Source organism: Trachurus japonicus, chromosome 21, assembly GCF_045865225.1.
Source record: "Trachurus japonicus isolate A0001 chromosome 21, Traja_1.0".
NCBI classification, from domain to species: domain Eukaryota; kingdom Metazoa; phylum Chordata; class Actinopteri; order Carangiformes; family Carangidae; genus Trachurus; species Trachurus japonicus.
This window is the reverse complement of record NC_140927.1, coordinates 22731002-22875180: the sequence shown is the minus strand read 5'-3', so window position 1 is coordinate 22875180 and position 144179 is coordinate 22731002. Positions and strand designations below refer to the sequence as shown.

The following is a 144179-nucleotide window of genomic DNA, read 5'->3' as shown; positions in this document are numbered from 1 at the left end:
TGAACTGAACTGAACAGAAGTAACAAAACAAACCTTAACATTAAACATTGAGCCCCTTTGAGACACCTTTTAACCTATAGTGCCTCTCACCCCAGAGGTACGCTGACAATCTCACACTGGTCACAGTCTTAACACTCCACCATCATGAACATGTCCTAATAGCTCCGAGCCCTGTCCCTGCATCTTTGCCTCCACAAGCGTCTACACCGAGGGACAGTTGGAAACACGGGGGGAATGACAAACTAAACTTGTGAAAACGGCTGTTAGTATGCAGCGGTATGAGCTCACTCTGGTCCACATCATCACACTAACTGTGGAAATCTGGTTTGACCGTTACATCACCGCATGTGAGAGACAACTGGCCGACAAATATATCTTAAGGCCTCTTATCCCAGCTGGGGAGCCTCTAGAAAAGATAAATACAGACTAACAGTCACCATGATATGATGATACCGATGGCATACGAGTAAGGCAGGAAGTCACTGTCGAGTAGAAGACAGATTAGATAGGATAAATTGAATATAAAACACAACACGTGTGATAAATAAAAACAAATTACTATACTTTTCTGTGACATTGGAAATTACAAGAATGTGACTTTAAGGTTTTATAAGGATAATATTGTTAAGTTATTTGGGCTTGAGATAATACCTTACATAACTATTGCTGAGTCAGTTCTTTCCCACATGCATACTATATGTACTGCTGATTAAAACGACACATTCATAACTCATTTAACTCATTGAGTGCCAACCATGTAATTTCTCGTTTTTCGTTCCCATGCGTTGAGTGCCAAAAACAAGATTTCTCGTTTTTTGCTCTTTTTTTAAATTATTAAACTAGACACTTTAACACACCTTATGTGTAAATTTGGGGACTCTACGACGAGTAGAACTGAAATAGATGACGATCAAAGTCTCATGACAGCTCATGATCTGGAAGTTTTTATCATAACTCGGCTTTTGCAAACGGAGTTCTGCATGTGGATGCAGCAGCTGCTCTGCTCTCACCCGCGAGGCTCCAGCAGCTCGGAGCCGAACAGGAAGCTCTCAGCCGACAGTCCCGCCCGGTCTTCATCTGGAGCAACACCGTGTCCTCCCCAAGGTCCTCCCGTGGTAAAATGTGATGGTCTCTGGGTCAAAGCAGACCGGCACCACCGACCCGTACCACAGAAGGACCACGACCACCGGTGGGACCGGTGTTCCCGACCTGCTGTGGCCGAGAGACCCTCACATTCCGCGGCGAGAGGCTGTGGCACGGCACGGTGCGTCTGTGTTATTGTTGTTTAGTGGCGCCCCCCCCACCCCTGATGGTGGATTTGTGAATAGAACAACAATTGTTGTATATATTTATCTTACACGAGCCCTTTGATCCAGAAATGCGAGTGTCAGAAGAGCGACAGGCACAAACAGAGCACCTTTCATAAAAGACGCTCTATCTCCTTTTCTAGAAAAAAAAGCTGGGATTTTGGTGAAACCCAGCCATGTTTAGCTTGAGTTTTCTCAGGAACAGAGGCACGTAGAAACAAATGGTTTGTGGCCATTTGACGCATAATATAGAATACACTGTGGCTCTACAAAAGTCATCAAAAATGGTCTAAATTGCCGGTACACTTGCCTAAATCTTTGAAAAGGAGCGCGGCACTCAATGAGTTAACATTTAGCCTAATTGCTATTTTGAGCACATGAGGAAATTGAATTGGTTAAAAAGGCTTACTACAAATTACTAATGTGACAGTGTAGACTCTTTATTTTTAAAGCAAAGGAAAGAGTGTCCTCAGTTTTTTTTTTAACCTATGATCACTTGACTGTAGCCTCTACATACAGTATGGGGCGTCTGCTCAACCAACTGCGCCACTCGCCGCCCCCTATGATCACTTGACAACCTTAACCACATGTTCATCATTGTAACCATGACAACAAAGGCCCAGTACATCTGCTGTAGGCTCCTATGGATTGTATCTTCTCTATACAGTTGGAGGTTGGACGACCTATTGGTAAAACTGTGATTTCAGCAGCTGATAGTTACATCTGAATAGACCTTTGTTCAATATCTCTAAAATATTCAACCTTGTACCAACTTGTATTTCGTTGATGTTTAGGGTAGGCCTATTAGAAAACAAACAAGATTGATACACGACATTGGAAATAGGGGCTCCAAAGTACAACCCTTAGGCGTGATCACTGGAACAAAAGTGATTATGCCTGTGATTTCTAATTAAGACTAATTGCACAAACATGGTTAACAATGCACCTTGAACACCACCGCTCTCCCGGGGTTGTTACCTCCACCATGGATATTAGATTTTCACCTGAGTGTGTGTGGCCTCTGTTCAACTGAGTGTCACTGTGGTGCAAAACAAGCATGAAAGTTGGCAGCACATTGTTTCTTCAGATGAAACCATAATACATTTGTTTGGATCAGACATCATCCAGAATGTTTTTCATGAACCTGTCCAGTGAGTGTGGGGCCGTGTTAGTAAAAAAAGGTGTTGTGGAGATGACATTTAAAGAGGAACTATGCAAGTCCAGTCACTTTTTTGCTGTTTTCCATGGAGAGGGATAACATATCCTTGATATCCTTGATCTTATCTATAGGGCTGGGTATCAATCAAAAATGTTCAATACCAGTACCAATACTGATACCTTCACTTCGATACGGGTTCCTGAGCGATACTTTTTTCGATACCAATTTCATAGTATCAATTCTAACAAAAAGAAAATTACATTAAATATTACGGTACAAATCTTGAGTTCTATTTTTCTATTCAACCCAGCGGCTTTTCTAAGGGTCAACAGGTAGATCACCCTGGCATGTGTTACAACTACATTGCAGTCACTTTATTTACATTTTTTTTTATTGTGGATGAATTTTGCAACTTGAAAATATTACGTAAAACCACGTTCATACATAATTTTTGTAATTCTCCCTGTAACAAGTCATTTCACACCATCACAATACTCTGAAGCTGTTTCATTAAGGTAAAAATCTTGCATTTCCTCTTTAAAGGTGGCAGGCAACTTTGGGTGCAGAAATACTGGATGGAAAGACAGCTCGCAGTCTCAGGGAGCTTGGCAGGAGAGGAAATTTCTAGTAATTCCAAACACAGTTTAAAAAAATAAAATAAAATAAATAAATAAATAAAAATCACACATTTATAAAGACAACGACAATGAACACAATGACCTGGCAAAATGAAATCCTGTTTTGAACACTTTTGGAGTATTTCAAAGAGGAACGTCGGGGCAACAAAACAGAGCAGCTGAAAAGAATCATTTGAGAAGAATGGCATCTCTCCACAAATCTGTGCAAGTCTGTTGTTGTCCATGCCCAGGAGGATCAAATCTGTCTTCAAAAAAAAAAAAAAAAGGTAGAAGTACAAACTGTTAAGAAAAAATAAATAAATAAATAAAAAGGATGGAATCTCACTAATGAGAGCTGCACTATCTCCTGATTCAGCTGGATCTCAGATTTGGACCTTTCATTACAGTTTAATTAATCGAACATTTTTTTCCCTGCAAGTTAATTGGCTTCATTCTACTTGGGCTTTGGCTAAAAATAAATAAAACTGCATTATATGTACAGGATTTGTAATTATACAACATTTTAGCGATAATGACTATGGGTGTATTCAGTTTTTTTCTGTGTCTTGCACAGGGGCACAAGCAGCTCATTATTTCTGATTATCCCCACTATTTCAGACTTGTTGCTGATGGCTTTGCATAAACTGTCACTGCTCCTTCTGCCAGCATGTAACTGTAGCACCACACCAGAGAATTAGCGAGTAGCGTACACGGCTGCGTGTGTCTTCTGACATCAGAAGAAGTCCACTTGTTTTTTTGTTGCTGTGGCTGAAAAGTCTCGCACTGTAAAGCTGCTCTATATGTCAGCAAAGACAAAAGAAGCTGAAGCTGACGCAGTGTGTTGACGTGTGAGGGAGAGGACGGGGTCACACCGCTACACAGAGGCAGGCAGATAAAGGGAGAGAGTGAGAACGCACAAGGAGCCAAGGGGATCTGACAACACACAGGCTTGAATATCAAGTTACCGCGAAGAGGCCTCAGAGCTTTGACAGAGATGATAGAGCCAGCCCCACATTGGCTGGAGCACACAGCAGCCATCCAATAAAACCTCAGGCATGCATCAGAGGACCTCGGCTCCAGATAAGACTGGCAGCATTACCTTCTCTTTGACATGAATCTGTAAGCTCATTCACTTGCTGTTACTCATCTTACATTGCACATTTTGTCAAGATAACCAAAACTATGCACGATATAATCACATCGGAAATTTTCAGTGTTGTCATTTTAGTTTTATATCAGCCGGCATGAACGTGGAAAAATGCTTCTCACTATTTCATTGGTTGCAGCTAAACGAAGACGATGACAGCCAAGTGGCTGTGAGACAACTTATTGTCTGCTTTCACTTCCAAGATCTCACTTTGCAAATCATTCTGCTCTTTAGTCATCTGTTTTTCCCGGCACCCTTGGGAAACTATTTTTTATATAAAGCTGTCAGGGCATCTGTAGTATTTATTCCCATTTGAATGTATTATCAGAGGGCTCTGTGGCAATTAAATGACAGGAATGTAGGAAATGGAAATATGATTATGATGAAAAGTTGTAAGTTGTTAGTTGCCTCCCTGAAAGGGCCAAAGAGTAAACTTAATGGGTTTATGTGGATCAACCAAACGTTGGTTCTGTCCCTGCTGTCTTACTTCCACATGGCAGCTTTATTTTAATTCCCCCTGTGTTTCTTTGCTTCATCCCGCTGCACATTCAGACCCCTGATACGTTCATTTCAACTAATAATGAACAACATTTGGCAAACTGCCTCCCACATGACAAAATACTTTGGCCCACAAACATAGTTTGAGCGGCCCCGCATTAAAACTGCATTAAGCTATTTTTGACAAGGAGACAGAGAGAGCTCATTCACATTCTGAGCGATGAAGCTGATTTGGTCAGCACATTGGCAAATCATCCAGCTAAATCGTAGTCTAGGGGTGTCCCCAACTAAGACATTTCATGGTTGAATCTGATTCGTCCGATTTTGCCTTTAGTCGACTAATTGTTTTTTTTCCCCTCATTGATTCATGATCTCATTTGTGTCTTTTTTGGCTTCGGAGAAAAGAGCTAAAACACCAGAATAAACAAATTTAATTCTTCAGTTGCCATAAGATAACAAGAACAGGACATTCTCCATCCATCCTTTTTACTTATCTCACGTCACGTGTCACGTACACAACATGCATCACTGTCTCTCTTTTGGGGACGATGTAGTGAGTCAGTTCAGGGGTCGAATGTTACAGCACCGCGTACAACTAGTGGGTGTATGTGTGTGTACAGGTATGTTTGATCGATAGACAGAGAACGCTTCACTCACTTTGATCTTGTACAAAACTTTTGGCCCGAATTCAACATGAAGTGAGGGGAGATACAGAGGCGCGTGACTCATTAGAAAATAAAGAAATTCTATGTAAAATCAGATGTTCAGCAGCAGTGAGCACCCCCAGTCAGAATGGTACAATCTTTTTTTCATAACCACATTTTGCGAAGATTGGCAGTCCAATCCGACTTCTCCGAATCGAATCAACAAATTATCAACTATCTGGGGTCACACCTATCCAAGTCCAAAAGTTATTTTAGTTTTATAACTTTCAAGTCTGTTGACAAAAACATCTTGTAAGCTCTCAGGCTGAGAGGGTTAGCTTCTACACAAGGGCACATCATTTTGGTTTTGTGAAGAGACAGAGGCAGACTGTGGGATTGTCAATCAGCAGCCCCTTGATAAGACCTTTAAGTCCTGAAGTTCAGCATTAACAGATAAATGGATTTATTTATACAGTCAAATTAAAGAGATTGGGACAATTTATTTTGAACATAACATAAGATTGTAAACAAACATCTTTAGTAGAAGATGGCGCAGGACCAAAACCAAATGCCAGAGCACGTACTGTATTACTCAGTTGAATCATTTCATGTTTCTGAAGACAATTTACCCTGCTAATTATGGAGGAATTCTTCATGTTGAGTGGCTACTTCCGAGGCCCCCACCCCCAAAAGCGTTTAACGTCACTTTACATCTCCAGTGAGACTATTGTTCATTAAAATAACAACTCAAAACTCAAACAGCCTGTTTATCAGAGACTCCAGTGGATGGCAGTATGGACAAATTGAGGTGTAATTATAGCGTTGGGGTTGCAAGAGAGTTTTCATCACCGCAGAAAGCACTCCACGCAAATTATTCAGTGTGGAGATGTGGAGAGAGGGAGGGAGGGATGGAGGGACGGGTGGGGGTGGTGGATCGCTTGCTGATGCTAGGAAAACAAGTGCTGTGCTTTCCAGCTTCAAAAGTCTGAAGAGTGGGAGCCATTTGTAAACAGGATCCCTCGAGGGGGTCATATTTGGGAAAAGAGAGAGAGACTCACTAAACAGCGTGAGAAACATGTTACTATCAGATAAGCTCTTTGTATTAGCACACTGGAGACATCTGCCTTCCACTAATCAACATCCAAGAGGGTTAAATATCATGAAATGATTCATTTTCAATTAGGATAAAAACTCTTTATCCACATGAGGCAAAGGCATGGACACTGGAAACCGACAGGAGGCCTGAGCCCTCCACCTCATAAAGGACCCCCAGGGTGACAGAGATACACAACACCCACAGATAACACGGCCATTTTCAGTCTCTTTTTGTGTCTCTTTGTTTTGCTTCTTTCTTAGGTCGTGTTGCATTTCTCTGGAGTTGGTTTGTGTCTCTTTGTGTTCCTCTTTAATCACTTGTTCTGTGTCTGTGGCAACAGGAAACACCAGCTAAGAAAAATAAACTTTAAATTGAAACATGTTACATATTAAATGACTCAAAAAAACATGAAAGCAAAACCGTTGGAACAATAAATATGAACTTTCTGACTGTGTTGTTTGCAGCTGCACTAGTCTTCATTCTTCTGTCGACAGTGGATCAAATAACTGTGAAATAAGACATATCAGCTTTATGTAGTGTTTCAGTGTCATTCTACTCTTTTTATGACTTGTTTTTATGACCCACAACTTTACTATTTTGTGTTGCTCCTAACTAAAGAAGGCTTTCCAGAGGAAAAAAAATTTCTTTCTTAGCACCAAATATTAGGCAAAGTTAAAAAAGCTAAGCTAAAAAATAGGGAAGTGCGATATCTATCGGTATGGGTTAATAATTATCAGCAAATACACAGATAAGTCAGATAATGACATTTCTACAGCCAATTATAATTAGCCAACATCGCCCTGATTTAGCTTATTTTCCATCTGTTTGCCCCCTACTCTAAGATGATTTAAAACAATAATAAATGTTGATTTTTGAAGAGCCATAACTGTTTTTGTTGTAATTACAACAGTAGTGATGTCAGTTATATTATTGTGTTAAGTCAGAGGCAGAGCTATAATGTTAAATTCATCTTTACTCACTACATTTTAGCTTTACTTAAAATTAAATGTTATCAGTATTGGCATCCGTTATGAGAAGCAGATAGTTATCAGTTATCGGTATCAGTGGGAAAAAAATAGTTATTGTGCATCCCTACAAAAAAAACAAAAAACGGAGCAAATGTTGGATATTATCCAGACTTGTATTGTCAATTTAACACAACAACAATGTTGTTCCATGTCTGCTGGATGCTGATATACATTATAGCTTGTTAACAGGTCCGCTTCAGCATCTTCTACGGTGACTGTGTGACTGTGTTGGTATTGTGTTTGCAGATTGTTATGCTTTCCCTGAAATCCCCCAAAGAAATCAATATGGCTGTTTTACCTTTTACTGAAATTAAAAAAAGGAAGTAGATTAGTGCTTTCATTCAAGCAAACACAAGTCTATTTTGTGTTCAACTAATTGATTTATGTTTGCTGTTATCCACAGCATTGTACTCATTTGCCTTCTCTAAATGTCTCTCAGTGTTTCTCGTGCTCTGTCAACACGATCTACTGCAGCAGCCCTGCTTTATATCCACACCTTTAAAAAGGTAATAATATTCTGTTTTTCCTAACTGTGTCAGAAACTCAGCTTGTCTACTTTGTGTTGGATTGCAAATGTTTCCAATATTTTGTCCCTGGTACTATTAAGGCTATAAAATACTAGTAGCAAGTGCATGTCAGAGGTTGATTATTCATAAAAGCGAAGTGGTGTTATAGTCATTACCTTGACCAGCAGTGCTAATTATCTTGTATAATGAAGTGGTGTTGAATCCTGTAATTTCTTTGCAGGAAAAACCTTGGTTAGGTTACACAGACACACTTAATGGGTCCTCATTAGTAATTTGGTAGTTAAAAAAAAGAGGAAGAAGTGGGATACAGTAGAAACAGGGACTGACACATTTTCTGAGATACTACAGCTATTCTCTGAAGGGAGAGGAAATACGAGGGAGAACGTGGTATGAAAAGAGAGAGACGATGAAGCGCGTTGGTTAAGTGAAGCCTGCATGCATACTGGTACACGTTGCACATGTTGTGTGGGTTTGCCTTTGTAGTGGCAGCACGCCGGTGTTACAGTTCGTGAGAGAATCTTGAGAACGTGAGCGTATGAAGTCACAAGCGATAGATACGGATACAAATAGAAACGTAGGGTGGAGGAAGTCGGGATAGAAGGAGTCAGAGAGGCAAAAGAGAGGGAGAGGCTTTGTATCTGTGAGGACGGCACAAGATACAGACCTGAATATTAACTCACAGAGACCCTATAGAGCTTTAATTATTGATTACCAATGAGTATTCACTGCCAACGCCAGCACGTGATTTACTGACAATCAATCAACTGAGAGGGGAATCATATAAAGGAAACGATCCAGAGTATATGGTACCCAGAAACTCAAAGGGCAAAGCGGTTCCTGAAAAGTTTCATCATAGCAGCAGGTCTTATGAGATGCAGAACGCTGAGATCTCATGGCAAAGCCTCGTGTAAACCACACAGAGAAGCTCAGAGAGCGGAGGAGGCTGGTAGACGTCGGTACAGTAACGGTTGCTTTTGTTGTGACGAGCATTTTCTCGACAGACGGATTACAACCTGCTGTCGTGGTAGAGCGGAAGTTAAACAGATGAAACAGCTAGTAGTTCTGGAGCAAAAATACAGGAAATACAATAAAAAAACTAAAGTTTCTGATACCAGTTTATGTGGCGACAGTGACAGTTTCCGTCTCTGAGTTCTTGCCTCTTATCAGCCCAGTGGTGCTGTCACACTGCATCGCGGCGATTACTAACGCTTAATTTCATTTGTCTAATTGGGAGCTAATTCTCACATGCTGCAGATGGAGGCTAAAAGGCAACTGCAGTGGCCCCAAGGTAACTCAGTGGTAACCTCGCCGTTTTATTCCGTGCTTGAGTTCAACTTAGCTCCAGTGACTTCATTTCACACTTCATCTCCCTTCCAGTCACATCCACTCTCACACACACACACACACACACACACACACACACACACACACACAGACAAACACACAAGCACAAACAGATTGCACAGATGCACACAGGCTTTATGTTCAGACACACACACACACACACACAGAGAGGCGGGTCCAGTCGCAATTTATGACATTTCCAGAGAATGTTTGAATCACGAACAATCAACCTACACAAATTAGGCTGCCACACTTGGCAGACTACAGCTTGATGCATGCATTATTACTTTAAACAGCTGTGAGTGTATTTTCCTTGCTGATATTTTCCTCTTAGACAACGATTGCTTGATTGCTTTTTGCATTTTTTTTTGTCCTTCTAAATGAAATTACAACTAGAAAAACTCCAAGTGGCATTTCAGCTGCTTTGGTTCACGATCTACAAGGGAAATATACATGACACGGTGTCAAACTTCTATTAATTTGGCACGCAGTGTTCTGTTTGAAATGAGTAAAATCTGCAAACTGGGAAATACACAATGCTCTGCAGTCCTATTCCATCTGTTAGAGAGCTCGGAGTAGCGGGCACTTGGACTGTGTGTCTCTGTGTCCTCGTGACGCTGAGAGGCCTCACAACACAGCGCTCATGTTCAGCCTGACCTTAGCATGGTCAAACCAGAGTAAATGGCACTCTACAGCATGGAGCCACTCAGAACTCTTCATACCTAGTACATTAAAAAAAAAAATCTCTGGGTGGGAGCATTGGAAATAAACGCGCAGCTATAATAAGCGAGGAACACAGTTGTAACAATGTCATAATTTTGAAGCCTGACAGCACAAAAGTGATGGTTAAAGGGGAACTATGCAAGTCTGGTTGCTTTTATGCTGTTTTGGTCGCTCTTTTCTCTACCGTGCTCCCTCTACAGTTTCAGACTGCATATTGTCACTGTGGTAAAAACTCACAGCTGGCCATGTGCATTTGTTTTCAACGAAGCCAGCAAGAAGGCAATCCATAGAGCGATGTCTACTGAGGTGGATAGCATTAACAAGAGATTATAGATTACCAGCGTGTTTGTGTCGTAGTGCCATAGAGCGGTTGGTTCTCACTAGACGAGATCTGGGACACCGGGTCTGAGTTGTTGATCTTGCAAGGTTGGTTTTCTGCCAAGAGACGCTGGGTGGAAGGCGAAGAGCCTCCATTCTCCCAGTTACAAGTCATTTAACCATCACAATAATTACTCCAAAACTGTTTAATTACACACTAAAAACAGTTGGGTTAAAAAATAACCCAATTTTAACCCAACTGCTGGTTCAAATAAGGACAAACCCCTTTTTTGGGTTAATTTTAACCCAACAGGTTGGGTTGTTCTTTTTTTTTGACCCAACTTTTGGGTTGAATATTCAACCCAAGAGTTGGGTTATGCTAACTACAACATTGGGTTATTTTTAACCCAACTATTGGGTCGTGTATAAAGCGCTTGCTCGACCCAATAGTTGGGTTAAAAATAACCCAATGAAAAAAAAAATGAAAAAAAAAAACAAAAAACATTTTTTAGTGTGTAAGGTGCAGATCTTCTCTAGTTCCTCTTTAATATTTCACAGGTAAAAAAACTAATCAGCACAATACGAACTATTCCTGTGAGGGGACGTCAGGGCAGGAAAGATATGTCAGAGATGATCAACTTATTCATATACTATGACCCACCAATTGTTCAAGAGGTGATGGCTAATTTCTGAAATCTTACTCCCAGATTATTCAGGTGGGATGCTGATGTGTTTAAGGTAGATACTGATTGTCCTCTCAGTCGTTTTGTGAATTACGGATGGTGGAGTGATCTTAAAATGAGTCATATGGTGCCTGCGGTCTGTGTCCTCCAGGCAGTTTGAATGCATCTTTGGTGCCTGTGTGATTGTGTGTGTGTGTGTGTGTGTGTGTGTGTGTGTGTGTGTGTGTGTGTGTGTGTGCCACCATCTGTGGCCTGGTCACCCGCCCAGAGTGTTTCTTTTTCTGCCAATGATCCCCTTAAAGAAAGATTGTTAGGTTGAGATTGATTGCTGATCCTCCCTCAACACACACAAGCAGGCGACACAGATTACATGAAGATATCGTAATGGGCTGTTGCATCGACGCTACTGAATTCAACGTCTACGATAAGAGTCTGAAAATGGCTTCTGTGACACAAAAATACAGGGTTGGAGACGCTTGTATTCCCATCCTATTGTTTTAGCCCCTTTCTCTCCCCACCACTTTTTCTTCCCTGTCTCTTTTATATGTCGGCAAATCCCGAAGCATGACAGTGTCAGAGTTTCACCCAACTGTTCCTATCAGATCAAAGAGATGAATATGAGTATTTAAAATGGCTCAGTCCCTTCAATCCTATTTCGGCTATACATTATTCCCTGACAGCTTTGAGGCCGAGGAAGGGTTTTGCTGAGGAACAGGGTCCCGAAATCACTCTAATACCGTGTCAGCTCATAAATAGTGGAGCGCTATAAACTTATCTTTTTACTGTTAAGGGTCGAACATTTACAGTATTTCATTATGGATGTCAGGGAGAGAGCTCAGGTATCACAGTGTTGTGATGTGTCTGGATGAGGTTTGCTGCTGAAAATGAGAGAGGTCTCTGCCTTGTGTTGAGTTTGCTACAGTATGGTAATGGCCATCTGTTGGTGGTGCAGCAGTGCAGTAAACTACCTCTGATAGTCAGACAAGAGGAGACACACACAAACCTAAAGCAAACACACACACAAATCCAAACCTTCAAACATGCACAGTGTACAACAATGACATTTCTCGATTCAGAGCAATACGTGTGTGTGTGCATGTTTCCATGGCTCGCCTACAGTACAATGCTCTGGGGTGAGTCAGACAGGGGACAGAGAGGGATTGGGCTTCAGCATGAGGATGAGGATGAGGAGGGTCATGAATTTACACTGTTGTGACCATAAAATGTTTGGAGGACACACACTCTCTATGTGCCTAGGCAGGACGAAACGCCATATCACCTATATTACATTTATACACAACTAATTTTGCAGCAGTACATTTGAGGGGAAATTAATTCCACCACTTAGATCCAGACTCAAATTTGGTAAAAAATTGAAATTACGTGATAATGTCAAGAAATAGCCAAGAAATAACAATTAATTGCGTATTAATGTCAAGAAATAGCCTAGAAATAACAGCCAAATTCATAGCAATGTCATGTTTTTCATAAAGGCAACAGATTACACATGCATTTCATGGTTTGAATTTTTTGGGAAAGGCTAGAATTTTTATCCACCAAGTCATTGCAATTGACCAATATTTCTACACAATCAATCGTTATTTCTTGGCTATATTTCTCAACATTACTATGAAATTGGCCATTATTTCTAGAGATTATGACACAACTACATTGATATTTTTTGACTATATCTTGACATTATCACATAATTAGCGGCCTGCAAATGAAAGGGTTACTGTTTTATCTATCTATTTATTAGAGCTTATTACATCATCAGAAACTCACATGGCCTGACAGGTGACTCTCTCTCTTATGACACATCTTGCTGCACTTCAGTGTGCCTTCCTTTCAGCTTCATAGTCTCAAAACGCTCAAGGTTACAGCAGAGCATTGGAAACTTGAACTCACTAAGTAAACATGGGTACAATTAAGACAACAAAATAATGTTACGTTTGTTTTAACTTTGTGGGTAAGAGCCACAGGATTCAGAGCTGAATTTTAGTTGTTTAAAAGGCCGCTAACGAGAAACGCTAAAGGTCTGCAGCTCAGCCCAAGCTTAATGGAGCCTGTGAGTATTGATAATATATATTAGGGCTGTGTTCAAGCTTAAAATGCTCAAATTAGACTGTTTGTGTTGTTGTATAATAAATTTGAAAGGCTCCGATTAGATGTTCATATTAAAATTGCAAAATAGTTATTACAATGTATACTGCTTGATAATGCACCTAAATAATCCAATCACTCGTCTGAAGAATAAGAATGAAGGTTCAAAATGACTTTCCAAATCTGAAACTATGGGTAACAGGAAGACAAATGTTCCCATGTCCAAATGGGTGGAAGAGTTAATTACACTTTTAATTAGACTTCTCCCTTTTTTTTTTTCCATTAACACAAAATAAAACTGAATGCTCTCTGAATTAACTCATGCAGTAACATCATTCCTCAAATACTGCAAATTACCACTTTCCTGTTCCTTGTGGTGTAGACAAAGCAGCTGCAATGCTTTGCCCTGCAGTAATAAAATCCTCCCAGCAGTTTGTCTGGTTTATCATTAAAAAGCCCCACACTTGTGACGAATATCTTTAGCTACAAATGTGGTGTTTTCAAAGAGGTGGGTAATGATTACTGGTGGAGTTACAGAATATAAAAGTGAATTAGGATGATGGATATGTAGTAAGGGAGATATTTTGGTGTTTGCACAAATAGAAAAATGATACAAAGCATTATGGGTGTCAGCTACACATTCAGGTTAGTACTGTGTTATTGTATAAGCACAAAAGCGCTTTATCCCTCTCAGATGAAGCATAAACCTTGGCTGAAGATTTGCAGTGTCATTAAACATTATGGATTCCTCTTTTCTTCAGCTGCTGGAAAGCCTTTTTTTCTACATGATGATAAGAAACATGTTTACTGTGCTGTTTGAACTCTGCATCACCGATATGTAGTGAACAATGTATTGCAAAGTGTTTCATCAGATGCCGCTATGTGGTTTCCGTGTAGGCACCGTACAGTATGGCACAGTGTGCACTCGTGAACTGTACATCCTATCAGAAGAGAGAGAGAAAGAGAGAAGGAAGGATAAAACCCTGGTAACATTTTGTCATTTAATCCAAAAAACACCCAGGGTAAATTGAAAGCATCTTCCATTTTTATCTGTAGCCCTCAGATGGGAGGGACCGGCCCCGAGTCACTATTCCAGCTTATCAGCTCTGAACTCTGTATAGACAAATCTCTATTATTATACCTTTGATAAAGCTTGGAAGCCTGCCACTTGCCAGAATGGTGTGAGCATTTTGCCTCGGAGGATGATGTGACGTTCATGTTGTGCAATGAGATGACACACACACACACACACACACACACACACACACACACAACAGAACTTGTTAATGATAATCACATTAGTGCTAAAAACAGACCAAGGACTTCAAATGTTTTTTTCGAGAATGACAGTAGAACTTCTGTGTGATTATGTTATGATGATGTTGGCATTTGGAGAAGTGAAGAGTGTTGTTGTTTTAGACATTAAAAGGCAAATCATGTCATCTGTCTGAAGAATGTGAGTAAACATAAAATGATCTGTTGCCCCCAGATCAACATGATTCGCCTGCGCTTTCCAAAAGTGTTACAAACCACGTTTGTAAAGCAGATGTTTATGTGACAACACTGGTGTTACGTTTTGATTCAATCTTGGCTGATAATACGGATGGGTTAGGTGTAGAGAGCAGTGTTGCGGTCGAGGCCAGAACCAAGAACAGAACAAGACTTTGAGGGGGTCGAGACCGAGTCAAGACCAGAACAAGACCAAGGAGGAGACCAAACCGATGTGAGACCATTTTCAAGACCATAACTGTATTCAGTAACAGTACTTATACTAATCATGTGGCTTGATGTCTACCTCATTCCTCAGCTACAAAAAAGACAATTTTACATAAAATCTATACTATATTTAATTGAAACAAAGTTTGGATTAAACAGAATAACAGCGCAGAACCTGCAAAAGTCTCCCACTTTTGACACTGCTGCAACCACACACAGACAATTTTAATTATCTTAAAGTGGTATTGAGAAAAAATCCAGAGTCCAGCTGGACCGAGACCGAGTAAAAATGTAGCCGATTCCGAGACCAAGACCTTGAAAATGTGATCTCAAGACTGGTCTTGAGACCAAAACCAGCCTCAAGTACCACAACACTAGAAGAGAGGCGTCATAGTTTGGGCTAAAATTGGTTATAGACCCTCTGTTGCAATGGTTTAACAAACACCAAGATGTTTGTGCTTTAACGAAAAGATAGGTGATGGTTATACACTCAGCAATCCATCCAACTCAACTTCATTCCTGTGGACTGTCCCTCAAAAACTCCTCCTTTGGTCCCATCATAACTTCTACAGCATTTGAAGTCTTTGTCACTTGAATACAATCATATAAACAATGAAACATATATGTTGTTTTGGGGCATCCCATTCCCTTCCATACAGGTATAATGAGTCTGTGTTAGGATTTTAACTACTTAATGACCTCATATCAGCTGTTTACTTTTGTGCTAGGTGATCCTGTGTACTTCTGGACAGCATTTGTGTTGAAGTTTGGTTTTGCCTGGATTGATGATTGAAAGAGCTAGCAGGATTTTCTACTACTAAACTCACTGACAGTCATGAATTCAACACTGACAAATCAACACTTTTATCGCTTTTTGGGCAAACAGTCCCACAGCAACATTACCATTTATTTGGAGTTTCAGGCGACACGTCAAACAGCTCTGATTTTGGTTCGCACCAACTCCTCAGGGAAATATCTGGCTCTTTAGCTGCTAAATGCTCCACTATGTTCAGCTAGGAGCCAACTTAAGGAGCAAGAATTCTCTGAATCAAATTGTTAAATGGTCCAGTAAGCTGATTGGCGCGTCACAGCTTAACCTCGTCCCAGTACACCAGACAGCTGCAGCAGATAGCTGGCTCCATTTTAAACGACGACTCGCACCATTTCAACAGTGAATTTCAGATTTCTCCTTCTGGACAAAGGTTCATCGTCACAAACTGCAGAGGAAATGGTAAAAAAAAAAAAAAAAGAAAGCTTTGATACAGCAGCAATGACTCTCATGAATAAGATGTGGTTACTGCAAGCAATGTTTAATTTATTTTTTAAAACTCATTTCTATTTACCCTGTGGACACGGTGTTGTCTGTGCTGTGTGTTTAATGTGTATGTTGTTTGAGGTTGCAGGCTTGCAGGCTGGACAGCTTAACAATGAGCAGACAGTCACTATAAAGGTGAAGGTAATAATTCAGGCCATAAGTCTCTGATGGTTCATCACTGGGACTGTTTCACACCACATTGTGCTCCAACACACAAATGTAGGCATTGCATTTTGGTTTTGCATCACATTTAGTTTTTGCATCACATTTAGTTTTTGCATTTGATATATTGATAGGCCTGTTACATAAATACTAATTATAGGGGCGCTTGGATGTTTTGCCAAGTGCAGCACAGAGGTTTTAAGAGCAGCAGAGAGTCTGCAATGACTTGCAGTTGGATTTCTATTGATTGATATTGATATTTATGTGATATTTTGACATATAAGTGCATTGTAATTCCTTCTTTTCAGAGCATTTGCACATTCATATACAAATGCAGGCCGAGTTGCAGAGGAAATTATATTACTCAGCATATTTTTTTAAAACATTTTTCAACACTTAATGCAGTTCTCTGAGGATGACTGGCACTTTCTATATTAAATGTCACCACTTGACTGTTTCCACTGGCAAAAACCTCTTGGTGAACTTAGGTTGTTACACACACTGTTCCCTATACAATACTGTTTACGTCATTCACAAAGTGTCTCTCCAACAACAAGACGGCTCAGTCAACTCCTCAACTGTTTCTTAGCACATTCAAACTCAACATCAGAGACAGAAAAGGGAAATGTGGGGAGGAAAACTTAAAAAAAAAAAAAAAAAAAAGACAAGACAAAAACTCCACCGGGGCAGCAGGAGAAATGGAGGCAAGTGTTGGTCTAATTTCCCATGGTGGACGACTTCCATGTGCTGTGCAGCTTGTGCTGGTGTTGACTGATGAAGTCTGGCTCTGGCTCACCTGTGATGGCCTCCTCTCCCAGGGTCTGAGCCCTTCTTCCCCCGGCTCAGCGTACGACTCTCTCTCACACACACGCACACACACACCACAGGCTTCATTAAAACCGCTGTGTTTCTTTCCCACCTTCCAGTGTCCCTGTAACTACACTCCAGCTCCCAACTTCTCCCAGTACCCCATTTCCCACCTGCTATTCCCATTATCATTATGAGCTCCTCTTCTCCACTGAGCCTTGTCTTCCTGAGCACCAGCTCCCGTTTTAACCCCAGCCATCTATCACATCCGCCCATACCGCCCTCCTCAACACGAGTGTACGTCTTTGGGGATCAGCCCTTTGTGTGTGATAAGAACATAAACACCAAAATCATCTATATATTTAGAATATTTTCTTATTAATATAAAGTTGTTTACGAATTTAGTTTAGAATTTAAACTGATTGAGTTTCACACTGAATGTTGGTTTATACTGCACTTGATCTAATATAAATTAAACTGGATAAAGGCCCAAATAACATGTTCAACATACTTAATATGAAGACCTTTAAACATTATCAATTTTATATTGCGTTGTTGCCTTGTCAGTATATTGGTAAATGTGTCCAACAGCAGGTTTTTTGGCTGCTTTGAATTTAGATGGAAGAGTGGCCGTTATGTTTTTATTTGCATCGCAAAGTAGGCATTTAAAATTACTGGCGTTTAGCTACTTAGCTGCAGTTTTTAGCTCAAGTCTGACCTATATATCACAGTGTACATTATGTGTTTTCATTGCTTTAAATAGGTGGTGTAAAAAGCTGAAATACAAACTAATGGTTGTTGTTAGGCAGTAGCATGGCTTAAAACAATCTTAATTATCTAGACATTCAAAAATAACTAATAATCATGATCCTTCTGTTAGTTAAATAAATATTACCTTTGTTTATTGTGTGTTCTGGCTCTTGTTTAGGAAAATGATTATTATAATAAATTTTAAGCATGGATGTTTGGGAGATAAAGAGGCTGTTTGTAACTTTGCTAGCAAAAAGAACAATTAAACATTAGGTGTAGTGAAAAGTCAGATGAAGACCCAGATATAAATAACAGAGCATTTATTGTAGTTATTACTTTTGCCTAAGACAAAGATACTGTTAGCATTAGCTAGACAACCCCCCCCCCACACACACACACACACACACACACACACACCTGCACCTAGCCACGAGGTCACACCAATGAAAGTCATTGTTCACCAACTCCTTATCTGCAATTTTAAAAGAAATGCTGTGACAGAAGCTTCCAGAGGAATTTGAGGACGTAGTTACCCCGTAAAGTCTTCGCTCCTCGCCACCACCACCACCATACTGCAGCTTCAGTGATGACTACATCCATCACTGCTGATGATTATTAATTCCAGACCTCGGTAATCAATTCTCAAGAGTTTGAATCCATATCACTTATGTAATTTGCCCTAGCCTCAGTTTAGCTCTTCTTAAAATTTATATTCCTTCACCGCACCCTCTCCTGTCTCCGGTCTCCAAGCTAAGACATGATGAACCGTGGGGACGCTTGGCTGATTATGTGGGAATAGGCGGTCAAAAGGGAGACTGGGAACAAACTGAAGGTGTCTTCTTCTCACTCAGCACCAGTCCTCTCACAGTAAATACTCCAGACTTCTCTCAGCTCTGACAAGCACAATTATGCATACATAATCACTGGTGTTACACAACTAAATGGGTTACTGGTACATGAATAATTTGTATTTGATACTCAGCCTTCGTGCTCTGAGTTTTCTTTTTTGCCATTGTTTCAAATGCACTTGTCTTATTTTAAAAAAAATATCCATCTTATTATTGCAAGAGGTTTAGTATTGTTGTTGGTGTGCACTTTGGTCATAAACCACTGTAGACTGACTGTGGGCAGTAAAAACATACTGAGCCATCTTTCTGGCATCTTAAATCTCTGTCAGGGACTTTAACGGCTCTATGACAAGATGACAAACAATCATCAAACAATCGCAAATTGTGTGCATGAGTCTGTGTGCGTAGAGGCTTCGGGGGATGACGTGCAGAAAGGTTGGGTATCACAGCATGTTTCTGAATTATGTATTTTCATTTAACTAACACTTCGTAAAAATTTGTATAACATCAAAACCCGATTTCTGTTATGATTTATGTGCACACACTCTTTCAGAAATTGCCGTTGCCTGGATTAACGTTCTGTACTTCACAATGTAGTTTTCATTTTAAGCATTCCCATGTTGAACTGAATTTGCCCTCTTCATGCAAAGGATTCATTGGCAGTGTGCGATGTTTACTGTATGATGCATTGCCTCGTAGACATTAGTCTCGGTGCACCATTCACTCTCGTACAGCTATCGCAGCGCTCCGTGCAAATGAAACATTTTCCTCTGTTGCTGCTGCTGCTTCATATTAAAAGCATTAAACTTGCGGATAATGGGCGGCTTTTATTGTGAAGCACTCACAGGAAACTCACTGTATTTGTCAATGAAGTAAAAAAAAAACAAAAAAACAAGTGAATAAACCTACAAAACGAGTGAACAGTTATTTTTAGCATGTTTTCGTACATACTGCTGCAGAGTAATGGGACATGAAGGAGGTGTTGGTAAAAGGCTGCAGGCTGCACACCCGCACCACTGTGGCACAAGAACCAGATTGTAGGTGCAAACTTTATTGACTGACTCTTTAATTGAAACAACGTGGGTTTCTTTGGCTGCTCTGTAAACACATACTCCAGTTTCTCTTCTGTTTGATTTCTGACAAACAAGCCAAACTTCAGAGATGTTGCTGTACTATTGAACTGCACTTGCTGTTACCATCACTAACAAAAATCCATCAGGATTTAAAGGTAGGGTTGGTCCGAGATCCTGGAAAGGCCACATTTTGAAAATACACACGACAAAAGTTCAAGCCCCTTGGAGTGGCGTTTAGCTCACTTGGTAGAGCTGCCGCCCCATGTTGAGGCTACAGTCCTCACTGCAGGTGGCCCCGGTTCGAATCCTGCATCCACCCCCGCATCAGGCAGCCCTTTCCTGCATTTCTCTGTCTCCCCATTTCCTGTCTCTCTCTCGACTGTGCTATCGATTAAAAAAAGGCAATAAAAAGCCCCAAAAATATACCCCTTTCCTTAGACTTCTCTCCGAAGCTACAATTCCAGAGCGCAGGAACGCTTGTTCACAAATGGGGTTCACATCAAGCAGCATCGCTAACTGTCCGCCAGCTTTTTCTCATGGCTCATTCACATGAGAGAAAACACCTAACATCATAATAAACCACCCAGCATCAAGCTCAGAACTACATTGCCACCTATACCAGATTTCAGTGTGGTATTGTATCACTGCCTGACTTGAGCGTCGCGTTCAAGATGATTGGATGCTATTTTTACAGGATCGTCTGTCCCACAGGTGACAGACTTTTTCATTTTTGTGAAAACACATTTAACTAATTGGTTGCAATCGGGGTGTGAAGAGGATATCAAACAATTTTGTAAAATGATCCCTAACCCTACCTTTAAATGTTAAAAAAACACAAATTTTAATTTAACTTGGCTTATTAACTTCTGAAAGTTACCAGAGCCCATCACTTATGTATAAAGCACATAACAGACATGTAAACACTAACTAACAAATGTGCATTTGTTTGCATGTTTGTCTTTGTCTATTTTGGACACTAATGAGGTGTCCAACTGTGGCAAAAACCGTGTTAAAAGGTGCTTGCTTTGACGTGACAACTTAAAAGACACATGTCAGCAAGAAACTGCACAAACAGAGACTCACAGACACATACACATCGAATCATCCAGATTTTGATTGTGCAGTATGAGAAGGCAGGAGCTGCCCCTCTCCCTGTGCAGTATGTAATTAGCAGTGCCATCTGTATGCTGTGGGCTGTCAAAGACTCAGGGGTGAGGACAGCGCAGGAGGAGCACGGCTGTCCATCCTCATTTACACTCAAATCATTACTTTGGCCTATTCATCCTCCTTTTTTCATTACTCCTCTGCTCTTTTCCCTGGAAAATGCTCTTCCAGATTAAGCCATCAACTCCAAACTGCTCTATTTCCTCTGCAGTGCCATATCACCTCTCTGTCCTCTTTGTGTGGTATTCAACCTCTCAAATGTCAATTCACGGCTGCCGCTTTTTTTCGCCGTGCCACATTCGTCTCCGCGCATCTTCTCAATGCCATCAAGCACATTTTCATGCATGTGCTGATTTCACATCTTTCTCCGTCAGCGTCCTGCTGGCTGTCAGTCTGTCTCTCTCTCTCCTCCCTGTCTCTTTATCTGTCTGTAAGTGTCTGTTATTTGCTCTTTCCTCGTCTCTCTCCCCCTCCCTCTCTCACTCTCTCTCACTCTCTCTGGGCTCCAGGCAGAAGTGTTGGACTCTCAGAGGAGAAGTACAGGTTTAAATGACGGGCTTGTTAACGGGGTCACTGATAATTCTGCTAATTAGCTGCCGTATCACCTTGAGCTGCGGTCCCAGCAGCTAGATAAGAGAGACAGCGAGTGAGTGAGGATAAGAAAAAGAAGACAGAAAAGGAAACAAACGCGCCGTTTCTGGCAGCATCTAAAATCAAACAACCATCACTGATTTTTTTTCCCTAGTTTTGAAAAAAGAAAACAGGCACTGAAGATAGAATAATATTAAAGAAAGTTTAATAACAAATTCAGCAGTGAATTAAGTCTCATTATATTATTAACCATGACTGCAGATTCCAGAAGAAGTTAATTGACTGTAAACGAGAAAACTGTGTTTTTATGTTGTCCCTGAGAAAATAATTAATTCAATTTAATTACCCGTTAATAAGTCAAAAAGTTAAATTACTGTTTCTTTCGGGAAAAAAAGGAAACAAAACCAATCTGAGGCTATATTTCAGTTTTTGCGCTACATTGGATACCAGTGTTCATTTTGTGAACTAAAACTTTTCGTTGACGACCCTTTATTCCGTGACTAAATTTAAGAAGCGCTGAAAACCAAAACTAAAACAAAATCTCTGCTCATTATGAACTGCAGAGTAAAAACGTGACGAAAAAGCTGAAGCTGGCCGGCTGGACAATCTGGATTGCAACCATTATTCCTCAATGCCTTGATTGAGGAGGACCGAGGAGTACTGAGTTGGTTAGTTAGTTAGAAAATAAACAAGAACCTGTGAAGGACATGATTATGTATTGCACTTTTTCTAACAAGCCCAAGACATTCATTTTTATTATACAAGAGTTATATGGTACATTCTTAGTTTAAATGACTAAACAGATAATTAAAGGAATATGCTTACGATGGAATTTTTACTACCATGACAAACATCCTTTTGCTACATAAATCTATTACAGTATAACAAAACTGTCAAATTACATCAAAAGACTAAAATGAGACTAAAACTAAAACTGATTTCCACGGACTAAATTTGAACTAAAATGTGACTTTAAAGGACAATTCCAGGCGAATTCAACTTGGGGGTGTATTTTCATATCATTTTAGGTCTAAAAGAATGAATCTGAAGATTTTCAGTTTAAAGCAGAAGTAAGTGGTCCGGTCGTTTTCGCTAATGCTGCGTTCCAGGCAGGCTTTTGAAATCGTAAATTACAGCTTCAAGTCACAACTTACGACTTTGTAGCGTTTCAGGCAACCCACTCGTGTTTTTCCGACCTGTTTTACCGGTGAAAGTCACTATAACGGCCACTCGTAACTTCCGACCGGTGAACTCGTACCAGATCGAACTGGTACCACTTCACGGTCGGAAAAATACGAGTTTCCTTGAACGCACCATAACAGTCCTCGTCCCTACGTCGCCACATTCACGGCGTTCCTTGGCTGCACACACAGCCCTGCATGCCGTTCTCTCTCCTCATTGGATAAAAACTGTAGGATACGATAAATGTTTTCTCCTCGGCTCAGAGCAGAGCAGAGTGACTGACAGACCCGTGTTTCAGACCAAACACTCTATGTAAGTGATTGCTGTCGGAAGATATAACTATTTAAGACTTATATTAACACAAATATATCACTTACTTCTGCTTTAATTGCTCCTGTTTTGCAGTAGTTGTGTCTGTCCCTGCATCGCCACAGCAGCAATGAATGGGAGTGGATGTAAGTTCCGCTGTTTAGGCTGTTTCCAGCCCTCAAAGCCGCAATTTTTTTCCACAGACAGCGTCAGATGGCGACTCAAACATGCACCCAGAAATTTATTTACTTCAAGCAAGCCAACATGTTTGTAAAAGTCGATCTAATTCAAAGTCTCCCGGAGTCTCGCGCGAGACCCAGTTGCCGTGCTGGTGTATTCAGGCGCAGTAGGAGCTACCGCTTGTGTCATAAACACAGGAATATCAACTCTTTACTTGCTTGAAGTGTACATTTTTTTCCACAGACAGCGTCAGGTGGCTACTCAAACATGCGCCGAGAAGTTTTTTTTACTTGAAGCAAGTAAAGAGTTGATATTCCTGTGTTTATGACACAAACAGGAGCTTTTCCCACTGCATGTGAACACACCGAGCACGGCAACTGGGTCTCGCGCGAGACTCCAGGAGACTTTGAATTAGATCTAGTTTTACAAACATGTCGGCTTGCTTGAAGTAAATAAACTTCTGGGTGCATGTTTGAGTCGCCATCTGACGCTGTCTGTGGAAAAAAATTGCGGCTTTGAGGGCTGTGAACAGCCTAAACAGCAGAACTTACATCCACTCCCATTCATTGCTGCCGTGGCGATGCGGGGACAGACGCAACTACCGCAAAACAGGAGCAATTAAACTGAAAATCTTCAGATTCCTTCTTTTAGACCTAAAATGATATGAAAATACACCCCCGAGTTGAATTCGCCTGGAATTGTCCTTTAACTAAATCCAGTCTTTGGTGAGTGACTAAGACTAAAATGAAAATCAAAACTTCTTGTCAAAATGAACACTGCTGGATACTAAAACCCAGCTCTGTGCCGTGGCTGTTAGTCATATTGATGTGGTTATTTGTGTGAGTGCTGACAATTAGCATGGGTTGCTAAAAAATTGACAAAGCTTTTGTCGTCTTGCCAGAAGGGAAAAATCATCACGTAATTAACCTGTTAACAATCAATACACAGCAGACTGTATGCAAAATTAGAGGCCGTGTCCCTTATTAGCAGCGGAGTTCAAAGCGGATCCTCTGGTTGCACCATTGGCTGCTCAGGGAGGCTCCAGACCTCCTATTGGACCTGGCAACTTGTTAATGAGCTTCAGATGTCCACTTGACTCAGTGGGATTATCGTGGTGTTTAATATTGATATCAACCATACTAATTACAGCCTATTAATTATGGAATAAATAATTGAAAGCAAAAACTATACTCCAGTTAGTGTAATTAAAGAAGACTAATTAATGCATTAATTGATTTTTATGTTAATTTAATTTTCCATGAAATTACAAGAATCTTGGGAGAGCGACGTGTAGTGAAGTATGGGACCGTGGACGAGGTCGATATGATTCGACACGATATACAACCACATGTCGAAATATCACCACTGAGCAACCTTGCACGAACAGATTTCTAAACGCACAGTCACGTGGATACCCGATTTTTTTCTGCCTTGTACTTTTTCCTAATTGGGAAGCATGCTCCAACCGGATGGCGCCCTTTCATCAATTAGACACCAGAGAACATCCTCTCCAACCAGAGGGATTTTATCTCAAAAAAAAAAAAAAAACACAAAAAAAAAAACACAGAAATAGTAGAAAATGGTAGAAACGCCGAAGAAGAGACGAGTGGTATATGGAGGCACATATCTGAGGGCTAGATGAGCCTTTGTTCTAAAAAAGAGAGAGGGAGAGAGAGAAGATGAAAAAAAAACCCTTCTTCTGGGATCTGGGTCAGAGCTGTGTTTTTGCAGCAGAGTGTTTTTCCGTGGCTCTGCGCAGCACACTGTAATGACTGTATCTGTCTCTGGGTAGGCTATGAGACGAATCTCCCTGGCAGAGCATCACTGAGTAGATCAAGCAACCCACATACTCACTGTCTACTGTAATACACAAACAGCAATCAGTATTAAAATACGCCTTCACACACACACACACACACACACACACACACACACACACACACACACACACACACACACACACACACACACACACACACACACACACACACACACACACACACACACACACACACACACACACACACACAAGCTCAGTCCTGGTCATGATATGCTGCGATACAGAGCCAATGAGGCGAGAAGCCATATCAGGTTATGAGACGGTGACTGGGCCAGATGAGGCAGACTGTTCCTGCCGTGAAATGCGCGCATGATCAGCTTCCCTTAAAATACCACAAGAGGGATTCACAGAGTTAGCTGCAACACCGGTTTCTTCTCAACCCCCCCCCACATACACACACACACACTTCAACCATAAGTCAGCCTCTATTAGATTAGCAGCACAGTGAGCTAGCCAAGCCCCCCCCTTCTCCAAACTGCATTATGAGAAAGCATGTCTCCATACGACTTTGCCTTTGCAGGTCACTGCACTCACTTTTTGCGGGCAACACTGGACTAAAACACACTTAATTCACTAACATATGCCGGCACATAAACGGCAACGGCACAAACACTTAGAGAGACACGTACACAAAAGCAGGCGCTGGCGGTGCAACGGAGGCAACAGAGGCATTTGATTGACATTAGCATGGAGACTGTAGATCTAATTTTCTCAGCCTGGTGGAGAGGAACAGCAACGGAGAACGCAGCAAATCAGCCTGTCAGTCAAAGTGGCTACCTGCCCCTGGCTCGGGCGCCGTTTCCGAGTGTGTGTGTCCCCCTCTATGCCCCCCACCTCCCACCTCCAAGCCCCCGCCCCGCAGCAGAGCTACAAGCAGGAGAAACAGCAGCACAATAACAACAACAACAACAGGTGCATCAGCGGTGCTGTTCAAGCAGAAAGGATTAATCCACAAGTCGTTATCACTAATATATTGTTTTAATTGAGCCAATCATTTGCAGCAATTGTAATTACTTCAGGAAAACAGCGATATTTAGTGAATAGGAACAAACAAGGAGGCCTTTATTGTTTCCACGACAACGCCAGTGTGTTCATTCAGTGTGATAAAGTTCTGCCCTTTAAAAATTAAAAGCCCCCCCACCACCCCTACAAATGTTTATAGACATTAAAAATTGAGTGTTTTGAATAATAATTGGTGTGTGATGACAATATGATTAAACTCTATTAAAGTGCATGTGCTTGTCCTCCCTGATTGAGAAATCCAGAGCCCATAAATATGCAAATGGATTTCATCTCAAAACTTTTACTGCTTGAGTTATCTCCCACTTCACTGTTTAGTCCGTTGTCAGCCTTTATATACTGGAGGTGTCAATTTCAACCTTAAAGGTGAACTATGCAAGTCCGGTCCCTTCTGATATTTTGGTCTTTGATTACCGGGTGTGTTTGTGTCGCAGTGCCGTAAAGCTGTCCATGTTTCTCAGACAAGGAGAGCTGGGACACCGGGTCGGAGGCGCTGATCTTTCAAGGTTGGTTTTCAGCCAAGAATTGCTATAGGTGGAAGACAGAGAGCCTCCGTTCTCCCTGCAACAAGTCATTTAATCATCACAATTCCTCCAAAGCTGTTTGAATTAAAGGTAAAAAAAAAAATCTTGCATAGTTCCTCTTTAATACTGGACTACAACTGACTGCTGAAGAGTTTCAGGCGTCGCACAACCAAACTGGCCCACAGCATCTTTAAACTCAGATTTCAGGTGAGCAGGGAGCAATTTTTATGCGATGAACGTGGAAACAGCCCTCTGGCATTAAACTCGGCACATACATAATTTTTCCAAGTTCAGCCCAATCATGCAAATGAACAAAAAGCAGAATACATTTTTTGCGTGCAGGGAGACTTTAAACGAAGAAGCACTTTTTTTTTTTATTTACTCACATGCTGTTAACCCGCTCTTTGCTATAAATAGCATTTCAATTTCTTTTCTTTCTTTTTTTTTTTTACATGACATGAGGTTATCATCAGGCTTTAAGTTTGAATGGATTGTAGGTTAAGATTGTCAGGTGATTGTTAATCCAACAGATCCTTTGAGGAGGGGTTAAATGATGTGTATCAGATCAATTTGACTGCTTAGAGAAAAGGAGAGGTGGTGCTGTGAGGCCTGAGGCGGACTAAGAAAGATCTCCGTTCCAGGTATCTGCTGCATCTCTGCTCTGCTGGCGGGGAAGAGGTAGGTGTCATATATGCCGTTATCAGCAGAGTAGGACTGCTTCCCATATCTCTGATATCTCTGTTTTATCATCAGTATAAACAAAAGGCCCTTTGAACATTACAAAAAAATGGCCTGGGGACAAGAGGGGCCATCCCACTGGTTTCTTTTCCCCCCTCACTGCCTGTTCATTTCTCCTTTTCTTCCTCTTGGTTGTTTTCACAGGGGTGAAAAACCAGACAGGAAATGTAGCCACTCCACACAGACAGCCCACACAGATACTAATCTTTCCTCATTTATCCGTTCCTCTTTAAAGAGCCTTTGTCGCGGGTGACCACAGGTGAAGGACGGCAGCTTCTCCACTCTATCTTGTCCTCTTCTCTTTTTTTTTCTTTCTTCTAAACTTTTATCAGCCGATGAAAGGACGGATGGACAGCGGCTCGGGTCGCAGAGGAGGACCACAGAGTACTTTTAGAAATCTAATTTAAAGTCTAATTTTAAATGCAGAATCACCCCCCTCCTTCCCCTCCTCCTCCTCCACACATGGCAGGTAGTGCATGGATGAATGAACATCTGAATATCTGTAAAATATCTTTTACAGTAGATTGTGCCGGAAAGTAGCACTTTCCTGTGCGCGAACGAGCCGTCCCCTTGACTTCTGCTTTCATTAACCTCTCAGTGCGCTTCATCAGAGAAGAGGGGAATGTGCTACAATAATATCCTAGTGACGACACATGGGTCAGGACCCCTCTGATCCTGAGAGGGGAGAATATCTCATTAAGAGAGAAAGCCTCTGGGACACTAAAGCAATTTGGTTTGCCCTCTGTTCTTAGGAACCAATTAAAACATTAGCCTAAACTATCGCAGCACTCACAGATGTCGATGCGCTGCCATGACAGTTGTGTGCGTAACACTAGAAAAGTCAACGCTTGCACGGCTGCGACTCCCAAGGCTAAAAGCTGTAATCAGAGAAGGTGACAAAGCACGCCGCATAATGTAAAATGAAAACATTCAAGGAGAACGCGAGAGATGCGCTGTAGTTGTAATGCAGAAGTGACTTTTTAGCGGCTTGTGTGTCCATGCAGCGCCATCCTTGTGCCAAGGTCCCACAGGTTGAACGTGTTCCCTTTTTTTTTAAATAGAGAAATATGAGCAAGGATACAGTACAGTAAATCCAGTGACTGAACCTCAATTCAGACTAAAACTCCTCCTCTGATTGCTTTGTCCCACAGAGTTTTGACTCTATTTTCCATCCCACGATTTGATTCCAGGCTATTAAACTGTGCTTCCAGGCCAGCTGTGAAAGTCTCAACAGCTTCATTCTGTGCTAATGAAACACAGCCTTGTCTTTAACCAAATCTCGGTCTATGAAATCCCTAGATAAACGCCAGCCTGTGTGGAAACTGGTCATCAATCTCTCCTCTGATCTCGAGCTGCGGTTGAACAATTACATGCAAAATAATCCACAGATTCCAGTCAATGGGCAAAAAGACAAGATCCATCTATTAGCTTTTCCCCTCAGCCTTTTGTCATTCATTCCAGCTTGGATTTTTCTTTCTAGCCTCTATGTTGTAATCTATATACTTTTATTTTTCATATTAAGTTCAGCGTACAAACGGCACACAAAAGGTCTTCGCCATCATCTTTTCACTTGCAGCAAAGACAGATCAGATGCTCATCTTCCCCAAAATCTCTGGAAAAAAAATCTGATTACTCATACTCATGAATACTCCTCCCGGGGTGAGCATGCTTCGCTGCCGTGCCTTTCACGAGCTGTAATCAGAGGTGAATCTGTCTTTCTGTGAGCGAGCGCAGAGTCCTTGAGTCAGCTCGAGTAACAAAACCATGAAAACGTTCTTCTGTTATGTCAAAACAATATTTACAGCCGTTCAGGACGCTGTGACAGAGTGCGGCAAAGAGAAAAACATTTAAGCGTCACCTTTGACCGCATGTTCCCTCCTAGTTGATGTGATTGACAGGAGATGAGTGCAGATATGCTGAGTCCACTGGGCATCTCCCCGTGCTGTGTCATTGTGGGGTCATGCGATGACAGTCCAGAGCGGTGGGTGGGTCATCCCCCAACCCCACTCCCACCCTCCGACCCCTGAGCTGAATAAAGCGAGGAGATTCACAATGAATCCGGCTGCGACTCACTGGTGTGAATGACAGACAGAAGCTGGAGTTACTGGGTTATCCCTGCACCCATGGCTGCCTACGAGAGCTACAAAATAAAGAGCACTCCACTGGTGCTGAACATTAAACACTTCATCACACACATAAACCCGGCCGGCCAAGAGGCTTCGGAGACGAGCTACTTTTTGAGAGTTTTTATTTATTTATTTATTTTTTATCAGCACAGCAACTATATTCACATTATTCACAAATAGATGATGTCCCATTATCCATGCAGTTAAACAGGCTGATCATCACTCTGGAGGTCAGCGGTCCAATCACCCTCGACCTCATGGGAGAGTGTTCGTTGGACGCAGGCCAGCGCTTAGAGACAGGCTGGCATTTCACCCATAGCGCCTGACATCCCTGCCAAAAGCATGCCTTTGTGCAAGGCCCTTAACAGCTACAGATCAGTGCTCCAGACAGGGTGGTTTTTGGCTGACCCACTATACTGTGACCCTGCGGTGGAGGATACTGGTATGTGCATGTGTGTGTCTCTTAAAGGCGATGATGATGATGAGGGGGGAAAAAAAGAAGAAGAAGCAAATTCTCACTATAAAAGTATCAGAGTTTTTCCAGCCCAATTTGTTTCATATAAAAAAAAATCAGTTGTGAGAGGAAACACAGGGGGGAAAACAACATTTTTTTACCTCAAAATTACAGAGAAATGGATGATTAGTTTCCATAATTTTAATCTTTGGAGCTGTGTGAAGTTGTATTTTGGTACAGCACAGCTTTGAGGTGAATGCAAACACAAATATAACTACCAAGCTCAAAATAAAAATGTTACTGTATTGTACCATGTTCACTCATCTCAATTGAGCATGATACTTATTGCAAATTTGCACTAAATTTGAAGTACCTATAGCAGAGGCTGGTGGGAATAAAAATTGTTTTGTATGTATTTGCACATTTTCTTAAGACAAAGTATTGAAATTGGCCCTATATTAAAAGTTCAGGGATCGTAAGTCAACCAGATGGAAACATGAATGTTCCCTCCAGTAAGCTTGGACACAAGGAGGGAAAACTCAATGTTTCATTTGAAATTATGATAAAGGTAAATCTAGTTTGTTAGTCAGTGGTGGTCCCAGTATTGATTGTAAAGGATCGACCAAACGGGTGGATGATCATGCTTTGAGAGTGAGAGAGAATGAGGAGTGGTGCCGAGCCTGCCCAGGTGAGAGATATCAGCTTGGTTGGCTCTGTCGGTCTCTACCTGCAGGGAACCTGCAAAGGGGAAAAACACAAGACAGCAGGAGGAGCACCGACAGAGAAAGCGGCTGTCACAGAATCAAATTCCATGGCTATTCATCCAGTGGTTCATGAAATGTTTCACTTAAAACCACAAATGTCAACCAAAGACTGGTTTGAAGCTCAATTGGCCCTTTTCCACTGCACAGTTACAGCTCTACTCGGTTCAACTTAGGTCATCAGTTTCCATTACATCCGAGTCCTTCTTCAACGTGGGCGGGGTCGTCAGTCGTCTGCAGCCAAGTAGCGCTGGTGGAAAAGGGCCAAATGTAGACATGAGGTTTCCAGTTTTTCTGACAGGATTTTAGGAGACTATGGCGGGAGGGTCCGATTTTATTTATTTTTTTCTGTGACAGACTATGGTGGGCCCAAATGAGACTGTGGCGGGCCGCCATAGCCTCGTTAATTAATGGGAAACACTGAGTTTCGTCTCATCAGTACCACAAATGACTATGCAAAATTTCATGGCAAATCTATCAATAACTATTTGAGATTTGACCAAGGTGCTGGACCATCAACCAACTCTCAGTGTCCTCGCTACAGCCACTCTGCTTGTATCTATAAAAATAACAGTACATTTTATACAAATTAAGATTTATATTACATTTCTTCACAGTAACTTTCTTGCCCCATCAAATTCTTTAGAGAACGGCCCTCCACATGAAAAGACAATATTAAAACCACAATTTGTTTTAATCAGGAAATCTGTTGTGTAACTGATACGAGAACACGTGACGGTAAACACGTACAGACAGAAAAATACCCACGTAAACATACACATTCAGAGACGCATGCACACAGACACATAATACGATCCCTCTTGGCAATCTATGACCCAAATTCTCTATGAACCCCTCCCTCTTGGCTCCTCCACTCCTGTTTTTTCTCAGTCTGTCTTTCTGGCAAGGGATTGGGACCTCATACATACAGTTACAATTTTTTTCCTCCCCAATCAGTTTGAATTTTACATGATGCAAGATGCATGCACAAGCGTTTCTCAACAAACAATGAACCTTTTCCACATCTCTCCAAGCAGAAATCCCTGTTGTTGTAACTAAAATAGTATCTCAAGTACCACATGTGAAGAAAATCTGTGTTAGTCCGTGGACATAGAGGGGCTGGTGTGAGAGGAGGAAAAGACAGCAGCATCCTTTCATGTGTGTCCCTGACTGATCTTAATAGTGTTAGATAGCGAAGACCTTTTTTTATCCAGGCACTCTGCTCTCAGCCACTCAATGATTTGATTTCTATCTGTCACTCTCTTCTCTTTCAGAAACATCTCAACCTTTGTACCGTACCACCGGTCACCTCTGAGTGCCCGGTGGAAGAAGACTAGGTGTCCAGGAGGGAAATGGCTGCAGGGGCAACAGAGGGTTAAATGCTGGCTCTGACCCCCACTGATCACCCCGCTGAGTCTATAATGCCACCCATAGACCGAGGGCTCAGGGAGACGCATGTGGCTCTGCATTGAGAATATAAACTAGGTGAGATTTCTGTGGGTTTGAAGGGAAAAACGGAGGGAAGGGATTTCAAAGGAAGTCTTCTGAGAGTTGCCATATGCTCAATAAGCCCTTTAACACCTGCGCTCTTTAACATAAGCCGTCACCAGGATGATATCCACAGAATGAACAGCCACCTCAGAACTTTCCTCTTTTCAGCCCGCGCTGAGAACATGCAAAAGATGTCTTTTTTTTAATGCCTCTGAATCTTTTGCTATGTTTAACCTTAAAATGAAACTGATTGTTTGCTTAAGGCAGTGTACTCAACTTTTACTTAAAGGGGAACTATGCAAGTCCGATCACTTTCTCTTTGTTTTGGTCGCTTATAGAGCTCCTGCTACAGTTTCATAGTTTCATAGTGCATATTTTCACTGTCTTAAAAACTAACCAGTAACCCTCCTCACTCCCCCCCAGCCATGTACATTTGTTTTTTTTTTAAGAAAGCCAGCAGGAAAACAACCTGTGGAGCGATGTCTACTGAGGTGGGAAACGTTAACTAGAGATTACAGATTACCGGGCACGTTTGTGTCATAGTGCCGTAAAGCAGTCCTAGGTTGATTTTTGGTCAAGAGACGCTAGGTGAAAGGCGATTAAGGTGCAAATCTTGCATAGTTCCTCTTTCAAATATAGAAAAATGAAACCTTTATTACTCCAATATTATTAGTAGTAATAGTTGTTGTATTGCTCAAGGGGTACTTTGATGCAACTAGTTTATGTGGTTTGATTTATTTAGCAGTTCACAACCTATGCCGGAAACATCTAAAATGCTGATGAAATAATAATTGAAAGTAATAATAATAAAGGCGTTGTGACATGATTAATGTCAGAGAAAAGAAGAAAAAATGAAGTTCTGCTGAATGACCATAGATCAAACTGTTGCTTATTTTGTGAGATATGAAACAGTTAAGGATGAGATGGTTCAACCTCTTGTTATTTTCCACCTCTGGTATGACTGCACAGTATTTTGTATGTGTAGCAGGCAGCCCCCGACTTTAATGAGTGAACAAGACAATTCTCACATACAGTCGGCCACCGATCTCAATAGCCATAGAGAAACAACAGCAGAAAGGTCAGTGTGAATCAACACAATGACTCTTGAGCAAACACGGCCAGACCAACAACAAAGCTCTAATCAGCTGCTCAGCCTTTCTGGAAATTACTCCATTATATGGGCAACTCTCTGATGAAGTAAGAAGACAAGCGGTGGGAAGATAATACACTCCTGCACACACTGTGGTGGGGTTACTAATATCCACTCCGGACGGACAATGATGAATGAGATTCCTGGACTATGTGGAGGTGTATTGAGCGCGAGGTAAGAGAGAAAAGGACGCGGGGAACAGAAGAAGGCAGATGGGTGATTAACCAAAGGTTGTGTGAATGGTCCCTCTGATAGTTATTTCAAACATGTATTGTTACACTGGTGCTCGACAGTGCTTGAATGTGTGGTGTCTTATTATTCTCATGGCAGATATCCAGACACTCCGGGAGCCAGAGGGAATTGTTTGTTTCACCAGGCAATCTTTTTCATGCTTGGCTTTACTATTAAGTTGCATTTGTGGTTACAAAGCTGTTGTTTTATATATTCACTCAGCAGCAATCAATATTTTATCACTCATCTGAATTAAACTCACCCATGAAACTCGGCACAGAGTCTGGAGACTATAATGCAGCTGCCCAGAGTTGAACACCTACATTTTGTTGCTATGTGCCGCCTCACCGAGTGATAAGATGCAATATAAACAGTTCAGTCCTTTACACAGGCCGGTGCAAAATTATTTCAGGAGGAAATATTGTACTTTTTATTCCACTACATATATCTGATAGACATAGTGAGTATTACTTTTTACTCCAAGCCTATAGATGTATGGATGTATGGACAGACAGATACCGTAGAAAGATACTTTATTTATCCCCTAAGGCAAATTCAGATAATAATAATAGTAATAGTCCAGGTTAGTGAACCACACTGCCTTTGGTTGATGGGTTATAAGACCTAATGGCAGGAGAGACAAATGAGCTCCTGAACTCATAGATACAGGAGAAGCTCAAGAAACACAACACATTTTAAAGATAACAAAAGCTTCTAATACTTTTCATCAAGGAGCATTTTCTCATGTTGGCGACTTTCTAGCAGTTCCACAACAGAGTGATTTTCACCTCATGAATACAAATGTATTTCATGTACCGGCTTAGAATAATCACTAATAAACTGTAGGGTTGCCACTACAGATTATTTTCAGTATTTTAAAAGGTTGTACCAAACATGAATTAACATATTTAAATGATAAATTGATTCTCTAAACTGCTGCTAATAAAGTTTCTCCAGTATCAACCAGTAGATTAATTGTGTAATCTTTTCAGCTGTGCAATAATACACCTTATTGTTTGTCTAATGCAGTATGAGGCAGGATTTCTTAGTGGTCCTGGGAGATATAAAGCAAAGTACCTTACAGATACTTTGAGCAAAGTAAGTATAGTGTGTCTGTGTACAGTAGGGTGGCAAATTAAAGGGATTTGTCATTTAAAGCACAAATGTCAGTGCAATACGAGGCCGATAAAACACACTGTTTAAAGTGCCACAGATTTCAGACTTGTGCCTGGCACACTTCAGTCTGTTTAAAGCAAAGCTCTTCTCAATTTGACCTCATGGCTATTCTAAGGATGTGTGAGCACCTTCTCAGATCTATAAATGGGTGTTCTCATAATGAGTATGATGACACCAAGCAGAAATACTCTTCTGTTTCATCAGGGAACTCGCACAATCTGATTTGTTCTATTCTTCTATGGCAGACGCAACTATAGAAATGTTCCTTTGTGCAAAAAAGACTGTTAAATCACCTTTGGAAAACTTGGAAATTGACGTGGGAAATTCAGCCTTTGAGCTGAGAAATAGACTTGTAAATCTACGTTGGACGATTATGTTGCATCTCTTAAAAATGTTATCTACAGAATGTTGCATCATGTCTGGTCTTTGGATCGAAGATTGAGGTTATAGTATGTGTCTTGTGTGCCAGAAAGCCACCGCAGCTACAGAGGGGCTGAATCTGACCCTTTGACCCCAAACCACGGTAAAGGGCACAGGCCTGTCAAAATTATTACCTAATCGTCTGATTGCAATCATTTGAGCTGATGCAATTATTTATCAAAATTGTTAAAATCGGTTCCATTCATAAAAAAAAAACAGCTGGATGAAACTAACAGAAAAGTCACATTTCCAATCACTATTTCATCGCCATTTTCCACCTGTTGAGGTTTGAATGGTCCTTTTTTAATGACATCATCATGTCGCGCCCCATTCTTCTTCTGCTCTGGTTTAATGACACAGTGGAGCGCCACAAACTGTTTATCTCTAGGTGCTTCATTTCTAATATTCAATGACCGCATTTCGATGAGCATCTATTGATAAAAGCATCATTGATTTAGTTGCAAAGTCAAACAGATGTTTCAATGTTTAATACCAATAAATGGCTCTTCTTCTTCTTCTTCATAAGGTGTATGTGTAATATTAAACTGGTTAGGCATAAAACAATCAGGAAAAAAAGACAATTAAATTGTTAATTGCAATTATTTTTAAAGCAATAAATCATCAATTAAAATGTAATGATTGTGACAGCCCTAGGCACAAGAAAACAAAGGACAACACCTTAGGAGGACAGACACTGTTAGCTTGCTGTTATTATGGGCTGTGATGATGAGTTGCTGTTCCTGCTGCAGGTATGACTGCACTTTTGATACATGACAACTAAGGGAGAAGTTCAGGTTCTGTGCATGTATAAAAGTAGTAATAAGATAGCATTATAAAAACATATTTATATTCAAAAGTACAAAAATATACGTTATGGAGAGGAAAGGCCCTTACAGTGTTCGATTATTATCATATTATCCACCGTTGTTAATATAGGACCGTAACAATCGTGAAATTTTAGTTGACAATGAATTGCCGTTGATAATTGCGATCAGGCAATTATGTAATAATTGTGACAGGCCTATGTGAATATGTTACTATGTAAAGATTAGCTAATGGAGGCTGTGCCAATTTAGCCACTTTAAATATTCTCTTGTGTCATCTATAACAACTCATCATGTTCCTTAAATGTATCATGTTTTGCCTGCATTAGGCTATATTATAAGTATTTTATGATTATTTATATGACTGAATATTTGCATAATTGATCATTCTGCTGATCATTTGTTTTCTTTAATGCTTCATGTGTAAAATGTTAGAAAGCATCATCCCACAGATGTTCGCTTTCATATCACATAAGACAAAGGATCACATAACACTGTGGTAGGCAAGTAGCAGCCCATCGGCCAAATCTGGCCCGCCAGCAAAAATATTTGTTCCCCTGACACTCTCACATGCCTTTTTCTCAGATCTGCTGTCGACAGAAATGTAAATACAAAACTCATGTAATTCCCAGCAGCCTACTCTTCCAGAAAATACATCCTCATATGAGTCATTTTTTTTGCCAACCAAACAAGTGCTGCTGTCAGCCCTCAAATGCTAAAGCCGAAAATTATATCTGCCCTCAGACACAATCATAAAATAACTAGTTTAATGGATCAACTAAATGAATTAAAGTAAAAAAAACAAAGTGAAAAATGAAACAACATTTGCCTCAGTGATAAACAATGACAAAAAAGAAAACTGGCCTGAGATTAAAACTAATTTCTCATCCCTGACATCAGATAATCAATTTTCAAAGAATCTACTACTGAATTGAAAACAATAAAATAACTGAGCAGAGAGAATAATGTTTCTCATTAGATGTAGTGGAGTTAAAAAGCAGTAATAATACTCAACTCAAGGTAAGTACAAGTACCTTAAAACTGTACTTCAATATAAACAGTTCAACATGAGTGTATTAAAGCCCCCTCTGTAAACTGAAGGGACGCCAAAAGAGAAGATTTGGTTTTCGCAGCAAAGCCCACAGGACACGGTGGCGATTATAGTGTAAATAAATAAGCTACAGCTATTGATAGATTTTGCTTTAGTGAATGAGCATCGAAGTGTGTTTTGTTTTCATTACTGCAGTTTCTGCATGGAGGGAGGTTATGATGATTAATATTGCCTCTGCACGAGCCTGAGTGATGGAGCTTGGGAAAGCGAGAGACAAGGACAGGACATGAATGCTCCACTGCATGTCGGTGCTGGTTAACCCTGCAGCCCCACAGGTTGTGACAGAGGGTTGGATACATAATAAATGGGCAAATAGGCCCCTCCGGTGCATTGTTGTCCAGGCAGTCCCATCTCGCGCCAGGACTAATAGTACGCTGATATTGGAGGGGTGTTGTTGTGTTTAATTTGTATAGTATGTTTTTAAATGTGTGTGTGCATGTGTGGAGTGGTTGATATGAAACTTTGCTGTATTGATAAAAGAAGATGAGATAAAGACTGCTGGAGAGAGTTTTCACCTTATTGCTGCCGCCCACTCTTGAAATGAAATCCACCTGTGGCAAACTGCATTGATTGGAGTTAAGTTAGAGGAGCAACCACCTGTGTATAAGGTCGCACAATTCACAGTGCATGTCAAGGTAGAAACCAAGTCCTGAAGGCTAGAGGACTCTCTGTAGACCTCTATGATAAAATTATAGTGAGGCATAGATCAGGGCAGGTGTATGAAACCATTACTAAAACACTGAGTCTTTCCAGGAGCACAGTCATCTCAGTAATTGTGAAATGGAAGAAATGTGGAACAACCAGGGCTCTTCCTAAATTTTGTTTTCCAGCTAATATTGTGAAATTCATTTTCCTGGATCGCTACTTTGCTAACTAGCTAATTTGAGGAGAGCTTTGGTGACACAACTACACCTGTTTACAAGCCAATCAATGGACATCAGGACGTCATAAAAAGTTCTTTGGTGCGCTCATATTAATGCAGTGTGAAACCCAAACCAACCACATAAAATGTATACAACGAAGCAAAAAAACAAACCTTGGCTCTGAAAAAAAAACGACCTTAGAAACCACTGGTCACTAACAGAAATGAGAGAACCTCCCAAGAAAGACGACCATCTCAGCTGCCGCCAAACAAGCAGGCCTTTATGGTGGATCAGCTATAAAGGCTACCGCGTGAACTGATTTCGGGGAACATTAGGATGTGAAACATGGTGGGGCTTTTTAACAGCAGGGGCAAGGAGCCTGGTCAGAAACTGAGGCCTTTTGAAGAAAACCTGCTCCACAGTGCACCTACACCGCAGGGTGATGGTTCACCTTTCTGCACAACATGACCTGAAGCATACATCCAGACAACAATGGAGTAGCTTCAGGACAAGCCCCTGACTGGCCCAGTCAAAGATTTAAACCCCGCAGAACAACAGTGGAGAGACCTGAACCTGTCAGTTCTTCCCAGTCTGACAGGGCTCCAGAGGATCTGCAACAAATGAAACACAGGTGTGCATAGCTTGTAGAGGTGTAAGACTCAAAGCAGTAATTGCTGCCAAAGGGGCTTTGGCACTGAACTGACCTAAGGGTTGAAACACTTTTGTAAGAGAGATTACAGTTTTTGATTCAAAGAAATTTGCCATTTTATCCCATTGAAATTAACCTATAACATAAAATGAATCTAAAATATTTAACAAAGAATTTATTGTGCACTTTAGCTGCTACTTCAACCAGTTCACATGTTTGTCCACATGAGTGATGTGTGTCCAGTGAAAGACAAGACTTTTGATAAACAGAATATGGACATGTTATCGCTGGAGAATAATTATACGGTTTTTGTCCACTAGCCTAGCTCATTTAGATTAATCATAATGAGGCAGGCTGCGAATTAAGTCATTTACCCAGAAATCATATGCTGAATCTTTTTCATCTACCAAATTACAAAACTCATTAACTGTAATTAATTATCGATTAATCATTTACTGTAAATACTGCTGGCACGGGGCATTGTTGTGCCATTCTATGTGCAAACAAACCACAGGCTTCATGAAAGCATTGTTTTTGCATTGCTGATTTTTTAAATAAATCTGAATATGATTTCAATAATTAGGTTTCTACTGAATCAACAACAAAGGTAAGAAATTAAAGGCACAAGACAAGAAGACTGGAAGTTTTAGATGACAGTGTTCCCAGCTCTGTCTGGAGAAAAAAGGTGTTATTACTGCAGTCTCAATTTATGCTCTGTTTGAGAGACAGAGAGTATCCAGAATTATTGATGTCGACAAGATAGAAATAGAAACTAGGAGGGAGGACACACATGAAATAAATCTCTAACAGATGACATCACATATAAAGGTCCGCTTATATCAAGTTTTCTCCGCCTGCACACGTACGTCTCCGTCATCCTGCTTGTGCGTCTCTCTTTCTTTCTCTAAATCCTTACTTCTTAACACATCCTCTTCCTCATTCGACATTCCTCCCTCAGTGTCTCTCCATCTCTTGCACTGCAGTCGTTTGTTTCTAGCCGTCTTTGATCATGAGCTGAGGAGGACAGTAATCTACTGGAAGCCAAGTGTTTATATCTAGGACAGCTAAGAATTGGGTCACACGTGATTTCTGCTGCCCTAGGACCACGTAGGCGCTACCTCCAAGTTTCCTCATCATTGTCTCTCTCTCTAAAGTGCCCGAGTTTGTCAACAATGACTCAGCAGAATGAATGCAAATGTCCAGCCAAGTGTCAAGGTGAGACCATTATAAAAAGACAGCTGTCCCGCATAATGCTCTGCACTTTCTCACTATTTAAATCAATAGCATGGCGGCAGGCCAGCCTCAAAGGTGATTACAGTTATTTAAAGTAACAGCCAATTTACTACTGTCTGCATCTGGCTTATGTGATATATAAAAAAAATCTAAATACAGACTTTATATTCAGTGTTTACCATCGATCTATTTTTTTTTTCTTTTGCATTTTTAGAATGTTCATTTTGTCAACAGCTTTGGTTCAGACGGAAATATCTCACCAACTATTAAGGGATGAAGGACGGCTTAGTGGTGCAGTGTTTAACACTGTGATCTCACAGGAAGAAGGTTCTGTGTTCAAAACCTGCGCTGCCATTTCTGTATGGAGCTTGTGGCTTTCCTCCTAAAGCTGCAGGGTTAATTGGCAACTCTTAATTGTGAGTAGGTGTGAACGGTTATTTGTCTCTATATTTAGACCCTGTGATAAGTGATCTGTCCTGGAGTCCCACTGGCTAAGGGAGCTTTCAGAAAATCGTTCATTCCAAACGCTACCCACCTTCTCAATTCATCCTAACTGGCACTAGCAATGAACTGCTCTCAACTTTTTTCTCCCTCTATTTATTTATTTAGTTAAATTGTGTTCTAACTGTTTCTTTTTTTTAAGAGAGTATCTAACTGTGTTTTTAATGAAATATGTATTTCTCTTTTTTTCTCATTTTCCACGACGGTGAACAGTAACGTTTTATTGTATTGTATTGTATCTGTCCAGGTTCCAGCCTGCTCATGACCCTCAAAACTAAGGGAAAGTGGGGCGGCGTTTAGCTCACTTGGTAGAGCTGCTGCCCCACGTTGAGGCTCTAGTCCTCACTGCAGGCGGCCCCGGTTCAAATCCCGCGGCCCTTTCCTGCGTGTCATTCCCCCTCTCTGCCTCCCCATTTCCCGTCTCTCTCTCGACTCTGCTATCAATAAAAAGGCATTAAAAGCCCCCAAAAATACTAAGGGAAAAGTACTATAGCTGACGGATGGATAGACCGGATCAGATGGATTGCCCTGAAATCTGGTACCGACATCCACCTCCCTAACTGTGATGACTTTTGTCAACTTCTTATTTTGCACAATAATCACGTTTCAATCAGTTAAAGCAGAAGTAAGCGATGTGTTAATATAAGTCTTAACACTAGAACGGCCATGGCGGTCATTTTGACCGTTTTGATATTTATATGTGCAATAACTTTGTTGAAAAAAAACATACAATCCTGCTGGTACCTGACTTTTCCTAAAAGTGTCTGTATTTTAATTCAAAATGTTTTTTAAATAAATCACACAAAAGGCAAAGAAAATATGGTCACTTTTACCTATTTCGGCCATACGCGGTCATTCTGACCGCACGGATTTCCCCGCGATTAATGTTACAATTTTGGTTGCTCGGCAACTAGCCTACCATTGTTTATGTCAAGTGCCGGTCTCGAGTGATTGTATTTATCAACATTGGAGTGACTTCAGACAATGGCTGCAAATAAAGAGAAGAGAAATATGACGGCTGCATGACGCACCAGGTGAGCTCCGCTGTCCTGTCCTGATCACCAGCTGAGCTGCATAATGTCCCACTGACAGATTCTGTCCTGTATAGGGCTGTAAAGTCGACTGGTCGATATTTCTGGCTCATCTTCATCTTCCTCATATCACATGCTCTCCTCACTGTGCTGTCGGACCCATGTCTATGGTCGGACCTGGCTCTGTCTCCGTTGCGCACGCTATAGCGCTTCATTTCAGAGCATTTTCACGTTGTGTGCTCCAGTCCGTCCGGTCCCGACCGGGTTACGGACACGTGTCCGGGTTACGGACACGGAGCACGGAGCAGAGACCAGGTCCGACAGTGCAAGGCTGTCCCTCACTGAAGCAGAGGATGAAGCTGCGTCACTCCCGTCAGTCTTCACAGACAGTCCGCACTTGAAAGAGTTTCTGATCATATCGTTGTCAGTTTGTTCCAGGCGACAGAGTTTGTTCTTTGTTGTAATGTGAATTAGTTTAAGTTATTACCTTTTTGAAATATATGTGTTGGTGTTATGTTGTTTAAAAAAGATATCACAACACAATAAATTAATTAACTTTTCAACTTAGTATTTTTTGTGAGAGATGACAAGGTTTTGAATCAAACGGTCATTTTGACCGCTTATGGCCGTTCTAGTAGGTTTGGAATTCTGGCACTTCTAGTGTTAAATAGTTATATCTTCCGACAGCAATCACTTACATAGAGTGTTTGGACCGAAACACGGGTCTCTCAGTCCCTCTGCTCTGCTCTGAGCCGAGGAGAAAACTTTCCTTGTATCCTACAAGTTTTATCCAATGAGGAGAGAGAACGGCATGAAGGGCTGTGTGTGCAGCCAAGGGATGCGCCTGAATGTGGTGACGTAGGGATGAGGACTGTTATGGTGCGTTCAAGGCAACCCGTAACTCGTGTTTTTTAAGTTTTTCAAGTTACGAGTGGCCGTTATAGTGACTTTCACCGGTAAAACAGGTCGGAAAAACACGAGTGGGTTGCCTGGAACGCTACAAAGTCGTAAGTTGTGACTTGAAGCTGTAATTTACGGTTTCAAAAGCCTGCCTGGAACGCAGCAGGATCGCTTACTTCTGCTTTAATCACTTAATACCTGCATAAGAAGGCACAAGTATGCCGACTTGGACTAAAACAGAAGTGCTGCTATTGCCTTCTCTGCACGTTTGGTCACATTTTATGTAAAAAAAAAAAAAAAAAAAAAAGTAGTTCTTTGAAATGTGCCTGCAGACACAAGGCAGCAGGATGCCTGGCTGGGTCTCTTGAAAAGGTACTGACACTGCTGATCAGTAATGTGGAAAAAACATAGGGAGGCTGGGAAAGAGTGTAATTTAAGAGTTTTATAAAACAAAGTTATAATGTCATAATAAAATGCTTCGGTCTCTTTTACAGTCACACATTGAGCTGCCACCAGACAGGCCTCACCAACAGACAGCAGCGGCAGCAGCACACCGGCCAGGCAGACTGAGCAGTGATGTCAGAGAGCACCGAGGCACGTGTGTGCTCCCGCAGATGTGCCGGTAATTATGGGGGAATGAATAGTGATGTTTTAAGAGGAGATCAGGGGCAATTACAGTGATTTAAAGCAATGGAGCCCGGCCCTGAGCACACACCTTCTAATTACCAGGCACAATCTCAGATCTCAGCGCGAGCACGACAGATTTGGCATGTTTGCATAATCAAACAAAGGCTGCTGTATGATGTTTATCTTTCAATATTTAAAGGTCTTGATTCTGCTTGTGCGTGATAGTGCACTTTGCTCGGTGATGTGTTTGCTTCCGCCGCCGCTGTTGTCGCTGTTAATGACTTTGAAAGAGGTTGGTGATATATTTAGCTGCTAATCAGACAAAATTAATCTAAAGTCGTTTGGAAATTTTGTTGCATACCAATAGCTTGCGGGGAATGCGTTAGATAGGGGTGCATGTGAGGGGGTATCCACAAGAGGCCGAAACAGGGATATAATTTCATTTGATTGCCACACTCATCAAATCTAAATGAAGATTAATGAACACATGATGGAGAATTGAAAATAATAATATTCCTGTTGTCTTTAGGGGTCTAATTTGTTTGAGAACATGCTGTCACGCTACAGAGGGCTTATTGGCATTTGCTAATGGACTGCTCATTGCAAGGGAGATGGTGGAGGGGTGGTGGTGGGGGGGCATCTGTACACACTACTCAGGCCATGAGCTATGAAGAGTAAGAATAGAAAGTGGTGCGGCAGTGTGTGTTTTACAAGTCAGGAGGCTGTGATGAGGGGAAACTAAAACATTAGTGTGTGTGCGCAGGAAAGAGTTGCTGTATGAGGAGGGGGTGGCCAATTCCCTAAATAACTTGTTCATTGATCGCAGCAAGTAGATGCAGTATTGATAGTGTTGTTCGCCCAAAGGACCCAGATCCACTAATAATTAATTGCAATAGAATAAGAAGGCAGGGCGTCTATACTGCATTGCAGCTCCACACACACTGAGGATAGAGTACTGTATATAACGGTCCATGTGAGAGAAAAGTGATGTAATTAAGAAAATTTTATCACCATAATGAGGAGATGTTTTTAATGATGATACCTGCCAAGTTTCAAAGTGGTCTACTGAAGCCTGATTAATGTTTTTTATGGTTATGTCAATGAGATGGAAGTCATTGCAAATTAAAGGAGCAGGCAGTATGACCTCCTTTAATGTGGGAATTCTAAAACTGGCTTCCTGAAATTTACCATTTATTGTGGATTAGGTTAACAAATCCTATAAAGCATATGTAAATACCATAATAAAATAATCTTAATATACAGCATACAAAAAAAAACTGAAAGTACCACTAAAATTTAAGAACTGCAGTTCTGGTGCATTTAACAGAGTTGTACTTGTTTTTTGCCAATTCCCAAGAAGAATGAAACCAATTAATTTGGAAAACAGAAATGTTCAACTAATTAAACTACAATCAAAGGTCAAACTGCAACAAAAAGCAGAACAGACCTCATTTGTCAGACTTAATTCTTCTAATGATTCAATTTCTTAAGAGATATTGTATGTCCACTTTTTTTCCTCTTCCTTTATTCCTCTATTGGACTGAATTTTGGGAACGGTTGGTCAGGTTATTGTTTTTGACCTCTTGTGCGTTTTTTGTTGTGTGTTTTGGGATGGATCATTGTCATGTTAGAAAACCCCATCTGATCCAACAAAAAAATATTTTTTGGTTCCATCTCAGTAAACAATGTGCTGCCAATTTCATCAGGCATCTTTTCATGTTCTTTGCCAAAGTCTAATCTTGCAGTTTCTTGAGTAATGGTTTCCTTCTTGGCGTTCGCAGAAGTTGACGTCATACATTGTCCTTCGCGCTGCCTGATCAGTCACTGAAACATCAACCTCAACAGATAATACTTGTGCCAAGCCAGAGGCACTTAGCTGCCTGTTTTTCAGTGCAAGGTTGCGTGGCATCATTATTCCAGCACGGCTACTGAGCCTTCTGCTATCACTAGCATGTCTGCTCTTATACCTTCTAACCACTGCTGCAGCTGTGTTTATGTTCCCTCTCCCGTCTCTACCAAGTCAGACAATCTGGGTCCTTATTTGTTCAGGCATTTTCTTCCATGTGGAATCATTTCACATCAAATCCAAAGAGGTTGTGGTGTTCAAAGGCATTTTATAACCTTGTTCGTGGGATTAGGTTCAAATGGAAATCACAGGTAAACTGACTTTTGTTGCACTTCAAGTCCTGTGTATCCGATGTCGTCTACCTACCCCGTTTCTTTTTAATTATACATGTGATGATCACACACCCTAAACTTAAACCTTTAAATAATTTATGAGTGCAAGATGGTATAAATTTGTATCTTTTAGCATCCTGCTGATATTGCACAGGGGTGCGCATTTTGATATATGCTACAGTATTATAAAGTAATTTAGTTATAATTCTGTTTTGAGCTATCGGTTAGGAAGAGTCCTGTGTGTCTGTGTGTTCTGGCTGTCAGCCCAACACCAACATCACTTCACACGAACCAAGAAGCATCTTCATTTTCCTTTAAACTGGAAAAATATGAAGTAATATTCATTTCTAGGCATCAACTCTACATTTTGTCTAAGTCTTCAATATTCAAACAAATCACCTTTGGTCTAAAGTAAAGTCAAAAACAGTTAAAAACACAATAAAAAGCTGTACGTTTGGTTTTATCTTAGATTGTTAGGGTTATATTTTGCAACATAAGGATTCGGTTTCCATAGACTCAAGTCTCCAGACGAGTTGCACAGCAGCGTGTGGGTGCGTGTTCTCCACCCACACCAAATGTTATAGGTGATCCATACAGTAGATGGAAGCACATACTGGAAGAGAAAATTTATTTCAGTGTGACACTGATACCCACAAACATGTGAGCACGCGCGTGTGTGTGTGTGTGTGTGTGTGTGTGTGTGTGTGTGTGTGTGTGTGTGTGTGTGTGATTACAATACACAGAGATTTAATAAACTATTCAGTCAATACTGCCAGAGCAAATACCTCACTATATTCTATCAGCAATGCATGTGTATTCATTAGATAGAAATCTCCAGGATTTACTAATGCAATCCCTCAACACACAAAGTAATGCCCCATTTGAGAGGACTTACTGACACGCTGAAGCTCCACTCTGGGTCATTCACAGTGAAAAGGTTCGGTGGTAATAGGCTACAATCATTGTCTCCCTCCTCTCATCTGTTTAGAGGCAAGTATCATTCAGTGTGTGTGTGTGTGTGTGTGTGTGTGTGTGTGTGTGTGTGTGTGGCCCAGCTCAATAACACCACCATGCTTGTGCATAGGAGTTATTAATAACAGTGTGCTCTTCTTGATGCTCATGTTCTCAGCTCTCAGCGCCTGACACTACAGCTGCACACTGTCTTATTCCGAGCAACACTGTCCAAATTGAAAGTACAGAGACGCCTGAGGTTTATGAGTTCTGTCACAGTCAGGGCTGGGGGATCACGTCCAAGACACGGCTCGGATGAAATGTGTGATTCGAAAGGAAGGAGATGACATGCCTATTATTTCCTGAGTCATCAAGTATCCACTCTAATACCTTCCGTCTGTCCTTCATTTCATCCCTCCTTTCGCTCGCACTGTATGTTTAAAAATGTAAGCCTAACTCAATTATTATTCTATTAACTTTTCAACATAAAATAATTTTGGAAATGGCAGAGAGCAGAACATAGTGTACAGACTAGAACTTATCTGTTTTGAGCTGAGGGCTGTATACGCTTTATACAGTGGCTAGCAGTGTTATTTTCATCCCGTCCCAGCCAAAGGGTCACACAGACTGACTTTCACATAAGCGCATTCACATTCATGCACGGACAGCAAGATTTCCATTACTACCTTACTGATCGCTGGAGGATAAATGTGTGGGTAGGGCAATTTTTGATCCCTCACACCAGCCGAGACAGAGAGAGAAGTTAAGAGACAGAGAAATAAGTAAGAAAACGGTTGTGTGAGTGTGTGAAGCTGCGTTTGTATGTGAGGAAAAATGTCATCTTGCGTGACCTTAACATAAGGACTTATTGCCTATAGAACAGAATAACATAAATTACACTGTGTAGGAATCTATTTTTGAGTTCAAGCCGCTGTCAAATAAACCCATAAGCTACTTTTCAGTTGAAATACTAAAACTGCACTGACAGCGATAGTGGTAGACATTTCCATTGAACATATGCCATACTGTAGATAGATGGCCATTAAGGAAAACATTGCTGTATTCATCTGTTCTACCAGTCCAGAGCTGTCATATCACATCACATGTAAACAGTCAGGTCTAGATAAAAAATAAATAAATAAATAAAAATGCAGACCCTCCACACACACCCACACACAAGCACTATCCATGTTTTGAATTATGGGTTCTCTCTCTAGCTGTTGGGAACACGTGATTTACACTGACAGGCCACAGCCTATGATCACAACCTGAGGGACGATATCAACACCTGTAGATACAATCCATCATACAGGATTTACACCACATGATTTGAAGCAATTCTTTCTTAGGCCAGCAGCGACAATATCAACGTATTAACGCAGTGTGTAGCCTAACAGAGAGGCATTCACAAATACTGCCACCTCTTCACCAAAACACGCACAAGGACACAGTGATGGATTTACTCTGATACAGATCTATAACAAATAACATTATATAGCCTGAATCATACAGGATTACCACAATAATAGGAGTGGATAAATGTTTTCTACAACTAACCAATGTCAACCACTTCTCAAACGACTCCTTGGAGATAACACAATATATCTGACATAGCTAAGGCCAGCGAGCCCATAATACAGGTGCATCTCAATAAATTAGAATCATGGAAAAGTCTATTTCAGTAGTTCAAGTCAAAAAGCCTCAACCAAGTTATAGTGTGCACACAAATGGACATACTTTTCAGAAAGCCAACATTTTCATATTAATGAGCCATTCGCAGTTTCACTGTACCGGCCCTACTTAGACTTGCATGGCTTAAAGGTGTACAGAAATGGCCGTTTGTCCTGTTTGTCGCGCCGAGTTGTCACGAGCTGCAACACGAGTTTACCCGAGTAAGGAAAACGAATTTGATTGGTCGTTATCGAGCAGGCGGGATATTCAAAGCCTGGGGCGAGACCGAGCTCCATGTGTGTGTGCGTGTCTCAGACGTTTGAATGACGGATGACGGATCCAATATCAGTGGCTGGTGAATCGTGTACAGGCTGACGTATAATCCGTGTGCCTGCATTATCCAATGCGGAAAAAAAAATACACACTTTCATCCCGGATTTACTCAAAAATAGAATTTTGCACAAAGTTTGGCCTACAACATCTGAAAGATGAGTTATCACATTAATTTTATGATCCAGAGTGGGCTCAAATTCAGTTTTCTTTTCTGTACACCTTTAAAAATGCTGGTTTTTTATTGGTCTTTTGTGACATTCAAGTTTTTGGAGATAGAATTCATTAAATGTAGGCTAGCCTAAGCCATAATCATCACATGTCGCTAAAAGAAATTAAATAAATAAAGACATGCTTCAATCTGTGTAGGGGCATCTAGGACTAGGCTATAGGCCTACCTAGCCTATAATGTATTTGTTTCACTTTTTGAATTGAATTAACTTTACTGACATAGGCTAATTAAACTTTTCCATGATATTCAAATTTATTGAGATGTACCTGTAGCCTACTTGCGAGACAAAGCCTACCTGGTGCTGTCTTCTCTCTCCTCCAGAGCTCCTTGGCATGGCTCCAGGTCTCGGCGTATCGGTGTCTTGCTCAGGTGGGCGGGTGTGGTTCTCAGCTAGCTGCAGGTGTAGCTCCAGTCTCCGCCTGTGTCATAATGGCTATCAGCCGAACGCCACGTCACTGTTCTCCTATGACGTCGGCATCGTTCTCCCCCTGGCTTTGTGCGTTCCGCCTCTCGTTTCGTGAATCTCCCGCTCCAACGTTTGTTTTCCATGACGTTTTCATCCGCTCTGCCCGATTTGCGTCTCTGCCGGTCTCTGCCCGATTTGCGTAACAACGGGCCTCCATCTTTGACAACTACGTACGGCAACTCCACTTGGACAAACTTCATTAGGGCACTGCCCGGTTTGTGTACAATTAAATAACATGTTTATAGGGGTTTCTGTCAAAACTTTTTCACAGACTTGAGGCCATGAAAAAAAAAAAAACTTCTTTTAGCCAGAAATTATTTTATGTGACCCCTGTTTTTATTACTTTTATAGACTTGGCCTAAATTGCTGGTGTTCCACTTCCACACAAAAAAGGAAATAATTCAAGAATGGCAAAAGTAATTGGATTCCACTTTTCTTTGTGAACAGGCACGTTGGTTGATTTTTAGGGCATATTGTCTAAAACAAATAAAAAGGCATGAAGATGATTGGGACCCTTAACCTATATTTTATAACAGACTTTTGTAGCTCTTAATGAGACCTCTAGGTCTCCACTTCATTTCCCCACAGATGCTGAACTGGATTAAGATCAGAACTCATAGCAGGTCACTTAAAAACACTCTAATATTTTCTTTTCATCCATTCGTGGCTGCTTCTCGATGGATGTTTTGGGTCATTACCCTGTTGGAGGAGCTTTGACCTGCAGCTGACACGGAGCTCTCTGACACTGCTCAGTATGTTTCGCTCCAAAATGCTTTGATTATTTTCGGGAATCATTGCGCCCTGCAAAGATTCAGGACGTGCCAGGTGCCGAAAAGTAACCTTCAAGCCTCCATGTTTGATAGTAGTGACAGTGTTCTTTTCTTCAAAAGAGCTGATGGGACCAACCAAAAAGTTCTAATTTGGTTTCATCTGGCAAAAGGACATTCTTCCAGAGCCTCTAATGGCTTGTTAACATATATTTTATCACTCAGTCAACGTTTTTATATGGCTCTCCTCCAAAACTGAGGACTTTCTGGGTCCTCTTCTATGGAGCCCACTTTCATTCAGAGACAAATGGTGCAATATCTTGTGTCTTTGTCGCTTTTTTCTTTCTTTTTTCCCATTCAGGGGTCAACCTTCCTTTAGTGGCCACGTCTGCAGAACTTCTTAATAATTGTATAGCAGCTGTGTTCACCGGACGAGCAGGCTGCCAGGAGATGGTTGTGTAACCTTTACCTTCATCATGCTGGGCTGTTATTTCCTTCCTTATCTTCTCAGACAACTCTCATCCTCCTCAGACAATGAGACCAAACAGCACAATGGGGACTTTCTCCTATTCAAACAGGCCCAGTGACTGATTATAAGATTGTAGGCACCTGTGATACAAAATTGAACACAACAGTCTGCTTGAATTATCACTGCAGTGCACGGCGTACCGCCACATCTGAGGGGTACAACTAATTTTGTGAAGGCTAGAAAATGTTTCTAAAATAAATAAGAATTCAGCTGTTTTCAAAACTTCTTTGTTTTATCATATGACAAGCCAAAGATGTGCAGGTGTTGGCAACAGAAAAGGAAGGACAGCTTATATTTTTTCACTGAGTGGTAAGGACATCAACACTTTTAGCCACGTATACATGGGCAGTTGCTTTCACACCTTCCCCTTGTTATTATGTGCTCCTCTACCCTTGGTACGTCTCACACTTATCTGATTACATTCTTTTAATGCAGCCCTCGTTGTCTCTTGCCTTCACACCTTGCTGCATTATCTTTGTCTTTGTACAGGATGTGCACTCCAGGCACCTGCCCTGTTCTGACCACACGGAGGAAGTTGTTGCATGCCTTGATTTATAGTTAAAAGACCCTTTCATCTAGCGGGAACAAAAACTGAGTCAGACATTGAAATGTGTGATGATGAGCTGCCGTCGGTGAACCAGCACGCTTTCTTAACCATGAGCTACTGCTTCACGCAATCACAACTAATGTTTCCGTGGACACACACAGGCCTCGGGACTGATGATGTGTGATCAACCTGAGGACAGAACAACAGCATACATCAAACCTACTACCATTGTCAGTAACAAGATATTGATTTGGATCCTTGCCCAATAGAATGATGATATGTGTCTGCTTGGTTTGGCCGACTGACAACAGTGATTTTTTTTTTCTCCCCTACTTCAGTCTTACCCTCCTTCTTCACTCTCGTCCACTCCAGACATCCCTGTCTGTCATCTCTCATCAATCTCAGGTGTGAAGGGGGACCTGAGAGAGCGGCAGGGGCACCATGAAGAGACATGGCATGGAGATAAGGTTTATAGTGCTCAACAGACAGTGTCTGTCTCTAAACCCCACACATACCGCCCTATCACACTCTTTTTATTTTAAAGGTGCACAAATATAAAGAAAAGAATTTAAAAAAAATGCTCTGTGAATTTGTATCGTCTGGCTGAAGCTGCCATGTTGAGGCCAGCGCTCTGAAACAGTAAGAGGCACAAATACGGTTCAGCCATATGCATTCTCTGTGGCCATATGCAGCGTTGTTGTCCATCCCGTGGTTGGCAAACACTGTGACTTGTAATATGCTGTAACATGGCAGCCGTGGAGCACAAGGCTGAGAAACTGAGACAGTCTGTGTTCAGTGATATCTGATCAAGATTCCCCTCTCTTCTAAAGGAGGGGGGGGGGTAGTTGTAACGGTCTGTGAGCCCCCCCACCAGATCCACAGACAGATGGAGACTCTCATCTTTCCCTCCCTCCTCCTCTTCTCCCTGTTCTCCCAGGCAGAGCCGTTCATCCTGCCCCAAGGAACATATGTGCTGCATCTAGGAGAAAGAGCTAAATCTCATATAGGAGCCAACTTTGAGATTTGGCATATTTCCCAAGAGGCTTTTTATTGTCCTGTTGGACCTTCTGTTTTGATAGACAGGCTTGGATTGAATGCCTATGTAAGAAAGGGCACACTGTGACCTCTTCTGCAGGGCTAAACACCTGCTGAAGATTTTTTTTTTAATCACAGAGAAAAAGGCTACGAGCACTTCGGATACTTTCTGCAGGAGAAGAGAAGCATCCTGTTTAACATGATGCAAGCTGTTGGCCTTTTCACATTGCTGTTGAAAAGCCAATTACCTCTTCCAATAATCATTTCACTTTTATAACAGCCGAGGATGATTAAATGCGATTTTCATAAAAGTAGTGGGCTATTAAAAGGCACCACCTCTGCCACTCTGCGATCAGCTCTTCATTATTATTAATTTTTCTGGAAGAAGAATAAGAACCAGAAAGAACTGAAAGTGCAAGATTGTCAGTTACAAAGGTAATAATGAAGTTAACCTAGCATCCACTTTTGAGATGTTTTTTTTTTTTTTTTTTTTACCTTTCTTACTATTGGAAAATTTGAGGTGCAGTTAAGCTCTTGTGTCATAGATACATTTTTTATAAGCATCAATAAACGATGTAGGATGATGGATTGCGTAGTCAAACTTCATTGCACAAACTGATTGAATGCTGATCATGTACCACAAGAATTCCTCGCAAATTATTTATTTAAGTAATGACCAAGGAAATAAGGTGATAAAAGAATTGGATTTATGGCAATAAGGCTTTAGACCTTCAGGATGGACAGCTGCATGGAGAAAAAATCCAGTGGACCTTTCAGCATCAGCATTATTTATATACCTGTACTGTACATTTACTCAATTCAGAATATAAAAGTCCAAATATGATTCATTACTTGTGAAATATAGGTGCCCCATCATGTTCATTCCTACATAGGCTCCTCTGGCACCTGTGTCTAGGATTCATGACAGCTTGCAAATTTGTTCCACTCCAAGTGAAAATGTGAAAAAATGTGCAATTCATTTAATTGCTGAGAGCTCTTCAGTAACTCAGAGACCTTCAGTCTGTTGTTGCCTTCTGTAAAAAAAAAAAAAAAAAAAAGGCATAGTTTTCTGTTCCAACCAATCAAGGGTAATTTGACATCAGCACAATGATTCTTCTTGAACTTTGTTTTCCCTTATTCGTAGGTTGTAACTACTTGATTATGAGCTGAAGGCTTCAAATGAGTCATTTCACATTGTGGAATAGAAAAGACATCTTACTTGTCCAAATCCTCCATGGAAAAATGTGGGTTTTTTTGTTGTTGTTGCATTTTATTGCAACAGCTCAGTCATCGCTGTGGAATTCCTGTTGCTATAGGGCTTATGCAACAGTAATTGTATTGATCCTCACGAACATGGCACTGAAAAGCATTTTCAAACTGTGATGTCTGCTGTTGACGTGATCATTTCAGTGTTTGAGTAGGAAAGTTCCTTGACAATAATGCATGTTAATGAAGTCCAAACAGATTCTGAATGATTTCTTTAATAGAATATATCAGTCAATATAGCAGTCATTAGCATGTATACAATCTTTGTATCCATACCATGGATGTATTATATTAACGGATCCATACCTACAGGTTATACATATCTTTTTATTTTGGTCTGTGGCTAATATTGATTTCATAGATCAATTACTAAACACAAAAACACTGTATATCAAATGAGTTGCCTTCAAGGCACATGTGAAACATCACTATATTTTCTGTCTACGCTACACAGAAGGGACTGCATTTCTAACACAACATATGCAGTGAGTCATAAAGGAGTGAATGCATAGCTTTAAAGCACATATTAGCTTACATTTAGGGGGCATGAGGATGTACCACGTGGGTCAACAGTGATTTAGTATTTAATTCATTTAAAAGTATTTTTCCTTAGGTAAAGTGCAATTTGAAAGATGTGATGGCTGTGTTAACAAATAAATACAATTATACACCCTATAAAAACATTAATGTAGCGAATGCATCTTCATCAGGATCTGTAAAAAATAACACCAAAAAGGGAAATCACCTGTGAGCCACTTGGGACACAACAGTGCCTGCAAAATGAATGCATTGTAATGTAATAAACACATCCCAGAATTCTCTGTTGCCATGACAAAAATTAACAGTAACCAAAGGTAATTCATTTGCTTTTATTGGCTCGCAGTGTTGCTGCGCTTCAGAGGCGCATGAAGGAGAAGCTGTATTGTGTTTAAATAAGAATAAGTGGAGGATTGGAGGTGGAGAGAGGAAACCCTGGTTGTGAACCAAGGGCAGACCATAGGCTGAGTACAGATCATACAAGTCATCAGGGTTCATGACGGAGTGTGATGCTAAGAGGGAGCATGGAAAATTACCACACAGAAAATTAACTCAGCAGAGTGTGATTAAAAATAATTTTTGTGAAACTAATTTGCACTTACTGTAGCATAAAATTAAGGTTGCGTTGGAACAGTTGGTTCAATTTTCAGAGGACCATCAGGACTTTTGAAAATTTAATGAGGATCCAAATTGCCTCTTTCTCTCCCGTCCACATTATGTATTTGTGACAAGCCGCCGCTGTCTCTGTCTGGTAAAGACCAAAGAGCCGTACAGCGGCGACGCGTTAATACATGCACAGAAGTCCAGGTGGATCTGGTAGGCAGAATTTAGGAAATCATTTGTTCACTTCAATGACCCTTATTCTGGATTTTTTTTTTCTTTTCTATTTTTAATTTGACTACAGCAGAACAAGGGGAGGTGCATCAAATTGAAAACAATTGAGAAAACGGGATTAAAAATGCGACCAATTCCCTGCGTTCATCAGTCTCATTATGTCAAGAGAACAGCTCCATGTTAAAGGTCAGGGGTCAGAGGTCAGAGAGGGGTTAAATGGATGACCTTTTGACTCTTGACTCCATTTACAACCACACAGAGCAGGGATGATTTTTTATCCTAGCACCAATCTGTTTAGAAATCAGACCATTTCATCATCCATCCCACTCACTTAATCTTTCCAACTGCTCAGATGGCATTTAAGGGGAGAAGAGTAAAAATCCATATCGGACATAATATAATCTTAATGAATATGCATGTAATCTGCCATGGAAAGTGGCCCATGGCAGAGGGATTCACAGTTATCACAGTTAAACTTTTTTCTTTTTTTTTGGGTGGTGAAATACTCTGTCAGCAACATTAAGTTTTAGTGATTCACCATTGCGTCTTCATGTACCCAGAGAGAGTGTGTGTGTGTTTGTGCGTATGGTAGCCTATTTCTCCCTCATGTGGCTGACACACAGGGATTGGCCCACTTGAAGGGAAGAGAGTGGATCTTTATGAGCTCCTCATGATAAGGCGGGGAGACATTAGGGTGACGGGTGTTCAAAGCCGTCTTCCTCACGGCCATTGTGCGGAAGAGAAATGTTAGAAGATGACAGCGGTGGAGAGCAAGCAGGATGTAATCATCCTTTAACTCAACGTGGCCTCCATCCAGCAGTATGGCTCCATGGCCTCCGTGGACGTCCATGATCTGTGTGAAATGACAGAATAAGAGGCCATGACTGACTTTGATCTGTCATAGCACACACACTGTACATCCTGGTCTGCACAGTCTCAGTCCATACAAACAGGAATACAGAGAATTCAACAGTGACCATGCCTCTTATTAGTGTTTCTATAACTGAGTGCTCAAATTAGGGTTAATAAGGCTTTGATGTCCAAAGCAGAAGTGACATACACACATACTTTCAAAAGTCTGTATTTCCAAAGTTTGTGTGTTTTGTTTTGTGAGTCTTTGTTAAAAAAGGAAAAAAAGGGGGGACTGAATAATTTTAGCTATTGTAAGGTTACAGAGGCGCTGTTAAAAATCACGTACAACAAAGCAGAGTCCAGTCAGATTATCTTGATATTTGTTCTGACTGTAAGCAGAATCTTCTGTCCTTTTACTCTTGGCCTCCACTGTAAACCCTGAAGTTTTAGATTCCTAATGGTGGCCATGTTCACCAGCTAGTCGCCAACTTTGCCTGTCAGCCATTTTGGTGCTGGATAGGGAGTGTGCAGTTTGTTATTTGCTTCAAAGCAAGTGCAATTCCCATTATCCAAATAACAAAGAACTTGAAAAGTGAAAATCTTTCAGGGTAAATGACTGGTTAGAAACAATGGAGGACGGGGCGGTGCGTGGTGCAGTGGTTAAGGCAGCCGCCCCATGTAGAGGCTACAGTCCTCAACGCAGGCGTCCCCGATTCGAATCCCGTGTCGGGCAGACCTTTCCTGCATGTCATTCCCCCTCTCTCTGCCTCCCCCTTTCCTGTCTATCTCACTATGTGCTGTCAAATAAAGGCAAAAACTCCAAAAAATATACTTTAAAAAAAACAAAAACAATGGAGCATGTATAGCTACGTTAGCCTGACAAGCCAGACTATATCATTAAAATGTATAGTCTGGCAACGACCGGTAGACCTCGGCTCAATCCAGTGGGCGGGATGAAGGTTGTCTTTCAAACTGCCTCTGCACGCAATAGGGTAGCACTACGACTAATTAGAGCAAAGAGCAGGATGACGTTAGCCTGACAAGCCAATTAAAATGTATGTCGTCACCGCGTTAAGCCCGCCCAACGACTGTCTAAACAGATGTGATTGGTGAACACAAACGGTGTTAACAAAAAGTTCCTATGGCTCGTTTCTAGACCCTGCCGCTAGGGTGTGTCTAGATTTCTAGGCTAATGGAGGATAATATGGAAAAGGTACTTTTTAAATCAATACTAATAAAAAGAGGTTGGAAAAAAAACAGGGCCCTCTGTGTAACTAAGCAGAGCTAGTTGACAAAGTTAAAAAGTTTGCGTCAAATGTACGATTAGGAAGAAATGTTTTCACTGACATTATCTGACATGATAAAGTATTTAAAAAAAGGTGATGAGAGTAAACAGTACAGAAGTGATCCATGACCCAGCATCATGAATTAGAGGTGGCTGAAATGCTCCATAGAGATGAGGGACACTGTAGAGTCGGGTGGTAATATACCTGTTGGTTTGTCATTGTCACTATGTCAACAACCTTGATCCATCCTGAGCATCCAAAAATATTGATTATAGCATTTAACTACCACAAATATCAACTTCTACCACAGCTTCTGTATCAAATGATGGTGGCAGCAGCAGCAGCAGCAGCAGCAGCAGCAGCAGCAGCAGCAGCAGGTACATTTGCTTCTAACTGAGGAGGGGCAAAAACTAGAGCTGCTATGAACATGATGTCAGGCTGAATGAATGAAGTGGAACAAAGTGAGGATTCAGTCTGATTGTCTGGTTCCTGCTGATAAAGAAGAATTCAGCTGGACGTGCTACGAGTCTCTTTTTCATTTCCCTTTCCTCAGGTGAGAAACCTTAGGTAGATCAAGGTGAAAACAGCAAACTTCAAAAAAATTACAGCTGGTCTGAGTTCAGATCTTTGTCTCTTACACTGGCTGAAAATCCCGCAGCAGGATAAAAAACAAAAAAAAACGGGTGAGTTCAGATCCATGGTTGTGGGTAACCTTGTACCTACGGTGGATGAGTCACAGGAAGGCATGTTTCTGCCTCAGGGTGGACACCTGCAGTTGAAAGACCTGCGCTATGATGAGAAACTGCTGAAGCAAGTGTGTGTCAGAGGGAACGGGCTGCAAGGAGGAGGAGGGGGGTTGGTTGTCTTGTAAAACTTATTTCTACACTTAATATAGTAACTGATATGACTTTGATACACCTTGTTAACGCTCTAGTAGATTTAACTTCCAGATTTTGAAAAATGTGAGTTACACCTGATATTAAATATGAACTCATTGACTATGCCTCCCTATATTTTTCATTGTTTGTTGCTCAAATGTTACTGCATATGTGTTGTTGCACTTGTTTTGATCTGTGCTGCCGACACCAGCGCTGCAGCCTCCAGAGATCAGAGACTTCTTTGGCAAAAATAGAATCAAGTTACGTTTTTTCTGCAAGCAACAAATCCTTCAACTTCGAGGACAGGGTGCTGGACGTGCATCATCAGTAAACAAGAGCATTATCACCAATTAAGAAGGCTGAAGTGGTGAGTGTTAAAATTTTGACATAGTGCAGCCTGAATTGAATCATGACATGGAGCTTTTACTTTTACTTTACTGTCCCAACAACATGTCTCCTGGTTATCTCCCTCCATTCCTCACCACCACTTCCTACTTCCTCAACATCTGAGGCAGATGTCAAGATGATCTGACCCGTTTAACAATAAACACATGTGTGCTGCTGCAAACTAGATTTCTTGAATTACTCATATTTTTCTTCTTTCAGTCAAAACCTTTAGCTTTTGATAAATTCGGTCATTTGGTTTTTGGATGTTTCTGCTTAGGATTTGATCTACCTCTTTTGTGAAAGGTTCAATCCACATGTCTATAATCAAAGCAGGCAGTGTGTGACCCAAAGTATTTTTTTTGCATTAGCCCTTTTTTATTGTAATCTCTAAACAGGGCATGTATTGCCTCACAAGGCCTCACAGATTCCTCATGAACTGCCATTAGTGAAAAATTGTATAATAGATTAACAACTGGATGTTAAGGGAATGAACATGGCCATGCATGCAGTGTATTTTTGTGTTTCCTTTCTACTGTGTATCTAATGAATTGTTGCTCTCATTGTCTTTTTTGTCCTCTGGAAAATTAAAACGTATAAATAAAAAAGTAATAATCAAAGCAGGTTCATGAACTGCCATAAAAATGAACTACGTAGAAATGAATAAACTTCACATCCAGTGCATTTTAAAATCAAATTGCTAATCCTGAACAGGGTAAATTTGCACTATAATAAACCATTTTGGCTTCTGGTCTAATCTATTAGGAGAAACATGGCGTTGACCGTCATGACCTCAGAGGAAAAGCTAGCGACTGAGCCATTAATGTTGCAGTTAGTGGGCGACCTGCTCCATCTCCTGAGCCATAAAAAAACACAAGCAGTGCACTTTGTTTCTTCCTGTTTACCCCTAGAACTCTGGTGATAATGTTCATCATGTTCAGTCTGGTTTGGTCACACACCACCCCTCTGTTCTCTGCATCCAGGGCCATCGTGGCCAACAGAAAGTCTCATGAGAGCGCCGGCTTTCAGTGAACCATAAACCTAGAGCTTTGCTCCTGTCACACTGTGGTCACTCTCCAGGCCACACAGCTACAGGCCTGGCTGATCTCAGCTTGTGCTCCCTCTCTCCTCTGTGACTAAGTCTCTTCCACCCAAAGTTAATTTTTAATGACACACTTTGTTATGTGGGTCCATAGGGGGCCCTTAGTGACTGTGCTTTAATAAAGAGAGTCTCACTGCTTGCTCCCCTCGGAGTAGGCTTCATTAAAACCGGTGACGGGAGAAAAAAAAAAGAGCTTTGAAGTCCCAGATTTGAGCCTATCCAAACTTTATATTTCTCTGTCCATCTGTCTGTCTGGTGTTTTATGAGTTTATCTTCATTTTTACGCCAATGGGTACAATAAACAAACAACATATTTTGAAGGACAGATGATGTGACCCCCTACGGGCCACTTCATAACACAGAGCAGTGAGTATGTGTTCCACAGGGCATAGAGTTTGGTGTAGAGAGAGAAGGTACAACATACACACCACCAGCCCACATCAATAATCGTCCATCTTCACCCTTAATATCATCCCAATTTATCACAAAACCTCACAAAACCAAGAGATGAATGACAATGCTCCCGAAACTGAACTTTGCAGAGTCAGAAATCTCACAAAAGTTGTAAAATCCAGCACAAAAAAAGTATAAATATTAGATGTCTGATGTCAAATACTTGTCAAAATACTTATAGCTGATGGAAGAAGAGCGAGTGTGCTTTTGGTTAACTGGGAAACTACACTTTTGTTGCAGTATAAAGTTTTTTTAAATCAAAAGAATAACTTAAATTGCCTTTTTATGACATTTTTCCACTATAGAATAGATTGTACAGAAAGTCCTGGACATATTTCAAGGCAAAGACAGTTAAATAATAAAATCCTTACACTGTATTATAGTGTTACCAGCTTAAAGGTTGGACTGCTTCCACTTCGGACTCTCAAAACTGTCCACAGAGAAAGACCAGCCACAGCTCAGCTCCATATGTTGTGCACATCGAACTGAGTGAACACTGGAACAAGACGTTTTATTGATAAAAACACCAGACGCTATTCATATTGTGTCAAATGTACATTTTGCCAACATTTTAGTGAGTAAACTTAATTTATTTTACTGCTTGAGATGATCTGAATCATCGCTGGTGTAACATTTGTCACAGGAAGAATCTGACAACTCAATGAGTTGCTCTAAATGGCGTAGCTTGTGAAAAGTGAATGATTTCAGACACAGGCTGCCATGGAAACAAGTCGGCTTCAGATCGGTCAGTGGGGGTGAAGCATCCTTGCTGTTTTAAATGAAGTGAAAGGGAAATGTGCCAAATGAAAGACAAACCAGCCTCAGCATCGCAGCCACATCCGACCGACATGACTGTGTTTATCCGTCAAGCACAAGCTCACTCATCTGATCAAATCACTATAATCTACTATTAAACCACCAGGACTGAGTATAGTTGATTCATATAAGCTCTAGATAAAAAGAGGTTCCTCGGCTGCGTGGCTCACAATATTAGGCATAGGTTACAGTGCTTGTTTTTAATGATGGAGTGAGAACATTGAGTGGAACTGCTACTAATTGTTCTCTATTGCTATGAAGATTTGCACTTGTGTGCCAGAATGAACACCTGGCTCTTGGCTTGTTGCTATAATAATCAAGAGTAAAAAAAAACAACCTGCAGCTGTGCTGTAGTTGTATTTAGCCAGTAAATTAATAAATATCTTCTACAAGCTACAACTGTCTTTAATTGCTAAAATTGATTAGACAGTTTATCGGATGTGCCTTGCTCTTCTCCCATCTGTGAAAAGATGTAATTTTCTTTTCCCACACTTCTCCTTCAAGAAAATAATTACAGAACAGAGTGAGGAGAAAACTAAATGAATGCTATCTGTAAGCTGGTAGAGAAAAGGTCAGTGTTTAAAGATTGAACCAGTGAAGTGGTCTAAACCAGGAGCAAGGGTGTCTGGTGGGACTATAAAAGGTTGGTGTTGAGGTGGTGGCAACACACTGGAGCAAAGTTAGCACACAGTTCTTCATTATAACTGGCCCTTTGGTAGATTCCTTATAATTTTATGTGAAATCCCCCTACTGTACATGGCCAACAAGGGAATTACACTATAATCAAGGAAACAACAGAGGTTATTGGTAGCAATTAAAGCTATGCTATCTTTCTACTATTACTTGAAAACAAAATTAAAAACAGAAATATAAAATAAAAAAAGCAAATATCAGCATTTTAATCCTCTGTTTAGACAGAATGAATTCTACATTTAATATTTTCTCACATTGCATTTGTGTGTTACTGTATGTATGTAGTACTGTAAGTATGTACACATCTGTGCTCACAGGAGGTGAAAAATCTGAATCATGCTTTGGGGTTTTTGCTGGTATAAAGAGATCAACGACTCAAACAGAATTTCACTGGTGAAATCTTTGAAGCTGCTGCACTTCAGAGGGAAGACATCACGCATGGAAATTCAAGACAACACAGGCAACGACATATCTTTCTGCACATATTTACACTACACCATGTTCTACACTGTGGCGTGGGGGATATTTTCTTGATGCACATATGTTTACCTGCTATTCACACTTGCATGAGTAATTTTTGAGCCATATACTTCAAGGAAGGAAGAATAAAGAAAAAAAGGTTTGTTTTCCAGGCAGCAACTCGTACAAGGATATAATCACATTAGGTGTTAATGAAGGCAAAATAGATGCATTTATGTGACATATGTTAAAGAATTTCAATTATACTTTAAATGACTTGGTTCATTTTTGATGCTGCTCACTGATTAAAACGAGAGAGAGAGTGATTTAACGCAGATAAGATCAGGAGCAGGCTGCGATTTGTACACAGACTACAGCAGATACTTATAGAAAGATATTATGTGTCACCTAGAGCTTTTGCATGTGCAGCACGGGGCAGCGCTCTGTGTACTCTCCATTTATTCCATGTGATTTTGCACTCCCTCCTCACAGGAGGGGAAGAGCTGATTGCAGTGTTCTCCCTGTCTTTTTCAATAAGCCCGGCACTGTCGCCTCCTCTTTCACTCAAACTCATGTGTGGAGTGACTGTCAACCCGCCAAGGCCCATTCACTCCGGCACACACACACACACACACACACACACACACACACACACACACACACCACATCCACCACCACGACTCCCTGCGCTCTGTCTGCATCACAGCTCCTCCCCCGCTCGCTCTCAGCTCGCAGTCACATTCTGCAGCTTTGAACTAGAATTTAGCTCACCTCCAGTCTCTACCCCGCAGCCCCTCTCCACTTCCCCATGCATCCTCTCCTCCCAATCTTACAACCCCTTACCCCCCCCCCGCCATCCTCCTCTTTCCTCCTCCCTCCAGCTCCACCCGGGGCTACATGATAACACACTTTGGAGGGAACCGCTTTCCCCCAGAGCAGCCCAAACTGTGAGCATATTCATTCCATCATAACAGCACTGTAGCAAAACTGCTGTCACGCCGAGTTTGCCATGCTAATGTGGCTCTAGGCGCCACTACCCTGCCCTTAAAATACAGCGATGGAGGTGTGTATGAAGTGTTTTGTGGGGGGTGTGTGTGCTGTTTGGAGAGGCTAAATAGCACAATGCTGGGGTTCTGGGGGCATGGGAATGAATGTATGGGGAGAGGCAATGAAGATAGTTCACATCAAGGGTGCAGTTGCTCTTGTAGCTAAAAGCACTTTAATTCCCTGCAAGGTAAACACTGCTTGGTGCATGGCAAAAAAAATGTGAAACCACTCGAGCTTTAGCTCCTCTTATTCTCCCCCCCATCTACCCTTTGAGAGAGGTGAGAGAAGAGGCTTCAAAGGCCTTGACTGACACCTGGTATTGCTTTGAACTATGTCCTTGAACTGTCATATGAAAAGACAGACACAGTCCCTTTAATCACCCACTTACAAACATCATGTATCAAGACATGTGTACTCTGATAGTACCAACATCTTGTTGCCTCAGTCTCATCCCAACACACATGCGCACACACACATACTGTACACACACACACTGCAGCTACAGTGGAGGAGCTGATGGGAGTAACACAAATCCTACCTTCTTCCAAATGAACAATTACTTTCTACTGGCAACATGATGCAGTTGTCTGCAAACCATTGCGACACCAAGGATGGCAATCAGCCAATTATAATTACCACAGTTTTACAAGTCATAAGCTCCAGTTTACTCTAAAGCACATGTGGGATACATGAAACAGATTCCTCCTGCGTCTGTTTGCCTCACCTTTGATGTTTCGTAAAAAAAAAAGAAAAAAAAAAAGAATCTGACTCCTTTTCATGTGCCATATAGGTGGTAGCAGCTTTGTTTCTCTCATGTATGGAGTTCAGTGGCGTATCACCTTGTTACTCGCAGGTTATTCATTTTTTAAAAAGCATCTCCTATGCTATGTTTCTGCCTTTCGTCCACACTAGTCTGGAGCTTTCATGCACTGAAAACAGACTTTTGGAAATGCAGCTCCTGACCACTGTTTTAGTTTGAAAACTCCACGGATGTGTTTGGACAGGTGAAAACTGAGACCTTTGGAAACAAGGATGAAAAACTGGTGATAACAACATCTACAAGAAAAGTCTTATCAAACTTGTCTTTTCTAGCAGCTGTTGTTCTGCATTTTAACGCTGCAGCTGTCTTTGCTGTTCCCAATTTTTTTTTTTTTTTTTTGCAACAAATCAACTGCAGAGAAGACAGACTGCTTCCTGGTTACATTGGCTCATGCATGTCCAGTGTACAGGATCACTCAGGTATGTATGCATTTACGTATGTATATGTACGTATGTATGGAGTATGTAGCCTTAGACCGAGTTCTCTCTGTCTTTTTTAAAGGAATATGGGTCTGACTATTTCCTGGCTGGGAGCAGTTAGCCTACTTTACTTCCCCCCGTGGCCCAAAAAATAATCTGTCTCATAACCACCTGTAAAAACCACATGATATTTTTACGCTTCAGTTTTTTTCAACGGCTTAATCATATATGAGATATTACGTGTTAAAGGTGTACAGAAATGGCCGTTTGTCCTGTTTGTCGCGCCGAGTTGTCACGAGCTGCAACACAAGTTTACCCGAGTAAGGAAAACGAATTTGATTGGTCGTTTTCGAGCGGGCGGGATATTCAAAGCTTGGGGCGAGACCGAGCTCCGTGTGTGTGTGCGTGTCTCAGACGTTTGAATGACGGATTACGGATCCAATATCAGTGGCTGGTGAATCGTGTACAGGCTGACGTATAATCCATGCGCCTGCGTTATCCAATGCGAAAAAAAAAATACACACTTTCATCCTGGATTTACTCAAAAATAGAATTTTGCACAAAGTTTGGCCTACATCGTCTGAAAGATGAGTTATCACATTAATTTTATGATCCAGAGTGGGCTCAAATTCAGTTTTCTTTTCTGTACACCTTTAATTAGTGCCATTCAGAAGTTCTTGGTGTGAGTGCATTTCTCTGCGTATCTGTCTATTTCTCTAATCCCAACTCTTATCTCAAACACAGCTGAAAACCCAGGGATTCTCCAGGTGCTGCTTGTGTGCTCTTTTCTTAGCGACTCAAAATTAGCTAACATTCAACCACCTCTCCCAGCAGTCCTTATACAAACCCCTTTTATTTTACTACAGCTTTTATCAAGTCCATTTATTGCCCTTTTCTTCCAAATGTATTTCTCATTTCTCCGCTCTTTCTATGGCAAATCCCAGACCTTTTTATTTCCCATTCTCTTCTTCCTGAAGCCAGACCCGTTGCTTAATCACATCATTTCTGTCCAAAACATTTCAGTCGGGAGGTACTGATAAAAAAAAAAACGAGGGCCTTTTAAGAGTAATTAGTTATTAGGAGTCTTTTGGTGGCAATTAGGCTCCACTGCGAAATAATATTTTATGGGGTAGTCACAGTATACAGTAATATCTAACCTATGCAGTCTGAACACCGGTGGTTGGATGAATATGTTTAGGAGCTCGCCAGATATAACATTTGGGCAGCTGCTTGTGACTTCTGCTCGGCTTTCAACAAAAATAAAACCTCCTCGCCAACGCTGACAGCGAGCAGGACGGCGAGTGCATCAGATATCTCAACTTATCTTCAGTTTCATCTGCTCACCACATCAGCTTCTCTGCATCATCATTCAGCTACTGTCTGACTTCAGAGTCTTTTTTACTGCAAATAATTCAATTTTAATCTTCAGCTGCTCTTCCCCCCAGTTGAATCAGAGGAGCTGTGCAACAGTACAAAGACTCTGCTCTTACATGTTGCAGCCCGAGCTGCCCGGATCGTTGCGTTTTCCTTTTTCTGTCTGTATGTTGACATGAAGAGGTTCTCACTTCTCATGCGCCGTCTGTGTGTTTGCGTGATGCACAAGTTAAAACCAGAAGCAGGTCAGGAGTGAAATCAACCATCAGGTTGTTGGTGTGATGGAAAATAGACGATTGTTAATTCATGTTGCTGATGAATAAGTGAGTGGCTCCAGCGTTGGGGGCCAGGCTTAAAGGCACGGGGCATATGGGGAATGAGGAGGGGCACAGATGCTCCTCAGGGCCAGAGGGCTGGTAGGCAAACTTAAGAGGGACACAGAGAGGGGAGAGGAGACACCGGGGCTAGCATGTGAACACGGAGACAAAAAGCGAAAAGAGAGAAGCATGTTCACTCGGCCTCAAAAGCAAACTCTGGTCCCACTGTGCAGAACTAACCCCCCTAACTCAGCTCCTGAACCCAGCGTCTGAAGTGCCGCTTCACAGCAGAGGCCCGAAGAGACGCTGCTTTAAGAGGTTTGCCTCTGAGAATTAGGCCCCTGTCCTCCTCTGACCTCCAACAAAAGTAAACAGCTCAAAGAGGGAAAACTTCTGCAGCCATGACAGAGACAAACCACACAGACATGAACTGTAAGGACAACAAACAGATACTGCTATCACCATTTCCATCTATCCCTTTATAATCCCTTTAAAATATATCAGTGCTCAGTCAGAACTGCACACATGCTGCAGACATGCACACACACACAGACACAAGAAAACACACACAAATGTACACATTTTGCAGAGCCACCCCACCGAGCACCGAGGAGGATCTCAGCTCCATCTACTGGTGGCGTCGTGAATAAGCGGCAGCATTTTTGGCTGAGGGGAAATAAACACCAACCCAGTTCCCTGAAATCATTTTCTCCACAGTCTTTGCCAAGCCTCTCTCTTTCCATTTACACCTCCTTCAAGCCAAGAAACTAATCTGACATGGTTAGTCACAGTTTGCCAGTGCAGCACTATACGGTATCTTTTATCATGCACAAAGACCTTCTATTATATCACAGGATGAAGAAGGTATAGTTTCAGATTAGATTAGATCCAAATCTTGATATCGAGCAATGCACATGGTAACGTCTGTTTATAAAAGACGATTCAAAACAACAATAATTTATGCTACAAAAACTGTTCAACTCTCATAAAATCTGATTTTTAGAATCTTTTGCAAATGAAAAACTGAAATATCACATTGATATTAGTTGTCAGTCCTTTTTACTCAGCACATATTGGAGGCGACAACAGCCTCGAGTATCCCTGGATATGATGCAACTTTTCACACCTGGATTTGGGGGGATTTCCTGCCAATCTTCTCTGCAGATCTTGTCTGTCAGGTTGGATGGTGACTGTGAGCGGGCGGCCATTTTCAGGTCTCCCTAGAGATGTTCAATTGGGTTCAAGTCACGGCTCTGGCTCAGCTCGCTCAAGGACATTCACTGAGCTGTCCCTAAGCCACTCCTGCCTCGTCTTGGCTGTGAGCTTAGGGTCACTGCCCAGTTGGAGGGTGAACATCCAGCCCAGTCCAAGCCCCATGTTTTCATTAAGATATCTCCGTATTTTTGCTTTGCCTATAATGTAGACATATTCATGTATATGTGTGCACATAGGTGAAGACTTCTCTCAGTTTATTGTCTGTAATGTTTGAGATCTGAAACAATCTTGAGTCATTTTCTCTATGTAGTTCTGTTGGTCTATACAGCTTGTATGCATAAAGGGGTATTTCCCTGGCTTTATGACGTCCTTCCGGCAAAGTGGTACCTTCTTCCTAAGCACTTCCAATCCTTCTTCCCCTAAGTGCTTTATTGTTGTGTAACATACATGTCTTTTTCAGGGATCGTCATTCTCATGTTCACAAGTGCTGCTTTTAAACCAGAGGCCATAAACTGAGCATTTAAATATCCTCAAAAATACTGTCCTGATTTAGTGTTTCAATATATATATTCTTTTGTTTGTTCTCTCTCCAGATTTAGATTGTTAACACATATATGTATTTTTAACAAATGCTTTCAAGAGCACATCTGCCGCCTCCCTGAAATTTTTATTTCCCCCATTATCTCCTGCCTACCTGCCTATACCCCCATTACCTAGTCCTGATTCTTTCCTCACTATTGTTTGCTTCTTTTTTTGTTGTTGCCTGAATGCCATGTTTCTTTCCTTTACTGCTTTGTCACATTCTACCACCGCACTAGTTTCCTTGTAACCCTCATTGTACTTCCTGGTGTTGCTTCTTCTGCAGCATTCACAATAACATCTTATGAACATTTTTTTTTTTACTTTATATTCTCCTTTATCTAAATCTGGTTTCCATCTGCCACCTTTCTCACAATTTCAAACAGATAATACCACTTCTAGTTGTTGCCTGCATAGATCAGTGCGTATCCAGGTTCCCTGTCCATCATTCAGACATCGTATTCTTCCCTGTCAATTAGTTTATCACCATTTTCACCTTTTCTTTCTTTCTGTTTGCACATTTATATATTTTTTATATGACTGCAGGAGAAATGTGACTTGATTCTGCTGTGCATCTATGTGTAAATGCATCTTTATAATCCCATAACCACCATATGCAACACTGTGTTGTCCCCCCGAGCCACAGCATTCCCATATTCATGGAGCTACACGTCCCTTTCAGCAGTTGCAGTCGTCAACAGAATATGGTATCGCCCTGTCCGCCGGAGCTGATGCACGAGTGTTTTCTGCAGTCTTTGATCACTATACCCGCTCTCCAGGCTGGATGCTGTGTGTGGAGTTTCTATCATATATACAGGCTCAGGAAAGGGCAGCTCTTACCATAAGCTGCAATACATGCTCAAGTGCACACCATGTTAACTTACTGTAACATGCCATGATTCAGCCCTGTCAGAGAGAGCTGCTTGTCAAGACCACAAGTACCTAAGTATCTGATGAGGAGAGTGGGCACACAGCCTCTCATGAACATAAATTCAAGGGATAAAAGCTGAACTCATAAACAGCTTTGTTTCTTGTTACTCAAAATTACACCATTTACAAAATGAAAGCCTTTCAATTTTGATGAGAGTCCCTATATCGTGGGTTTTCTTTAGTCTCAACAAAGCGTGTGCTACAGAGACACCCTGTAGATGTCCACAAGGGAAGCACTCGATCAATTCAGAAAAATAAAATAAAATATCAATAACCACATACAGGACATTTCTTACAGTATAATCACTGCATATGTTCAATAAATCCAATCATTAAATGTTCAAAAGATCCTTCAGGTTTAGGATGTGCTAACTGGGGCTTTGGTAAACCTCTGCCAACTTTCTTAGCAGCACAAATTACTTTTTTACAATATTTTTTAACAAAAGTGAGTACTGTGAAACCATTTGTGTTTATCCACCCCATATAAGACTTGAGCGTACCCTTTCTTTAGCCATTATACTCTCTCCTCAGCATGAGCTGGCTGCAGAGGCAGGGAGAATAAAAACAGACAAGAGGTTAATGATAATAGTACGATGGGAGATAGGATTGTCTGTGGAGGTTTGTGTACTCATTCGCTCTTATTACAAAGCCATAACATTTCCCTATTACCTTAACCAGCACGATGTTGGTGTGTAAAAACATACAGAGTCAGCGCACAAAATACATGAAAACATCTCTATTCTGTTTGTTGCTTGCTGAGCAGTTTGTCGGATTAAGTTCTTATTGGCCTTTTACTTTTTATTGCAGTTACAGTAAAGTTCAATGATAGTTGTCATCAACTCCATTAATCTCCAGTTCTTTACCTCACCTGGTTGCGTGCCCATCACAGCTGCTCTGCTCTGCTGTTTGTTGTGTGTGTGCAGCTCAGCAACAGAGAAGCAGTGATGATAAATGATAAATAGGAAGTAAATATATGGCAGTTAAAAGTGGAGGCTACATGGCAGCTAACTGTGACCGCCCTAAATGGCCTATTATCAGGTAACTGTTCTATTCTAACTGATTACTGTAAGGCCCTGTACTGATGGTACTGGTCCATGACCTGCATGTCGGTGACCGCTGCCCTTTCAGATGAGATTAACTCTCATTGCACATGTTTCAGTTTAGCTTTTAAAAACATAAAGCTCACAGAGTCAGATAGCAGTACTAATGGATGGAAACAGGAAGATTTTTGCTAAATAACCATTTCTGGATTACAACAGGGAGAAGGAAGGGATAAAATAAAATAAAAAAGCTATACAATTATTACATGACAGATCAAATTTAGGCTACCAGGCATATAATATGCAGGTGTATCATATTTCAGTGAATATAGCCTACACCACTCCCAGGTGAGAACAGTGTGGAAGCCACTTTGTAGCCCTTGCATTCAGCTGATAATTATAACAACATGGCGGGAGTTCATACATTAAAGACACATAATCAAATTGTTCTCGCAGAATAAACAGCAGGGCAGAGATGTATGAACAACGAGTCCCCGGCAGCAGCAGCTACAGCCTGGAAACACAGACAAAACAGCACGTTGCTAGGCACCTGTCTGAATGTCACTCTGTGAGTCGTGTGTGCAGCACCGCTCTCCACGATCTGCTCTCAATCTGACTGCTTCTCCTGGCTCAGAGCAAAAACCTATAAGAAGTCCACTTATTCACGGTTGCCCATAAAGTTGGGATAATTTTGTTTTCAGACAGAGTCCTCTTTGTATTACTCTGATAAAGGTTAATTGTGGTTTAATTTACATAATATACAGTATATGTTTGGAAGAGATTGATCAATATAGTTTTGAGAAGATATACACTTTATCTATCAAGAATAAATCACATTATAAGTTATATTGAGTTGAAGTTATGCAAAATGACTTCTTTCATATTTTTTGCAATTGTACATTTTTAAACATTATTCTTAATGCATTGTTATACATTTGTCCAATCATTTTGACATACAGGGAAAATGTGTAAAACTTTTCACTTTCACAATTATATAGGCCATTATGAACCATTTATAAACTCATCCTAACAATAATTGAATAATGTGCTCAATTAAACACGGTTGCCCATAAAGTTGGAATAATTTTTAATTCCTGCTGTAAATGTTAATTGTGCTTAAATTTCACAGTGATATGTTTGGAGGAGAAAGTTTTGAGAAGATATACACTTTAGCTATCAAGAATAAATCACATCGGCAACCATGTATTTCACTAATGTCTAGCCATTACAGCACTGTGCTCCTCTTTGAAACACAAGAAATCAAAAGCTCAGAGAGAGAAAAAGAACAGAGCTTTAGTTTATTTTATCCATATGAACAAAACCAAGTTGAATAAGTATCTGCATCAATCACAGTGACAGTGTCAACATGCTGATTTCTAAATGTTTGCTTAATCGTTAGCTCAGTGAAGGTTGTGTCTTTGAGGATGAGGAGTTCCTCACAGGTCATTTGAACTCATTTCTGACTAGTGGAAGGTTAATGCTGTAAATGCACATCAGACAAAATGGTATTTCAGAGCTGCAGTCACTTGGGGGGGGGGTGGTGTTGTGAAGAGAGGGGAAGGGGGCTTGGAGCAGGAATCTCAATTATTTTGACTACTTTATGTAGATGTGGCACTATTTCTGGTTAGATTCTGCTGGCAGTGTGCTTTTCTTATTCTTATCACCAGCGACAGCAGAACAGCAGAATAATAAAATCTATTGTGTAGCTACTTGTAAAATTCCCCTCCCAACAGCCAGAGCTTGTGGGACATTTCCTGAGATTAACTTTTTTTTTTTTTTGTTAGTTGACATGGAAAAAAAACCCCACTGCATGACACTCGAACATTTCAATGCAAAGGGGGTTTCAGATAACATTCACTGAATATTTACACAGGTAAAGTGGTGACTAGATAACTGCCCCTCTGAATCAGCATATAGCAGCTATGAGTCTGTTGCCATGTGTGTGTGTGTGTGTGTATGTGTGTGTGTGTGTGTGTCCTGCTTCTCCCATCTTCCTAAAAATTACAGACAAATACATCAATTTGTTATCAATGGAAACAGCTGCTCAGGGACTGATTGTAAAATGGTAATAAGCTGCAGAGACCGGTGACAAGACAAATATCCCTCTTAGGAGCATCTTTTTAAGAAACCACAACCTGCTCTTCTCACAGCGCTATCTCTGCCTCAGATCAGAAAATGGATTGCTGCCGTACGTATAAAGGATTCCCCTCCTCTCACCGACCGGTCCTACACACTGCATTATTGAACAAAGCGCGCAGCAGCAACACACTGGTTGTGTCCGCTTTATTCGACATGAGTTCAGGGCAACACAACAACACAACAACAGGATTCAATAATGTTGCTTCGGGTCAGTGTTGTTTGTTTGGGTGAAAGAAGTTTGTGTGTTAATTTGTGTGTAGATGAGAGTCGGTCTTTATCCCCTCTGATGAAAAGAACATTATGTATTGGTGAAGCAGAGATTTCCTTAATAATATCACACTCACACACACACACACAGAGTTACAGAGGGTGGCAGTGACCGGCTAATAGCTTCTCTAAGGATGAGATCCAACCTAATTTACACCATGCAAATTCCCTGTGGTGCCTGCTGCACCTACAGGACGACCATATTAATGTTCAGTGTGCGTCAGTGGACTTTGCTGCTGTCAGGGACAGAAAGAAGAAACTACAGTGGGCTCGTAAAAGGAAGAGAGAGAGAGAAAGAGGAATAAAAACAGAGAAAGAAGGAGAGGGAGAAAGATGTGTTTCACTGCTACTTATCTCTTTGATATCCACTGTTCCAGGCTGAGAAACGCCCCAAATTATTCTTTTCGTCTTTTATTCATGACCTGCGGGACATCCTGACTTAGCCTCTTACCGCTTTGCTCCAAGTCAAACTCGATCTCCCACCCTCTCTCTCTTTTATTCTCCTCATTCTTTCATTTCTCATCTTATCATCCCCATGTGTGATATCGCATTAAGTTTATGCATTCATGAGTGATCACTTATTTACATAAAGTATATAACGCAGTGCTGGGGGCTGGGTAATAGAGGCCGCCCTAAGAGCATTAGCATGTATGTTTTTTCATAATTACGATCACCGGTAATTATGCATTGATGGAAGTAATGTCCATTTGAGAAATTAATCATGACTATTTATGATGAGTAAATGGATTCCTGCTGTTACATTATATATGTATAATTAGTTTAAAATATACTTGTCTTCGAATCTGATAAAGTTGCTGATGTAACATTAAACTTTTATTTGTGCAAGTGAAATTAGTCAGACGATGGTATAATTTTGGTTTTAAATATGCTTTTGTTATCTTATGAGGTTATTTCCAAAATGAATGAGCATAAATGAATTCAAAATTGAAGCATCTTAACCAATTCTCTATACTGTATTGTGATACATCTTTCATCGACACTTTTTGGGATTTTTATCAACATAAGTTCAGGTTCTCATGGATGGGTTGGGATGAAACAGCAGTAGCTTGGTTTATTTCAGGAGTATTTGATTGGTTTATCTTTAGCAATCTGCTGCTATTGAAGGTTTAATGTCATCGTGCCATCTTAGTCTAGGAGGTGAGAGCAGGTAATAAGCCACAGTGCAGATGCAGCTCCTCGGATAATAAATCATTTGGAGCCCCAAAAAAAGAGCAACTGCACACCAAGATGTAGATGGTTTATCTTGGGGGAAGAATATTCCTCCTGGCTGTGTTCCTATTGACACGAAAAACGTTATCAAGTGAGTGGGGTCAGTATTTAATATCTGCATTTTTATGCTCATAGGAAGCAGCAGTGTGAATATTAGAAGCTATTGTGTTTGTTCAGCGCCTGAAGGTCTTGCAGTCCAATAACCAGCTATGCAGTCAACAGTCCACAAGAGTAAACAGTAAATCAGAAACACAAATATTTCCTCAAATGTTACAGCACAAAGATTTAACGAGGTCACTTAATGACATGAAAATCTTAATTTTTCAGTCTCTATTGCATAGAGTTGCCATATTGCAAGAAAATACCATTTCTTCATAACTTCCTGATGTTTCTATAACCAGTGATGTTCTTGAATGACTTCAATCAACATTTAAAACCCCTATTATATCCCGATAACCTCCATCTGAAGAAGAGAATTTTCCAGTTTTTCATAAAGCATATATATATATATATGAACGCTATTATCAATATATTTCAATAAAATTTCTGTCTTTTGGGGCATCATATAGCTCAGTGGGTTGTGCAGGTGCCCCATCTCCAGAGTCCTTACTGCAGCGCCCCAGTTCGATTGCACCCGGCGACCCCCCGAAAAAAAATATTACTGTCTTTTCCTTCATTGAATTAGCCATGCTGCCAAATGGCATCATTGCACAACATCAAACTGTTTAGTCAGCGGAGCCACTGAATTTCAAAGTTTTTAAAGTTGCTTTAAATGCCAAGTCTCAATATTTTTGCTGTGACAGTTCAAGAGTGTCACCGTTTACTTTACTTTCTCATTTTTTCTAAGTGACAGCATAATGACATTTTGGAAATGCTATAGGTTAAGTTATTAAAACTACGTATGTAACATTTCCCCCATGATATAGGGTTTGGGTTATAATAATGTGAGCTGTAGAGTGGTTTTCAATTTATTAAAACCCACTTTGAACCAAGCTGAAGTGTTCATTTGTAAGAAAAAAACAACAACGTCATATGCAATAAAACAAATGGCTGCTCTGGAGCCTTTGATCATTTCACATAATCCGAATAAAGAGAGATTTTTGTAAACATATCCTAGTTGAACAAGTTAAATCTGAAACATGACATGAAATATTATCTGCAAAGTGTTTATTAAGTATAAAAAGTAAAAGCACTTGCTCTGATGAGATATCATATATTATTTACTTCTATACTTGTGCATTGATGCAGAAGTGACATTTTACTGTTGCAGCTGGCTGAAGTGGAGCCCCAGGTCATTTACTCCTACCACTTTGGCCTCCTCCAAAGGGTTAATATAAATCTGAGAGGTCATAAGATGATTAATGGGAGAGAGAAAAAAAGAAAAAACAAAGTTCTGCAACATAAATTTTGTATTAAAAGTATTACATAACTCAGCTTCTCTGGACCTTGAAAAGTTATCTAAATGAAACTTAAGTTGAGAGGGGAAATGTGTCTTTGCTGGAACTACTAACAACTCAGACATCTAAAGTGTGAGAAGTGATGCTGCGTCTGTGAGAGATCACACACCAAGTCGGTCTGGAAACGCGAAGCTTCAGTCTTTTGCAGCACGTTATCATATGTTAATGTGAACTCTTCATTTGAATACTAATCTAGTGCCTAGTTCTCGTGGAGTTGCATATGGCTATTTCCATTTTTCTTTTAAAAGCTCTCACCCATTTAGCTAAAGGCCAAAGGTCTTTCTTGTAAAATGATGTTGAAATCATGTTCATTGTGACCCTCAGTCCCGTCTTTCATTTATACACTCTGCTGAAAACATCAGGATCCTGCTGCATCTCCCGGGCGAACACCTTCACACAGCACACAGCATAAACTCAGAGGTCTGCAACAATAGGAGCGAATCAAATTTGTGTAAATGTCAACTCTCTATTGTTGACCAACAATCGATGGAGGCAGACATTTGATGCATTTGGTCTTTTCGGGGCCGAAGTTTAATTCAATAATATTCACACCGAGTTCCAGAGCAATTGCTATTGATGGCTACTAAGAGCCTGACAATGGGCTCGCACAAACTGCTCTGCAGATTTGTTGCTTCTGAAGTGCATTAGGGACCACTAGTGTTTAAGGTTGTTTTTACTTTTGGCTGAGCAACTTTTCAATACAATTCCATCCTGGATTTGATCTATATCTGGAGGTGAATAGATTGTTGGTTTGTGTATCGGATTCACAAAGCCTCCTACTTCTCAATATCATAACAAACTGTGATGGAAACCCAATGAATTTAAAGCTTTATTGAGTTTATACTGAGGAAATACATAATCCACATAACTCTAAAACTGAACAAACTTTGTTTGAGTTCACAATCCTATTCTTTGTTTTGCTGTTCTGTGGGCAGCTGGTTAAAGAAGTAGACGCTATCTGAAATCTCCAATTGTATTTGTTGCACAGGCTTCTTTTGGGCTGGTAGCAGGAGTCTCAAATGTCATTAAACAAGGTGCAAGTCTGTGTGTTTCCAGATATGATGATGAGAGCATAATTGCTGAGATCCAAATCCAAACCACATCAGCCTTTTCTGCAGTAACACCACTGGTATCCGCTAGCTCATACTAATACTAATAACAATATTTCATTTTAATTAAAGGTGCCTTTCTTGCACTCAAGGACACCATACAATTAATAAAGTATTAAATTTGGACAGAGCAATTGTGCTCATACAGAGAAAGCAATCTTAAACAGATGAGTTTTGAGTGTGGATTTAAGGAGTGGAAGATAGCAAGAGGATTTAGCAATTATCGATAACAAGAGAAAAACTATTGGTTTTGGATAATGTTTCTGTGGAGAACCTCAGTTTTGTCGCTGTTTAATTTGAGGAAAACCAGGATTTTACATCTGCCAAGTGGTCAGTGAGGGAGGAGGATGGGAGGTTGGAAGTGGGTTTATTGGTGAGGCAGAGCTGGTTGTCATCCGCTTAACAGTGGAAGAAAGTTTATGTTATATCTGCGGAATATATTACCAATGGGGAAGGCGGTAAATGGTGAAGAGAGGGGGGCCCAGGACAGAGCCCTGGGGCACCCCTGAAGTGACAGTGGAAGTCGGATGGGAGAGATAAAAGCTGAATGAACCGAGCGAGGCCTAAGAGGTGATAGGATTTGAACCAGTCTAGTGAAGTGTGAGTGATACAGATGGAGGATAATCTACTGAGCAGTCTGGATCCTGGAAGAGTCGTCTCATTAAGCCAACAACACAGGTGTTTGTTCATTTTTCAACTGTCCTGGCCTTTCTCTGCTGGGTCACATAACATCACACAGGCAGTAATGTCCTTGTTGACAGGTGCATTACCCAGAAGTCCCCTCTAACCTTGTTTTGTGCCTGCGCGTCCCCTTGGTGATGTACGTGTTGAGGCAAAAATATGTATGTGTCGCCAAGCTCAGCTGTGTGGATCGCCCTCAGCCCTTTAGCACCGTGACTTCTGCAGCTTAACAACAATCACCCTCTTCACATACCAATAATTAGAGAGGCGACAGGATGTCATGTCACTCTGCCCACGCTGTACAGTCTCTGCTGTCTGCAGCATCAACAGGCTGTGTCCAGGCACTCTGAGGTCTCACACATGGGAGCTGATATTCTGTTCCATCTGCTGGAAACAAAAGGTGTGAATAAAGACGACACATTTGGCATTAAAATGGATGATCTCTTAAGAACAAAGGTCAAATTTCATAATAACAAATGTACTGGGCTGCTGAAAGTTCTGACAAGTTTCTTCCACTTGTACTCCTGAAACACTGTGTGCCAGGTGCGTTAATATCCCAAATTTGCAATTACGATTCAGCACTTTTGAGATCGCTCATATCAACTCACACAAAGCTCATAGAAGGTATAGCTGGAACGACTACATACGCAAAAGCATGTAGATTTGCTGCATAGACTATAAACACTAACACTATCATGCTTTGAAATGCCAGCACATAATCAGAGGATTCAGTTGGACAACATGTCATGGCGTAACCTCCAAGCTGTCGTTTCCTCTCCCGCACACTTGGCAGTGTGTGGCCTTAAAACTTCCATCAGGTGCAGCCTAACCCATGTGGTTAGACAGTTGGTGAGGCTGACAGTGACTGGGACCTATGCCACCATGATCCCTGCTCCGAGATCATTCCTGTCTTACCTCTAACCCCCTGACACTTCTATAGAAAGGCACTGACTTGTTAATCCCATCTGGGGCCACAGATGCGTGAACATATGACCAAAAACTGATGATTACAGACAGAGCTTTTATATCATATATAAATATATTATGACTTAGATGAATTCCTGTATCATATACACCATAGATTCATATGTGAGTTTTGATATGGAAACATTTGTTATCAATGTATTTCAACATCTTTCATATTTTCCTATCAACAAACAGAGTAAAAGCATTGAAAACCAACAAACATGACAGAAAGCAACAGCTACAAATGAATATTTGCATTTGCGTTTAGAATGCAGCACATCTCCATGCAGGTCAGGCTCAGCCAGATGCTCATGAATACAGTTGTAAGTTGAAGACTTGCATGGGAAGTTGCGCGTGGTGCTGAAGTTTTGGAAAGCTCAAGGTCACTTCCTGTTTGTTTGTACTTGGTCGCATACTAGCTGTCAAGCCACTGGGCCACCTTGCTGACTCCTGTGCTCTGACCGTGGCGTGACGTTTACTGTATTTCAATTTGTACTTGTTTGAATCATCACTTTGCTGCGCTGTTGTAGTTAACTTCACACTCTCTTTGGATTGTTCTCTAATTAGACAGGTGCACAGGCACAATTAGGAGAGAAGTAAAAATCAAGTAACCAATCATTTCATCTTTACAGACTACAAAACACACTCCCATGTTGCCTCCTCAGTCCCTCAAACAACTGTAATGTGTTAGCTGTTAAGGAATAAACAAAACACAATCTCAGTGCTGCTCTCACTGGAAGAAAAAACATGAGCACAAATTGAAACGTATATTGTTCAGTGGCTAAAACAAAAGAGGAATTCAGGGGAGAGCAGAGGCACTGTAAAGATCTTGGGTAAAGAGGATAGGGTCTACTTTCATCACTGTGGAAATGCAAAGCATGAGAATAGGTAGGATATAGATGTCTTTGTGGATGCATAGTAATTAACACTGATATTTTTCAAAGCTGTAATTAGTCTGCGTCCATTCTCACTTGCTTGTCCTCCCTCTCTCTCTGTGTGTGTGTTCAGCAGAAAAAGAAAAAAAGTAAAAGAGTGGAGGATGGCAACCAAAAATAACACAACTTCTTGTGATCATTAAAATGAAGAAAGTGGAGGAACAGCTGCTTACAACAAAATAAACACATTAACATCAATGCTCCACAGTGTGCAATCACAGAGGCCTGAAGAGACAGCTGTCCGCCTTTAATTACAATGAGCCTCATCTTCTCTTTCACTCTTTTCCTCTGTTCTCACAAGTTTCTGGACTTTCATTGTGATTGCTTAGATCTTTTTGCATTTTATTTTCCCTCCTTGTGTTGCTACTCATAATGAACGCAGGAGCAGTTTGCTTTGCACAGGTCAATTCAGGCCAGTTACCTCATCTTCGATTGCAGTGTTGATAGAGAAAAGAGAAACATTTAAAGAAATACGTTGAATCATTTTCTTGTGATGTGTCAGATGAAGCGATCAGTATGACTGTCATAACTCATTTGAAACTACAGATAACAGCCAGTTAGCTTAGTTCACTGTAAAAACTGGAAACAGGGTGAAAGCAGCTACAGTAGTCTTTTCTCCAAGCTAAAATAATAAAGCTCTGTGATTTATAGCTTACCTTTTGTTTGATCCATTCAAAAATATCAGCATTAAAATGACAGGCTGAGGATTTACAAAGGGTGTATGTGCCAAGTGCCGAGCCAAGCCAGGCATTTTGCAAAATGTGGAATTACTTTTTGTAAAGTAAACTTAAAGATTAAGGCACAAATCAAATGCTCTTGGCATCTCAAAGACATCCTCAATAGGTTGGGCTTCATATTCCATGTTTAATCCTCACCAGACAATGCACACAAGCACAATTTTCTATGACCAACACTTACTCAAAAGAGTACATTAGCATAATTCCCGACATATCTCTTTGACCTCTCCTTTTTTTCATTTGCGAACACTTTTCTCTTTCAAAATACACTCTCGCCTCCACACAGAGGTTGGCTGATTAACACGGGAAAAGCAGATTTAACAAGTTTAACAAGTTTCCCCGGGGTCTTGCGGCAAACAATTGCGCTTTTGCACAGCATATTGTTCCTGGTGAAAATGCAGCCAAACGATGAACAGAGAGAATGACAAATGAGGGAGAGGCCTGTGTTTTACAGGAATGATGCTTAATTACATTCAAAGCTGCCATTTAGAGTCCATTGTCCTGCCTGAATGTTGGCAGACCTCTGCACAATGTGTTGACTGCATCCTTCCTTTCTCCTTCTTGATTTGTTTCTTCCCCCATTTTAGGGTTACAACGCATAACCATTCTGAACCCGTTATAATTTTCCCCAGTAATCAGTCTGTTCTCTCTCTCTCATTTTTTTTTTCTGGTCGCAAAGCTTTAATCAAACATCTCACAGCCTCTACCAGCCAGAAATGTGTTATTCTGACTAAAACACAAAAAAGCATGCAATTACTCCCAGAGGACCTGTCCCTCCTCTCTGCTACAGCTGCAGAAAGAGGGCACTACTCCAAACGCATCCTCCGCCTCCTCTCTCTCCTCTTCCCTTTCTTCTGTGTTGGAAAATAAGACTGCCCAGCCCAAACCATAATGACAGTGAATAGAAAGATGTGTTTTGTGCTATAGGAACAGTGGGTTACTTGTCTTCTTCTGTGGAAACATCACCTTATAATAAGAAATTAGGATTTATCTTATAATTGCATGTGCCATTTTCTAAAAGTAAAAAGGTCAGCGTTTGAGGTCTCTAACCTAATATAACTTATGGAGCCCTTTTATTAGATAATTAAATGCCAGAGAGATCAAAAGATAAAGGAGAGTGATGTAGCTTTATTCCTCTTTTATTTCCAATAAATCTGTCCATCTAGGCTGATCTATTGATAATAGATCACCTACAGTAACTACAGCTCATGTGAAAAGCTGCTTCAAGGCAACTAAACCGGCAAAACAGTCTCTAACCTACATTGCTCTCTGGTAAAGCATGTCCCCGTTTCTTTCAACATCAAATACAATGGGGAAACACGGTGACTGAGGCATTCATCTGGCCCAGACAAAACAAGGACGACAGAAAATCTCCTGGCTTGCAAAAAGTGTAAAATTCAAACCTCTTTTATGCATTCACACAACCAAACTTGCATAGAGAGACATGGAAATGATGTAGATCATAACTCTCAGTTTAAGATAGGAAGCACTAATACTTCGCTTTATACGTTCTATCTTTTGTAGGGATGTCACGATTACTTGTTTTCACAATTAATCGCGGTATTAAATAAAATTATTTATTCGTAAAGAAAGGTTCCTAAATACCGGCACTTTCCAAAAAAGATTATGTCGGAACCATGTCGGCAGATCAGCGCATCTCGCACGAAACGAAAACAAAGTTACACAACAACCGTGTGTGTAACTTTGTTTTCATTCCGTGCGAGTTGCAGACAGAGATGTGCGCGAGTGGTAAAGTTTGGCTGAAGAAGACTGATTCCCTCCAAACAATGGTTTGTGCCGTGGTTTTTTAAGTTTTTGCAGTCATGTGGCTCTACTTCAGACAGATGACACACAAAATTATTATTATTATTAACAGGGTTTTGTTTGTGTAAAATGTGCATGTCTTGCCAAAGCATATTTAGAAAAAAATGTTGCCTTGGCACACAGCTTTCTTTTTGCTTAAAAAAAAACATTAGAGAATTGAGTACTTTTCCGGGGCAATCATGTAACAGCTTTTACATTACAAATCCAATTTGTTTGTTTTTTTGCCTTGCTTGTCTCACAATGAAAATTAAAGCTAAAGCACTGAGTAGTGTGTGTGTGTGTGTGTGTGAGTGAGAGAGAGAGAGAGTCAGAGCCATATCCAGTACTATGCAACCACTTCTTGCCTAAAAAACAAAATCAGATCTCTCCAGTGAACTTGCACACAGTTTTTCAGTAGATTTAGGTTGTCTCAGTGTCTTCTGTCTCGTCACATAATCCCAGATCGACTCCATCATGTGGAGATCTCGGCTGTGTGGAGGATGGACCATCTGTTGCACTTGCTTGCTCTCCTTATTGCTGAAGATAGATGTTTATGACACTTGCTGTTATCATTTTGCAGAATCTCTTTGGGGCTGCGCAGATGCCTCCCTATTGCATGAGGGCTATGCATCATAAACAGGCTTGTGTTAAGTAATTAAATACTTGAGTGAAAAGCTCAAGTATCTTACCAGAAAAATGCCACCTTTTAGAACTCTCCAGGCACTATTCACTTTAGTTCAGGTGCTTGACAGTTGGGAAGAGACAGCCATTTAATCATAAACTCAAACTGGTGCATTACTTGCTATCTAGAAGCACTAATTCACCAACGTTTCTTTTTAAGTAGTGAGTAACAGAGATGCTTAGGGGAAATATTTCTGAGTAAAGGTACACATTGTATTCAGGAAATGTGTTGGGAAAAAAGTGAAAGTCACCGGAAATTAAAATAATCAAGTTACGGTAAGTGCAGACAGCAACAGTGGGACCAGATTCTGATATTGAACCCCCTTGATTTACTATGACAAGAATAACAAAAAAGAGTGAAATTCATTCTGCTGACTTTCCCATCCATAATAAGGGTGCCCTGTTTATTTCAGTCTGTTATTCCCAAAATTTACATCCTGAAAACTGGAAATGTGTCCTGTCCATCACATAGGCTACTGTTCCCACTGGATTCACAATAACAGGAAGATCACAAATGAATCAAACTCTCAGTGCTGACACATCTATCTACAAAAAAGTAAACCCTGTGAATTTCAGCGTAGTATTGTCATAATTTAACATTATCGCAAGGGTGGAAAGGTCAGTAGCTTACATCTGCAAAACCTTTGCACATTGTTGTATAGCAAGATGCCTTCAGGTTCGCAAGTAAAACACAACATTGTTATTTATCTAACCCGTATAAAGTGAATTGTTAAAATCCTAAATTAAACGCGCAGTCACAGACCTATTTCACCGTCTTGATAGAGTTTAGATTATACTGTCGGCGGGTAAAGGTTTTCTATCTAGAGTTTGTGGTGTCACTGTCTCGTTGTTATTCTAAACTCCATGTGTTTTGAACGTGGTGTCCCTGAACGCATCCCTGCCATGCTCGCTCAGCGGTAGATTTGGATTGGACGCACACTGCAGGCTGAGGAAAATGGGAGACGACTTGGGTGACGAGTGGTGGCAAAACGATGGTAATTAACCTATTATTTTAGTCTTTTACAGTAAACTAATGAGTCTTTACGAGACTTGTGGTGCGGGAGGTTTTACCGGGGCCCTGCTGGCAGTTTTATAACGTTAGGTTGTAGCTGTCGCGAGGTTGGGCATAGCTAACTGTAAGCTAACAGTTACTAGCCATGCAAACGGGAAATATGAGTTTCTGTTGAGTTTACTTTACTGGAGACCATAGCGCCAGGTGCAGAAACATTAAGTAGGCTACAGTCTCTCTGCGTGTGTTAGCTTACCTCTGACTTGCTGGCAGGGGAAGTTAGCGTGTGTTTGTAGCACATGTTGTCACGGGCAGAAGGTGTGTAAGTTACACACGTGTGTGTGTGTGTGAGAAAGTGAATGGAGGGGGGCTCAGTAGGAATTAATTAGGTGAAGTCAACTTTCCTGTGACGTCGCCTGTCCAGCTTCAAGTGAACTAACTCTCCTCTATGTATAAACTTTATGTGTTTATCTCGTTCATCCTCTGCTGCTGTTCCTCCCTCATCTCCTCCATACGTCAACACAGGAAGTTCCCTGTGGCTGTTCCGTGCACGGCTCCATCATGCTCCCATGCATACCAATAGAGGGCACTCATGTACTTCACTCTTAGTACTTATAGTGGGTATTAAGATTGTGTTGAACAGCAAAGTCTGTTTTGAGCTCATGCACACCTCTGGGAAGTCTTATCAACAACAGGTATGTGGGAAAAAACCAGAGCAGATCAAGAACAAAAGAAATTCCCACACACTATTAACTTGCATCAGGTCTTTAATCCTGGACGAAGCAACGTTTCGTCTATACGACCTTCATCAGGCAGAGTTCAGGCATTGAGTACAAAAAAAACCCTTAAATGGACAACACACAAACAAAAATAACCAATTAGAAGCAAGGTGATTAATCACTGCAAGCTGTGTGTGATTAGGTAATCAGGCGAGTATAATCTTGAAGGGACAAGTCACCATAAACAGAAAGTAGTCGATATCAGAATCATCTGGACAAAAACATTACAAAAAATGAAACAAAACATTAAAAAAAACTTGAGTAAACATTGAGGGTACACTGTATATCAGGTATCTAAACTACAGACATATGTAACAAAGAAGGGGTCTTTTTTCCAGTAGATGCCTCTATACATATTAATCTGAGGCACCTCCTGGAAAATAGAGACATCTTTCTTTCCTTTTTCTTTCTGTTCATGGTGATTAATCACCTTGCTTTTAATTGCTTATATTTGTTTGTGTGTTGTCCATTTAAGGTTTTTTTTTGTACTCAATACCTCAACTCTGCCTAACAAAGGTCGTACTGAAACGTTGCTTTGTCCAGGATAAAAGACCCTATGCAAGTTAACAGTGTGCGGGAATTTCTTCTGTTTAGGAGGTATTTAAATGAAATGTCTGTCTTGAGCTTATTTGGGCAAATCATTTCTCTCTTTCAGACAGAATGGGTGTTTCTAATCATTCGTTACATCAGTGAGAGTAAGTTAAATAACATCAGTGTCTCTTTCTAAAATGTTCATGCAGTTGAATCAATGCTTTTCAGCTGCCATCTAGGTAGGATTTATTGCTCATATTGGACTGAATTAGATTAATATCTGCTCTCCCTAATAAACTTCCAACTGAGTCTGCATTGCTACTGTAGGAGTAGAAAAGTGTCAAAAACTCACTCAGGTTTATATAACAGAAAATGACAAGTTGACTATGTTTAGTAATTTTTTATTTTTTGCTTGACTCTCATTGGCCCCAACTATTCAAAATTGTAAGTTTTGTTTTGTAAGTGACAGAGGTACCGACAATCCACCTACATCCACATCCCCTTGTTAAATAATGTGTCTGAGGCTGAGTGAGTTGTTTACGTTTACAGGTGAGCAGCAGCGGCGGCATTCAATTGACAGGTTTATCATTGGTGTTTGGCTTCACTTTCTTTTCTTCATCTTTTTTTGACATCTCTCAGGTAAAACATGTCAATTTAATTCTGAGAAGACCACACACTTTTTTTTTTAGTTCACCACATTTCTGACATGCGCTGAGTTCCCTGTCTTGCTAGTGCTACATCAAAAATCGACTACATGTATATTTTATTCAGCTGATAATTTGTTGGTGCTTGTTATTCTTTTCTTGTTGCGTTCCCTAAAACTGCCTATACATTATCTGCATTAAAACCACACTTCCTCCATATACTCAGCATTTTTTCATCACAAAAATCTTTTATTTTCTAACAACAGCTGCAGTTCTAAACATGATGTAGTTGTGGGCTGGTGGGTATTCTCAGGTCAGTGTTTTCCCTGTGTGCACTGTGGGAGGTTTTCTGTTTTTCTGTCCTGTGTTGAGAGCTATGCTGCTTCTTCTGTTTGTGCTGTATCCTTTGGTCGTGGGAATCCTTGTTGGACCAGGTTTCTGCAGGGATCCCCGAGGAATCTGATTAGAGAAAAGAGGCATAACTATCTGTTAGGCAGCATTCAACAGATGTTCACTCCTGGAGATTTTTTTTTCCATTTTTTCTCCTGTTGAAGTATTTGTTGTCTGCATTGCACTTTTGAAAGGAAGAACATATGAATTGTTTCCATAGGACTGGTACACTGTGTTATAGCCATGTCATAGCGTAATGAACCATGATCATGTGCATCTTTATTGCTGATATCATAGTTCATCTTGGCAGCATGCCTGATTTGTAATGGTTTCTCTCTGCATCAGCATGGATATTCAGTGTCATGGCACAAATAGATCAGTGATAAAGCTGGAAAAAAATTTAACTCAAAAAAATAAACATTTAGTTTAGTTGAAACTGGTTTAGTTTGGGCTGCACACTGTGTTATTTGTCTGCTTTGTGGAAATTGAGTTATTAAAACAACAGCCGGCACAAAAAATGTTATTTGAAGTTAAAAAGTAACAGATTGTAGCCGGTTACATGAGCCGCCTCGAGTCATGTCTGTCTTGTAAACTGTGACATGAACAGCTCCAGTCTGTACAGACGAGACCCCTCAGATCACATCCACGAGACTATGCGCATTGATCTGAGCGCTCTGTTTGTGTTTGTTGAAGAGATATTATCTCTGTTTACGACATGTGAGGCCATGAAAGTCGAGTGTGTCCCTGCTGGGTAGCTAGCACTGTAGCTAACAGCTGTCTGCAGTGATCAGGCTGATGTCTTGTCAACACAAACAGTGCAGATAAATTAGTGAGCAGACTCTCACTTTCTGCCTTGTCTGTGATAATTAAAGTGGATATGCTGTATGTAGTTTGAAACATCTGCTACTGACAGTCCACACATGGCTTCCTGGGTTAGCATTTATTTTTCAAAATATGCATAATCCTGGTGCAAGTTTTTTTTTTTTTTTAAACGATAATTCTTGCTCAACTCTTTTGCACATGTAGGCCAAAGAAGATATTCATGTCTCATGTTTTTGTCATTTTGCATTTGCCAAGGAAAATAAATCCTTGATTTTATTACTTGTGAAATGTGTTTACGATACAGCCTCTTGGTGTGCATTTTACACAATTTTATTACTACGGAAACAGGAGGTTTGGCTCACTTGTTGAATTGAGAAAAAAAATCAACTTCCCAGGGTCAGAAAAAACACTTTTTTTCAACATTGATGTTTATCTGGTGTATCATCAAGAATTAAAACCGGAAAACATCTGATTTTCGACTTGATATCAAATTATGAGCATGTGCACTGCTTACTTGTTTAGTTTGGCCCCAGCTTGAAACTATAATCAAAAGCAACATACATCCATAACTGACTAGGTCCCTTTACTGCAACATGTAGCCTAACACTTGTGCTTTTATGAGACTACAAATTTGAACCCAATATACTTCTGATGGAGACATTTTTGCTGCAGTTTCTTTTTCTAGGTCGGCCCCTCTAACCTGACTGACATCCCATCCTCACACGCTTGACAGAAAAGCTGTGAGGCTGACTGAAAACTGACAAGACAGAAAAGGAGAACTGAGGTCTATTAGATAGAGCATGGGAATGCCTTTGAAGTTTCAAGAATGAGGCAGATATACATGAGACGCAGTATGACGTCCATGGTGATGTGTCTTGTGGCTAAATGCTCACACTAATGAGAGATTCTCGTGAGAGCCTCAGTCATGCTGCAGCCGCTGCCAAACTGTCATCAAAACGCATCGTCTGGTTTCCACCTTGCCAGCCGGTGATGTCAGGGCAGTTAATGTTTCTCCATGTTTGTCATCATATGCCTGCTAAGTCACCTCTCTGCCAGTGTTTCCTTATTATATGGTATCCCCCAATACTGTCCGATGTTTCTTATTCAGATAGCAACTGTCACAACTATATCTTGTGATGTTGACCTTTTAAAAAGTTGATATGACGCTTGTTCTGTGCTCTCATCTCTCGAATGCTCTGGTACTACTGGCCTTCAATTTATTTAAAACAAATATGGTGACCTAAATACAGAAAATACAAAAAAATGTCTCCTTTTGTTTATCCCTGTTTTGTTATTTTAGAGGTTGCACATGCAAGATTTATACTTCTCCAAAATAAATTGTCTATACTGCTCCTCATTAGTGCACTTGCCCTCAGACATGCACTCTCCTGTTTATTTTCCATTACACTTAGAAACGGAGTCCTCTTTACTTTTCAACTTCTGGATAGGTGTCTATCTCTGTCCCCTACATGATTTACAGAGCACTTTTGAAGGTTAGATTCTTTTTAAGACGTTTTACAAGCAGGAAATTCTGGTAAACAAAACAGGAAGTGTTCATAAACACAACCTTTTGTGACTTTACTAGCTGTAAAATTATGCTGCAATGTCATTTATCTTTGCACTGAGAGGTTTGGCTGGCAGGAGATGACGTGTTGAATTCTTTGCCTGCTGTGGCAGCATTGTGTGTTGCCTGTCATTTTCAAATTATTTAACACTTAGGATCGTTATAGTTTTAAAGTTATAATTTGTGTTAAAATTACCAAAGGCTTTTGTTAGTGACTTAACCTCTAAACCTGAAAGCCTGAATGCCACTAGGTCTTATTTTGACAGCAAAACAACATGAGCTTTCCAACATATTTGATGTGGTTGATACACACACACACACACACACACACACAAACACAGAGAGCGAGGAAAAACCTCTAATTTTCTAAAAAATTTTCTTGCTTCAAACTGTTTTGTATTCATTTAGTTAGCAACCCGTAGTTCTGTTGGTGCCATGTCCCTCTCAAAGATATTCAAAATAAACAAGTAAAAACTCAAAACACAAACAATTTTTAATGAACAGAAAAAAAATGAACATAAGTGAAACAGAAAATTACGAAAAAGCACATCACACATTTGACTGGGGTGATACCTTTCGTACAAGTAACAGACACACATGTCGTAATACCAAACACAAAGGGCTGTTAAAGTCTGAGTATACACATTAGATAAAAGATTTACAATGCTCTTGTAAGACAATCACCACAAAGAATTTATATGGTCATTGTTACTAAATACAACAAACTCTGGGATTATCATTGGATAGTTGTCTAGACCAGGAATGTGACTGAAAACATAACACTGTGTATTCAGAATCTACGTATATTCACCTAATCACAAAGGCCACTTACTGTTATATTTGAGGAGTGTGAGGCTGGGGAGGTAGCGGGGGATATAGTGATGCTACTTGTAATCTTGCCAGCCCCTTTGACATGACAGCCGTTGGCGAGCACTTGAGTCCTTTGCTCGTGTCGAAGATAGTACGGTCCGACACACGGGGGAAGGCTGTGGGTCAGACCATTCAGAGACTGGATGTAGGGGCTCCCCAGATGGATATGGATCTTGTTATCCTCGGTGGTGATGATACTGGGACTCGTGTCCGTACTGTTGGACTTCTGATGCTGCCAGCTGTTCTGCCACTCCGGCGGGGTCTTGCAGAACACGGCCTGGTCGGCGGCCTCGACCGGCTCCGGAGAGCAGGTCCTGACTGTTACTATCTGTATGGGGGAGTTGCCGTGGTCAGGTGTCGCAGAGCGTGACGAGTTTGGGCTTAACATCCGAGAGATGTTGCTGCCCTGAAGTGGAGAGATGGTGCGATCGGGGCTTGAAGGGGGGGTTTTGGTATTAACTGCAGGCAGACCCGAGTTCTGGATGATGGTGATCCTCTGCTTGGGTGAGGCTCGGCTCGTCGGGATGACGGCCGTGCTGGTGTAGGATGTTGCTGCTTCTCCGGTTGGGCTGCTGATCTCGAGTGTGGCCGTGTTGAGTATATGATGCGGCGTCACCTTGATGTGCAACGGCTGCCCCGGTGTGTGCGTTAACATCATCACCTCCCCATTTACGGTTTGGTGCATGTCTATGCCATTGCTGCTGCCGCTGCTGTATTGGCTTACATTGTTATTCGCACTGTTCAAGCTGTTGAGGTTGTTGACGAGGGAGCTTCTTCTGTTCATGACCTGTCCGTTGTGGTTTGGGTCCTTGTCGTCATTTTCTTCATCTAGTTTCTCGGCGTGCTCGCTGTAGTCAGGGGGCAGGCCGTCTTCAGGCTCGGTTTGCACCTCTTTGGTGGTTTGATGAAGGTCTGAAAAGTGTTGTCTGTTAGCGTCAGGGCTCGGATTCTTGATTTGTCTGTATCTGCCCAACTCGCTGCTCAGTTCCTTCATCTCTCTGGCCAGCTCTCTGTTCCTGGCCTCCTGTTGGGTCAGTTTCTTCTGCAGCGAGGAGTGATCCGTCTGCACCCTGCAGATGGACTCCTCGGTCCCCATCAGGTTTTGGAGTTTCTCCTTCAGGGAATCGACCTCTCTGGCTAACAGTCGGGACTTAACCTGCTCCTTCTGGAGACGGCAGAGGAGGAGGTGTTCCTGGTTGACCTCCTGCTTCTCGGCCTGTTCGTACCGGGAAAGCTCCCTCTTTGCCGCCTCCAGTTCCTCTGTGAGAGCGCGGGACCTCCTCTGTTCATCCTTGAACTTCCTCTCCAAGGACTCAAAGTCCTCTTCCACCTTCAGCAGCTCTCCCTCCAACAATTCTTTGTCGCGGAGTCTCTTTCGCAGCCTTTCCAGCTCCTGGGTCAGATCTTTGACTTTGTTGTCCTCCGTTTGGCAGTGATGGTTGGAGTTGTTTTGAACAGAGCAGTGTGTGTACTTCTCCTCTTTTTCTTTCCTATTTTCCAAGACCTGTAACTTTCTCTTCATGATTGTGATCTTGTTCTGTAGCTCTATGTTCCTGCCCTCCTCTGTTTGTAGAATATGTTGGAGCTCGTCTTTTTCCTTTGCTACCATCTGAAGCCTTTCCTCTAAATCTGCTTGAGATCTCAGCGCCTGCTGCCTCTCTTCTCTCAGCCTTTCTGTTATTGTTGCCAAATTGCTTTGCTCATTTCTTTTGCCCTCCTTCCTGTTGAGTTTTTCCTCAGCCTGCCGCAGCCTCTCAGCCATGGTCTTTCTGTCCTCCACCAAGGCTACAGTCAGTGACCTGAGCTTGGCCAGGTCCTGTTTAATCGTCGCTTCGCTCTTTTCCATTTGGCCTTCTGCGGCCTCTAACTCTCTCACCCTGGCTTTCATAGTGTCGAGTTCACCCAGCAGCATCTTGGTCACCTCTCTTTCTCGCTCCAAGCTGCACTTCAGAGAACTACAGTCCTGTTTGCTCTTAACTAAAGCCTCCTCTATCCGGTCTAATTTACCGATTCTGCCGCTGAGGTTATCCACCTCAACCTTCAAGCTGCGGCAGTGGCTGATCTCCCTCGCCAGCCTGCGGTCCAGGTCCCGACACTGGTCCCCGATGCGTATCAGCTCCTCATCCTTCCCCTCCATTTCCAGCACCCTTCTCCTCAGTACCTCCACCTCTGACAGCAGACTCAGGGCCGTCATGTTGTCCTGGCTTTTGTTGAAGATGGAAACTTGGTTGTGGTGCTCCACCTCCAAATGTAGGGATTTGAGCTCCAGCTCCTCCTCCTTCTTTGCACTGGGGTAAGCAGCACCGACGTCCCGCTTGATGTGGTCAGCGGTGGCGGTCAGTTCTTTGACACAGCGCCTCTGTTCCTGCAGCAGCTCAGCCAGACTCTGTTGCTCCTTTACAACAAGCAGTGTGAAAGCCTTCAGCTTGATCAGCTCCTCTTTTAGAGTTGATACTTCTCTTTCATTTATCTTCTCCTTTATTTCCCGGTATTCTCTTTCCTTAACAATCAGGAGCTTGAGCCTGCAAAGAAAAAACAAATGACGCTGATGTCAAACAGAGTCTTGTGGTCTGGTTTTATTGTGTAATTTACTCTTATTTCAGTCTCTAAGGACCCTTTTTGTGTTTATGCTTAACCTCTTGGTCACAGCCTTTAAACACAAATAACTTCTTGGGTTGTGTATTTCCAGCATAAACATTTATTTCTGAAAAAATTTAAATCATTATGTCCTCCTTTACTCAAATAGCAAAGCTGGGAGTATTTTCTTTTCTTTTCTACATGCCTCACTTGTGTCTGTGCCTACCTGTGCACCCTGAAACATGAAGATATGTATTTCCTTGTTCTGCCCTTCTCTCTAGGCAGGGCTCTGTAGGATGTTGTGACTAGCATGGCAGATGGTCCCTTGGCAGGGAGTGTTTGTTAATTAAGAAGTTCCTCTACTCTTGAGTACCCTCAACATTGCACCCAATCACCCTCCCTCTGCGTGCCTCAAACGCTCCCCCCCATTTCCAGCTACGAGAGACACAAATCCCCCCCTGTTCCATAAGTAATTACAGACTGGCTACATTTACCGAGTGCTGTCACTCCTCATGCTCCCACAGCCGCATACCAGCATGTCCAAATACATTTAATGCACACTGTACAAATTTGTGTCAAATGTTACTGCAAGACAGGGACACTTGATAATTATGTCTCCCCCCTGTGCATTTTAACTATTTGGAAATCCATCACATTTTTCAGCCACACTGCGTATAACGGCTTTAAAGTCTGCTTGCATTTATGTTCACAATCTGCACATTATGTTTGTCTTTAGGTGCAAGTTTAAATATTCCTGCATGTGTTGAAAAATGTTCCCAAGTATTTTTTGTAGTTTTTTTTTTTTTCACTTGATAAGTGGACTGTGGAAAGTTTCCATTATTTTGTGGATAAGATCAAAGTGATCAATGCTAAGTGTGAATTATGCACCTGGATGTTGTATTTAAGGTTTTTAAGTGAAATTTATATGACATTATACTACTTTTTTTATATTAAAATACTGACTTGATACTTAACTCTAGCATGCATGGGTTAAATTAGCAATGTTCTGAATGGCGTGCGCAATCGGCCTAGAAAACAGAATTTTCCTCGAATGCATAGATCAATAACCTACATCACTTAACCACATGATTTATTTATATAATGTCTTACGTGTAGTTTTATAAATAGTGAATCTTTTAAGGGCGAGAATTGCAAAGATGAGATAAGTCATGATTCACAATTCATTGCAAAAGAGAAGATTCAGAGAGATTTAAAGTACTGTGTTTAAATATACAACATTGATACCTTTTTAAGGGTGCTTTTGGTTATCTAACAGCAACCTGGAAAAAGAAAATGATCTGATCCCTGCAGCGTTGTCTAATGGTTACTTTATCCGTAACAGCTCAACTTGCAGTTACAACGCAAGTTTTCCAAGTGACAAATGTTTCTAAATACACATTTGTTTCTTTCCAATGTTCCTACCTGTGCTGCGCTGTTTGGCCTCGTGTCCTTTCAAAGTCCTCAGAGAATAAATTGTCTCTAGTCCTTCACCTCCTCTCCCTTTCCCGGAGATCCCAGTGATGTGGACATTCCATCCGGAAAACCAAACATTATGAGAAGTGCTCTGCACACGGAGTCTCACTCGCAGTCAGTGGCGCCCATTACATCATCAGCAAGTCCTTATATGGGACTGTACAGGCTCTACTTATGTGTGTGTGTGTGTCAGTGTGTGTGTGTGTGTGTGTGTGTGTGAGAGAGAGAGAGAGAGATTGTGTGTTTTTACTGGAGTTCAGCCCATTCCAGATGAGGTCATTGTGTAGCCATGCCAAAGAGGCTAATGGGAAGGACAGAGTGTGTGTGTGTGTGTGTGTGTGTGTGTGTGTGTGTGTGTGTGTGTGTGTGTGTGTGTGTGTGTGTGTGTGTGTGTGTGTGTGTGTGTGTGTGTGTGTGTGTGTGTGTGTGTGTGTGTGTGTGTGTGTGTGTGTGTGTGTGTGTGTGTGTGTGTGTGTGTCTGAAGAAAACTAAAGCTTCAATCACAATTCAAACCTGAAAGGCTAACACACTCTCAGTTTGTAGGATTAGCCTGAGCAAACACGTTAACTATGCTTCATAAGTAGCAAGCCAAAGTTGGCAGGCCCTGCTTATCTAATAGGGTGTGTGTGTGTGTTGGTGCATGTGTGTGTGTGATGTTCTCATATGTTTTAAGAAGAGACATGTTTTGTGAGTTGTAGCTGCTTTGCCTGGGGCCTGATAACCTGACTGGGAGATGACATCATCAGTTCATCGGCCCTCAATTACATCCATATGTCTCTTTCTCTTTCTCTCTCTCTCTCTGTCTCCCTCTCTGTCTCTTTTACCCACACCCCTTCTCTATCTTGTTTTCTTTTTGTCATTTAGTTCCTCACCTTGCCTCTTTGCTTTACACTATGGATTTATGGATTTTTTTTTTCTTTTGCAAGCGCAATTTTTACCTTTCTTGTGGCGTCATCAATTTCTTTTGTATCCCTGTGTTCTTTTGTGACATTACTCAAATAAATCTATGTGTTCAGTCGAGCAAGGAGGGATGACGGATAATACTCTCATTATTCTCACTGATAGTCTTGTCTGTCATAAGAAGAATGACAAAAGTCATAATGGAAAAATAAATGATATTTTAGCTTGCTAGATGATAGCACTATACCAGCGCTGCAGGACAAAACAAACATACAGGTCTGCGTGTGATGCGCGTTCCCCCCGAGCGAAGCGCTTCCTGGCACTATGGCGCGTATAGTTCCAGCTTTCACAGTGAAATATGCGGGTGGTATTTCTTTCTGTCAAACAAATCCATCTAGTCCCCAATTAAAAAGGAGAACCGTTTCCCCTGTTTCTTGTCACATCACACAAGAATTTGCAGAACAGCCTAGAAGACACGCTTACACTTCACTTTTCAAACATTTATGTTCACAAGCCTCAAAAAGTTTCTTTTTATGCCAGTTACGTAATTAATGATGTCAGGCTTGTATTCTGCGCCTTTTTGGCATTCTCTTTAATCCTTTAATTGATTGAGCGCAGCAAGTCAGAGATTACCGTGTTTGATAACATTCCGGCTCTACTTTCTTTTTTTTTTAAAGTTAGATATGTGAAGTGTGATGTTTTGTTGAGATATTCTGGTTAGACTTCTGTTGGCTGTGATGTGTAGTGCAGTTGAGTTTTATTGCATTGATCTCAGCAGTGTTTCTGATATTTTGTCTCGGCCAATTGAATAGTGTAATCTTTCATGAATGAAGGATCCATGCAGGGTTGTTGTATGAGGCTGTATAAGTTTAAAATGGCAACTTGAGTGTCTGCTCCACAGCTTGCAACCATCTTGAGTTATGTTACTGTACCTCCCTTAAGTAAAAGAAGTCATCTGGTGACTCAGTAGTCCGTAGGGGTAAATAACGCAACACAAACAGTGATTTAATTAAGGCATCAGATGAAAATGCCCACCTCAGGCGCAACCAGATGTTGTCAAGGTGTTGTTGTTTATTGCCTTATACTCTGTAGCACGGTTTATAATGCTTTTATTCTAACGTTTTTGTTCCTTTGTGAACTTTAAGTGTGAAAGTGGAACATCGACATGCAGAAAGTTAACCACCTCAGACAACACAAGCTGGCGGATGAATTTCGATGGCTGTGCAGTAGCATGAAAGGGGAGCAGAGGAGTCGGCTGACTTAATGGTCTGATTCAGATTTCCCGTGATTTCACATGTATGCTATGTTTTACTGTGGCTGGACACCTCCTTTTTCACACAAGGCCCTGACTGATCGTGCAGCACCGAAGACATTTCCTACTGGATTTTCCACTCAGTACGTTTACATGACAGTTGAAAAAAAAGAAATATTGCCTTAATCTGACTATAACTGGACAATGCATGTGCCCATGCTTCACAACGATGGCACACGGGTGGCATAAAAGCTGGTCCGAACTCGGCCAAAAAAAAAAAAAAGCACCTTGGCTGATGCGTCAGCGCCGATTCAGTGCATTTCACACAGTGCAAACCAACGAGAGGATGTGTGTTTTTTTTTTTTTTACAGGAAGCCTGTGGACAGACCCTAGTCATTTGTATATAGGCTATTTTCAGTCGACAGGAAAGGGGTCCGTATTAACCCTCTGAAATGACGCATATCGCCATGTATGTTGAGGAGGTGGACACTTCATTTATTCGAGTTACCCTGTCGCATGTAAACTGGGACAAAGAAGGAACTCCGACGAGACTCTCAAATCGAGCTATGAGCATAGCCTACAAGTTGTGAGCCATGCAGCACCCGTTTCCTTTCCACGGATGACTTCTTGCAACCTCTTTCAGCTTACCGTGGAGAGGACTGACAGAAACATACCGCCATCGCCCCTGTACCCACAGTAGTCCCAAGCCCTGTGCTCACCATCACTACATTGCGTCAAGACATACTCTTTGCAAGACCAGCGGCCTCTGCAGCTGTCTTCACAATTATGTATGAGGCAATATGACTGGGAACAGAATTATTTACCAGGCGGAAATTAGTGCATGTGTGGAACCAGCAGACACCTAGAGCCCTGAGGGAGGAGTCGTCACACCAGCTTCCAGTCAAAACTAAAGCTGTCCCATGATAGCAATGCATTCAAGATAGTCTTTGATACTGGCAATATATACATGAGAGAGATAGAGCTGTACCATATTAGACATGTGCAATTGTTTTTTTCAATCCACAAATCAGCCACAAGTCCCAGTAGTAAACTGCAAATCAGAAGAGGGTGTGGTTAATAAATCACCCTGCTTGATTACTCTGCCCTAATCCTGAACACTCTCCGACGGCTCTTAGTGAGATGAGATGCTTCTCTTGTTGTGGGATGTGGGAGAAAAAATCCTCCTCATTCCTTGCAATTCCATGGGACCAACTCCCAAACCAGAGTTCACGAGGTCCCTGAGAGGAGGGGCTGGCATCTGCACCGCTTGTCCTCAATTACAAGCATGATCCAATCCCTCAAAGGCATTTCCAAGAAAACCCTCAAACATTGCCGATATGTAATATTCCCCTTATATGAGAGGAGCAATGTCTCTTCTGTTGTCATAGTTCCTATTTTCAACCAGGGGTATAATTTAAAGATATTGAGCTTTTTTTTTAGCTGCAGCCTTTGACAAATCCTCCAGTTGTACTAAACACTGCTCTATAGGGTCATAGAGGAGGCATAGTGAAGATCCAAAAAAGAAAAACAGATGCTTAGGCAGTCTGTGGTGGCTTTCTTTTTTATTTATCAGCACGTTTAATAAAATTGAAGGAATGACTAAACTGACCTCATATGCTCAGTATAGCTAATGAATTGGCCCAACAGCTTGCAATCAGCACTGCAGTTCTGCTCTGAAGTGATGCACTGCCAGACTCCTATGGTAATTTATGGAGATCTTCCTCTGACACGTTATTGGCTTAGCAGGCAGATGGCGGACATGTTTGAGAGTGAGGGATGGACGGAAACAGCTGCGGGTTTCCGTCACTGCACAGCCAAGTTTACCTCCCTCTCTTCTTTCATCTACAAAATGCTCCTTTGTTTTGTTTTGTTTTTTCTCAAGTTGATTGTTTATTGGCTATATGTTAGCAGACAGTGCGGCTCTCGGGACGGTGGTGTCACTCTGTCCATCAGACTAGTCGCTCAACCACTTTAATGGTCCCCAAAGGGTAATCCTAATGAGTTTGACTTTTGTTGACTCTTGCTCTGACGTCTAGCACCACCAGCAGGTTGATGAGATCAACCAAAAACAGACCTTTCCTTATCTAGCAGGGCTCCAGACTAACTTTTTTCTACTAGGAGCACAGTGGCTCCTAACTTAAATTTAGAGACACACACTGTAAATCAACTTGCAAAGTAAAAATGTACTTGCACAGTCTCAAATTTTATTAAATTAAATTATATTCAGTGAAATACTGTATGTACATTAATTAGAATAAAGATTACTACAAAATTTGGAACAGATATTCATGTCACCCCCTGAGGTTGTATTTGCCAATTAGCAAATATTAGCATGCTAATATACTATAATGGTTAGTGCAGTAACCATTGTAGGTGCTGTTAGTATTGTAACAGAGAGCATATTTGCATGCTGACTGAAGCAATTTGTGTCAAAGTCATGCTGTGCCTCACTGCGCTGTTAGCATGTCTGTGGATGCTTGGTTTTGTAAAGTAATCTTCCACGGGTCATGTGTACTCCTCTCCTATATCTGTAGCACTTATTGACAACGTACTTAGGAGGAGGCCACATCAGTCGTGAAGTGAAACCATGATGCCGCTTTCAAAAGAGGTTTGTGGGTTCAGCATTGAGTCTGTGAAGTGTTTGTGATTCCGAACTCAAGTGGACAAATGAGAGCATTGATGTCTTTTGTAGTTTGAACATATGTGTGCGGTTCACGCTGAGATGCTGTCGGCCCAGTGACAGACCACAGGAAACGCATGCAGGCAGGCACACAGCAATGCACAGATAGCTGAGGTTGGAACAATCACACTGCTGCATTGTGATGTACAGATGTAATCATCCTCTAACACGCAACAGGGATCATACTATGGCATAAAGTGATTATATGCCGTGACTGGAATTTACCGAATAGTTCACAGCTACAACGGGTCATCTGCTCTGCACATGGCACCTTGTTGAGTTTTTTTTTCTTTCTTTCTTTCTTCTTCTTTTTTTTTCAGGAAAATAAAGGAGAGAGAGTGGTGTTGATTTTAAGTGGCTCTCTTGACTCTGAGCATACGCTTTGAAAAACAGCAGCGAGGGAGGTTGAAAGGTAGTTGAGGAGGATTTGGAGTAGGAGTGGAAATTCTTTCGGTTAAATATTTAGGCTACTGCAGAGCAAGATGTAAGAAGGAGATGATGGCGAGGGGGATGAAAGGGACAGGCGTATCACCATGTGCCTTGTGTTGTTTACCCTGCGGATAAATGCAAGCACTGACTCAGCTCAAACCTATTTGCACCAAGCTCAAGAAAGTGCAGTCGGGAATGCAAAGAACGGGAATAATGTAGTATTTTCCAAGTGTGCCTCAGAACAAATATAAATACATACTTGTGATTGGTGGTGTGTGGATTGATTTTTCATGTGCAGCGAGGATTAGATCATTTATTGGCTGGAGCCACATCCCCGAATGTCAGAGAGTGATCGAGTTAAGTTTGTGATGAAGTTACACTATTGGTTGGACTTCCTGTTGGCCCATAGGTCTTACAAAGAGATTTGGAGTGAACATTACATCATCAGTGGGACATGTACTACTGATCCACAACAGTTTTTATTTTCAGACCTGAAAAAAAGCAGCTGGGGACAAGTCTAGTGACTTTTTGTACAAACGTAAGCTGCTTTCTACAGAGGGAAGTTACCAGGAAGGCGCCATTAAAAAGAGATGTGTTTATTCTGTGCTGTGTGAGAGGCAAAATAAACTGAAAGATTCTGTTCTATCAAACATCATTAAGCAATATAGTCACAAAGCTATTCAATTTACTCCCATAAAAGGCAATGAACAATCCATTAACATTTAGAAGTGAACCCAGTTTGTTTGTTTTGTGTTTTTAATTGGAATCTGGCTGAAACAATTAGTTATCAGAATAGCTGTTGACTTATTTCTGTCAATTCATCAACAAATTACTGAAAACCACCAAGAGTTTCCACCCAGCTAGCCTTCACTTTCACTAATTCGACCAATTCAAGTGTGATGTTTTAGAAACATGTTCCTGAAGGGAGTTGGTAAAGGAGGGCAGGCCGGGCAGATGAAAATCCTCTTGTGTTTTAGCAGTCAGGAATGTACGAGCCACGCAGGGTTCACACTGCACCACAGACATGCTGTCTACTCATGTATTAATCATCATTAGGCCAAGATGAACCACAGAGCCTGTATGTGTGCATGTACAGGCTTTCCGCATTGTATTTGAATCGACAGTATTCGAGTAAACTAAATCACTCGGCAGGCATGACTATTTTTGGTCTTTAATTGTGTGTGTGCCTGTGGTGGATCAGTAAAGAGTTTTCACTTTGGCACACAGATGCAGACAACTAGTCTCCTCCCAAGGCTTCAAGCCCAGTATGGGTCCAGTCTCTATACAGCTAGATTACAGAGTGGACTCTGGTGGTACATGAGCCGAGACAACCCGGGGACTTCAGCACAACAGCCCTGTTGTGGGCCTCAAATTGCATAGGGGGAATCAGGGGCCACCTTCATGTTAGACCTAGCTATGCCCACAGGCCACAGCTCAATGTGCTCTGTATTTGGGAACCACGAGCAAAAAAAAACCCTCAGCCCATTTACTTAGTTTAGAAGAAGGCTTCATCTCTTTGCAGTGTGGTATTGTCGAAGAGTGCCAATTTAGACCGTACATGTAATTGCATGTGAGTGCATGTTTATGTGTTTACAAGGGAGAGTGAACAGAGCCAGGCTGGCCGCAAGGTCTAACCAAGTCCAGGATGTAATGGACTGTGTCTGAGTGGAGTTAGTCTAAGAACAGTCTTGAGGTCACACACACTGTCTCGTAGAAAAGCAGCAGTCGACGGTGCCTTGGCGCTGTCACTCAGCCATGAAGAGCATTACAGACGAACATAGACTAAAACAATCTAAGCCTGCACAAGTGCGCGTCACAGAGCTCAGGTCAGGCTTGTTGCAGCACTGAAATACTTTAATCCCTCAGCCTCTTCTACACTAGCCATAAATCCTCATCAGGGGGCATAGGTGGATATTCTTTCAATGCAGGCTACCAATTTCAGGGCTCGAGACGGCCCCTAAATGGGAGCATAAGCCCCTAAATTTTGAGACGGTGCAACCAGTAAATTTACCTCTTTTTTTCAACATTGGAAAAGGCGACTCAAGCACCCTGTAGCGCCACATTATGTAATAACGCTGCATTTTGTAATAATGTAATACATTTTCACCTCATGATGTACAGTAATAACACCGCATTTTGTAATACGTTGTTACATATTGCACCAAATTATTACATTTTCTGTATAAAAAGTGCAACACTCGCATTTTGTAATAACTAATGCAATATGTAATAACTTATTATAAAATGCGGCAAAGTTTATTACCTATTGCGTTTAAGAATTACAAAATGCAGTGTTATTACATCATGAGGTGAAAATGTATTACATTATTACATAATGCAACTTCATTACATAATGTGGCGTTACACACCCCGTTTACTCCTGGTATTAACATGTTAAGTGATCAGATTGTGATCTGATCGGCCAATCCACCTCCAAAGGTGGTCAGGGACACACTGTGACCACATTTAACACAAGTGTAAATGGTAATGCGTTGTGTATCCACATACAACTAAATACTTCTATTAATTTTCTTTTTCTTTTTTAATTTACCAGCGCAAATATGTGATTGGATCTCAATGTGGACACTGGAGATGCATATTAATGCCAGGTGTAAAAGGGGTGAAAGAATCTGTCATCACAGGTGTCAGGCCACTGTGTGTGAGGATCATGAATGAATAGGAAATGTGAATATTTGTTTTGCAAATCTATTTATGGTATGCACCCTAAATTTTTTGCTTGTGCTCCTACAATTTTAAGTTCTAGTCCTGGTAAAAAAAAGTCTTCTTGATCCCTGAATTTAGTGGAAATGGTAAAATATCAGTGTGTGTTTTTTTTTTCTTCAGCATTCAAAAGAGCACCAACCTTTCTCTGTCCTGCTCCAGTAGAGTGGTAAGGCAGTTGCTCTTGTGAATAAAAGCCCTGTGGCTCGTCTCCTGCTCCTCGAGCCTGTGCAGGGTGTCACTGTGAAAGCTGGACACCTCTGTAAGTCGTTGCAGCATCACTTTGGAGGAGCGCGTCTGGGCCTGTAGCACATGGTTAAACTGAGGGAGAGGGAAGAGGAGAAACCAAACATGTGGTTAATGTACCTTGACTAGAAGAAGGGTTGTTCAGGGTTAGGAAGTAGTGTCAACGTAGTATAAATGTGGCAAGTCAAGCTAATACAACAGTGGTGTGGGATACCGCTAATGTTCTTCCTATTTTACCTACTGTGTTAAAAACACTGTCTGATATTGCCAATACCAATATGATACTGATATTTAGTGGACTGGGCCATGTAACCTGCATGGCTTGCTGTTATGTGGCGTGTCATGTTTTTCAAGTTGTAGCATAAAAATGCCTCTGGAACAAATTGTGGAATAAATAAATGCATAAATACGTCAATACCTACAGTGTGGAATAATCTTTCAGCTGTCAGACTAGGTCGGTGAACATCACTGGCTGCTCATATAGACCTGTAATTCATAAGCTGAGGTTTGCTGAATCATTTAAAATGTCATTAAAATGTCCAGATTACTGGCAGTAAAACAAGCGTTTCAGCATCCCAGGCCTTTGAAAGTAATAATAATACAACTGACAAAATGTTTTATTGAGTTGATGTGAGCTGATCAAAGGGACACAAATTGCACCACGGGCTGAATTTAAAAGTTGCAGCCCTGATTTTTATAGCTCTTTATTGTGGCATTACTCTCTTCATAGTCATATTTATTTGATTAGCTGGTATAATAATGTCTTTCAATCTGAATGAAACAGTATACTGTAGTTTTTGGTCTGTAGAGTCACTTTCAAAGTCAGATTTCAAAAAGTGTATTTTAACATTTGCCCTACTGCGGCGTGAGTTGAAATTTAAGTCTTTGATTTCAGTACAAGTATTACATTTCTTTGAGAAATAATCATCACAAAGGTAGACTGTAGATTTGTAGAAAGCAAGACAAAATAGTGCTTCACTTGTTCAATGCATTACCATAGCTGAAGAACAGATCCAGTACATGTTAACACCTGTTGTGTGAAAATAACAAATTTGTGCAATGATGCAGGAGTAATAGATGCTCTTTTGTCAGACAGTAATGCATTCATCTCATTAGATTTGATTTTCTGCTCCATATGGTGTCTGGTCTCTTACTATTGGCTGTCAGTACCTTAGCAATTGGATTTTTATACACATCCTGCAGGTGGTCCCGCTGGGCCTGGAGGGAGTCTCTCTGCAGGGCACGGAGGACCCTCTCTGGTGGGCTGAGACCGTAGTGGGCCCCCAGTAGAGCCAAGTCCGTCTTCTCGGATTTCAACACAGTGATTACCTCATCTCTGGCCTAGCATGACAAACATTGCAGTAGAAAAATAAGTTTTATTAAATATATTATAGTATGCTACCTGCTGTTACTGTGACTTTTTAGTTTCACATGAGTTGGGTTTAACTACAGTGCTGTGAAAAAGTATTTGCCCCCCAACCCCCCCGCCTGATTTCTTACTTTTTTTGCATATTTGTCGCACTTAAATGTTTAAGACCATCAAACAAATTAACAAATTACAAAGATACCCCAAGTAAATATAAAATGCAGTTTCTAAATGATGCCTTCAGGGATAAATGACCAAAGTGTCACTGTGGTTCGCTGGAGTCCCAAAGCTTGAGAAATGTCTTTGTAACACTTTCCAGACAGATAGATGCCAATGATTTTGTTTTGTTTTTCATCTTCTTTAGATCGCAGCATCATGTGTTTCTCTCAGCCTACTTTACTTTGTCGGACAGGTTCTATTTAAGTGATTTCTTGATTCAACAGGTCTGGCAGTGATCATGCCTGGGTGTGAATAGTGAAATTGAACTCAGCTTTTAAAAAAAAAAAGGTTTATCACAGTTAGTTCATGATTTAACAAGGGGGGGCAATTACTTTTTCACATAGTGCCAGTTAGGTTTGGATAGCTTTTTTCCCTTAATAAATTAAATAATCATTTAAAAACTGCAGTTTATATTTACCTGGGTTATCTTAAAATTTGTTTGATCATCTTAAACATTGAAGTGGGACAAATAAGCAAAAAAGTAAGAAATCAGGAAGGGGGGAAATACTTTTTCTCAGCACTGTACCTGTAGCTCTCCCTCCAGGAGACTGAGCAGAAACAAGAGGTCATCACGGGACAGGTCTTGTCTTCTCTCCCTCTTGTCTCGCATGTTGTCCCTCTGGATAGCAGCGGAAGAGAGTCCCTGTGTCTCGATTCTCTCTGGAGGAAAAAAAAAAAACACATGGCTGCTTTTTACCAGAAGGGTTTCATAGTTGAACATTGAACAGCTTCCAATCCCAGAGGTTAAACGTGGTCATGTATTGTGTCCTTACAGTACAAATGGTTATTATGTGGCTTTAATAGGCGAACAGCTGATACAGATTAAATAAGCCTTTCTGGGCTAATCTAAAGTCAGAGGGGCCTCTTGTCATAACACTTGGTGTTAGTGAAACAGATAAGTGTACGCTTGGCATTACTTTGCATAGGGCTTATGTCATTGCATAGTCTTAGCACAGTTACAGCAATCACTGTCAGCTTGGCAGACAAAAGGACTCAAGGTTGCCAAAGAGTAGGATGTTGATTACTGACCACATAAGAACTAAATGCGCGTGGGTGTTATGTGCATGTGTACGTGAAGCATACAGCATTATATTAGCTAGCCAGCTCTCCCTGGCTCGACATTTGCAACACAGATTTAGAGAGAGAAAGCAAAGCAGGTTAGTATTAGTGAAAGATGATGTCATCTCTCTGTTCTTCAGCTCTGCGTCTCCAGCCAAAACGCTCACAGAAGCCAAAACCCACCTCTTTATTCCCCAGTTGTTGGTCAAGTTTCTTTGGATAAGTAACTTGAAGGTCCTTGTGTTTGCCTGTCTTGTGAAAATTGAGAAAAGCAATTAGGTGAAAATTCTTCAAACATCTAGAGGTCATGTTTTCAGTGCAGTTGCTTTAAGGTTGTGATTAACATCTGAGACCTTTTTACTGCTGCCTGTTCGACATTCGGCATCTGAACACGAAAGACTCGAGTCTCCGTCTCTCCCTCTCTGTATCAGCGAGGCCCGAGAGCGACCTTGAGACTCTGTAAACCAGATGAACATTGATACATAAAGGAAAAAACATTTTGCAAGAAAAACAGATGAAACAGAAAGCTTGTCCGGACTGTAGCTCGTAACATCTCACAAGGATATTGAATCCTTGTGAGAGTGTTGGTTTTCTTACTGGACGGCGTCTACATGGAGGTATTTTTCTCTTGGCCTCTGAATGGAAAGAAAAAAAAGTGTGACATTCTCAAACTCCCTCCCTTCCTCTTAATACCCTCTCGTTATCAATCAGGAAGACAGATGAAGCTGTCTTGGCTGTCCTTGTGTTCCTTTGACCCACTTGTTTGCAGCGACAGGAAAGGATGATAGAGGCTCTTAGCACAATTGCTTAGGAGTTTTCATTAGGTCGCTTTTAAAGTATCAAGACTTGGTGCACTCAGGACTCACGCTCAATCAGAGTCACCACAATAAACAAGACGTACTATTACACCACACGGACTGGAGCTGTTCAGCTCTGTGTTCTTCTTTGCCAAGAGGCCCACATTCAAAGATGGGAAATGGTTGAAGGTTCGAACTCGGAGATGGCCTTCATCAGTCAGCTTGAATAGATTTAGCCCAAGGTTGGTACAGATCAAGACGGAGACGTGCAGCGGAGCTGTGTAGATGGTGATCTGATCTCTGGCACATTTTTTCTGAGGCGGCCTGGGGTCTGTTTTCCTTGGACACGAGCGTGTATATATTTCTTTACTCTGCCCATTTGACGGCGCTGCTAATGCGTGCAGTCGAGCCAAGACACGTGCCGCTGTTTCCTCGCCCTTGGCCTTCAATTGACTAATGTTGATGGGGTCTGACCACCTTGAAATTCTCTCTCAAACACACACGCACACACACGACATGACTCAGACTGTGTTCTTTGGTGTGTGCTCACTGTGTCTAGACAAACACATGCAAATGCATACTGATGTCTAAGCCCACTCCCACACAATGCCAGGCGTGTGTGTGGAAATACCTCTTTAAATTCTGGCTCGGAGCCACACTCGGCCTTAATGGCTGTTGCCAGCGTTGCCCCACAGAGGGACTGTCCACTGGCAGGCTCGCTGGCCGCAGCACATGTGACTGACCGCCTCTGTTTATACGTCTGAACGCCACCCAAGGCAACGTGCCCGGACCCCTCCCGTCTATACCCGAAAGAAAGGGCACCGGCGGAATAAACTATTAAGACTCACGAAAAACTATCTCTCTTTCTCCCTCAGTCGAAAACTAGCAGTTAAGTCAAAAACTGTTGTGAGAGTAGTTACACCTGTTGTTCCACACTGTCAAACCAGCTCAGTTGAGGTTTGCCACCTTAATAAGCAGTTTTTATTAGAGCAGTTGTTGTTGTTGTTTCTAGCTTTGGGATCCTAAAAACACCAACAACCTCATACGCCAACTACATGTTAGAATGCATTGCCTCAGTGTATTGCTCAAGTTATCTTTTTCTTTTTTGTATTCAATTTTTTCCTACCCTCAGTCTTTTGTGTAATCGTGCAAAGACTTCTTTTTTTTCACTTTTATTATTATAAAACAGAGCCGCACGATGTTTCATCTCAGGGCCATGCAACGGTCTCATCGGAGGACGCACATTGTCCAGTCAGGTAGATTAACTCACGCAGCAGCGTTTTCATTTTCTACAAAAGGAGAACTTATGTGGTTCTCATTTACTATTCTTACTCTACAAGGAAAAGTTTATCGAACACAACTTTATCTTCTCTGATTTAGTTCTACAGAGGTTGTTGCCAAGGAGTCACGTACAGGCTCCGCACGCACAGCAAACCACAGATCACAATCGTTCCTGATCAGTTCCTCAAACAACCAGGAGCAGGCCCTGCTCGACGTCCACCACTCCCTGAAAGGGGTTAAAGAGAAGGATTTGGTTGTAAAAACTAAAGTAATGTCACTGTCAGTTGAAGGGAATAATTCCAGCAACAGAAAGGATAGCACCTTTTATGTCTCGGGTCTACCCTAGACAAAAGTGGAGTCTAGTCTAATAGTATCACACACAGGTATTTCAGCTTGTGACGTGATTTAGGCTCTTGCCAGTGGTTTTATGCTGTTGCACCAATTGGCAGTTTGTAGTTTCAACTGAAAGAAGATAAAGGGGAAGGACGACAAACACTCTAACTTCTTATTCAAGGTTTAGCTCAGAATTACTGCCTACTGCTTCTGCTGCAACAATCTTTTTAATTTTTTACTCCCTCTAAGCTACATATCGTAGTAGTAGTTGGATCGTGATAGAGGCTCCATCAACTCCCTGTGGCATTTGTAATGTGAACAACCAGGTGTATTCCTTCAGAGACTGGCTGCAAACAAGCACAGTGTGTATTAACACCATAAACACACTTGATGCATGATTTAAGACGTAGCTCTTCGTAGAGACCTTTACTCCACAAAGCATACGGGGGCGGCAGTTTGTGTGGTACAGGGGGAGCGGAGAGGCCAAGGAGCGTGGCTCAGCTTTGGAGTGAGTACAATGGTTTAAATTTATTGTCAGAAAAGAGCACTGTATTTTTTTTTCTTCTCCCTCTTAGGAGCAAACAACCTGGCCCATGGCCCTCAGGTAATTTATGTCTGAGACCCCTGCCCCGGCTATTCATTCCCAGCTGGCAGCTCATATCCACTTTATATCCACCTGTCACGGGAGGCTGGCTCAGTCTGTGCCCCGGAGTCATCTTCGGCCTCCAGTTTCCAGGGTCAAGTTGGCACAGCTCTCTGTAATTCACATTCTGTATGGCTGATGTATGTTTTGGCAGCAGCAGCAGCACTGCAGGCCTGGTTGCTAAGAGCGTTATAACAGAGAAATTATACAGTTAGCAAAGCCAGCTAGAGGGAGCGGTGGATGTTGTACAGCCTATAAATTTATTTTGTCACTAGGAATGCCACTGTTGTACTTTATGATTATGAGCGTGGTTAAGCTGCACATTGCTAAATGATTGATGACTGTTGCATAAAAAGGGGGAGCATTAGATGAAACTACCACCTTCGTTGCAATAGTGTTATAATCACTGTCCCTAATGACTCTGCTCTGCTTAAAGTGTTTCTCTATTTAGTTTTCATAGCTTCAGAGCAGATCGTCAACTTGACTCAGTTTAGACTCTGCACCTCGGCTTAATGGAGACAACAAGGAGCGTGGCTTCAGAAAAGAAAAGCTGGACGGCAACATAAATTATTTATTTTTGCCATTATTTGTTCATTCTATTACACCCGCAAGATTAGATTGATATATTTATTTCCTCATGCTTTATATTGGACTCTAAACTGTTATTTTCCACCTTAAACCTCATGCCTTTTTCATTATTTCATTGTGTTTTTTTGGCTGATCGACTTCGGCTTCCATCAGCCAATGTTCCGGCCGTCTGTGCAGGAACAAGGAAAGTTGGGTTTTAGGGTTTTAGGGTTGATGAAAGAGCGCAAACATTTTCTTATGATATAAATTAATTTGAAGGCTTCACTTATTTCATCTGAACTTTCAACATGGAATACAACATTTTTCCCGCTCACACACTCACAAGATGTGTGAAGGAAAAGCACACTTTAGCGCCATCATATGCTGCCACACGGCTGTCGGGCCTTAAAGCAGAAGTAAGCGGAATGTTTGTGTTAATATAAGTCTTAAATAGTTATATCTTCCGACAGCAATCACTTATATAGAGTGTTTGGTCTGAAACACGGGTCTGTCAGTCACTCTGCTCTGCTGTAAGCCGAGGAGAAAACTTTCCTTGTATCCTACAACCTTTATTGTGAGAGTGAGAGAGAACGGCATAAAGGGGCGGTCCTCTCTGTGTGTGCAGCCAAGGGATGCGCGTGAATGTGGTGACGTAGGGACGAGGGCGGGGGCTGCTAACTCCATCTGCTGACAAGAAGTTAGCCAAAACGACCGGATCGCTTACTTCTGTTTTAAGTGATCTCTGAAGGGGCGGCTGTGGCTCAGGAGGTAGAGCGGGTCGTCCACTAACCGGAAGGTCGGTGGTTCGATTCCAGGCTCCTCCAGTCAACATGTCGAAGTGTCCTTGGGCAAGACACTGAACCCACACTTGCCCCCCGATGTGTCTATGGGTATGAATGTGTGTGAATGCTTAGTTTCCTGCACTATACAGTGCTGTATGAATGTGTGTGAAAGGGTGAATGTGACCATTACATTGTAAAGCGCTTTGAGTGGTCCAAGAGACTAGAAAAGCGCTATATAAATGCAAGTCCATTTACCATTTACCATTTGAAGCTGAGATTATGGTGGTGTTGGTTGGACTAGAAATATAATAAAATGCTGAGGGTGAGCTAAAAGGTTTTAAAGCATGAGGTAATTCAGTACTGTGCTGTGGTTTTGTGTACATGACATACATGAACAGTAAATATATACAGTATGTTATTTACAACAGCTAAAATTAGTCTTGACATTTTAATTACTGTTTTTTAGTTAACTTTCCAAATCAGTGTTTTGTTTTTTTTTGTTTTTTAATATCGTATGGCTTAATTCTTGTCGGTGGTCTTCTTGTTTTAAATGAGTTCATTCATAAATCAAATGGTAACCATAGTTGTGGAAAGCAAAACAACAACCAACAAAGCAGCCTGTGATCTAATGAAATATGGTCACATTCCTGCGTCCTGATGTAAACCCTGTCCTTTAAGAGCTTATTTTTGTTCATCAAGACTCTGTGGTGGAAGATTTCCTCAGTGGATAATGAAGACGTGAAATTCAAACATTTATTATCGATGATGTTGTGCTCGCTGGTGTCCGCGGACGTGCTCGAACGTGGGAAGTCACTTTTCACACAAACACATGTAACCCCTCTCATAACCCTGACATCAGACACTAGATTCATTGTAGCTGTATTGCATCAGAGTCTTGCATCGATGATTGATAGAGGATGAAAGATGAGAGTTGTGTTACTAATCTCATCCATGTGATACTTACCACTGGGGGATTTAGAAAAGAGCAAGAGAGGAATAGATGCAAAGATTAGGATTAGGCCTGTACATACAAAGAAAATGGGGCAGAGCAGTTATGATAATATGCTGCCAGAACCAAATTATTCAAGCTAAAGTTTGGCCTAATTTGTTTTTTGACCAACAAGACCTACATGACATAAGGTGCAGTTTTCCTTCTAGGTGAGAAATGCGTTTCCTCATTGTGTCCTTGTTAAAGCTTAAAAGGTTTAGCTTTGTTTACATAACCTCGTATCTCTGATTAGCACCTCCAGTGCGACATCATCAGCAGCTCCTATCACACTCTGCCAGACAGGATTGGCTTCACTTAAATACATGAATGTCACAGTGTCCCAGTATAAATTGGAGGATTATGCCACACAGATCAGTCAATCAAAAGAATAGAAAATGAAGGCTGTCACTGTCGCTGACTCACTCTTGCTGGATAATAGTAATAATGATAATTTATTACTAAAGCAGTTTTCAATAAATGTCAAGTGCTTCACAACAGGCAACAAAAAACAGAGATCAAAGAACAGAGAGTAGATCAAAGTAAAATAACTAAAATGGAACTAAAATCAAACATCACACAATAGAAGCTCTTTGTCCTATAAAATGTGTTGCAGAGTTGTAGGCTATGGAAAAACAGGAGTATAAAGAGAGGTCGGTCCATGTCTGGCCTTAAAAAGTAGTTCATAGAATTGAAATTGAAATCCGCTCCCCCATAAAATGGACAGCTAGTATAAGGATGCTCAAACAGCTGTGATCTTTTTTGACCTGCAGCATTTTGAACCGACTCTAGAAAGTGGATTGATTTCTGATTTGAGACAGACAGGTATACTACTGTATATAGACAGTTCCTGTGGTCAAGACAGAAGGAAATAAAAGCTTGGATGAGTTCCTCCAGATCTTTTGGCTGAAATTTAAGACTAACCGTAACCTTGGCAATATTTCTCAAATGTTAAAAACATGACTGAACAGCTTCTTTCTTTACACTGCTCTTTGAATCAGACTTGGTTTTACTCAACTAAACTACAGTAGAAGTTCCTGGCTCACAACCAGAACTTGCTTGTTGCATTGCAAGGTATTTAACAGATGAGTCAAATAGTATGTGTATAGCTTAAAACATTGTGCTTAATGTGAGTAGTTCTTTGTGTGTATTGTTTTAGAGCAGGTTTAGTTGTCCAGATTTCGTAAATGAATAGGGGTTGAGCCTGTTTATAAGAGCGTGTGTGTAGTCTGCTGTAGTTTCCCAGTTTGTCTTACTTTTGTGTATCCAAAATATAGTTGTTAGAAACCTCACTAGGAAATCAGTGTCACACTTACTGTGAAGTGAATCCAATACTCCTCCTGCTGGTGATACTGTATCCCTGCATGTTTTATTTGTCTATCGTGTAAGATAAGAGCATTGTTGTTGGCAAAAGGTTACATATCCTAACAAAGACTGAAAATATTTTTTTTAAAGGTGTCAAACAGACAGACACCAGGAGTGCAGAGATGCCGAGACAGTGGCTGAACAGCTAAGTGTTGCGAGCCATCTGAATTTGTAATCAGAGACTGACACTCTGCTGCTCTGCCTTTCCTCCAGTCACTCCGCCGTGGCCCCGCTTGTTAATTTTGTGCATGCAGCCTAAGGTTCCCATTGATTTAACAATAACACATGCTCAAACTGTGGTTTAAAAGAAGCTGCAGGCCTCCCAAAACCAATAACTGCTACACCCACTCCCCCACCCACACCCCTCCCAAGATTAGCCAATAGTTCATGTCTTGAGATGAGTTATTGATTGTTGAACAAGCGTATAGCGTGTATTGTTTTTTTGTTTTTTTCTTTCATAGAAGCACCAATATAACAACAAAACATCCACACAGTATCTTCGGGGGTGTGGGAGATGTTGTCCTTGCCTTGTATATAACAGGGCTGTTGGGTTTACAGGAGGATACAAGGTGTAATTGGTTTGTCTTGTTCCACTGAACAGGCCACAGTGTTATCTAGAATCAGACTAATAGTGGAAACCACCGTGGTGATTAAGAGCTTTTTTCGGAGGTCACTGCCAACAATGTTTTCAGCAGATGTGTGGGCACGCCGCCAGTTTACACCAGCGACCGCATCACTTTTGAACACTACAGCCCCAAGTCTCTGTTCTGTGACTTTCTTTTTTTGCGTGGAACTGAAAACACTCAGCCATTCAAACCATAGAAACCAGTTAACCACGTCCTCATTACGTACCACCAGTCTCTGTCATTGACCATCCATTAGAAGCAGTCACCTCTATTGATCAACCATTAAAGACAAACAGGCTGCCCCATTTCCCCCCCGCCGCATGCGATTCCTCTCTCCACAGCCTTTGACTTTCATTGATCTCTGGTTATCTGAGCTCTGCGATCGTTGTTTTTTGAAAAGGATACACTTTCCCTCCTCCAGCCTCCACCATCTGGATCAAACAGCGTGGAGGATATTGGAGAGGGGAAAAGGCTTCAGGGATGCTGAAGATACTGGAGGGGCCACGGCAAATAGCTAAAGGGCCAGTGAATCCTTAAAACGTTAAGTGAAGTAAATATATTTTGAAAACGGGTGGCACTTGTGGCAGGTCAGTTGGGCTGTTTTATTCCAGCAGTTGTTGTGGACACATACTATCAATAAAACAGTGATACTGTCTTTGCTTCCCATCAGATGTTTATGGTGTGTGTTTCTCGCCGTGCATTTTTTGAGGCTTTAATAAGTCAGGTGCTAATTACAGACAGATTGCAAATGCATATTGGAAGAACTAACGTAAATTAGACCCTCGAGCGTCTGCAGAGTTGGGAGCTTCCTTAATAAATGTTGCGTGTTGACAGCATTTACAAAGATGAAGGAAAACGAAGGTCATTATTGGTTTGTTACTCCTGATCCTTGAATGGCCTCAGTGAAGCTTTGGTGTTTTTATTTTTTAACAAAGATAACCGTGTTTTAACAAGTAACTGGGCCATGGGTTAGGATGTAAATTGTTTCTTTTTTCCTGAGATTTTGATTTATCTAAACATACTGCTTCCACTTCACAACAATGAAGTCAATAGAAATGAATTCCTGGTCCTCACAACATAAGGAAATTCTATTTAAAACGTCTGTCGCTAAAGTGCAAACAGAGTGTACATTAACCTGTTTTGTTTTGTTTTGTTTTGTTTTGTTTTGATATGACACTATATTAAATGTTCTGTTGTCATTTGGGTCAATCAGCTCTTTACAGACCATCTGCTCTCCTCTACACAGCCATTTATGCTTAAATGTCAAAGCAGTATCGTGCTAAATTAGGGAAAACAAAACCTCTGATGCTTTTCAACCTCTGCGATTCTAAATGGTTGTCACATATCTACACAAACACATGTGCGCCTCTGTTGCACGGAGTATACACACACACACACACGCACAATGAATTATCCAGATGGCTGATTTCTCCACATGACATCAAATCAAAAAGAAAGATGCTGAATCAGCAGCTCATCACCCTTCAGACTGATGCTGAGTGGCTCCTTGACCAATGTGTTCGGGGGGTTTTTCCTTTGTGCCGCTGGTTAGAGATTGGAAATGTGTTTGGAGCCTGAAGGGAGCGTGGCTGCCCTGTCAGCACCTTCTGGTCCTCTGACGGTTTGGTATTTCACAGCTTATTGAGCACAGAACAACAGAGGCAGGTGATTGCATTTCGTGTTGTCAGTTGGAGCGCACGTAAATTGCGTCGTCTGTGGATGAAGCGAATCACATTAAAGCCGATTTAATCGTTACCCTCTTTAACCCTTTCGTACTTAAATGCTTAAAGATCAGTGCCACGCTAGTGTAAAGCAGCTTTTTACAATAAAACCTAATGGGGACTCAGATAAAACCAGTATCAACTGGGCTGAAATCACTCACGTTGTGCAGAACAGGTGGACTCCTCATTAGACTCTTCTTTGATTGTCGTCCGTTTCCTCCTCTTCTCTGTAATTAGTTTTCCTTCTTCCCCTTTGTCCTCTCCTCCTTAATCTTTGGCACCTGTTAATCCTCCCTTTCCTTCCAATACAGCAGTCCAGATGTTAAAAAAAAATTGAGAAAAGGGATGAGGAAGCAGAGGAAAGAGTGAGAGTGGTGAATGGTTGGCTTGGCCCATCAATATATGGGCTGGTCTCTCAGCAGAAGAGGGTGTACTACGCCTGGACAGACGACTGTAACAAATAAGGATGAAAGTCTTGGAAGTGAGAGATGAAGTGGAAAGAGGTGGAGGGGGTAGGAGTGGTCATAGAGAGGGACCTGTGATCTCCCCCCACACACATCCATCTCGCACAGTGTCTTGTCTTTTATATGGTTGTTGACTCTAATGGCCTCACGGACGGAAAGACAACAGCAGCAGCAGAAGGGTGGGATAATAAGAACTGGGTGAATCGATTGTGAGATGGGAAACTAGAGGACGAAGCAGAAAAGATCTGAGGTCAGGTGTCAGATGTTCAAGTGTTGTTCATCAATGTTCACAGACGGAGCTCTCCCAGACTTCTGGCTCCTTCCTTTGTTGTGGCTTTAAAGAGCAACTATGCAACTCTCCACTGTTCTGCTAACCCTCCTCATGGCTGTGTGCGTTTGTTTTTCAACGAAGCTGGAGAGAAATCACTCAATAGAGGGTTGGATAATGTTATTTATCACATACGATGTTACGATGTGTATATTTATGTAGTCTTAATCTGTCATAATCAAGAGATTACAGGTTATGTGCTTGTGCCGCAAAGACAAGAGCTGGGTGGGACACCGGGCGGCGGCGTTGATCTTGCAAAGAGAGCCTCCATTCTTCCTCGTAACAAGTTACAAATCATTTATTAAACTATCACAATTACTCCAAAGTTGTTTAATTAAGGTAAAAAATGTAGCATAGTTAAGGTGAAAATCCTGCATAGTTCCTCTTTAAGTGTAGCTCCAGTATAATAAACAGAAGGAAATGAGGCTGCAGGTGTTTACATGGGGGTGTTGCATGGTTATATGCATGGTTACCGCATGGTTACCACATGGTGACGGTGGCTTGCAGCCATTTTGCCAACAGTTAGGACATCTGTGCTTTTTTTTTTGCCTTTTTTGGCTTTGTTTTCATTCTTGTACTTAATGGGTTATATCGTCGCCATGGCTGCAACAAACTATTATTGTCATTACCTGTGGGTAATTTGCATCCCATAGTGGAAGGTGGACTGTTTTTTGTTAAGAATCCACAGGAAGAGCTGCAGAGTAAAAAAGAACCAGTAATTTATAAGTGCGTATCCAACAAGGACACAGTGATAAAACCTGCAGCTTTATTGCAGAGTTCTTTCCGGCGCCTGTTTTTTAAAGCTGAAATGTTTTGAATAAGCATGCCGATACATGACATCATAGCATGAGACCAGAGGTATGCACTGAGAAGTGGTAGCAACAGAGAGGCTAAATATAACCAGATGCGTTGTTTGAGGTCTGCTGCGTTGTTGTTATCGCAGGTAGCGTTTTGTGCACGTCTGCTTCTCTGTAGTGACCCCAAACCGTGTATGTGTGGAGAAACAAGACACACAATGTACACATCTCTCTCTCGGGTTCAGAGGGCGAAACAAACCGTGGAAACGGATTCTTTCGCCATAAGAACATCAGAAGTGTCTGTTTTCAAGATGGCATCATGGCTCGCCTCGTCTGTTCATAGGAAAATCTGATTTTGGCTGATACAAAATTCATTCTTTGCTCTGAGTTGCCTCATCTTGACAGTTTCCTCATCTTGCACTACTACTCCCAGTTGCAAGTTAACCCCAAAAAATCCAGACTTATAAAGGACTTTTCTCCATCTTCTTTTTTTTTTCCAGATGGGTGTGAGTCAGAAGAGGAGACAGAAGAAAAGAAACAGCCAACAGAAAAAACAATCACAAAGGCGAAACCAGAGAAGAGGAAAAAGATAACAGAGAAAACAGTTAAAGCCAAGAAGAAGAAAACAAGTGAACAGGTATTTTCTGTGCTGTAACGGCTTATCCTCTCACTTACACAGGGATTTTCACAACAACTCCAGTTGCATGAGATAAAACCGTAACGTTACCCATTCGAAAAAGAGAGAACTTTAAAACAAAGCTGGACTGTTACATAACCCACCACCAGCATTAGGGAGATACGAACTACATGTAATTAAACTAGTGGTTTAACATCATTTTCAGTACCTACATTCATGTGCACATTGATTTCAGTTGTTCTTTTACTTTTTTGTGAAGTTAATAAACAGTTGAAACTACAAACGATTTTAGCCATAAAAGGGAACAATATTTTTTTTTACTCTTATTTTTATTACATCATTGTTTCTCTTCTGTAACTGAATCCACTTGGACCAGTCCTGACTGCTGTGTCCAGGCAACACATCTGCACTCATGAGTGCGGACACCACCACACACTTGTAATGTATTTACAAAAGCCAAGGGCAGGTGTTATTCAGTGTTCACACAGCAGCAGTATAATCATGAATAAACCTGAGCCTGAGGAAGATTCATCATGGCCACATTTAATCTCTTATTGTTTACCAAACCAACACTGACATTGTACTGCAAGTTTCCATAAATAGTGGGAGATTTTTTTTGTATTATGTTTTATTCATGTATGACCTGTGAACAAGTAGACACTCAACTCTCCAGATTGGATTTTTTTTCACCATTGAGGTTTTTTTTTTATTCTTTTTTATTCCTTTACAAAATAGTACTTTTTCTAAGTAGGTTAAGTTAGCTAAGTTGAATTTCTGTCTGTGGTTGAAATTCCACAGGCAGAAATAGTTCAACTTTTGCAAATGTAAAGTAATTGGTAGCTTGCACAGCTCAAAGTAGTTCCCCTAACAATGCCCACAGAAAGATGAACAGCAGGCTCAGTGACTGATGTACTCACTTGTGGTTTGAATACTTTTTGATTTAGAAAAAATTAACTAATTAAAAATGAGTAGTGTTAATTATACTACTGTCACGCACTGGACATTTGTATGTTTTGTAGTGAAGCTTTTGGTTTGTTATCATTTTGCTTGCTATATATCATAATATACAGTAGAATGAGTGGAAATATACTTTTACCTCTGAGAATTAAAATGATTTATACATGTTCTATGTCGATACTTTGCCTGAGTTGTGCCTTTTGTCTGCTCTCTTTTCTCAGACCGAGTGTATCACTCCTCAGAAGACAGAATCTGAGGCTGAGAAGTCGGCTAAACCCAAAAAGAAGAGGAAGGTGAGTTTGGCGACACCTGCTGGTGCAGAGAGGGAACAGAGTAACAGCACACTAACAGTCACTGGACTTCACATCAATATGTTTTGTTTTCCAGAAGAAGAAGACGATCACAGATGTCTTGGCCACCTCTGAGCCAAAGCCGGGCTCTCCGGCCGACCTGCAGAACCTGGTCACGCAGTTCTTCGCAGACAAGCGCTCTGTGATCGAGCAGGAGGAGCTCAAATTGCAGGGTGAGTCAGACCGAGTCCCCTTTAACTCGGAAGTTCAGTCAATATCTGCTGATGTGTTGATTCACCAAGGTCACCGTCTGCCCTCCTGCCTCCTCCAGACTCCTGCTTCCTGTCCAGTAATGACCTGACACATAGCCTCTCCTCTTATCTCAAACAGGGTGAGTGATGCTTCTAGATTTAGTTTGGATGAATCCTCTTATCGCCTTTTACTTCTAAACACGCACGTTTCTCTTTCCTCTTGCCCTCAGTTTGTCCTAAGTGGGCAAAGATTCAAAAGCAGCACACGGCAAAGAGTTCTGTGGTTCTGCTCATCGTCTGCAGCTCCGCTCTCCGAGCCATTGAGCTCATCAAGTACGTGACACAGCTGTAATATTTGTTAAAATTTGCATGTTACACTTCCTTATCAGACTTTCATAAGAGGTGTTTTGTTTTGTTTTGTTTTTTTACCCAGGCAGCTGACCACGTTCAAGGGAGAAGCCAAAGCAGTAAAGCTTTTTGCGAAACATATCAAGGTATTCAGGAGGACAGTTCCTCATTATGATGCATCTGGATTGGATTTTTTTTGTCACTTTAGTTTTTATTGAGAATTTTTCTTTTATACAGATGTAAAACCAAAATTTATACAGGTACAAAAACAAATATGAACACATGGGAGTAACTGTTTTAGCAATCTGTCCATATTCCCATTTTCTTGTGCTTTGTCGCTGTTTGGTCTTAAATATTGTCCATCTCATCCATTTCTCAAACTGCACTTCCTGTAGTCTGAGGTGGTGCGTAATTTTTCCCATTATGTAGATTTCCTCTACAATCTGTGTCCATTGATCCTGTGTTTGGGTGTCCTCCTTTCCCCATTTCCTCGTAATGGCTTTTTAGCCACTGTTAGTAAAAGTATCTGTCCTTCGCTTGTATATTTTCTTCACATTAGTTACACAAATCCAGTTCTGTACAAGACATAGGAATCTTATATCCAAGTATTTTCAACAATGCATCATGTAACATCTTCCAAAATTTCCACATCTGGATTGAATTCAATAAGTTCCCGCTGTGTTTGTCTATTAGATAGAGGAGCAGGTGAAACTGCTGCAGAAAGGAGTCGCCCACATCGGAGTCGGGACGCCCAGCAGGATCAGCGCTCTTATTGAGAAAGGTAAGTGTGGACATGGCAGTTCCTCTGTTTGACTTCACAGCTTTAAACCCGTCGTAATCTGTGGATATACTCTTTGTCTCTTTATCTTCCAGAGGGTTTGAACTTGGAGGCCCTGAAGTACGTGGTTCTGGACTGGAACTGGAGGGACCAGAAACTCAGGAGGATGGTCGACATTCCTGAGGTGAGCTACTGCCCCCTGCTGGACTGAAACAATCACGTTTCATGATTTTCAAAAGGCATTTTTAGGGGAAAAAAAGACACTCTTATCCTCAAAATGTGTTTTAAGTGATTTTATTTCTATTGTTACTAATATTACTACAGTTTGTATGTTTGATCTCAGCTGTGCAGAGTACGATCAGGGTTTGTTTTCACTTCATCTGTTGAGGGAGGAAAGTTTCTTACTGTTCATGTTTTATCTGTTCTTGTACAACTGCTACTACAATTTACATTAATTAGCTACTATTCAATCAACAGACAAATAATCTGAAACCATTTTTTCCCTTTTTATAATCTTTTGAGCCGGTGAAGATGCAACATTTCTTTTCTTCTTTAAAGTCGTGGATTTTTTGGTCAGACAAAACAATCAGTTGGAAGATGTAACTGAGTGTGCTACAAAATTATGATCAATATTTCACTGGTGATTAATCATGAATTAATGTAATTGTTAGTTGCCAAACTGGATACAGGCACAATTTTGTGACACTTAATTAGTCAGGAAGCTGATGTGCACAGATGCTGACTGTTATTATTTATTTGTTTTAATGAGAAAAAACATCTTGTGTTCAGCACAATATTTCAATTTCTCTTTGGAAGCATAAATGTTCTTTTTTGTTTGGTTCTGTCCGTCTCTTTCAGATCAAACTGGACTTTATGAAGCTTCTGGAGACCGGTATCTTGGGTGGTTGTAAAGAAGACAAGGTCAAAATTGGACTCTTTTAATTGCACATTGTAAGCCTGCTGATAATACACATAATACATGACAGCTTGGCGTTTTAAGGTGATGTACTGATGGTCCTGACAACATGCCGAGCAGCTTCAGCCTGTTTGTTTCCACCTCACGTCAAGTGTGAAACCTGTGCTGTGCTTTTCCTATTTTCAAAGGCTGTGTCAAATGTGTGCTGCTGTTTGTACACTCTTGCTGTCTATAGCACAATGTCTCTGTGTGATGGATTGAATAAATGGACTCCGAATGAAACGGCATCCTTCTGTTTGTTTACTCTCGACCTTGGGAAGTCCCTCCCACTGACAATGTGAGATCATGTGTTTACTTGCCCACTAGGAAGCCCCATTTATCATAACATCCTTTGATAAAGCGTTTTAAAGCAGCACAAAGGCAGCCAGGAATCAACAGATTATATCCCACAGCAAACGGCAATGAAGATATAGAATACTCTACTTCGACGTTTTGGTGTAAATAAACAGAAAACCCGGAGGTTTTAAGAAGGAAGTGGCGAAGAAGGACACAACGTAATCAGAAAAAAAATGGAAGGGGAAACAGAAAGAGGTAGTTAGTAAAAGATTGTGGTTAATAAGTAACAGGCTACAACGGTCTCCCCCGCCCTGCAAGGCCTGCTGGGAAAATCTCTTGGCAAGCAGTGTGTGTGTGTGTGCGCATAGAGAGATATCGCTTGTGTAAAGAACAGGAAGAGAAGACAGCAGAGCCTTCTTCTACACGGTTTTTGGCTCTTCCGCTGTGCAGCAAGTTCGTCTCCTGTCCCAAACCGAAGGTCCCTCTCATGGCCAAAGAGAAGACTGGGCCCTTGGCCCGGAGGCCAGACAACTCAGCCTTCAAACAGCAGAGGCTACCTGCGTGGTCGCCCATGCTGACAGCCAACACTGTGCTGCCTTTCTTCTACTTTATGGCTTTGATATGTATGCTGCTGGGAGTGTGGCTGCTTCTCACGGTACAGAGCACACAGGAAATAAAGGTGGGTGTCTTTGTTGGTGAAAATCACACTTTCTTGTTTAGTAGTTTTTTGATAGACATGGAAATACACACAAACACACACATACAATGTATGAGTGTAATAGAGGCAGAGAGAGAGGAAGAGGTCGAATGCCCTTGTGTGCAATAAAACAGGGAGTGACAAAGAGAGGAAAGGTCCATGGTTTGCTTTTGAATTGGGTAAACAGGAATGAATTGCCAACAGTTTACTATCGACTCTGCTGTCTTTTCAGCTGGACTACACCGAGGCCGAAAGCTGTGCTGAATGCTTTGAAATGCGTAAAAATGTGAGCAACGCAGGAGATAAATGCAACTGCACAGTGAAGTTTTCTATCGAGAAACCATTCAAGGTAACTTAACTTTTAAGTTTTGGTGGTCATATACAATGTAACTGAAGGTCTTCGATAACAAGCTCTCTCCACAAGCATTCACCTCCATCACCTAATCCTCATGAATGGATGGAATTTGCTCAGCTGTTAAAGTACGGCTGAATGCTTCATAAAACTTTGTAAATGGTGATGGTCAAGAACCTCACTCAAAATCTCTGTATGTATATTGTGCTTGTCGTGGATTAAAGACAGCATTCAGCATTTCTGTTTGTACACCTGTGATGACCTGTTTCCTGTTTCAGGGAGACGTCTTCTTCTATTACGGCCTGAAAAACTTCCACCAGAACCTCCGTAGGTACATGGACTCCAGAGACGATGGACAGATGGTTGGCAGGAAGTCAAACCTGAAGGTAGCTCCACGATATTGGGTGTGAATTAATCAAAGTAAAGTCATTAGGACACTTAAATCCTCTTTGCCCCCAGCTAGGGAGCTTAAATGAAACCAAAAGTGTTAATATGCTGCTGTGTTTGCAGGTCAAGTTGAAGTCATTAAGTGAATAAATATTGACATAGAAATGTACTTCTTTTTTTCCAGAATATGTCAAATAAATACATTTTCTATTTCTATTTCTATCATTTTTGCAAACGCATTACTTTCGTGTAGATTTAATGGAGGTTAAGCTAAATTTAACTACTTTATACACTGTTTTATCAACATAAAACTGAACTATTAATATGACATAAACTTACTCAAACACAGTAGCAAATTAAGTGTATTTAGCTACATCCCACCAATGTTTTCTGGCTTATTTTACATTGTTGTTGTGTTTCCTCTCCAACATTGTTCCTTCACTAGAATCCCAGTCAGTACTGTAAGCCATTTGCAAAAGACCCAAACGGACTCCCCATTGCTCCCTGCGGTGCTGTGGCGAACAGCATGTTCAACGGTAAAGACCACTACTCACAGTCATTTCCCTCATCCACCTTTCCCCACCGCCCGCTGCATTGGCCACACAGAATAAGCCACCTAGTGATAGTGGGCTGGCAAGCAGCAGTCATGTGGCACAGTGGGACAGTAGCTACCAACATGGTCCTGGTTTCAATTCCTGGAATAGGTGATAGTGGTGGTAGGCTAGTAGTAGTGGTAGTTGTTGATATAGTAGCAGCTGTAGGTAGTATCAGTAATAGTAATCCAGCAACAGTAGTAGTAGTAGTTTAGTGTACTAGTAGAAGTTGTGGGTAATATTAGTACTAGCAACTATTGGTAGTAGCAGAGGCAGCAGTACACTTGTAGAGGTAGTAGTTGGTGGTGGACAGTGTCGGGCCCGTTACTTTTAAAAAGTAATGAGTTTCTAGTTATTTTACCCAAAAACTGAGTTAGTAACTGATTTACTACATTATAAAAGTAACTAATTACCAGGAAAAGTAACTATTGCGTCCCCCTAACCATAACCCTAACCCCCTGTTTATAAACAGCTTTTTTCCGACTAGTTGATGGACTAAAATAAAAATGTGTAGCCTATGTAACGTACACTTTAACGGGTGTATTATTTTGTGACTCACTTTAGTCAAGTAACAGCGGATTTAAGTAAAGGCATTTTAACAGGGGAAACAGTAACTTTTTTGATGACTTGTTACTGAAAAAAGCCGTTATTCCCATCACTGGTGGTGGATGATATACTGTAGTATGCCAGTAGCAGTGGTATAGTAGCTGCTGTAGGGAGTAGCCTAGTGGAGGTAGTAGTGGATTGAGCAAGCGCTCCATATGCAGAGACTGCAATCCTCACAGCAGCCGGCCCCGATTCAAATCTCAAATCCGGTGGCCCTTTCCTGCATGTCATTCCCCCTCTCTCTGCCCCCCCAGTTCCTGTCTCTCTCAACTATCCTATCAATTAAAGGCAAAAAGCCCCAAATATACTGTATATATATAGGGCTAATTTACTTCTCCTCTCCCAGACTCCTTCACTGTGTACTATCATGGATTCACTGGTGGTCCAGTTAAGGTCCCTCTCTTGCGTAGAGGCATCACCTGGTACACCGACAAAAATATCAAGTACCGCAACCCCACGCAGGACAACCAGCCACTGGATCAAGTGTTTGAAGGTAAACATACAGACATATTCAAACACAATGCGTAAGTCAGTCTCCAGTCAGAGGGCTACTTCAGATGTCCGTCAACATTGTGTCTTTTTTTTTGTGTCATTTTACTCCTCAGGCACAGCGAAGCCGCTGTACTGGCACAAGCCGGTGTATGAACTTGACAGCCTCGGCCCAAACAACAACGGCTTCATCAACGACGACCTGATCATCTGGATGAGAGAGGCGGCCTTCCCCAACTTCAAGAAGCTCTACGGGGTTTTACTCAGAGGCGACACACACTTCGCTGACGGGCTTCCAAAAGGGGAATACAGCATCGACATATGCTACAGTATCCTCTCTCTGCTGTCAGCGACGGCCCTATGTGGTCCCATTGTCTGCTTCTGTTTCCATTGTCTTAGGGACTATTTTAAGACGACAAGTCGGCTAGTTTCCATTGAGCTTCTCATGTGTGATCACCTATTTTGAGCCTTGACCTTTGCCCTTTCCAGACTTCCCAGTGCAGTACTTCCGAGGCAGGAAGGAGGTGGTGCTGACCACGCTGACCTGGTTCGGAGGTCAGAACCACTTCCTGCCCATTGCTTACCTAGTGACCAGCAGCCTGATCCTGCTCATCGCCGTCGTCCTCACGGTGGTCTGGTTCAAGTTCGGGAAGGACGGCATGCGCATGAAGGAATGAAGGAATGAAGAGGTGTGATGGGACTTGGAGCAGTGAACTGGGAAGAGGAAAAAAAAAACTCTCAAGCAGCTGAAATCAATAATTATTGAGCTGCTTTAAATGGACATCAAATCCTTAATGACGAACACTGATGTGAGCAAATGAAGGAAGAGGAGAATGGTTTAGAAAAAGAATGTTAATTTGGTACAATACCATAACAACATTAGCAGGAAAACCAATGAAGAATTTAGTTAAACATCTGGAAATGACTTTCCCAATCAACTAAATGATCCACATGTGTGATGGCTTTTGTTGTGATGATGTTGTTCTGAACAACTATTGTGAAAGCTGGGTGCGTTTTTACTTGATAAACATTACTTTTTTTTTTTCTTTTTTAAATACACACCATTTTATTCATGTACTGTTGATATTTATTTAAATAATTATAATATATTTGCAGTCTAAATGGTGTTAAATGTGTAGTTCGGGGGGGGTTTTTCGGCCAAGGTTGTGTGAGGTTACAGTAGTCATACATAGTTGGTACATTAGCGGCAATAGATTGTGATCAGTGTTAACAGATCCATGTGTTGCTGTGCACTGGACCACAGGAAAAAAAAACATGTTCTAGACACTTAAAAACCCACAGACACAATTTAATATCTCTTTAAATGCGTTGTTTTAACTTTTTTTTATATTTTTACGGGAACATAAACCGCTGAAAATATTCCACATTTGATTGTTTTGATTTTTTCTCATGGCCTCATGCTCTGAAACATAGTTTGGCTCATTTTTCGGTGTCACTGTCAGCTCTCGCACTGATCATAGGTAATGTACCGACTCTGCACACGAACCTCAGACAAACCATGTCAAAAAAACAAACACCAAACTGTCCCTGTAAGGCTGCATTTCATGGCATTAATTTACAATGGAAACGTTTATTGTATAAACTCATGACACCAGCTTTTAGATAAACCCTGTAACACTATTTCTTAACACTGAATCAGAATTTTAATGTTAGCAGCATTAAGGTTAGTGCAGTGTAGTTCACACTGATGCCATGTCAGTGTTATAGCAGACCATAGGTGCTTAAAAAAAACATTTTAGCACTAATTGTAGCTGAAGCTAATGGGGATGCCATTAAATTTAGACATTTAACCAAACAATCAAAATGTTTTATGAACCAAAACGTTGATGCGGTTTAGCTTAGTTTTGTATGTCCATTGTTGATCAAGTGGGGGAAAAAATGCTGTGTTGTTATTTAACTGTATTTGCAGTGTAAATTGTGGAGGAACGTTTTGACCACACCGGATGATTGTAATAAAAATGTTCTTTTAAAAACTCTTTATTTCTCTATATACAATCAGTGAGAGCCACATAAACAAAAACCCCTCTGTGACCAGGGAGCACCCAAACTCTGTAATATTGATCACCTTGGTTATTGAGCATAATCAAAGCATGATTTGGTGGCACAGCTGTGTGAACAACACCCTCCACCCTCTCTCTCTCTCTCTCTCTCAGGTGGGAGGGGGTAGGGGTGTGTGGTGTGGGGGGTGAGGGTGGGGCTGCTGTTTTATAAAGTTATAAAGCAGCTTGTCCCATTTTCTCCTCCATCTACGCTCCTGCCACGTTGTGTTTGGTCAGGTCAGTACCACAGGTGGACAGGAGAGGAATGCAGTCTACTGGTGCTACAGACAATGACAGGACAACATCCTACTGGACACATCCTACTACAGCTACAGGCCACAACATCGCCAGTCCATAAAACACACACAAAAAAAACAGGAAAAAAAAAAAAAACAGGACTGAATTATGGAACCAGCTGAGCACACATACAGATGTTGATGCACATAGTTACAACAAGGAAGGAACAAGTCACACCCAAATGCAATGAGACACATCAATCACCCTTTTTCAACACGAGACAGTCACAATGATGCACAAGTAAACAAACTTACCCATCTACCTTTTCTCTCGGTACCTATTCTCTACAACAACCTCTAACTAGCTCTTTACAAATGCTTTTTTTTTCTTCCCTACATTAAGACTGTTTATAATTAATGTTTATTTGGCTAATGTTGCGATGTTGGCACGGCGGTCGTGAGAGTCAAATCTGTTGTGAATCAACATTGCATAAACACAGAAAAAGGGCAACATTTGGTCTCAAAATACTTCATTAAAAAAAAAAAAGTATTTTCTCTTTGGGGAGTATTTTGGATTTTATTCTCCCATTCAGCCTCTGCAGGTTGACATACAAAAACAAAAATGCACCGACACTCCTCATTTTGTCAGTGAGATGTCTAGAACAGTGTAACCACAAATTTCTGATCTGTCGTCAGTAAGGGTAGTGGTGGGTTTTTCTTTTTCTTTTCTTTTTTTTTTTTGAATAAGAGTCTCTCCTTATCAGCAGGATGTGAAATAAAAATAAATATCAGTAAATCACTTGAGAGTTTTGACAGGTCTGCATTAATGGAATTACAAGAATTGTACACAATTTCAAGTCATGCTTTAAAAAAAGATTTGAGGAAAAAAAAAGGTAAGACAAAACGTACCATGAGAACTAGAGTTTCTCTAGAAAGGAGGAATTCTTTGACCATGAACGTGGGCTACTTAAGGTAACATGCAATTAATGCAGCAAGAGAACCATTAGGTTTGATCACAGGAAACTGCTCAGGCACATTTCAGCTGGACCTGGATTTTTTTTTTTTTTTAGTGTGTAACAGAATAATAAGGGACTAATGGAAATCACAGTTTCACAGAACGCAAGAACTACTAAGAATCACAGAACAGGGACAAAGTCTTTAGCAAATAGTAGTCAGCTTTCTCCTTTTCATCCCTCCGACGCTCCCACCTGGCACAAGCACATTCATCTTTGTGGTTTCAGTGATAGGACTGTAATGGCACTACACAAGCGGATTGTGGCCATGCAGAGACAATAAGGCAATACAGACATCTCCAGATGAATCTAAAGCTAAGGTAGTGTTCGTTCGAGACTCGAGCCTCATTCTCAGTTTCACACCTCCTCGTCCTCTCACAACTCCCCCCTCCCCGCTGCTCTGTCTTTGTCCAGCGGGGGTTGTGGGCGAGCTCTGATTAAAGCCGTGTGTGCGTCCTCTTCAGCTCTGTCCCGATGGCTTCTGAGTGCAACTCTGAGGCACCTGATACGTCAGATCCTCGGTGGGCGTGACCTGTCCGGTGGCGTTCTTCGGTGTGTCGTACGCCGACCTCCCCGACTGGCCGCTGTCTGTCCGTGTGAGCAGGGAGTTGGGCCCGGCGCCCATGAAACTACACACAGCGGCGGGCTGGGTCAACGAGGAGCCGCCCGACGGGTGGCAACCCATGTCGACCACGATGGGCGTGGCGTATTCGGATCCCGAAGCGGGCAGGGGCTCCGCGTAGGCGTGGTACAGGTCAGGTGAGATGGGGGCGTCGTACAGGTCCGGGTCTGAGTACCCGGGGTCGGGCCCCTCGTCTGGTTTAAAGGTTGATCGTGCACCTAATGTTGTAACACCGCTCACCAGAGGCTGGGCATATTCTGAGAAGACAGCATGATACATTATATTACAATAATAATAATCAGGGATGTTACAGTGGGTCGACACAGCTTCTGTAAAGTTAAAGGTTCAACATTTTGGCCAACAACAACAACTCCAAAACGCTCTGGTGGACAAGTTGTGACCTGCACATTCACCACACTACGAGTTTTTCGGCAAGCAGTCTCTGCATTTGCCTCTAAAACAACTCTGTCTCGTAACGCTCCGTTATTATCTCATAGCGTGGTGAATGTGCAGGTCACAACTTGTCCACCAGAGCGTTTTGGAGTTGTTGGATTGTGTATTTGATGAGTTTGATGAGGGAAAACAAGAAATTCCATGAGCCTCCGTAGTGTAGCTCTGAGCAGCTCACGGCTCTGCTCCGCCGATCTAAAAATAGCTTGCACCGACAATTAAAGGTAACGAACCTACTGCTAAAACTATAGGGATTATGGAAATGGGCTAATTTGCCAAAATGTTGAACTATCCCTTTAAGCAAGCAAGGAAAACGTTTAAAAAAAGAATTTGCTGCAATGACCTGAATGTGTACGGATACTTAGATATTTCTTTTTAAGTAATAACTGATGTGACATAACAAAGAGTAAATATTAGAGTAAGAAAGACATGATAAGAATCTGGCCTCTATTTCTGGCACTTGAGAGTGTCATGTGATAAATGTTGTTTCTATCACAACTTAAACCATCTTCACTCTATTTAAGTTTACACATGAAAAATCAAATCACAGATGTAAGATATGTGATCAGCTCTGTTTAGTATCAGTATATATGCGATTACCTCCCTGTGAAGTTGTATTGTTCATGTACACAAGGACCAACATTTGTGTTTGTGATGCAGGCAGGTGAGAGTTTCACTCATCAACAGGACAACGTCTACAAGTTGCGCTTGCAGATAATGTATAACTGTTTTAATGAAGTGCACTCAACCCTTACTGTCAGAGGCGCTGAATGCAAACAAGTTTTCCTTGTTTACAGGAAAAACTCCACTGTGCATCTTTAAGTCATCTGACGGCTTGGCCAGTATTGCTGGTGTTTACCTCACAGACTGTCCGTGTCAAACAACAACAGTTGTAGGACATTCCTCATTTCCACACAGTTCTGTGCTCAGCGGTTGGCGGCTCTAATGCCCTTTTAAAGACAGAACTGCTGAAATTGACATTTCACAGAGCTCAAAAATAAAAGCATCTGCATTGTTTCTTACGAGATGAGCTTTTATGTTGCATTTCAGCAAACACTGAATGTAAATAGACCAGCTTGTTTTGACAATTAGGGTGAAGAAAACATTTCTCAAGAAACACAAAAAAAAAGTTGCTTAAACTAAGAACAGTTGTTTACTTCAGCAGTCACCATGTTGTTTACCTGCAGGCTCAGCGTGTAGCCTCGGTACAGCAACTCTCCCTGCGATCCGGCCCACCTCGCTGCTGCTGTACCGGACCGAATCCTCCGTCTCCACCATCTTGGACGGCAGCAGCTGCTTCATGCTCTTCCACCAGTCTGCAGCAGAAGAGGCAAAAAGTGAGTTACAACTAAGTGCACAAGCAAAATCTCTTTTGCTCAGTTTAAACTCCACTCAACTTTATTTATATAGCACCTTAAACACAACACAGATTGTTCCAAAGTGCTTCACAGTACAAAGAATACAAAAACAGCAACAAAAAGGAGAATAAACACCACAGAAAGGAAAACTGAATGTAAATAAAAGCTATCAGTGATGAGTTTGATAGAAACAACACAAGGCCAAGATCAGGAAGATGTAGAATTAAAGGAATAGAAAAAATAATTATAGGAGGAAAAACAAAATCAGCTACAGTTAAAAGCAAAGGAGGAGAAGTAGGTTTTAAGGTCAACAGTGGGGGAGAATTAAATGTGGGGGGGGAGGGAATTAATGAGTTTTGGGGCGATGATAGAGAAGGCCCTAAAAGCCTGTAAGGAGCAATGACGTACCTGTGCGATCCCAGTGAGGAAGGTCGTACGTTCCCTCAGAGCTCTTCTTCCTGCCAACAGAGGAAAACAAGGTCATGGGGGCAAAAGGGGAGATTTTCCAGATTTTTTTGTCTTTTTTCTTTAATGGAAACAGGCAATAACATACACAATGTATAAACTGACAATACACTGACCAAAACAGACAAACGGAAAACAAAGGACAGAACAAACCTGACAACATAATAAAACAGGATCAAAACAGGACAGAAAAGTAAAAAAAACATAAAACAAACGACAACAAAAAAAGGGATGTAAAACTACTCAAATTAAATTAACACAGTAACTACTTAATATACATTTACTCAAATGTAAGTTTTTCCCATTTTTTGTTATGCATTTCCAGATATTTTATGAACGATAACAAGAAGAATACAAACCTGTTCCTCCAGTGCAAAGCACAGACCACGGCCACGATGAACGCAGTCAGAACCATGACCAACACAGGAACCAGAACCGCTGCCAGCGCCACATCTGACAGAGCAAAGACACTTCAGTAAACACCAGATGATAATTAACTCCACCAAGAATCAAACAGCTTTTTCCTCAACGCTCTGACGCACCTTTATGGCTGTTGGGGGGCATAGTGGTGTTTCTTATGTCTGGCGTGTGTGTGGTTTGGCCGAGGTGAGGCGGGCGTTTCGTCCCGGCGGGGCGTGGAGTGTGACGAGAGGGCGTGATCATCCTGGGCCTCGGCTTGGGATCTGTCCTCGCTGCCCAAACAAAAAAAACCCAGAACAGACCAAACTGAAACCTCAGGGCACTTGGATACTCACAAATGTTTGTTTATCTGCTCCATCAACCAGCTGCGTCTGTGTGTGTGTGTGTGTTTGTGTGTTTACCTGCAGGAATCTGGCAGCCGACCAGCTCCAACTTGAGCGCGATCCTTTGGTGCCATGAGGTGGGCTTTATCCTCACGAAGCGGGCCTCGATTGGAGGGATGAAGTTATTCCTCACCTCGTGCAGGTAGTTCATATTGCCTTGGAAAATCTAGTGACATAAAAAAAAAAGGGAGAATGAACCCGTCTCACTCCAGCCAGAGATTACAACCCAACTGTGGGGCCAAGTTGTAGTATTTTAGAAGAAAGTTCACCAGAGCGACTCTTGTTTCAGACTGGACTGTGAACAATTACACTATAAACCATAAGCTGATTATTCTCCCAACTTGGCGAGCTAATAACTACTTCCCTCCACAATAAGAGCCTGTGCTCGTAGACAGCAGCTCCATCTTTACAACATGGCCACTGAATCCATATCCATTCATTATTAAAGCATGAGCACTTAACTCAAACCACCAACTCCTCTTATTTCCTGCCATAAACATCTCCCTAGTCGATACCAGTTGCTATGGACACAGTCCAGCTGCATGTCCCTGCAGCTTTCTAAAGTGACATTTTTGTCCATTTGCACTAATTTGAAGAAGAAGGGAAAAAAAAGAGAAGCATAAAAGCCGATGACGTAAATGTTGAGGAAGCGCAGTGTATTGATTTTGTGATTGGATTACCTTGTCTTGTGTAGAATTAGTCTCCCTGTAGATGTACCACTGCTGCCCGTTGCTGTACAGGACCTGGTAGGCCGAGACGTAGTACTGATACTCTCTCAGGGTGGAGCCTGTGGTGGTGATGCCTGGTGGGACAGACAGCAGAGCAGAGACGAGGGGGGGGGGGGGTTAATGTGCAGCTGACTGGACTGAAAAGCTTAAACAAGACTAAGGCTGCGTCCACTATCAACTCCCTGCTTACTGTAAAGTGCACTGTGTTTTTACGGGCAACCACTTTACTTCAACTGAGACGAGACAGAGTGTGTAAATCACAGTCTTCATACAAGACATCAACCTCAAATATCCTCCACAAGCCCCCAGTTGAATACAAAATGTGCACACTAAATGACATAATACACTATTTGGTGTTAACAATCTCACGATGTAATGGGTTGCATTTTATAGAAGTGAAAAATATCGTCAGTGATGACACAAAGTAACACTGTGTCTGAAATCTCTATTTACTGTTTGCTTTTCAGTTGTAAAACTAGAGAAAAAGTTTTTTCCACTGGGAATTGTTTGTTACACAATTTCACAGAAACAGTTTTTGTTTGTTTTTTTCTGCAGTTTGGAGCAGAGTAGTGAACCAGATGATGCTGTAATCCACTGAGCGATTCTGTAAGCATGACTAAAAAAAAACAGAAAACAGTGCATTTAACATGGAGATTTTCCTCTAACTACTCAAATAACATTTAATTACTTTCTTTTAGCTTTTTGTCTCCAGAACACACACTCTCTATATTTCAGTACATCAGCCTGTGGTGCAACCATCAGATTTTACCATCCCAAGAAAACAACAAGTTAACTGGTGGTTTACAGCTGAATTAAAGATACTGGTTAAAATACACAGTCACATCAGTGAGTGTAAAAAATGTAACCCCATACAGTTACTAGTTATTAGTTGAAATATGCCATCAGTAGGTTATTCTGAATACCACAACATTAAAGTAATGTATCCTGATTACTTCCAGTTACTTTTGGATGATAAAAGTGTGTTGTCTGCTCCTAAAATCTCCTCCTTTTACACTGCAAACAGGAAATACTGTTTTAGTTTATATTAAAAGCACAAACACTATTATTTAACACATTAAGTGTCAACCTACTGGATTTTAAAAAGACAAACTGATCCTTTTATCTGATTTAAACACAACATAATGGTGAAATTTCAGCCCAGAGAAAGTATTTTTTCTCAAAAGCAGCAGCCATAATGGTGAACAGCCACTGGCAGCAGCTTTTATATCCTTAACTTACAATATATTTTCATTTGAATCGAGGCAAGCAGACCTGTAATCTATTGTTCCCCAAACCTATTTCTACGTGTGATTTTGTGTTTTTGTACCTGTGATCCTCTTCTCTCTTTTGAAATCGATCTGCAGCCACTGATGCTGGTCGTTGTGTGACGGCGCCCAGGGCAGCCCGGCCTTTTTGAGGCGTGCCCCCGACGGCAGCCACTCGCTCTGCTGACTGAAGATGTTCCACTCCCACACAGACGAAGCAGAGAGCTGAGTGTCCGCAACAACGCCCGACTCCAAGCCCAGCGTCCCGTAGCAGCCTGCACGACACAGAGACAGACACAGCCACCGTCATTAATAACAACAATAACTGTTTGGTAAAGTGAAAGAGATTTAAAAAGGTCCTAACACGACTTCTGTGTAAGTGTTTGTAATTGCACAGTTTGAGGGACTCTGCTCAGAAATCCAGATGCAAACATTTACAAAGCTATTACACCTCATAATGGGCTTTAAAAAAACCTCACCATTGGTCCTGAAGGTGAAGAGGCTGTTTGACAAAGTTCCTCTGAGGAGAGAAGTGAAGAATTAGAGGATTAGACATGAAGTACATTTAAAAAAAACTATGTTTTCAGAGGGTTTCTGACAATTTTCACTAAACTGTTGAAACTTTTTGTTATGACTTTAACCTATGGTTGCTTTATTGCAGAAAATAAGACTCAAATTCAAGATAATCACTGAGATATTTGAAGTTCATTCAAAGTGCATGTGTTAACTTTCAACCTCTGGATATAAACTCTCGTGGCATTGGAGGACCAAGCGAGAGAAGAGGCTCTGACGTTCTCACCCAGTGGAAGTGACATTGTTCGCCAGTGTGCCCTCATAGTGAGGGATGCCTTTGCTGCTGACCACGCTGATCCTCCCTCCCACAGCGTTGGACACCACACCTGCATGGACGGCTGCCACACACAGAGAGGACGACTGCAAAACAAAAGAGATACACACACACAGATTACTTATGTGCAACTTACGCTAGTGAATATTACACAGCTTTCCACCTGAATCTGAAAGTGATAGCAGAATCCAGGACAACAGAATGAAACTAGATTTTAGCAGCAGACAAAACAAAAACAATGTAATCACAGAGCTCCATTTTTTTGTTTTTGTTTGTTTACTTGTGTGACTCATTGTGTGATGTTTGATTGGATGGGTCAGTTCCCTTTGCACTCTCTCTCCTATCAGATTTGGCAGGAAGTTGGCTGCATGACTTTGTTTCAAAATCAGCAAAGTTGCAAGAAATTTCCATCCCCAGCCCTGATATTGATTCGTGCTGCCACCGTTTGTCCTTGCAGCCTGAATGAGAGCTGAACATGTTAAAGCAGGCGCATGACTTGTACTGGTGTATTAGTCCATGATGTTAGTCAATAAACTATTTAATACTTACTGGATTTTATACAATTATTTCTAATTAATGAGCTGGATTTGACCTGCATGCCTGGTTATCTGTTGACAAACAACCAGGCCCATATTAGCTCATCACATATTAGCACAAGCGCTAAGTAAGAACAAATTGCAGAATGTTTTTTTTAAGTTACTAATGAACCAATAATACCAATATGTAATCTCTTCACTCTGTTTTGTTGGTGCAGTCACAGGGTTTGTGCTGCACGCAGACATGTGGGCGTGGAGGATGTGAACTGGACCTTGAAAACTACAGTACCATGAAGACTGAACAGGTGTGTAGACGGTGTAATCCTTCCTCCTTGTTCACTGTGATTACTAAAGACATCGCTTCCTGCCATGCTTTCAAGGTAAGACACAAAATCAACCGTCCTCGTTTTGGGCAAAACTCTTTTTTGAAAGCAGCAGTCTGAGTTTGTCAAAATCAAAGATTCACTGTTTTTGTAGAGAAAGACTCCCTCTTTGTCTTTTCCTGACAAACTCTGGTGGCAGCACAGGAACAAAACAACAGCATTTTACACAAAAGACTAAAAACTTATGAAGATTTCTATTTGATTCTGCTCTGTCAAATAGTAACAGCATCATCGTCACTTCAGATAAACTTCTTATTTATTTGAAAAAGACCTTGTCAGCGAACAAAAAAAGAATCAAAGAATTTTTCATGAGCCCAGTTTTCTGTTTACAAGTATACCTGCAGATCAACAGGAAGAGGAGTGAAAGAATCAAAAGTTCTTGTCTGTCGCAGCTCAGTTCCTCCAAACCTCCAGCTTCACTTCAGTCAAGTTAAACACATTTACCCACAAACACTCTCTATTTTTCCACCAACCTACATGTATATAACTTACATTCATGTGCAAATTTCTACTTGATTCTCAATCAAGTAACTATATACATTCAAACCAAGGGAGCGTGCATTTTAATTATGAAGAGGAACGGGACATGGGGTCATGCAAAATCTGCTCAGACTGGAGGGATCCATTTAGTGCAAATTCATTTATTATAAATCAACTTTTCCATTTCCAGAATTATTTCATGCCGATCCTCCAGTGTAGGTGGGATTTGGTTTAGTCACTTCCTAGTAAAAGAAGCAGCTTTGCATCCTTACATCCTCACTTTCAACTACACTCAGAGTTTAGTTGAGTCTTAAACTGATGCAAAATTTCAACACATTTTTTACTCAGGTGGAGGAGGCTGCATGATCTGTCTCACCATCACTCACACTGAGAGTGACCTGATTACAACGAGCAGAAGCCGTTTCATGAATCTGTCCTTTGATCAGATGCTACCGTGCCGTTTGGTACCACCGCCGCAAACTGGGACCGTTTGAGATAAATGAGAGAGGACGGTGCCCGTCAGCTCTAAACCTTCAGACTGAGACAGATAAAGGCCGATGAGTCAGCGTGAAGTCACTTCTCTGTTGAGAGAACATCCGAGTGGCATTGGTAATGATTCACTGCCGGCTGCATTCCTGTCCAAACCTGCTGCCACATCACTGGGAAAAGGACACGAGCTCCTTCCCGTGAACAGCTGCTCGACTGAGGTGGAATTTTATTACTGGAAACGACCCACACTGGAATTCACAGCCGACACGATTGTGGGGGGAAAAGCACATGTACGCATGTATTCACACACACACACACACACATGCATGCACGGCAGTCAAATCCTGCCACAAGAAATCAACACTTGCCCTGTGACTGTTAAAACTTCTCAAAAGCACTCACCACATCCTAAAGGCAGCCATACCAAACCGCTAACACAAACATGAAGCTCTGCTCCAAACCGCCGCACCCTGCCTCCAACAGAGGAAACCACACGAACACACACACATATATAGACACACAGATATGACAAGTGGGATGTAGAAATATCAAAACCAGCACATGGATCAGCGTTAAAAAAAAAAAAAAGATACTGAGGCAGAATTGAACTGAGAAGAGGAAGAGAAAACCGAGCTGCACAGTCTGGTCTGGGTGGGGCAGCTGATCCCTGTGAGATACAGGCTGAAGAACGCAGTATAATACTTTATCAGGCCTCTATAATCACTATAATATTACAGCCTAGCATCACACACGCACATGCAAAAACACAAGCATGAATGACTCGCATGCTTACATACACAAACCCTAGACATGCACGCACAGAGGTTTTCTCCAGCTTCTCAATCACACTCCCTCTCTCTCACTCTCTCTCTCCAGCCTCCTGCCTCCGACTGCACACACACACACACACACACACACACACACACACACACACCGACACACACACACACACTCTCAGCACTCAGCTCTCCGCTCTGCACCCTCCTGCAGCTGGACTGGATTAGAAGGTTATTATTTTCGGCCAAACTATTATCTCACCTCCCTTTCACCCGCTGACCCTGCCCCTCCTCTGTTCCTGTGGGGCGCCTCACTCCCTGAAGCACACCCCGACACCCCCACCCTGCTGCTCTGTCCTCCATCGGGCCAGAAACACCCCTCCCTCTCTCCCCTCCCTCCCCTCCCTCTCTCCCTCGCTTCACACAAAAACCTCAAGCTCTGAACATGAGGTCATCAGCCAGAGACTCGGCACCCATGACCTCACACACAGCGGGGGGGCGCTGTGAGGTCATCAGCCCAGGACTCGTGCACAACAGAGCACCCCCACCCCCCCTCGTCTCTTGTTTTCAAGAGGAATTAAAATCCAGCCCTGACTGAATCAACCGGGGAAGATACACAAACCTGCAGCACAGTAATGTAGACAAAAGACATGAGTAAGCAAATGCTGATGATGTGGTGGGTGGGTGGAGGAGGGGTTGTAACCCGACAGCGGGAGACCAGTGGGGGCGCCGTGACTCACCTGGAAACGTGAAGCTGGAGACGGTGACTAGAAACAACAAGAGGAAAACGACTAAAAGCGCATATTTATTGCACACGTGGACGTGAACGCACTCACCTCTCTGTATCCATTTGGTATAGTTCCAGAAATCTCCTCAGTAGATGTGAGGCAGCCTGCTGGACAGTATTTACTGGGCAGAAAGAAAGAAAGAAAGAGCACAGTGAATATCTGACAGCTTGATCCTCACACAAATATCCGTGCAAAGCAAATGTTATTTACCTGAACTCTGCCTGGGGGAAATCACTTCCTTTGTCCAGGCAGCTTATTAGATCTGCAAAGGCAAACAAACAATGTCAGAACTGGTTTTTCTGCTCATTCCTGTGAACCCATCACCCGTCACCGCCGCCGCCTCTCTCTGCTTAGATAACAACTGTCAAAGTAAAAAAAACAACAAAAAAAACACCTTTTACTGGGATCTAAGCGTATATGATGTGCTACATTTTAAAAAGAGAGAAGAGGAAGGAAAAAGTGACAGTAAAATATGATAAACTGTTAAATGAAAAATCAGTGAATCAGTTCTGCATGAAAAAGCAACTGATTAATTTGAGTTGGGTCCTTTCCCGCCCGTGCATTCAAGTGATTATCATTAACATGCACTCAGTTTTCAGTTTATTAGGAACACCTGGCTGAAAGCAGTGTTGTCTATAAGAACAGTCCTGTTCAGTCAATGTTCAGTTTTCTACTCGACATTTTCTTTGTTTGCATTTCAAAACATAGGAATGGACAAACATATAAAACATATAATAATACAGGTAATAACATAAACTGAGGGGAAAATGACGCCAAACAACAACTACAGAGTCAGACCAAACAAAGTCACTAATTTTGCTGTTTTGATCATTTATTAAAGCTGAATACTGAAGAGCGCCATGTGTACGATCAATAGGCAACATTGATTACATGAAGTATCTACTAAAATACATTACATGACTGATATACATTTTGGATAGCCTTCATTTAGCCAGGTAGGAGCCGGTGCAGACCTTTGAACTGAATTGACCACTCTTCTTCTAAAAGAAATACTTCCAAGTCTTCCTGCGTTAATGTTCAGTTTTTATTATTAAAATATTTTTAGGCAGAAGAAGTTGTTGATTCAACTGTGTGATCCTTGTGGAGGATGTGGTGTGTAGAGCTGTGGTACATTAAACGGAGGTGATGATGTTATTTAGCGCCTACATTAAGTGATATAAATGGGGTGGACAAAATAATAGAAACACCTAGAAGCCGTTATGGGAGTTCTCATGAAGCAGGAGTAACTCGTTTACTGGCTTTCCAGATAACTAATACAATCAGGAATAATAAATAAAACCCTATTACTCACTCCCTAATTTAACCTCCTTGGAAAATATTGAATTTGAGAAAGTGGAGCCAGTTACTCAATTGGCAACTCATTAAAGTGGCTAGTCTGCATGAAAATGAAAATGTGTGTTGGTGTTTCCTCAGTGTTTCAGTGATGAGCCACGCCACACACATCCAACAGGACATGTGGGGGCTGCTGGGAATCCTATATAAACCTTGTGGTGGCGGTCAGTCTCTGTGAGTCTTGACCACATTATCAAAAAACCCAAATAAACTAACCTGTGAGTCAATCTGACAAATACAACCCCCCCTCGAACCACCCCAGGTCGCCATGGTGACATGTTATTTAGCTATACCAACTGTCGGCCCATCAGATACATCAATAAAGCAAACACACGCGTCGGTGCTTTGGTGGAAAAACGAAGTGATGGACTTGTTTGCCTCCTAGTGTGATTCAGTTACACCACGACCACAACAAGATTATAACTTATATTCCTCCTGCTCACACGTCACTGCTCTTTTCCCTCTTCTTGTGGCTTCAATTATCCGTTTAACTGAAGTCACACAAATCTTTCCACATAACAAAGCTCGCCCTTCAAATACACACTGACCAACAACATTCCTATAAAAGAGATAATTCAACAATTTGAAGACATCAGGGTGTGTTACAGTCTCTCAGATGAGGTCGCTATTTTAGCATCAGCTGAATGATATCTTTATCAAACTGTCTTGCTTGTCCTGTGCAGCCACAATAGTTGTATATTTACTCTACTTGAATCAAATAAGTCATTAACTAGTTTTTACCCACAGGTTTGATATGCAAAGTTCCTAAAACAAACCTGCTGATGCCACTGGGGTTTTATTTTCCTGTATTTGCAAGGACTTCAAGTCCAGTAATCAACATCAGTTAGTCAAGTGATTGAAAATTATTTGTTGTGAATTTACTCGTCAGTCCAGTGATTTAGCGAAAACAACAAAAAAGTCATATTCTTGTACTTTATTTTCTAAAATGTAAGGATTTGTTGCTCCACTCTGATTTATACCAATGTAAATTTAACATCAAATGAATTATAGCATTTACTATATCAATGTCAGCAAAAACACTGTAGACTTCTTAAAGGTAAATGTTATGGCAAGAATAAGGAAAGTCCCTGCTGGGAATCTTTTTAATATGACTTCTATCCACACCCCAGTGTTAGGATGGGGGGACAGACATTGTTTTCTCGTATAATAATCTGTCTCTCACATACACACATTAATTATCACACCACAACAGTGCTGTGATATCACATCACACGATGGTTGGCAGCTTCTCACTGAGGGGAAACCGCTAAATATTACCACTTTCCACTCTCAATTACTCTCACTTCCTCTCGCCCCTTGTTCTCATTCTTCTCATTTCACCGGCTTCAAGTTGTCACTGACTCTTAGCATTTCCTGAAATATCTGCCTAGTGCCTCCACTCTCCCTGACACTTTTTTTATAAGACACACGCCACTGAAAGACAACCAGCAACTGATAAAAAAAACACAAATATACGAGGTCTGTCAATTGACTTAGATATTTAATCTCAATAAATCACAAGAGTGTCCATAGTAAATTGTCATTTATCGCAAAATGTTTCTTCCAAGGGATTTTTCAAGTGCTAATAATGGAAAAAAAACTATGCTTCCTTTATGCAAATGTGACTTCATTATACATTCACCAAAAACTATGACAAATGTTGACATCACTGCATTAAAAATATGCTCAAATAAAAACATGACAGCTCCCTCTGAGTTGAAACTGTTGGATAAGACAGTTAAGCTTGTGACTGGTGCAAACAGTCACAACTGAACATGTACGGTATTAATCATGCATTTAAAAAATGGTAGTGTTAAAAGGAATTTGCATTATTGTGTTAACTTTGCCAGCCCTGATATTGAAAATAAATTGAAACCTTGTTCTTAGCAGACATGGAGGCTGTTGCAGTGCAATCTGACAGAAGCCAGACACAGACACTTTCACTGGTGAACAGGGATTGAGAAATCTGTCTCAGCAGCTATAACCAAATCTGCTGGTGCCACCCCACTCTCTGTTCTCTCATTTGGGTGGCGGGGGCTAAACAAAACAAAACAGAACAACAAAAAAAAAAAAAACAATTTGTGAAAATGCCCATAAGCATGACGACTCTGCACGCTTCAGCAGGAATTCCAGATATGTGGCTAATCGGAATATACCATTCACCACAGAGCAGCTCCTTATCTGCTCTCTGTGTTCAAATGCACCACTCAATGGCGAGCAAACACCACATTGTAAACGCTCATCTCATTTTGCCCTGCAGTAACACAACCGCAAAAACTACAGACAATAATCGTCCATTCAACTCGAGCCGTCCAGAACCGTTAAATCTCCCTTTCATTTTATGAACGGACAACACTGTTTGCTCACAGGATGTATTGGAAATGTAATTTGTCTGCTTTATTCCAATAATATATGTTGGCCCTGACAACAAAACAAACACATAAACAAAACAGGAAAATACAACAGCGTTTTATAAAAATCCTGAAGTGTGGTTTAGAGGTGAAAAAAGGTAAGATAAAAAACAGTTTGAAACCAATCCAAATCGAAGCAGATGGAAAACCAACACCAAGATCCATTGAATCCGGAAGAGACCAGTCAGGCCTGAACTGCTTTTACCCGAGAATAAATCAGAAGACATCCATAATGCAATCAACCCAAATAGGAGAAACACTTTCCATCTCACCTCGAAAAACACAAACACAGCAAACAGAAACTGTTGCACACTCACTAAACTGCTGCGCCAGGTTTGTCCAATCTGAATAATCTATATCTATCTATAATATAATTCAACTAATGGACCGTTTGCACTATTCCTCTAATGACACCACCAGCAGGATTTTGCTTCATGAGCAACGTGGTAAAGAGACGAGTGTCGCTGTCAAAACATTCATGTTACAACTTGACAAAAAAAAAAAGAGGAAGAAGGAATTCCTACAAATCCAGGTCTGAACTTTCTGAAAATCAATCCGCAGACCAGCCTGTTTTTCTTTAAACCTGCCATAAGGAGAAATAGAAAGTGTTCACACGACAACAGTGGTGGAGCTGCCAAACAACGGATCTGTGTGCAAAAGTCTTTCCAGGACAATCTAATGACATCAGAACTGATAAAAACATAAGAATGTGCTGCAGAGTGAAACAGCTGTGACTTTATACAGCCTCACACAACAAGCTCCAAAACAACTTTTTACACCAAGGACTATAACATAACACAACACCACCGTGTGATCCGAGGGCTTGTTACCTGTGTGTTCGGTGGTGGAGTAGGACAGGTAGAATCCACGGCCAGTGTGGTGGGTCCCACTCATGAACTGGACAGTGACTTGGTTGCCAGTGGAATTGATCAGCTCTTTAACCTTCAGACCCAAGCCGCAGTATTTTGCTGTCAAACAGCACAGGAGACACAGGATCTGGTTAGTTACACTGGTCTGTTTAGTTTAACAAAAGATAACAACAAAAACCTATCATTTCACATGGATTACACTGGATAACAATGATAACAGTACCCTTATAATCTGGGGTAGGATGACACAGCTGTATTGTGAGCGATCACAGTCATTGATTGTGAGAATTGTTGTGTTAATTAGTGATTTTGTTAATGTTTCACACAATCAAATGATCGTCAGGGTTTCTGCGAGTTCGCAAAATTACAGACTTTTAAAGATCACTTTTCACAAACATAGAATGTGATCTAAGAACTGCTTTTACTGGAAAACAAGTGGGAACAACTTGGCCAGTAATTATTTATTGTTATATCACATTTTTTCCAGTACTTCCCAGAAGCACATAATTTGTGATGATATAATTAATTAAATTAACGTGATCTAGGCTCAGTTTCTGATTATAGGCTGCGTGCATTTCTCTGGAGACTGCGCGTTTTCATAGTTTCTCAGTGTAAAAATGACATGGAAACCTTGTTTTATGCAATATGTGACCTTTTAAGTTCAAGCAGCGACCAGAGAGTTTCTGCTCGTCAGTCTCACCAATCTTGCTCCTCTCAGGTCCGATGCCGTTGTAGAGGCAGAGGTAGTTGACCTGGCAGTCGCTGTTTTCTATGTCCAGTTCGGCAAAGCGAAAGTGGATCCTGTTGCCGCGGGGAACGCTGATCTCCCACTCACACACTGTGTTGTTGGGGTATGTCCCTGGGTAACCCAGAGAGGACAGAGTCCCACTGCTGGGGCCGAGCACACTGGGGCCACAGCCATCACCTGCAGAGCAAACAAACACACAGATTAAAAAAAAGAAACGTGAAGAACCAAGTGTTTATTGTAACACCTGCCATTTATCATTTATTCAATGTCAGACTCATTATCATCCATTAGCTTTTTTTTAAAGCACAAATGCTACATGTTATATGATCATATAGTGAATCTCTATGGGACTCAAGAGTTGCTCTGACAAAGACTCAATCTGGTTTTGTATTTTCTAAGAATTTCACAGATAAAATCATGAATTGATTAAAAGCAACCAGCTTAATAATCAACAATGAGAATAATTGTTTCTGGTGGCCAAAATCGAATAGTTTTTATAGGGTTGTTTGTGTTTGTGGATTTGTTTTGGTTTCTTTCTGCATGTCAGGACATCATTAACAGCAGCAGGTTTGACACTCGTCCACATGTTGAGGTTTCGCTGAGCAAGACACTGGACCCATGTGTGTGTGTGTGTGCAGATGTGGGGTAAAAGGAACGTGATTTGTTTTGGATGGAGGCATCTGCCAAACGAGTGTCATGTAATAACTGGGTTCAGCAGAGTGCTGTGAGCATTAGGTTGGCTTTGGGTTTTATAACCAATCAAAACCTTTTGGCTGCGCTGCACGGGACATCATCTAATTCTGACCAAAACATAAAAAATTTAAGAAACAGCTATCTGATTTTATTTATTTATTTCTGGCAGTTAAAGACCACATCATTAAAAAATTTAAAAGACAATTCAGTGACTCTTAAATTTAATTTTACAACAATTATGACCTCAGACTCTTAAAGGAGGTAGTTTGGGGTTTGCCAGTCTGTGCTGTGAGCTGTCAGAAAAGCTACAGACATGGTGTCTGTAGATGCTGTGAGCTCTGAGATAACACTCAACAGTCACGCTTCACGGTGCTAAAGTGTATGTTCTGTGGGCCTGGAGTTATGTAAGAGCCCCTCAGTGGACACTATCCAGATGAACAGGACAAAAACAAAAAGTGCCTCCCTCACTCTGACTCACAAATGTTTCTGAACAACTGCATGGTATTCAGCAGGAGTTCCTGAAGTAGCACCTCATGCTCATTAAAAACAAACCAAAACAACACCAGCTCAAAGAGAAATGTATCTACAAACGTATTTCCATATCACATGAGACCATTAGTGTGGGAAAAAAAGCAACAATTATAACGAATGAGACATTTAAAGTTGTGACAAACTGTGTCCACGTGTTTACAGTCATACCCCCACTCTGGCTGCTTCCCCCTACCCCCAATCTCTCTGACCACCTGAGGCTGCTGCCTCCTGGTTGGAAAAGACCGACAAAATACATGTATCTAAGTACAATGTGTTGTTAATTAAAGCACCACCAATCAAAACATACTAAGTTTGATGTGAATGTAGTTTTAAGTCCACGTTTTAAAAAAAGAAAAGAAAAATGCAAACTGGGCTACCTGGAAAGGACAACAAGGCCACAAGCTACCAAAACGAGCTGTTGTCTCGTGCTTAAAGCCAGACTTCATTGAAAAATCTATCAATTTTAAACATTAATAGCTTATTAGATGAAGTAAATAAGGGATAGGCTGTGTTTTAAAACGTTTAAATAACCATTCAAACCCTTTGTGCCAATTCGGAAAACAACTTGTCCACCAGATCAGCAGTTATCCTGTTGCTATCATAAGCTTTTTTGCAGAACCGGTTCGCCTGGTTCAACTACACCCGTCTTTTCTCCAAAAAAACACCTCGACGGGCGGCGGCAGAGCTGTGTAAACCAGGCGGAACTCCACGTACACACACATACACATACACACACACACACACACACACACGGCCATGTAAGGTGTGTTTTTTAACTTTGGCGGACAATAACAGCGCACGGTTCCCTGTGCGTGTGTCTAAACACCCTGTAAAAGAAAGCGTCTTGTGTTGTTATAATAACGCCGTTTTCTTTAGGCTACTTTTCTTTTCTTTCTTTTTTTTTTAAACAGCAGCATGGCCGCGTGTGTCCGTGTCCGTGTGCTGTGCTGTGCTGTGCTGTGCTCGGCTCCAGCTCCTCCAGACAGCAGCTGTGCACCAACCTTTCTGCGCTCGACAGCTTTCCGTGGTGAGGATGATGAGAATCGACAGGACGAGAACCCCGGCCCCTGTCGGTCCCCTGCCCACCATTACCGCTCTGCCCATAGCAGCCTGCAGTCTGAATGCATACTGCTCGCTTCTTCTGGACCGGCTGCACCGCTTCAACCTGTACCGAGGAAAAAATTAAAAATAATAGTAAAAACTAAAGAAAAGGAGAAAAAAAGTCCTCTAGTCTTCTATTTCTCCTCCCGAGGGTGTCCTCTTTAACTCCTCGATTCACAGTCCAGTGGTTAGCGACACTCTCACCATGGAGTGAACTGCTCCACACACACATACACATACACAATCACACACACTCACACATACCACATCCAATCTGTGGAGCTCTACTTCCTCCACCGAGGCTCCTCCTCCTCCTCCTCTCCCCTCTCCCCCTCCTCCTCCTCCTCCTCCTCTTCCTCCTCCCGGTATGGATCTGGGAGACCCGAGTCCCCCAAGTGGTCTAAATGATCCCTGATTTCTGATTCACAGAGGCCCTAAAGGCATCGGGTTACTTTATAACAGTAATTTGCACCAGTGGACTTGTGGTCTTGGTTTTATGGAGGGACAAAGACCAACACTTTAAATACTTAGGACTCTTATTCATTTATACTGTGTATTATGTGTATCTAATGCAATAGGCCAATGTTTTATTTAAAGTGATATAGTATCGTTACTTAAGCATTGTGGGACTATAACTTTATTTGGTCTCACTAGTCTTATAGTTGATCATTAGCCTATAAACTAAATTAAATAATTCCTAAAGTATTGACCAACAAAGTGCAGAGAACCAAAAAATATTTCCATTAACACAAAATTCAGATTAATCACATGGGACTGCTTTAGTTTTTTTTTAAATACACAGATTGACTACTACCCTACTTGGTAACATATTTCTCAATTGTAATAAGTTCGCAATTTCAAAACAGTCAGTAGTCACTCAGTGCAACAGAAACCTGTGTGAGTCACTTTTCATTACCTACTTTGATATGAAATGCATTCAATGACCACGTATTTCATTTTTCATGATCTGAAAAACACAACAAATAAGAAATTTCAGTTTTATCTGACCATGACCATCCATCATTATGAGTTCAAAGAATGTGTTACTGATTGTTATTGACACTCCAGTGTCTTGTTTAGTTTGTTTAATATCACACATATATGGGGAAATTGAAAAATAGACTATTATCATTTTAAGTTGCAGTTTTTATTTTGCAACTCAGAAAGAAGCAACAAGACCAGCAAGGGCAACTTTTTTTTCATCACATTGCTGCAAACCTTAAGGTGGACCAATGTTTTATACGATGAGGGATTACTGTACCATCATACACCTCATGAACCTCAGAGGTAAACCGCTGCTTCTTTTTCTATCACTGCTGCATTTCTTGCCATGCTCTGCAGCTGTGTGATACTCATACTCATTATCCATTTCATTCTGCTGCACTGTTTTTTTTATAGTGTTAACTGTTTCCAATCATATTCTCATTTCTATGTTTTATGCAAATATTGGTCAACTACAGCTGGGAACCTATACTGCACTTGCATGAATGTCTCTGCAATCTCATTGCACTTTGCACCTCCGCTTATTTATACATTTGTATTTTCAAGTTAAGCCAATTTTATATATTACATATGTATAGGCTACAAAACCCAATAACTAAATTACATAGTTGCCTCAGGGACTGTGTACCAGACAGACTCTCTCACATTAGGAAAAATACCTTACAGTAACAGAGGAAGGATAACTCTTCCAGGAAAGACAGAAGTGTAGAAAATAACAACGGCTTTTACCTTATTTCAACATGAGTGCCAAAAATGTTATTGTATAGTAAAATAATCAACAACAACAAAAAGTAATGAGTAAGTAACATGTCAGCCAGAAAATGTTACATGTCTGTTTTGTTTTGTATTTAACTGTATTACAAGTTATTGTCTATTCTATACGTTTTATTTTGGTGAACACTTTTACTTTGATGAATTTGGTGAGTTCCAGATCCGCTCTCTAGACCAGAAGCAGAATCCAGACAAAATTCTGAGTGAACGGATACCAGGCTCTTCTCCTCTCTGTATGAAGAGCCTGGTGAGGCGAGGCTACCTTTGTGTAGGCTTCGTAGGAAAGGCACAGGATGGATACACACAACATCCAAACACATAACAATGTTGATAAAGAATTTAGTTACTTTGGTGGGATGTGCTGTTTGGACTCTTTGACCAACAAAAAATAAAAAACGGAAAAGCCCAATGAAACATATATTATCAACACCTCATCATACTGATGGCAAAATGTCATAGGCTATTCATAAATGTAAACAATATCACATCACATGATAAACTCAATGACAACATGTCAGTCTGCTACGATATCATGCAAATGCTAACATGAGCCAACGGACAACGGTATAGG

At 41.3% G+C, this 144179-nt stretch overlaps 4 protein-coding genes across 6 annotated transcripts; 2 read left to right on the top strand and 2 right to left on the bottom strand.

Moving 5' to 3' along the window:
• The first annotated feature begins 81848 nt into the window (after positions 1–81848).
• On the top strand, positions 81849–117652 carry cmss1 (cms1 ribosomal small subunit homolog). 2 transcript variants are annotated; one of them, XM_085766010.1, is made up of 10 exons: positions 81849–81968; positions 113694–113830; positions 115009–115080; positions 115178–115310; positions 115409–115468; positions 115559–115661; positions 115762–115822; positions 116370–116457; positions 116550–116638; positions 117313–117652. In XM_085766010.1, exons 1-10 carry the CDS (start codon positions 81929–81931, stop codon positions 117394–117396), a joined length of 867 nt encoding a protein of 288 aa, XP_085622136.1. In that variant the 5' UTR covers positions 81849–81928; the 3' UTR covers positions 117397–117652. The 2 variants fall into 2 exon arrangements, with proteins under 2 accessions (XP_085622136.1, XP_085622135.1); XM_085766009.1 differs by having other exon boundaries at positions 115175–115310.
• On the bottom strand, positions 84165–102055 carry LOC146965261 (filamin A-interacting protein 1-like). Of its 2 annotated transcripts, XM_085764624.1 has the most exons (5): positions 101972–102055; positions 101031–101201; positions 99757–99935; positions 87545–90104; positions 84165–84395 (listed from the first exon to the last, which is right to left on the bottom strand). In XM_085764624.1, exons 1-5 carry the CDS (start codon positions 102053–102055, stop codon positions 84246–84248), a joined length of 3144 nt encoding a protein of 1047 aa, XP_085620750.1. In that variant the 3' UTR covers positions 84165–84245. The 2 variants fall into 2 exon arrangements, with proteins under 2 accessions (XP_085620750.1, XP_085620751.1); XM_085764625.1 differs by lacking the exons at positions 84165–84395; positions 99757–99935; positions 101031–101201; positions 101972–102055 and adding an exon at positions 91582–91823 and having other exon boundaries at positions 87192–90104.
• Positions 117653–118041: 389 nt separating the features above from the next.
• On the top strand, positions 118042–122824 carry cdc50c (Cdc50 family member C). The gene is made up of 7 exons (XM_085766008.1): positions 118042–118385; positions 118636–118752; positions 119034–119141; positions 119588–119678; positions 120688–120834; positions 120947–121159; positions 121320–122824. The coding sequence occupies exons 1-7, from the start codon at positions 118194–118196 to the stop codon at positions 121505–121507; spliced, it is 1056 nt and encodes a 351-aa protein (XP_085622134.1). The 5' UTR covers positions 118042–118193; the 3' UTR covers positions 121508–122824.
• On the bottom strand, positions 122813–142095 carry dcbld2 (discoidin, CUB and LCCL domain containing 2). Its single transcript, XM_085766007.1, has 15 exons — positions 141736–142095; positions 139463–139687; positions 138724–138861; positions 134340–134391; positions 134178–134250; positions 130630–130763; positions 130310–130350; positions 129893–130105; positions 128518–128639; positions 127856–128003; positions 127577–127726; positions 127394–127487; positions 126978–127027; positions 126393–126527; positions 122813–125018 (listed from the first exon to the last, which is right to left on the bottom strand). The coding sequence occupies exons 1-15, from the start codon at positions 141836–141838 to the stop codon at positions 124600–124602; spliced, it is 2097 nt and encodes a 698-aa protein (XP_085622133.1). The 5' UTR covers positions 141839–142095; the 3' UTR covers positions 122813–124599.
• Between the last annotated feature and the right edge of the window lie 2084 nt (positions 142096–144179).

Excerpts from the sequence above, each read along its gene's own strand:
- dcbld2 (XM_085766007.1), bottom strand. The coding sequence starts at position 141,838 with ATGGGCAGAGCGGTAATGGTGGGCAGGGGACCGACAGGGGCCGGGGTT. Across the intron at positions 130,351-130,629 it reads AACAATGTCACTTCCACTGG|AGGAACTTTGTCAAACAGCC; the intron begins GTGAGAACGTCA and ends TTCTCTCCTCAG. Across the intron at positions 127,488-127,576 it reads GCCCCCCAACAGCCATAAAG|ATGTGGCGCTGGCAGCGGTT; the intron begins GTGCGTCAGAGC and ends TTGCTCTGTCAG.
- cmss1 (XM_085766009.1), top strand. The coding sequence starts at position 81,929 with ATGGGAGACGACTTGGGTGACGAGTGGTGGCAAAACGATG. Across the intron at positions 113,831-115,008 it reads AGAAGAAAACAAGTGAACAG|ACCGAGTGTATCACTCCTCA; the intron begins GTATTTTCTGTG and ends CTCTTTTCTCAG. Across the intron at positions 115,311-115,408 it reads GGAGGAGCTCAAATTGCAGG|ACTCCTGCTTCCTGTCCAGT; the intron begins GTGAGTCAGACC and ends TGCCTCCTCCAG.
- LOC146965261 (XM_085764624.1), bottom strand. The coding sequence starts at position 102,055 with ATGCGAGACAAGAGGGAGAGAAGACAAGACCTGTCCCGTGATGACCTC. Across the intron at positions 101,202-101,971 it reads TCCTGGAGGGAGAGCTACAG|GCCAGAGATGAGGTAATCAC; the intron begins GTACAGTGCTGA and ends TTGTCATGCTAG. Across the intron at positions 84,396-87,544 it reads CACACTCCTCAAATATAACA|ATTCCTCGGGGATCCCTGCA; the intron begins GTAAGTGGCCTT and ends TTCTCTAATCAG.
- cdc50c (XM_085766008.1), top strand. The coding sequence starts at position 118,194 with ATGGCCAAAGAGAAGACTGGGCCCTTGGCCCGGAGGCCAGACAACTCA. Across the intron at positions 120,835-120,946 it reads ACTGGATCAAGTGTTTGAAG|GCACAGCGAAGCCGCTGTAC; the intron begins GTAAACATACAG and ends TTTACTCCTCAG. Across the intron at positions 121,160-121,319 it reads CAGCATCGACATATGCTACA|ACTTCCCAGTGCAGTACTTC; the intron begins GTATCCTCTCTC and ends TGCCCTTTCCAG.